General features: G+C 45.7%; 4 protein-coding genes across 5 annotated transcripts; 1 reads left to right on the forward strand and 3 right to left on the reverse strand.

Annotated features, from left to right (window-relative positions):
• Positions 1-23,522: 23,522 nt before the first annotated feature.
• Positions 23,523-50,493, reverse strand: LOC119466126 (TATA box-binding protein-like 1). Its single transcript, XM_037726615.2, has 5 exons — positions 49,873-50,493; positions 45,118-45,200; positions 43,437-43,604; positions 35,144-35,238; positions 23,523-25,122 (listed from the first exon to the last, which is right to left on the reverse strand). The coding sequence occupies exons 1-5, from the start codon at positions 50,191-50,193 to the stop codon at positions 24,863-24,865; spliced, it is 927 nt and encodes a 308-aa protein (XP_037582543.1). The 5' UTR covers positions 50,194-50,493; the 3' UTR covers positions 23,523-24,862.
• Positions 50,494-51,000: 507 nt separating this feature from the next.
• Positions 51,001-67,771, reverse strand: LOC119466125 (transmembrane protein 121B). The gene is made up of 5 exons (XM_037726614.2): positions 67,370-67,771; positions 63,535-63,810; positions 61,349-61,502; positions 58,363-58,632; positions 51,001-56,235 (listed from the first exon to the last, which is right to left on the reverse strand). Exons 1-5 carry the CDS (start codon positions 67,370-67,372, stop codon positions 55,865-55,867), a joined length of 1,074 nt encoding a protein of 357 aa, XP_037582542.1. The 5' UTR covers positions 67,373-67,771; the 3' UTR covers positions 51,001-55,864.
• A 470-nt stretch (positions 67,772-68,241) lies between these two features.
• LOC119431279 (uncharacterized) lies at positions 68,242-80,775 on the reverse strand. The gene is made up of 3 exons (XM_037698747.2): positions 80,516-80,775; positions 78,326-78,572; positions 68,242-70,681 (listed from the first exon to the last, which is right to left on the reverse strand). The coding sequence occupies exons 1-3, from the start codon at positions 80,716-80,718 to the stop codon at positions 70,394-70,396; spliced, it is 738 nt and encodes a 245-aa protein (XP_037554675.1). The 5' UTR covers positions 80,719-80,775; the 3' UTR covers positions 68,242-70,393.
• Positions 80,776-82,166: 1,391 nt separating this feature from the next.
• LOC119431163 (uncharacterized) lies at positions 82,167-108,277 on the forward strand. 2 transcript variants are annotated; one of them, XM_049656793.1, is made up of 10 exons: positions 82,167-82,319; positions 84,819-84,924; positions 85,979-87,795; positions 91,263-91,393; positions 94,366-94,470; positions 95,556-95,599; positions 98,143-98,558; positions 101,975-102,195; positions 104,126-104,166; positions 106,178-108,277. In XM_049656793.1, exons 3-10 carry the CDS (start codon positions 86,030-86,032, stop codon positions 107,801-107,803), a joined length of 4,350 nt encoding a protein of 1,449 aa, XP_049512750.1. In that variant the 5' UTR covers positions 82,167-82,319; positions 84,819-84,924; positions 85,979-86,029; the 3' UTR covers positions 107,804-108,277. The 2 variants fall into 2 exon arrangements, with proteins under 2 accessions (XP_049512750.1, XP_037554559.1); XM_037698631.2 differs by having other exon boundaries at positions 94,366-94,683; positions 106,178-108,276.
• Positions 108,278-122,415: the final 14,138 nt, after the last annotated feature.

Consider the following 122,415-nt stretch of genomic DNA (forward strand, 5'->3'; position numbering starts at 1 on the left):
AGCAGCCGTGGCTTCAACAATAAATTTTTTTTAAAGTAGACGTGGCTTCAGAAAAGCGTCCTCCTCTCGCCCCCGGGAGGACCAGGTTTGATTCCCACCCAGACCAATTTTTTTTTTTTAAGCCACTAATCTACTTCGTTTACAAGAACCTTTCTGGGAAATGTGACGTCAATCCAAGCATTTCTTTGCGGCGTCGGCCATTTTTCGTTAACTTGATTTATTAGCTATTTCGCTGCCGCTTTGGCCCAGATTTTTTTTTTTTTCAAATATTACTATACCCAAAGTAGTCGTAAGTCGCAGCCTAGTAAATGATTAATGCGTAGTGTTCGCTGACACGGCCGGTACTGGGAGTTTGTCGGCGCGTTTTGCTCTATCAGCTGTTTTCGGTCGCACGCTTGTTTCTTTCTTTCTTTCTTTCTTTCTTTCTTTCTTTCTTTCTTTCTTTCTTTCTTTCTTTCTTTCTTTCTCGTTTTCTTCCTTTCTTACTTCCTCTTTCTTTTTTCCTTTCTCTCTCTCTCTCTGCTTCTTTCAGGGCGCTCAAAAGTGCTTTTTGCTGTATTTTTAGTGCCCCCTTCATCCGTCCATCCCTTATTTCTGGATGCGTGCAAAGCAATGAGACACGGTGGGCTTAGAAAGAGACGCGCGTGGAACGGAGCCATGATGATGATGATGATGATTTATTGGCATCCCCTTTGAAACGGGGCGGCGACAAATAGTCACCTAGCCTGCTTGATTCTATCAGGTATACTATACATGTTCTTTATCTTGCATTTTTGTATACCTATCGTTATTTTTCTTTTCAAAAATTTACCTTGTACCGCTGCCTATGATTTTAAGAGATCAGGTCGCATCCATCTTTTCCCTACTTTTTTTCCACCAGTACTCTAATCGTCTCTTGCTGATCTCTACGGCTGATCTGTTTATGTTTCCTTCCACTTTAAACCCAAGCGCTTCTGGGAGTTGCACGTTACCTACGGTTCTCGCTGGGTGGATCCCGTCGCATTCCATTAGGATGTGCTGAGTGGTCTCTGGATCTTTACTGCAGCATACACATGTCTCATCTAATTCCGAATATTTGTTCCGATATGTTTTCGTCCTTAGGCAACCGGCTCGAGCCTCAAATAGCAAGGCACTGCCCTTTGTGTTATCGTACAGATTTTCCCTTCTAATTTCTTTCTTCTCATTCTTGTAAATCTCCATTGTCCTTTTCGTTTCCATTCTTTGCATCCAATTCACGGTCTCTATTTCTTTCACTTTCTTTCTGATGACCCCTGGTTGTCTATTTACAGTTTCGATTATCCTGTACTTGGTTGCCAACTTCCTTGACCTCTTCCTCCATTCTGTGTCCACGCTTTTCATGTAGAGATACTTGTGCACTTTATCCGCCCATTTATTTTCATCCATGTTCCTGAGCCTTTCTTCAAAACTAATTTTGCTTTGTGCTTCTCTGACTTCAAAAGAGGCCCAACCCATGTCTCCATGCACTGCCTCATTTGTCGTATTACCGTGTGCTCCCAAAGCCAACCGGCCTACTGATCTTTGGTTAACTTCCAAACCCGCCAATATATCCGATTTTAAGCATATAATGGCATTTGCGAATGTTAGCGCTGGCACCATTACTCCTTTCCAGATTCCACGCACCACCTCATACTTATTGTGGCCCCACAGTGCTCTGTGTTTCATTAATGCTGCGTTCCGCTTCCCCTTTATTTTCAGATTATCTTGGTGGTTGCTTGAGTAATTCTTTCCTTCGTTTATGTGTACGCCGAGGTACTTATATTGCTTCACTATGGGTATTACTTGTTGTTGAATTGACACCACGAAGTTACTCGTGTGCTCATTAAAGATCATAATCCCTGATTTCTCTGTGCTAAACTTAAGGCCTAGATTTGTCGCTGCGTTCCCACAGATATTCGCAAGTATCTGTAAATCTTTTTTATTGTCCGCTAGTAGCACAATGTCGTCTGCGTACATCAGTCCAGGGATCTTCTGTTGCACCATTTGTCCATTACGCATGTAGGATAAATCAAAACCTAATTCGCTGTTTTCCAGTCGTCTTTCTATGCCCTTGACGTAAAGCGTGAACAACAATGGTGACAGAGGGCATCCTTGCTTCAATCCTTGGTGAATTCCCACCATTTCATTTCCTTTTCGGCCTTCCCATGCCACTTGTACTTGGTTGTCTCGATATATCTCCCTCAGCAGCTCCACGAAATCGTCATCTATGCCTTCGTATTGAAGAATATCCCACAACAATTCCCTGTCTACGTTGTCATAAGCTCCTTTAATATCTAGAAATGCTACCCATAAAGGTCTTTTCTGAGCTACTGAAATCTCTATGCACTGAGTTAGTACAAACATATTGTCTTCTAAGCGTCTGCCTGGCCTGAACCCATTCTGTAGTTCCCCCAATACACCGTTTTCCTCCACCCACTTCGACAGTTCTAATTTTATGGCTTGCATTGCCATTCTATATATCACCGACGTTACTGTAACTGGCCTGTACGAGCTCGTCTTATCCTTATCTCCTTTGCCTTTGTAGATGAGATTCATCTTGCTTTCACGCCATCCAACGGGAATATTCTTTGTTCTAATCACTTGCTCTATGGCATTAGTCAGCAGTGCCTTGCTTTTTGGACCGAGGTTTTTGATTAGCTGTATTGGGATTTCATCGGGTCCTGCTGCCGTGTTGTTAGGGACATTTTCTGCTGCCTTTTTCCAATAAAAGCTTTCTATGCTGAATTTTGATCTCTCAGGCCTCTCTGTTGTTGCTGGATCTGTTGTCTGAACTACGCTTTTTCTCGTACCGAAGTTATGCCTGATAACGTCTGTGATGTACCGCAGCGCATCATCGCCTTCATAGATGTTACCGTCTTCATCCCTTATAGCCGTTTGCGAGTTTCTAGTTGGAGCTCCGAGTGCTTTTATATGGTTCCAGAATCTTTTTGGGGCGCCTTTGTCTCTTTTGTGAATGTTATGCACCCAACGTTCACTTGCGCATTTAATTTTCTCTTGCACGAGCTCACTCGCAACCCTTTTCTTTTCTCGGTACGTATTCCATCTAAGGAGCACCTCTTCTTCTTGTAATCCCAACTTTTTGGCTTCTCGATGAACCCTAGATGCCTCTTTACGTTCTTCTATAGCTTGTTTAATTTCCTTGTTCCACCACTTACGTGGTTTCCTCTTTCCAATCCAACAATTGTATTGCCGTGTCCGCCTTATTTCATGCTGCATAACCTCCACCAGTTCCTTATATTCCCAGACTGCTGTAGGAAAAGCCTAAATTTTCTTCTCTATGTTGTTTGCGATCTCTGTTATTTGCTCGTCATTCATTTTTAAAAACTCTGAGGCTATTGGTTCATGTTCTGCGCTGGTATCTCTCCCAAACTTTAATGATAAACGTCTATGATCGCTTCCCAGGCTATTTTTTCCATTTTCGTCTATTATCCTTTGGTCCAGTTGTTCGTAGACCATTTCTGAGACTAAGGCGTAGTCGATACATGACTGCCTGTTTCCGCATTGCCACGTTACCTGTCCATGACACTTATTCTCCCTGTTAACTACTATAAGGTTCTGTTCATCACACAAATCCAGCACTAGAGAGCCGTTGTAATCAGTATATCCGTCTAAATCGTCCATGTGCGCGTTCATATCTCCCACTAATATCACCTGGCCCGAGTTACTGAACTCATTAATATCGCTTCTAATGCAATCGACCAATTCCTTATTTTTTTCCCCAAAAAAGCTACGGGGGCGCCCCCTATACTGGTAGCGCGCGTACGCGTCTCTCGCGAATTAAGCACATAAATAAAAGCGACGACGCACTCGAGATGACAGGCGGGAATGCGCGCGCTCTCGCGAGTCAGCCCGCTAAGGAAAGCTCGCGCCAGGCTTGTATAGGAATCCCGAGATTGAGACGACGACGACGCTAAAGAGGCGAAAAGGGGAAAGAAAACACACAAACAAAAATGAATCTGGTCGGTAGGACTTCTTTTTGCAGTTAGCGGCTAAATCCAGGAAGCCTGGAATGTGCTTTCGGTGCTGTAGTAACGCGATGCCGGAAAATGGATTCGAATATAGGTGAGCACGGTGGTGTAACTCCAAGTAGTGTTAATGTAGTCATCATCGTCATCAGCATGTTTCGTGTCCACTGCCAGGACGAAGTCTTCTGCCAGTGATCTCCACTTAACGCTGTATTGCGTCAACCAACTCCACTAATAAGCATAAGGCGTGAGTGATTGCTACATATTCCGTGAATTTCAATCACCAATGGCACTTATTTTCTAGTCTGACTGTCTGAGTTGATGTACTGATTTGATTGATTGACCTGAAGTGGATGACGTAACTGGCTAACTGATTGACCTAACGCGGCTGACCTGACTGAATGAGTGACTGACCTGAAGTGGCTGACCTGACCGACTGACCTGAACTGATCGACCGACAATAACTGACTGACCTATATATTGGCTGACCTGACTGACTTACTCACAGACCCGACCTGATTGATTGACCTGAAGTGACTGACATGACCTAAATTTATTGACGGACCTGAACTGATGATTGACCTGAACTGAGTGACCTAAAGTGGCTGACTTGACTGACCTAAACTGATTCACCGACTTGAACTGGCTGACATATAGAGGCTGACCTAACCGACTTACTCGCGGACATTGCCTGACTGATTGACCTGAAGCAATTGACCTGAGTTAGCTTTTTCGTAAAAGCCGCCAAGTCGTGGTATAAAACGCTTCATTTTTCTCTAAATGTCGATAAATGATGACGATGATGACTTGCTTAAAATCTTGTCCTTTTTTGTGTGCTTTTAATCCTTCCTGTATGTACATATTCCTAATCATCTTTTAAAGTACAGCTTTAAATTATACCACCTGCGGTTGCGAGTATGAAACTGTCGGAGTTTGAAAAGGGAAAACATCCCCCGATTTTCTAAAGCAGCACCGCATCTCGAGATTGCGCTTTTTCTGGAAAAGCAGTTATGATGCACCCAGGTGGCTCACTAATAAGCTCTTCGGTATGTTTTTAGAAGTGGCAGGTACGAAGGCACATATATCCTCCTCGGGATAAAAATGGGGCAAAGCATTGAACTTAGCCAAAGTCTTTTGAAGAGCAGCGCTTCAGGTTGGGTTTGTTGGTTGTTCATTGTTACAGGAAAACAGCACATAAATCTGACGAAGACAGGCATAACGAAGCTGTCTTTTTATATGCCTCTCTCCACGTTCGTCAGATTTCTGCGCTGTTTTCCCGTAAGGACCCCTTGAGGAATGTTACCAGAGCAATTCACTGTCTACTTGCGTCACCTAAAAAAGGCACTAAAAGGGTCGCTAAGACTCCTAAAAGGCAAAGTTGTCGTTAACGTGACTGAAAATTCGCTAATTTTAGCGACTTTCTCGTCAAGTTACCATCACTGTCACACAGAGACGGAAAAGGAGTAAGACAAAAAGAAGCTATCTGCACATGTTCAAGGGGAATGGACCGTCAAACTGTCAATCATGCGAACGCGCGTGCACTCTATAGACAGATAACGGTTAGGGCATGGCGACATTTCATTATGAAAAAATAATAGAAGGCTCGCTTATGCATGCGATGATAACGCCAAGGTACTTGTAGGATGCGACCTGGTCAACATTAACTGAGTTGAAAGCGTTATGGTGGGTCAGGTTAGTACGCTTGCGTGATGCCTGCATGAACTTGCACTTGGAAACGTTAATCTGCATGAGCCACTGAGCACGCCAGTCTTCTATAGTTGTTGGGTCCTTCTGAAGCATTAATTGATCGTTAGGAGAGGAAATGTGACGGTAAAGGATGCAGTCATGTGGCGAAAACACATATGGTCGATGTGATACCGGACAAAAGATCATTTATGAAGATCAAATAACAGCAGTGGGCTCAGCACAGACCATTTCGGCGCATGCATACCGCGTTTACACTGATATAGCATGCTTCCATCATATAACGCGCACTTCTTGTGTCCCTCTTGCGTCCATGTGTTTTCTAATCCTAATATTTCAAACCACAAATCTCCTGATTCTCTTCTCCCATTTGGTGCAGTACGAAATTTCATGGGTGTATCGTGTCCTCCGAGATCCGACAACACGCGGTGGGCGCACCCCCGGATCTCGGAGACCATTCATTGGTGCAGCCATTAGAATACAACGAGGAATCGCTGGAAGCTCAACGTGAACAGCGCGTTATATATGCACAGTGCGGATCGCATCGGGCTCCGTGCCAGAGGATGAATGACCGGTTGACAATAGAATGTGGAGCAGTTGCGAAAAAGTGAACGAAATGCTCGTGAAGAGGCAGCTCCCATGGTGAGGGGTCATTGAACCGACCGCACAAAGCGACCCAAGTTTTCTCCTAAAGCATGCCACGCTTTTCTCAAAGGACGAAATGAATAGGCCGGGAAAGAGAACAGAAAAGAAGTTCTGTTTTCTTCCTTGTTTTTCCGTCTTTTTGGACACAAAACAGCACAAGAGTCCCTTCTCTTTCGAATGGACGAACAATTTCTGTGTTTTAACTTCCTCTCCAAAAGTTCTTTCTCGGCATCTCTTGAATAAAGATTTCTCGAAGCTGCTTCCCGCTGAAGAGCGCCGGCATCGTCTCGTGTCCCAGTTCGGTATTCTTTCTTATTCTTTTTCAGTCTAGCCAGTGTTGTTTAATGGATTCGCCGGAAATGCTCCGCCGCTCATCAGTGATTCGCCGGCGATTCCGTCGAAGAGATCCTTTTTACTTTTTTTTCCCCCTTCTTGTTCCCCAAATGTCTGTCTTCGTAGTATTTGTTGTTTGCGCGGTGTTTGTTGTCCAGCTCTCCCATTATGATTTTCGCGTCTTGCTTTCAGCTAATGGACTTGAAAGAAGAAGGGGGGCACGGCCGGGACCCTAAGTACATATAAAGGTAAAATCTAACGTAAGTTAACAAGCAGGGCTTTAAAGTTTATTCCCGAAACACGGCTAGAACGCGCCAGTAATAGAGGCGATATACTATATAGTTCTTATTCGCAACCCTGTAGGTTCAGAACTGGCGCACGCTTCATAACCAGCTTCCGGTTTTAAATTGACGAGAGCGCAAGCGCCTTATCGACCCGTAGCCCAACTTGTAGTGCGGCTGCGCCGGACAAGCATTAAATTACGTGGTCAGTAACCAAACTTACTTAATGGTTACAACGAAGGCATGTTATAAGCAGGCGCGGGGGTGCAGCTCGAGGGAAAACTTTACCTCAGTATGTTCTTATCTAAATACATGGGAGCGGGAGAAGTCGTTTAGCTCGACATACACTGCAGCGAATTCGATCAGGTTTGTCGCATTTAAAACAGAAAGTTAAAGTATACAGACTGTAGGGAGTAGATTTATTTTATTATTTACGCCATCAATTCTTTTTTTTTTTTTTCTTTTTGAATATCGCGAAATTTAAAAAACTCAAGCATAGAGCTTGTAACTCTGTCGTTCAGCAATAATAAAAAAAAGGATAACGAATTCTGTAAACGGCACCTGCAGAATCGTCTAATGCTAGAAAAACTGACGTATTATACACGACTTTGTACTACGTATACACCATGGTTCTTTGAGCAGGACTTCTGCAAAACCACCGTAAACACTGCAGTAATTTTATGTGAGTTGTAAATTCATATATCATATTTGTCCGCGTTCAATGCTGTAAAAAATGCAGTTTACAGAACAACGATATCTGGTTTAGGTACTGAGTTATTGATTTGTAAACAACATGCTAATTTTTTTGAGGTTTCCGATTGTCGGCAGTTTTCGTAGCTTATCTGATTCATTAGGTCAACATTCTGGTTGCTATACAGTCGACAGAATTCAGCGTTTTTTTTTTCTTTTCTTTTGAATGCAGTAAGTTTAATTCAATTTGGTTCAGTCATTCTCTAAGGCGAGCGTTTCTGCATTGCACATGCATTGGAATAGAGAACTCGTAGTTGGCCCCTAGGTTATACTTCAAGTTGAAAGCCGCGTTTGCCTGTGTTCGTCTGTCCATGTCGTTACGCCGCGGACGACGGTGTCCTCAGACCACTTTCTAAGCTGTAGCTAAACAATCATCATATGTCAAAGAAAAACATTCAGAGCCCTTCCACTACTGTGAAGATGGAAGCCAGCGAAGCTGTCACTATGGTGGGTCTGCTATAGTGAATATTGCTGTAGTGAATTTTGTCATTATCATTACTGGCTATACTGAGCGTCTTCGGCATGTTCGTCAAAGAGCAAGGACTCCTGCTTCTTGTTTTCGCCCGGCGCGATGGCCAAGTATAGAGCGTTTGCTGCGCCAAGCCCGCCCCATCGTCATCATAGACTAGCGTATGAGCCACAGCGTTCATAGCCGCGGCACACTGCACGGCATCATCAGGATCCTGGAAGATGTGGTTAAACGAGCGTCCGTCTCATAGCGAGCCCAAAGGGCAACTGCCGATAACAGCGCTAGCGCGATCTCTACGTCACGAGACAAAGGGCCACAACGATTGGTGGGACGTGCCGCCGCCGAGTATCGCGACACTCGTGAAAGAGGTATCGGCGGTGGCGAGGGCATGGGCGAGGGGTACGATGGGCCAACCATCATCCGTTCTGACACCTGTGCTGAGGCACAACTGGCGGGAAACCGCCACGCACATGAAGCCAAACCACCACGCACGTGGAGCCGGAAATTGTTGTTCTACGCGCCGTATTGTCCGCAGACGCGATCCGCTAGAACCTAGCCATATACAGCCTTGCTGTAATTACAATAATGAAGAGCCAACCCCAGTTGCTATCCAAGAATGCGTTCAGCATGCTTTGAGAGGTGGTTATTTGTGGCAATATGCTGGCACTATCTGCTATGGGTGGTGCTCCCCTTATTGCTGTGCCTTAGCCGTACCCGGGAGCCAACCGGCACAGAGAGCGCCACTTCCTCAAGGATCAGTTCGGAACTCCACACAGCGTTTGCGACCAGAGTATATAGCAGCGTGTCACGCGACCGCATCTGCGTTTTCAACCTGAGACGTAGCGCCTCAAATGACAGAGTCTCAAAACACTACCTGCCACGAGGTAAGAATGCGAGAACGCTCCCCTTACCATCAGTATCAGCGGTTTTTTATACCACTGTGTTATAAGTGCCCTATATTGGGGATAGGCCCACGAAAAGAGACAGTATAACACGAAATCGCTGTTAGTTGCCAAAAGGACGCTCAAGGCATTAAAAAGGCAAGCTTTGGCCCATCACCACCGCTAGTTGGTCCATCTGGTAACGCTTTGAGGAACCCCAAGCGATGTCCGAGAAAAAAGAAATATGCTGGTTCCCCGCACTTCGAGAACCGATTTTAAGCGAAGCATTTTGCGGGTATGGCTGGCTATCCAGCATCGCTAGGGGTTTGGCAAAACTTTACCAGGTGGGCCAACGTGTCTGTGTAAGGCGAGCAGTTGTGTTCAGTGACGTGAGCGTGCCTGTGACGACAGCGGCAAGACGACGGCACGATCGCACGACGGCGACGACACGATTTATACTCCGCGGTCGTTAGGCGCGAGTTTACGACACGGATATCGTTGGATTCTACACAGGTTCTACACAGAGAAGCATAAGTTGTGACGTCATCTTTCGGCGAAGTGTTATACAATCACGCGTACATGTATGTCTATACGTTAAGTGATCTATGCTGAAACGACGACGGCGTTTGTACTCCGGCGAAGAAACCAGAAGAAGCGTTAAAACCTGTTCGGCGAGGATCTCGAAGGCGGTAGAATGACGCAAGACTTCTACGTAGCGTCGTCTGCTAGCAGGCTGGGGAACTTGGACCGATCCCGAAGGCCACAGCGTCTCAGTGCGCTAGCTGTGACGATGGAAGAATCAACGCCTCCTAGATAGCACAAGGCCGGTGCACTTCAATCCGTGACGTCAAGCTACCTTGCCCGACTGCCATAGAATCTAATGGGGGGACGCTCCCGAGTAAGCAGCGGTAGATTTTGACGTCACCGCTTTCGTCATGCCGGGCTTGGCAATGGAAATTTCAGTCCGAGTAACGTGACGTCATAAAGCAGAGCGCACAGGCCTGCCACCTAGGGGGCGTTGGAAAAATGCGACAAATTGGCACGTGACGCACACGCCAATACGCCTGAAAGAGTTAAAGCAACAGCTTTTAAACAACGAGATACAGGACACAGCAAGATAACCACAGCACAGAGCGAGATGTCCTCCTGCGGTTCTTCTGCTGTGTCCTGTGCCGCGCTGTTGAAAGCTGGTAACAATATGTACCAACCAGGCCAAATGAACATGCTATTAACGTATGAAAGAGCTGGTCGGCTTTGGCACGAGAGATGTGCAGGTATGGTGACCTAATGCAACAAAAAAATGTTTAAAAAAAGAGCAATCATGGCTTAATGGTTATAGCATCGGTCTGCTGTGCTGGAACACAGAGGTTCAATTCTATCATCGGCCGCCTATTTATTTTAATTGAAGAGGCCTGAAACGAAGGCACACATGAATACATATCTCCTACTTGCAAGATAGAGAATAACATTTTATTGAATGAAAAGGAAAGGGGTGTTGGGAGCGGGTGGGTGGGTCCCTATTCCGAGACTCCACTGACCAGAGCTACTTGCAAAGCGCCTCGAATGAGGCAAAGAAAACTGCGCAGCAACAGGACAAGTGAAAGACGAAACAACACAGCGCCTGTGTTGTTTTGTCCACCAGTGGTCCTGTTGCTGCGCTTTTTCTTCTTTTTCTTGGAATGTTGCTCAACCAACTAGTTCAACTTGGCATTCTTGCCCAAACGATGCTATAGATAGTCAGCTACCTGAAAAAAATGTTGTTTATTAAATTTTGAGCAAGTGTTAAAATAGGCCACCGAAGGGCCGGCTATCGCAATCATTAAAAATAAACTCCAGCGGCTAAGGAATGTGTGGAATAAACACAACAAACGAAGAAAAGAAGAAAGACAGTCACTTAAGTATCATTACGTGATTTGAATGCGAAAGCATTATGACCTCTAATTAAATGGTTACGTCCAAGATACGTGATGTCATAAATTGCCATGTGTCCATCACAACTTTACCTTAATCCACCTCACTCTAATTTGTACCGACCTTAATCCAACTTAATCCACCTTGCTCTATTTTGCACCAACCTTAATGCACCTTATTTCACCTTAATACACCTTAATCCGCTGATTATGATCTTTGGTAGCACTCGTTGCGGACAACGCCGACTTTTCTACCTCATGGGACATATAATGCTTTCGCATTAAAAAGGAAACGAAAACAGCTGAAGAATAGAGTACTATCACTCAACTCCGACATAGCCCGCTAGAGTGCGCCGTATCGGCGACAGGTAATTGCGTCTACTCACTGCCAGCGTTACCAAAACAGTCTCGAGCTGTACAGTCACGGCATTAAAAAGCTAAACACGGTGAAGAATAAAGCGTCATAAAAATACTACAACTTCATATAAACGCGCACCAGGTCAGATATTAACCACGGTCACAATGTATAGTCCTTCAAAGAGACTGCACGAAGTCACTATCTGTCAGAAAGTCGCGAAGAGCTGTGACAGCGCGTCTATGTTTGTCTGGCCACGATCAGGGAACCAAAGGACATTCTCCATAGATAAAGGACGCCTGTCTGGCCAGTTCAAACGACCAAGCAGGTTTCTCGCTGGCACTGGTATATATTGTGGACACTCGAAGAGTAGGTGTTCCACTGGTGCATTCGGGGTGTTACAGTGGGTGCAAGCAGCGAACGGCCTCTTCTTGATCCTATGTAAGTATAAGGTGTGTGTGTGTGTATGCCACCCCCAGGCGTAATCGATGTACGAGCGCATCAAAAGTCCGAGCTGTGCATTGGAATGTTGTGAAGCGTAACAACGATTCTCCTAACATCGACCCCCATAGTACATGGGATCTTCGTATTTTAAATGCGTAAGCATTTCTATGCCAGCCCAACGAGAATCCTGACCCGCCGTGGTTGCTTAGTGGCTATGGTGTTGGGCTGCTAAGCACGAGGTCGCGGGATCGAATCCCGGCCACGGCGGCCGCATTTCGATGGGAGCGAAGTGCAGAAAACGCCCCTGTACTTAGATTTAGGTACACGTTAAAGAACCCCAGGTGAACCAAATTATTCCGGAGTCCGCCACTACGGCGTGCCTCATAATCAGATCGTGGTTTTGGCACGTAAAACCCCATAATTTAAATCAACGAGAATCCTGTTCGTCACGTAAGACGAATGCAATCGCTCATACCCCCCTAAACAATAGTTCATACCCCCGTAAACGCTACTAGCACTCAGCATAGTGAAGCGAACAGTGCATACGTTCATTCAAATCACCCATGCAACACACAGCACAGCATACGTTTCAATAAAGAACAAACTCAAAACAAGCATCCGAACCATCAATAAAGCATTGCATATTCGCCTCAGCAAATGTAGCGGTCGTTTTGCAACAGCTTCGCTGGACATTAAGGTTGATAAGGACCGATAAGGGTTGATAAGGGTCGGATCATGTTCGATAAGGTTGATAATTAACGACCGATGAGGACTGATAAGGGTTTATACTGGTCGGATCAAGTTTCATAACATTGATAATGACACCGGGATGCGTGGAGATGAGCAAGTGGCGCAATGCTTACGCATACTTAGACAACTCAGATAAATTTCTGCTTGAATTTTTTTTCTTTACATTACTTCTGCTGATACTTATTTTCCTAACATAGAAAAAGTAAAACTCATATTAATGCTATAGAAAAAAAAAAACATCGCTACACGTTTTGTGTGGGTGTGAGAGGAAACCCAGATGGCTAGGTAATTACCTAGGTAAACCATTAACCCCCAGTATGGAGCAATGGGAGGCACAGCTCAGCCAGCTCGGACCCAGAAGGTGCAAATAGGCGCTTCTGAATCAATTCCGGTGGGCAGCCGAGGCCAGTGGATCGAGACCAGGACCTGGGACCCCACCCGTAGGATCTCCAAGACCATCTCATTCCCTCAATAAACGTTTTCATCATCATCATCACCATCAGTCATCATCATCGTCATCATCGCTACACGCACAAAGGCGTCCAACAAGTGCATCCATTCCGGTGAAAACTTCTGTGCGCAGCGTACACACTTCGAGCATAAACTGCAGTTTCACGAAAAAAAAAAAAGAAAGAAAAGGACCTGGTAGATTCAGAGTTCGCAATATCAACTCATACTATAGATTTCTAAAAACTGTATAATACGAATCTGCATAAACATGTCATACGGAGGAGCATCAGTATTCTTAAACTGAAGAAAGATAATTTAGCATGGCGTGATGCAGATGTCCTTCTTAAGGCATTCGTTGGAGCTTGTCCTAAGAAAAAGTGTCATCTCTGCAATCTATAGAACAGGGATCTATGTGACCTAGGCACGTGGGCACAGTCGGCAGCCCGTTGTCCACAGGCCCAAAGCTGCCACTCGAATTAAACCAGGCATGCATGACAGCGCTCATCGCTGTCAAAACGCGCATCTCTGACCCTCGCTGAAGCTTCCGTAACCTCCGATTGCATTCAAATCGTAAAAGCCCCAGACCTTGCGAACAAAGAGGGAATCTATGTTGTGCGGATAAATTAAAGAGCGCAAAATTGACGGTCACTCAAGTATCCTTACGTGATTCGAATGCGAAAGCATTGCGAGTTCTCTAATTAATTGGTTGCGTCCGTGATACGTGACGTCATACATCGTCACGCGTCCTTCACACCTTAGTCCACTTTGCTCTAATTCGCACCAACCTTAATCCACCTCGCTCTAATTTATACTAAACTTAATCAACCTTGCTGTAATTTGTACCAACCATAATCCACTTTAATCCAACTTGATCTAACTTATATAAACCTTAATCCACGCTTATTACGTCACTGATGATGACGATTTTTTGAACCACTCGTTGCCTACAACACCGGTTTTCCTGCCCTCATGTGACATATAATGCTTTCCGCATTAATAAGATAGCATTTTACTTCTATCAAAAGATGAACGAGGCTGTGGGTATAAGCTGCCCCTAATAGGAGCAGCTTGACCGAAGGACACAACAATCGGCGATTACAGCATGAACACGACACTGAAGTCGCATGTCGGCTGTAGTCGACTGTAGTCGCATAAAAACGCATGTCGGCTAGATAAAAAAAATGAATTTATAACAGGTAGATGAACAAAAAGACATACGTGCATCGCAGGATGTAAGAGTAACATTAGGATCCGTTATTATTCAAGTAGAAAGCATTTACATTTACACCGAGAAAAAGAATACTCTTAATGTTTCGTTTTATAATTGTTAAAATTTCAACTCCAGTACTGCTGCGTTCATTCAAAAGAACAGGTGGCGTACTTAATACTTTCACAATATTTTATGTAAACTGAACATTACATTGTCGTTCAAACGCGTCCTCCGCTCCCGCGCATTCTCAAAGTGTGACGACAGGCACTTCATATCTTTCGCGAGACTGTCAGTTCGTCGATAACAGTGACACACCAATCAATCTGAACGATCACTGCTCGGACAGCATGACAGGAGAATTGATTAAATACGATGGCCTTTAAGGTCTTGCTGAAGTGTCAAAGAGGAACTAGTTAGTCACCTCAATGCGCAGCCTACCGTTCTAAAGAATTTGTTGGTGCGTTGTACTATCGTGTTTCTTGCTAAGATTGCTGTTCTTGTCTTGCATTCTTCGGTTATAAGCGATATCCTGTAGCCTGTTCTGCGATAGCTTATACGGAAATTACAGAACTGATCAGCAGACAAGCAGATGAAAAGTAAACTCACGTTGGTGCTTCTGGGAGCTCCTTAAACAACCAGATCCCCAGGAAGGCATCCTGTTTCAAGTCTTGCGCAAAACAGCCAAGGCGTGGCCACGTTTTTTCTTCGAGCGTCGACGAAGTGCAAGGGTGCAGTTGCGTAGCGAATACGAAGAGGTGGTCGTCCTCAAAGTCGTAACAAACGGAGAACACAGAACACCAATGACACCTCACGCACAAGAAACGTGTCTTCACCGAGAACCACCACGGCTAAGTCGGAGTAGGCCATCCTTGCTTTTGTTGTTGTTGTTGTTTTCGTGTTCCGACGAAATCCCGTGTCACGAACGTTGGCGCTAAGGCAACTCAGCCCAGGTCGTTTCACTTCCGTAAGTCTGCTCCGAGAAAACGAAGTATAAAACTGCGTAGCGATTATCCTTTCCGGCGGGATGTTCAGATGACTCCGACGTGACCGCCACGCCAAAAAGAGCTTAACGGAAAAAAAAAGAACACAAAAATACAAACAAACAAAAAGGCACGTTTCGCACACCGTGACGTCACCAATTACGGAGGCAATCTCGTTCTCCGTGACCCAATCAGCGGTTCTAATTGGGAGGACGCAGGCAGACGACCGTCGACGTTCCCGTTCGCCGCGTCGTCTGCTACGGATCGGAACGGTTGGAGGGGTCGTCTGCTAGACGAGGTTCCGTGGGGGGGAGAGGCATCCAAAATAAAAGCAGTCGCCATGGAAACGGAGACGACGCTAGCGCTCCCATTGGTCAGAACGTAGAGACCGCAGGGGTGATGGCGGCGGCACATTCGCGTGCCGTAAATAAAAAGCAGCGGCGCTTTTTCCCAGCGTTGGGGCCCCGCGTAGACCACGGCGTCGCGCGGGCATGGGGCCAACGTTGCCGAAACGCCCGGCTCGCCGGCCGTAGGTGCGTTTAAAAATAAAATTGTCCCCGCGGAATGAAGCGAGCGACAAAGATTAAAAAGCAACGCCCCCACGTCTTTGCCTTCTTATTCTTGTTCGGGCCTTGCCGACACCCGACCCTCGAAGGAAGAAAGGGGAAAAATAGCGTTGGCAGTTCGGTGGTTCTTCGCGTCTCCTTGCTTCTGGCTTAGGTATTCTGCGTGGCGCTTTCTGGGAGAAATACGCCGAATAAACACGCTAGGTGCAGTGAGGTCGTTAGTGCCTCGTGTTTGTGGGGAGGCTGACGTGCACCAACGAGGAAACAGCTGTCACGGGGCAAAACGGGCGGAAGTCCCATTTCGAAATACCCTTTGATGTACTTCTGCGGGCTAGAAAAACACAAGTCGCGTGTTCGTAGCCTTTGCGGATGTGTTCTCTGTATCTAGTGTTACAATCTCGTTTCACGGCAGTAGCTGTTATGGGCTCTTGCCCCTCGTTGAGTTAACTTTAACAGTCATTTATATGGTAAGAACAGAAAAAAAAAAACTGTCAGCCCTTCCACTGGGGTGGAGTTAGAAGACCAGCGAAGCTGTACTATGGTGGGAATTATGTATTTCCAAATATGACTATTAAGATATGATGGTGTAATTGGTTATTTGAGCTATTAGAGTATGAGAAATATATATGGTCCGGTGGTTTTCATTTATTTAGTGGCCACAGGGACCATGACATTATGGTCGCTACGGTACACCGCCATAGGGTGTACGGCAAAGGTTGGCACGTTCTTCATAAACACGTCCCCAACGCGCACAACTGTTGTCAACGACGGCGGCGTTTACGGCGTCGTTGACAACAGTTGTGCGCGTTGTTTGTGTGGCCGCCCACAACCGCTGTCAAAACGCTGGCTACGTGACGAACGGCTAAACGCCGTTGTCGACACTGTTAGGGCAGAGGCGGGCGATAGCCCAGATAGAGTCGGCGGCAGAGGCCGGCAGGGCTGCGCGCATGCGCCGCAGTGGGAGAGCGGGCACGCACAGTCTAAATAGTGAGAAACTATAGTCTAGAGTGTCTCGATCCCCTCCTCTACCACAACTCCCCTTCCATTGGGAAGTGGCGTTTGCTCTCCGCCGTGCGTTCGCTCCCCGTGAAAGCGCGCGTCCCTCGCCCTCGCTCGCTGCCACTCGTACATACAGCATACGACCAATGAGAGTTTTTTTTTTTTTCTATTGCCGGACGCGACGATCGAAACGTGAGCCCTGAACAGCTTCGCTGTAATTATGTGAAATAGAACACTCGTCGATCCAACGTTTGTCGCATGGTACAGTACGTCAGTACAAATACAAAGTACACTTTATGAGTCTAGCTGAGTAGCCATCTTAAATTCAGTCGCTTCAAAACAGCACTATATGTATCATCATCATCAGCCAATATTTATATCCACTGCAGGACGAAGGCATCTCCCTGCGATCTCCAATCATCCCTGTCTTGTACTAGCTGATTCCAATTTCTACCTGTAAATTTCCTCATCTCATCACCCCACCTAGTTTTGTGCCGTCCTCGACTGCACTTAACTTTTCTTGACACCCATTCTGTAACTCTAATGGTCCACCGCTTATCTACCCTACGCATTACGACTTGCCCAGGTTCATTTCTTTGTCTTAATGTAAGCTAGAGTATCGGCTATCACCGTTTGCTCTCTGATTCACACCGCTCTCTTCCTGTCTCGTAACGTTAGGCCTAACATTTTTCGTTCCATCGCTCTTTGTGCGGTCCTTAACTTGTTCTCGAACGTTTTTTGTTAACCTCCAAGTTTCTGCCCCATATGTTAGCACCGGTAGAATGCAATGGTTGTACACTTTTCTTTTCAACAACAGTGATAATAAGCTCCCAGTCAGGATTTGGCAATGCCTGCCGTAAGCACTCCAACACAATTTTATTCTTCTGTAAATTTCCTTCTCATGATTAGGGTCCCCTGTGAGTAATTGATCCAGATAAACGTACGCCTATACAGACTGTAGAGCTGACTGGCGATCGTGAGTTGTTGTTCTCTTGCCAGGTTGTTGAATAGTATCTTTGCTGCTGCATATTGATCTATTAAACTATATATATATATATATATATATATATATCCATTTACGCTGAAATTTATGATACCCGGTCATTTTTTTATCTGGGTATCGTGTGCAGTTGTATATAGACGTAAACGCAGAATGTTATGTACGAGCTAAAGTAGTTAAGCATCATCACTACTAAAGATGAGCGCACGTGATCACGTGCCGTTTCTGTACTTTAGGAAACATTCAACCAAGAAATCTCCCTCGTGCACCTGCATGTTTTTATTGGCGCCATAAGTGTCTTCGCCAAAGGTGGCTTCTCCACAGCACGCGGCGGTGTTAGGAGAAGACCGCTTCGATTCCTCGTTTAGCCGCAAGCTATATCCAGAGAAATGGAATTACTCGTTCGTGCAACCGACAACGTGCCCACGGCAACAGGACGCACCTTTGCCAGGAACGACCCGGCGACCTTTCCGTACGCTGAGCCTGCCGCGCCATCAAAAGATCGCAAATGTGTCTGCTTTAAAGAGACCCCGAAACGACTTTGAAGATTTTGTACAAACGTACCGAGTCGTTTGGGTAGTTCCTTACTGATCATTAATTGACGCATCTAGAAGTGCTCCGCGTAGAGCGTGTAATTTATTACAAGGTTTTAAAAAGGTACATCGCTACCGATCGCAGCGCGCCACTCGGCTGAGTGACAGGCTGCGCGGTCGCGTGTTACGACAGCGGTTCCGGGTTCTTCGATTTTTTAGTTTTTTATTTCGCCAGCCGATGTGGGAAGGGGGGAACAGTTATCATCTTTGCCTATGCCTCCGCCCTGTTGTCAGACTAAACGCCGCACGCAACAGCCGCGTCACATCAGGGAGGAGCTTTGCGCCGGTCCTCACTCTCTTGCACGCGTAGCCATGCGAACGACAATTAAAATTTGGAGCCGAATCTCTCGGAGCGCAGACACGCTAGAAGAATTCTTCCAGCTGATACTGTGAAGAAACACGACTGCCTCTAACTTTTCAATACAAAAATACCCACTGATCACTGCTGTCAGCAAAAAGTTAATTATTCAATTTTAGTTAATTGGCGCTGCAGACAGCGGTAATTATCATCTCACTTTATGTCCCCCAGGCCACATAACTTATGTCCACAGGCAGTCTTCGTGTGCCTCCCAGTGCCTAATTTTAAGGAAAACCATAAAGTTTAATTTTGAACACCCGGTGCGTTGGCTATTACTGCGATCGCTGCGGCAGCCCTACACAAGCGCAACCTGAAGAAACGCGCGCGGCACTCTTCTTAATTAATGCGATTAGCATTATTAGGATGCCTCACGCACTTACGCGGATGTTCATATGTTGTTTTTGAAACGTATATTCATTAAAGTACGTTAGGAATGCAATGTATAGACCTTCTTCGCAGATCGATAAACAATTAACTGCATCCGAACAGACGCAGAAATGGCCTCGAGCTCTTATCTAAGTAAGTGAGAATGAAGAAATCGTTTCTCTCGGCAACCGCTGCAGTAACATTGATTAGGTTTGTTGCATATAAAGGAAAACGCTAGCATCTATTGACTGTAGGAAGGCGATTTTTTTTTTATTTGGGCCATCAATTCTTTTTAGAAAACTTCTTTTAAAACTGCGAAATAAAAAAATAGCTTATCAAGTTGGCAACTCTGTAACTCAGCAATCAAAAACGATATCACAATTATGTAAACTGCACCTAATAATACATGTAAAGCGGACATAATTGATGTATTATACACCGCTCTGAATTATGCCACTAATATATATAAGTAGGACTTTTGATAAACCCTCGCGAACGTTGTGAGAATTTCGCGTGAGCTCTAAATTCGTCCACTTTAGATGCTCTAACGGACGCAATTACAGAACTGTGGTATCTCTCTTAGGCGCAGAGTTGGCGATTTGTAAACTTTGTGCTTCAATTATTCTGACTTCAAATTTTCGGGAATTCCTGATAAATATTACAGGCCCCAAATCGAAAATATGCTTTCTCCGGTCACTGGAATTTAACTGTCTCTTTCAGATTCAACAAAGTTCATTCCAATCGGTCCATCGATTGTCTCATAAAAGCATTTCTGGGTTTATATGTATTTGAATATTGAAATCGAAGTTGGTCCCGAGCTGTATCGAGAAGCTGTATCTCACATAGTCGGCGTCAACCTAAGAATGCAGTGGCATATGTACCGCTACCCAATTCAGGAGAATTTGTATAGAAGCGCCAGCCAATTACGTCCGCTCATTTTCGTGGCGTCACACCTTTTTTGGCGTAACCAAGATGGCGGACCTCGGACTAGAGTCGTAATTGAAGAGTCGATATGCGGGACCTCCTGCCGCCGTCCATTCGCCACCTCGTCCAAGCTTTCAAAACGCGTGTCTCAGCTTTAGCGCTACTAGCAGAAATGCGGTCATATTGGATAAAGCAAGGTAGCTGTGTGGAAAAGTTTGCTTACGGACTTTCGCATATCGTCTGTTGCCCTGTACAAATCCATCTCTATGCCATTAGTTTAAGGACGAAAGTCGAACGTCCTGGCAAGTTTTATGGGAGATCATGACATCAGTATAAGGCCAATTAGGTAATATTTTAGCTAGAAACAACGAGCTTTTATTTTTCACAACAAAGTGCCAATTTGGGCCGGTCGGTTCATGTTGCACAAAAAGAAAAAAGAAAAAAAAAAGTAAGAGCGCTAGATACAGGACATGAGAAGGAGACGGGTCGAACCGCTGTCTATCTAATCTTCCCATAGGCGGCGTCCAAATCCACGCATTGGGGTTTAGGGATAGTGAAAGCAAAATAGACTTTAAGCGGGTAGAAATAACCAAACAGAGGTTATCTGATTGGTGGATAAAATCAAGGCAGGGGTGAAATTTCACCCAACACAAAGTACAAAATATGTTCATAGTCATGGCTAGGTGGCGCATGCCACCACCCGATTTTAAGGGTTCAGCCTCATCCATCCATCCATCCATCCATCCATATGGTGGCGCCCTCTGGATTTAAAATACGGATCTCAAAGGCTATGGTTTTGCTGGTTGATTGCGGCGGAAGCGATTTCGGGAGCCGAAAAACACGTCATTGACGTCGGGTTTTGGACACCACCTATTAGCCTCGCCAAGTAGCGCACCCAGGATCTCTGCCAGGGGAGGGGGGGGGGGGGGGGGGGCAGTTTGCCTTAGTTTGCCAAACAGCACTAATTTAAATGTCTTCACGGGAAATTGTCAAAAAGTGCGCTTTTTGCGCAAGTTTGCGAGTGTGCAGCATATTGCGCGTCTCGCATCTTAGTTGCAGTACTCAAGGGCGCAAGGAAAGAAAAGGGGTCAGACAAAAGGGGGATTAAGTGGGAAGGTTAGAACCTCCGACCTGCTCTCTGATCCACACCGCTCTCGTCCTGTCTCTTAACGTTAGGCCTAACATTTTTCGTTCCATCGCTCTTTGTGCGGTCTTTAACTTGTTCTCGAGCTTCTTTGTTAATCTCCAAGTTTCTGCCCCATACGTTAGCACCGGTAGACTGCAGTGATGGTACACCTGTGAATGCGTGTTGCGAGTGAATGACTGAAAAGTTCAGCAGGAGAGTAAAATATAACCCCATTTCTTGTAAGGTCAGTTGCAAAGCAAAATGGCATCTTTAGCAGCAAACCTACCAACCGCTTGCAGGCAATAAGGTTGGACAGAGGCGGTAGCTGCCAAGGGTGGAAAGGAAATAAGTTTCATCTTCGCTACAAACTTATTGAAAATGCTCGTAAAACCACCTGCTCCTTGGCCAAAAATATGAGCCATTGATGGTGAACAAGAAATACCCTGCCACACACCAATTTTGTGGTGGGAAAGGAATGTACACCAGGCCAACCTCTGCATTTCTTATTAAGGTAGGTCACCACCTTCGAGAAAAAAAATTTACAATTCTAGTTCAGAAGTTACAATTATATTTTTTGCATGTAAAGCTTACTAGGTAGTTTGAAACATTAAAATGATGAAATTGCTAGAAATGTAAACAGAAAAATTTCTATAAATCAAAATATGCCAAAATGCGTATGTGGCGCCAACAGTTCTAACTACAAAATGGTAGGTGCGATTCAAACTCGACTTGGCAGTTACGTAATGAGGACTATAACCTGTGCATCTAACCACCACAATCACATCTCTAAGCTAAGGTGCATTATCATAAAAAACACTGATAAAGTTGATATCCGGCAAGCTTGTTTTTCACACATTTGGTAATAGTATAAAAAGTTATTACTCGTTTTCAGTCATTCTGCTTGAATGCACAGCTCCGTATTTAAATAGCACACAAAATTTTATGCGAAAATATTTATAGAAGGAAAGTTATGACCGTTCGCGTAATGGTAGGATGCGAAAAATCGCGTTTTGAGAAAGATGGCGTTAAAGATTAGAACCGAATGTCAATGTAATAAAAAAGTATTCAATATGTCTAAAATCCACCAGGCTCATAGCTTGGGCCCTCCTTGGAAGCGACACGATCTCCTTTTGAGCGAGCTGAAGCACGCATTTTTTTTCTGGCCCATCTTGCGTCTCCAGCTGCCTCACGTGCGGCATTCCTCACATGGCGACAGTGACTGCGTTGACGCTTCCTTTTGGTCCTGTACTTTGCCATATTTCAAGGAGTACTATGACTTTCGCATTGAAGGGCTAGAACTAAATCCGCGAGCTCGAAATGGCGTACAAAAAGCACAGATAACGCAGACGCAAACCAACGCAAACGCGTGCAATGTAAACAGAGTGCCGCAGCACCCCACAGCCCTCTTGTGGAAATTTTTAAATAAATCAAAAACATTGCCACAAAATGATTCCAAAAGCTTTAGAATGTACTTAAACAAATTATCATTACGTAATATGTATACGAAGATACATTTATGACGAGATGGAAGATGCTGTGGATTCAGAAACCTTCAGTTTAGGTTTCGGATGCGTCTAGGAGGGGGTTGAAAAAGTGGTCATAACTTTTGAACGGCTTAAGATAACATCATTCTTTTTGCTAAATATTCTTGAATAGACAGGGCGCTTGAATATGCTAAATCTAAAAAAAACAACAAATTTTTTCAAAAAATGCGTTATTGAAGGTGGTGACCTACCTTGAACTTTTCATTGTGTCTCTCTCTTGTGATGCTAAAAATATCCACAATAGCATGAATAAAACAAGATGAGACAGAATACTGTTCTTGCATCACATTTCAACCTCTCACACATGTTGCAGTGTGCTTTGTGTTCACCCAGAGTAACATGATCATCTTATAACCACCATACTCTTTGCACGCAGGTTCTAGCTGAATAAAAGTAAATATGTTTATGCGTGCATGAAGCTGTATCAACGGAGAGAAATATTGACGGTAGTGCAGAGGCTTGTGCCGCTATTTTGTAACGATGCCTTCCGATTGATTCTATACCACTCTTATCATCCACCATTCAGGGACGGCTCATCCCATTGATAACATGGGCAGAACGTTGCTCGGACTATTGACAAAGCAGGGGAATGAACAGCATCACAAAAGTAATCGCTACAAAATTGCAGCCTTGGCCTTAATTCTGCAACATAGAAGCATCCCTAAGTAACTAAGTATGACATGGTGACCTTTGGGTGCTCAAGTCATATATTATTGTTCTATTGTATTATCTATGGTCTTTCTGCAGACAAATACATGAATTCTCCTGCTTATCAGTAGACTGCAATAAAATGTTCCTGTGTCCATAGCAAGTCATAGCAAGAACAGTGTTTGAGCAGCAACACGACAGCAATCTTCTTAGGAAAGCATTGTGGGTTCTAGTAACAGAGCTCATTCATGGTAAAAAAAAGGCATGTTTATTTCACAAGGTCCGACACTCAAATTAAAAAGAAGACTCATACTACGTCCATGCAACCGACACATGCATCCACAGCACTAATGCACCCACAAGCAAAAGATGGCAACTGCTATATATATAAAAAAAATTAAGCTTTCCACGCCTGTCATGGCAGAACACCCGCATTAAAATGCAGAAAGCAGTTCCAGTTTGCTCATTCAAGAGTCTCCAGTGGGCACGTGAACACAATGTCCTCTTCTTGGGGACAAAAAAGAAAAATAAATCCACACCTGAGGCGTATTTCCCTCTAGTTGGCGGCAAAATAATGAGGCCCTCAGTTGTAGCAACAAATGAAATTATTGCTCTACCTGCAACCGACGTCGGGGTGAACCACTCGCCGTGGCGTTTCCTTTTTTTTTTTTAAGACCAGATGCCGCGCATTCGGCCCATCGACATGCACGGGCTTGACGATGACTTTGGTTCAGGTGTTTCGGGGAACCACTAGCTCCTCGCGGGTAGGGATGGGGGTCGGGGTTTTGGGGACGGGGGGCGACAGTTGTGCAAACACAAGCACGTATTCTCAGTGACACTTTGTTCCGATGCTACCGACAAAGATGTGTCCCTCCTTTCAACTTAAAATATGGGGTCACCCTGCTACAACAGCCACTCAACAAAAACGCTGGTAACCTTCCTAATGCCGTGACCATAAGAAGAGAAAAAAAAATGTAAAAATAAACAAGGAAAATCTTGGGGCTGTGGGAACATGGCAACATAGCTGGGCAGACAGTTGCAACGGCTAGGTAACACGCACACGAACAGGAGGGTCGGGGACGATGGACATGTTGTACGTGGAGGAGACGAGCCTGTCACAACTCGGAAACACGCTCGCGTAACCTTGCTTCTTTGACGTGAAGGAAGGAAGTGCCGGACTAGAAGGACGGGCAAAAGAGCCACCTTCTACGCTCCGCAAAAAAAGGCAGCTCGGACATGCACTGCACTAGCGCAGGCAGAGGAGGCGGAGGACAACGGAGCAACCTCCGCCATCCAAAATACACTCTTTCCGACTCATTCTTTTTTAACCCCCTACCCCCCCCAGAAGTCCAGAGAAACATGTTGTGGTGCACCGCCACATCCCACGCATGTTTTGTGACGACTAGAGAGCTGCCACGAGACAAGCCGCGCACGCTCCAGGGGAGAGGTCGTCGACAGGCACGCTGCGGCGGCCTGCTCCGTAGCGACGTCGGCGGTTCCGCTGCGAGAACGTCGGTTCCGACGTTGACGGGGGAATCGGTGGCGCTGAAGAGAAAAGCTACTACAAAAACACCCGTGCTTCGTCGTCTATCCTTAGTCCCAGCTCTCGTCGGAATCGGGGTAGTCCATCAGTTCCTCCTCGTCTAGCTCTTCGTCTTCGAGCGAGTCATAGTCCTCCTCAACGGCCGCGATGGCATGCGCTTGGTGGTTCCGCGGCTTTGGCCGGTTGTTGGCGTTGCGCTGAGCACGCAGCGCCATGCGCGCCACATCTTCGGGTCCTCGCTCCTTTCGGAACTCGTAGACGAGTGGGAAAATCTGTTCGATGGCGTGTTGGACGTTGGCCACACTGGGTGCTGCAAAGAGCATGAGACGCACAGGTTTGTCATAAAGTTCCATGGTAAACTTAGATTGCAATTGTCATATTTACCTGACTTTAACATACACCTGCCTGTGCATTGTAATCCAATACGAAATTGAAGCAGTAGACATTGGCAACATCCCACTGTCAGGGCCACTATTCTACTGCAACATCCTACTGACAGAGACAATTGCTACTGCCAAGACAGGATGGCGACAGGACGAATTTTTGCTTAGGTTGGTGCCAACAACAGGCCACTTTCATAATGAAACTTTTTATTTTACCAAGCTAGTGGCAATGGCCATGATAAGTTAGCAGCAGTGGAGCCGCGTTAGATGTTTTTGGACTTCTGGACACTTGTGTGTATTGCAGAACTAACTGGTGAAGTGGTGGCTAGATTAGGCATGGACGACATAGTTTACAATGACAAAATCAGGTATGCATTAGGTTCATGTGCGCATTGTTTTCTACTTTGAACCTATTGTAAAACTAGGCAAACATATTCGAGGGCACGTTGGAACGGTGTAAACGCGGTGGTGTGGGAACCGTGGCCAACATGGATTGTAGACCTAACGTGTTGCGGTAACGTATCAGGTCAGGGTAAAAATATTCAATTACCATGGTAAACAAGGTTACGGTGGCTAATGATGCATCAGACCTTGGCCTTTAACTCTCTCTTGTGCAAAAGGCAGTACATGGGAACAAGAATACAAACATTGCACAATTTCTGGAGCTTGAATTTGTGGGAGTTGTTCCCTATTTCAAATACATCCAGCTCTGCCAGGCACATCGCAGTTCAATTTACCCATCAAGAGATTTTGAACTACCAAATTTCACTGTAGCGTGATAGGTGACTCAACTTTCCTTCGACAGCGCTGTTTTAACCCTGCTCTTGTGTCAGAATACTTAGCATCTGATTTTTCCGACTTCCCTGGGACCACAGAAATGTCCGAAAACAAAATGTAAGGCTCTTACTACCCTTAAGGACTCAAATTGCCACAGCCACATCCGAATTAACTCTAAAGACCTGCCAGTACACTTGGGCGTCTCTGCGCTCATACTGCGGTTGGAGTCTGTGGGCGCACGCGTCTATAATTAAGGGGGGACGTGGCTTTGAAGATCAACTTCCCAATTTCTTCATGGATTTTGATGAAAATTGGCACAAATGTTTAGAATGTCTCCCTGATACTTCCATAAAAGTTTCAGAGTGATACCTTGAGAACATTTTATTGAGCAGAATTTTTCTCTCTTGAACTTTCTGGAGGGCCTGGGGAGCTTAAAAAACATGATGGAAGGCTCGTTGAGTATTGAATGCATAGCTCAATGCATGCTGGAGGTCGTGACAGTCTTACTTTTTTTTTTTCGCAACACAAATTTTTTAGATAGTCATTTTTGAAGTTACCTTCGCACCAAGCACACTTTCGGAGTGAACGAATAGCCACACCATAAATTTATAAAAAGTCAAGATAAAAATGCGAGACTGTCTCGACCTGCACTGTAGTCCAAGGAACGTGACAAAAAAAAAACAGAATCAAAATAGGCTGAACGGTAACGAAGAAATCAGCTCCAGAAACTGAGCAGAAAGGCGAAAAAACAGTTTTGAGAAAACGGCTCTCAAAGTTTCCCCTTCTCTTCAGTTCTCTAAAATGCACCAAATTTGTAATCTTTGATGTGTTTTGTGATGTGGGGCTTCTTGGACATGTGGCCTCTGGTCTGCTGTGCCTTTATTCTGTGTTTTTCATGTTTGTATGGCATTCTTTACTGCTGCTCTACAAAAAGCATGGTGCCTGGGTTTCAAACCAAGTGAGGTGCAGAACTATGTGGGCATAAATATACAGTAGTTCTAGTGTTGTACCTGCAGACTGCCTCATTGATAGCACTCTCTAGTACAGTCAGTGAGGCATTGTTTTCTTTTGGTAGAAGACCATGTTACTGAATTTTTGGATCACCTTCCATTGACAATGGCTATGGATGTTAGGGAGAGCCACTGATAGATAGGCAGCAATGCAGCTGCTAGGTGCTTTCCAGCATGTACTTTTGTGTGATGCCTCACTTCTGCAGCCAGGTGTCTGTGCCAGCCCAAGTGGCCTAGTGAACAGAGCTCATGATGAGGTTCTTCTTATGAAGGGGTGGTATGATAGGTATTGGTGCGAGATATCGTGGCAAGAGTCGGCGCGCGATGTGCTAAGTCGCGGGTCTGAGGTGCCGATGTGCGAAATGCCTGGTCGCGGGTCCAAAGAATAGACGCTCGGTGAGCTCAATCGCGCAGTCCGAGGTGCCGACGCGCGAAATGCCTGGCCGCGGGCTCGAGGAGTCGACGGTCGAGGTGCCGATGCGCGAAGTGCCTAGCCGCGGGTCCGAGGAGTCGACACTCGATGAGCGATGTGCCGACGCGCGAAATGCCTAGCCGCGGGCTCGAGGAGTCGACGCTCGATTAGATTAGCCGCGCAGTCCGAGGTGCAGACGCGCGAAATGCCTGGCCGCGGGCTCGGGGAGTCGACGCTCGATGTGCTTAGTTGCGCAGTCGGAGGCGCCGATGCACGAAATGCTAAGGCAAGGATCCGAGAAGTCCGCGCGCGATGTGCTTGATCGCCGAGTCGGATGCGCCTACGCGCGAAAGGCTTAGCCTCGTGTCCGAGGATTCCGTGCCCGAAGCTTGGTCGCGAAGTCCGCGTCGCCGATGCTCGGAATGCCTAGCCGCGGGGCTGAGACGTCGACAAAACGCGGAATCGGCCACGCTACTGCGATGTCCGCATAGCGCCCGATTTAACACTCGTCGAGATTACGGAAACTGTCCGGAGCTCGCGAGGAGACCGCAACAAGCAAAGCAGACGACGCCGTCACGGAGCGAGCACCGGACCAATGGCGAACCGCGCTGGAGTCACGTGGCGGGCGCGGCCAATCGGTGGCTCCGGCAAGACCTTCAATCATTGGCTTTTTGTGTGCTCGTTTCTGTATGGAGGAGATAGCTGAGGCGGCAAATTTGAAGACGGAGAAATGCGCTTTCCAACGAGACCAAGATGGCGGCGCTCGGCTGTGCCGTTCCGGAGATATCGTGGCTTGAAAAACGGCGTTCTTTCGCGATTTTCGCGAAATTTTTCGGCACCTTGGCTCATACAACAATTTTTTTTAGAGCACTTCTACTTGGTTTTCAGTGATGATATTTCGGAATCAGATAGAATAAGAGATATAGAAACTGATGCGAAAGCCCTTAAAAGATCACGTGTGTCCCGTGACAGCGCCCCCTTTCTACTGCTGGTATGCTTCAGCGCAATACGTTGTATATGCTTGACCACGTAACCCTGGTGTATTGCGGCCAAGCTGACTTTTCGGAACCGTCATTATGCAATGCTTCAGATCCTTGGTGTGCTTTCCGCACTCCGAAGCCATTGGTGAGGATGAGAAAGACGGAGCCAGTACCGTTGCCGACAGTGGCAAATCCTTTAAGTGAACACTTTGGGAATTGATGCAAGTGAAGCTTTATATGCTGCTTGCTTTGATTTCCAATAATTTGTGGTCATGCCAACTGCATACGTTAAAATTTTTTCAGCTTATAGCACAATGCAAGATTGGAGAGTTGATTACCTTGCGTGCACCACTGCTGCTTGTCTGCGTAGTGCACAGACCACACAGCAAGACGTGTTAGCCTGAGGTATTGTTGTGTGCAATTGTTTATGACCTCCGAGAAGGTTAGCATCACCATTGCCTCACACGGCGCATTGCATCGTGGCCGAAGTGTTAAACTTTAATTGAATTATGGGGCTGTAAGTGCAAAAACCAGAATCAAATTATCAGGCATGCCGTAGTGGCCGACTCCAGATTAATTTTGACCCCCGGGTTTCTTTAATGTGCAACTAAACCTCGAAACATGAATGTTTTGGTATTTAGCCCCCGTTGAAATGCGGCTTCAGTGGTCAGGATCGAACTCGCGACCTCAAGCAACGCCACAGTTGCAAAGCTTCCGCAGCGTCGCCTAGAGATTACGATGCTCTAATGAGGCTTTGCATCTGCACGCCCTGCGTTAGTTGTCCGTTAGACATATTTGCACGGTGTTTATTGTTCAGAATAGCAGAAACTTAAAGGGCAACTCCGGCGATTTTTTGACCATGTCGAGCTAATAAAATATTTAGGTTCCCGAGACCCTCCTGTGACGCACCTGATAGCAGAATTGTTCCGCAAATTCGAAAATAATTTTAAATAAGCAAAAAAGCGCAAAAACGAAACCGGAACCTGAGCAAGCAGCCGGCCAACCTCTGCGTGTGACGTCACGAATGTATCCCCGGCGGGGAAGGCGCGCAATGCATGCCGGTCTCGCCCGCGGGGTGAACGAAACCGGCGAAGAGCAGACGCTCAGCTTATTCGTGACCGCGCCGGACCTTCGGGGACCTTCGGGTGACATTGCATGTAAGCTGCACCACCTATTCGGATCTGTCAAACAGTGGCAGTTATGATTCAGAAGAATTCAATAGCCACGAATCGCCGTCCTCCACCACTAGAGCCAGCACCCATGCGCAACATATCGCGCTGCGACATGAAGACCAAGGGTAGCCCTAACCACTGATATACGTGCTGCTTGCTATTTTAGGTGTTTTACCCCTCTCAGGGAACCGCTTCGCATGCTCACTGTAAGATGTGGAGCACGAGTTTCCGCATTTGTATCCCACAAGAACGCCGCTGACAGTCCAAAGCACCGACCGGTGCATTTCTTTACATCGGCAAGTACAGCGACCACTCGTACGTCGTTAGCTTGAGATAGCCGCTCATCGGTGACATCAATTAATGTCAGAACATATCAAAACCTGTCGATTTTGTGCATGTAAGCACCGTTACATCACTCTGAATCGCGCTGATATCACGCACCTTTGAAACAGCGAGCGGGAGACCGTATAGCAGGGAAGCGTTGTACAGCCTGCTTATTTATTCGTATTCTCTTCATGCACACAATTAGTGTTCCGTAGACATAGATTGGGACATTGCGCGTATGATCGTTCATTTAGAGAATGTACAGTTTTCTCGCGGAAACGCCGATGTAATGAAGTATGACATCGTTGGCAGCTGAACGAGACGGTTGTTTACGCATATGCTGTATCGAAGGGGCCTCCGCTTGCTGCCCATTTGGGATACGAGGCAAACAGTGCACCTCGTAAGCTAAATAATGTCAGCATAACAATGGGTAATAATACACCCATAGACTTGCGTAGTCACATTTTATTTAGGGAAGCGCCGGCGAGTGCGACTGGCCGCATTCGAGAACGGCAACGTATACGGATATTGATTGCGCGTCGTGTTGTCGCTTTTAGCTTTTTGCGTGTGCACTGTACGAAATGAGGAATGGCTTATTTCAAATCCGTATAGTCAAAACTGAACTACAGAAGCAGCTTTCCTCATCCTAATAGCTTAATTAGCTTCATATCAGTGGGTCTGGTCCGCCAGCAGCAGACGCACGAACTTGGCCACTGTGATAGGCTTAACCTCGGTTGAACGCGATCGGCATCGGCTCAAACTGTGTTTGCGGATGGCGAGGGCTGAAGTTCGTGCAGCCAACAACGCAACACCGCTTGCCACCCCGCATCACTTGCCCGTCCACAGGGAATGCAACTTCTCGCGACAGCAACATCTCACGCCAAGCGCTAGCTAACGATCGTCGACTCCTGCACGCTCTCGTCGCTGTCGTCTGCATGATCCCGGCATGCTCTGCGTGGACCATTCCTGACGTCATACACAATGTGGCCTATAACTGAGGAGGGGGTAAGGTAGGGTGCTCGAGGCAATAAACTAAATTCATTTGTAAAAAATCTGTGCAACTCTCAAGCCCGCTTTTTTTAGGACATGACGGAGGTATTCAGAGGAACAGACCCAGCGAATTTCATCGACATGCGTTGACATCGAAAAATCGCCGGAGTTGCCCTTTAAAGGGACTGACAACCAATTTTAATGGTGTCCATTTTTTTAGTGCAGTGGGAAGCTTACTGATCAGAGTGTTTAATAATGAAGCGGTAACATGGAAAACGGCGTGGCACATTTTGCATCATAATTTTTTTAATCAGCAGTGAGGATGTAGTAGTTTGCGGGAAGCATGCTGAAAGCAGTGATAGGCGAGTGTGACAGCGATTATACACCGGCTTTGAGAAAGTAGCTATGAGAAAGTATTATTTTTTGTTCATCAAGCCGATGTTCCTGCGATTCATGTTTTCCGAATTGTTAAATTATTTCTACCATAATATCTATGTGTTCTTGTGGTTTCCAGTCCAGCCGCTTTGGTTACAAATCAGTCAAGAGCATTCTTTAGCCAAGCCAAGTGCTCGAAAGCAAAACGACACTTTTACATGTGATACACAGTTAAGCGTGCTGCCGTAGCCACTCGTGTGCTAATATAGTAGTGCTGGCACTTATTTATGGCACAACTAGACAAGAGAATTTTGTATCTCACAGGGGGACCACACAACTCTGGATACTTAATCGCAAACTCGCATGCGTACAACAGCATGTGTGCCACTCGTTAGCATCAACTTTCTTTACTTCATAATACACATAGAATAAAGTGTAAGCATCTAACAATATACAAATTTAAGCAATAAAGTTGCTGCACTTAATAACAGACGACTTTCGTACAGTAATCTCTTGTACGACACCCGGAGTGCCGAGATTTCACCGCTAGGCTCACCACTTACCTTTAAATCGCAAACAACACGCTGGATTCTATCACAATAAATCATGGTCATTTCATTTCCATCAACTTCTCACAACACACTCTGGCCAGTTAATTGTCAGTCCAATTTGTCCGCAACCGCTGTCGTGTCTAGCAGCAGCATTTCCTTGCCTTCTTACGTCACCTTTTAACAATCCCACCGTGTCCGCACGGCAAACTGCGAGCGAAGAGCGGCGAAGCTGTTATCACTCGTTTCGTGACTCTGCCAGTTCTACCCATTCTCTGCTTCCTCTCCCTACCTTCTCTCCAGTGGCGCACCGACGGGGGGGGATTCGGGGGTTGTAACCCCCCCCTGAGGCCGACTTAACTCCCCCTTTTGTTTAACCCCTTTTCTTTCCTTACGCATTTGAGTACTGCAACTAAGATGTAAGACGCGCAATCGTCTGCACACTCGCAAAAAGCGCATTTTTTCGACAATTTCCCGTGAAGAAATCGAAATTAGTGCTGTTTAGATGATATTGGCAAACTGTCAACCCCCCCCCTGGCAGAGATCCTGGGTGCGCTACTGCTTCTCTCTCCCATTCTATCTACGAACTGCTGCACATTGGTAGAAGGGCAAGCATTGCAGTTTCTGCAATTATTTTGCAGGGGGTCACAGATAATTACAGCCGTCAAGAGCGGTATTGTAGTGCCGTCCAGGGAGCTCCAGAGGGCATTGTGCACATGCAACACGATAGAGATGTCCAAACGAGTTTCCCACATCTCCTTTCCTTTCTGCCACACTCCTACTATGAATATGCACGCTCTGAACCACCTCCCAACGCAGCGTGCAAGACAGCGACAGCAGCAGCAGTGGAAAAGCCGAAGGAAAGCTTCGCTTTAAAACATTGCACCGAATAGGAGGAAGCTTGGCAGCAAACGTCGAAGCAGCTAAGCTAGGGTGGCTAGCCTAGGTAGGCCTAACGACAGCACAAGGCTATTGCAGCTGCCAGCGGATCTGTGTGCGCAAGTGCTGGTTCGAGGCTGCGAGATAATCAAAATGGCGGCAGTCGTGGCTTCCACGTCCAAAAAATCCGACTAAGAAAGGTTTCAGCAGATGTGGGCTACTAACAAGAAGTTACAGTGTAGGACCATTTTTGTTACAGCTAACATGCAAAATCTCTCCTGCATAACAGTGCCTTGGATTACGTAAAAACTTAAGAGCCGGCAACCTCCTAGAGCAAGATCCGTGCCAAGGTAGTATGAGGAGTACCAAACTGCAGCACAAGAGGCACAAGTACCGTATTTACTCTAATCTAACGTGCACTTTTTTCCGATAAAACGGGTAACAAAAATTGAGTGCGTTTTAGAATCTAGTACACCCTAAATCCCATATTGCCATCGGCATTTCAACATGGCCGCTTCGTACACGCTTCAAGCCTAGCTGCCGTAGCTTTTTCCATGTGCTGCAATATGTGTGCTTAGGCATTAATTAAATTAGGCTACCGTCCGGCTTCCCGTTTTCTGTGTTTGCTCTATCAGCATGAAGTGCCGAGTTCATCATAATGCTACATTTGAAAGGTGACCATGTGAGCGCAGACGAAAATCACGCCGCGTCACAGGCGTTCGTAGTACCCAAAACTTGCTTGCAGGACTGGTGCAAACAGAAGGAGAGGATTTTCGCCAGCAAAGCAACACGGAAAGGTTTCAGTGGACCGAAGCAAGACGTATTCTGCGACGATCCACTTCAGCGATACAATCGCCTTGGCCCTATCTTGAAAGTGATCTGCAACGGAGACAGAGTCCGCCGTGCGCTATGTTTTCGCCATTCACCACTAGACTACTGTTTTGGAGCCAGATGACTCGGAGAACTGCTCTTGGCGCAATTGGCATAGCTGTTCCCCTACCATCCTTATCATGCCTATTTAATAATGAGTAAGCACAAAGTATGGGTCTAGAAACATTTTAGCGGCATTCTTATTGTGCCCATAAATGCCTTTTTTGATGTTGGTGTCAACATAGAAATTTCAGTCTAAGAATACCTTTTTTTGTTTTCTGTCCTAGCCTTATTTTGTTTATAATGTTAGCACCTGCTGGAGAACTTGGGTGAAGGCAGCTGATTGTTACTGCAAACACTTTGCCGGTCTAAAGGATGTTATTAACAGCTTTGCGAAAGAGGGCATCGCTGTGAGAAGGGCTCAAATTGCGCTACTTAACAGTACAGTTGAAGGTGGCTTAGTGTAGCTCCCTTTATGTTTTTAGCCAACATCATCGAGAAACTTGAATTCTAGGGCAACTGACCCGGAATGTGAAGTTCACTTTGGACGTTCAGGAAACATTGCCATCTCTGAAGGACCGATTGCTGATAAAGTTAGTTAGAACCTTCAATCTGCCCCAAACAAGCAAAAATCCCGGGTTTTCGGTACTGAAAGAACTGCCCCAGCCTTTGACTGACAAGCATTCTATTGAACATTCCTTCAGAAGACGCTGATCATCGAACGTTTCCAAGTACAAATATGTGCTGCTAAACTTCGGTGGATCTTGAGAGTTCCTTTTCTGCATACAAACCAATACAGTAAAACCCTGGTGATACAGTCACGGCTAGTACGGATTTTGGTGTGATATGCCTTCGTAACATTCCCCGGCCGAAATATATTGTTCTTAATACGAATAACATTGGCTGTTACGAATGCATTACTGCGCTGCTGCGGATCGTACGAATGCCCGAGCAACAGCAGCGGCCGAGCCAGCGGAGCGACCGGTACAGCGGGATCTGGGTAGCATCCATATTCGCCAAGCAATCGGCTACTTCACGTGGCTGCGCAATCTCTTATTGGTTCCCCCATCAAGCAGACTGGACCACATCGCAGCCTAGCTGATGCTTTGACTCAAGGACCGCTGCAGCAACGACGATAACGGCTAAAACGCTCCCTGCACTCGATGTGCTGATGTGTTCAGTGGCGTGAGAAAACATTCGCAAGATCACGTGCGCGCACTGTTATGCCTTCCAGAAGGCGATTGTTTACGATTTGGGCAAGAAGAAAACACACACGGATAACACCTCCTTGATACGTTTGTCAAGGGACCCCCGAAAAAAGTCGCAGTTTTGCACCTATACTGAGTATATCAAGTTACTTTGGAAAGTACTTAAGACACAGTATTTTGAGCAAAGTCTTTAGTTACGTACAAGCTTGCCCACTGCGCGATGATGACTGAATAGAAGATTTACAGAAGGATTAGTGGTATCACAATGGGCAAGCTCTGCTCCCTTCTCTAGAGTGATCACATAGCTCTTGTTACAGATTGACCAACACGAGCCATAGCCTTTAGCTGCATTGCATGGAGTTGGCGACAGTTCACTGAGACAACTGTATAGACACCAGCCTACCTGTGACTGTGATGCTGCCCGTGGAGAAGATTTTTAGGGTGGCCTTCAGATCTTTGATCTTGTACGTGACACCGGGATGTAATTCTGGCTCGTAGCTAAGAAGAGAGGGGAAGAAAATAACTTGTATTAAAAATCGTCCCAGAGTAAGAAAAAATCAAACAAAGCTCACAGGACCGTTTCAGGGTAATCTGTCGGACAACAGCCTTAGAAGTTCTAAACAGATTTCATGCCAATCATAGCGCATAAGAATCAAGGAAGAAAGCGCAGCAACACTCAAGCTTCATCGTCTGCTGCGAGTGATGGAATGTCGATCACAGATGCACACAGGAATTTGCAGACACACACATATTTGCTTTTTGTTGTCACTCTAAACCTGTATGGTCACAGTTATGATGGCAAGTAAGTGTCGGCCTAAACGACTTGCTCATCAGAAAACTGCCACAAATGAGAAACAGTAAGTTAGCACACCACAATCCTTTACACACACCTGTTGCAACACAACCTTCGAGCCTCGGAATTCTGCTTATTCCGGCAGCTAGACTGCTTTAGCCAGAAAGCTAAGAAAACCACCGTCTCCACAGTACTCAACAAGAGTAGCACCGTGTCACCTGCTACACGGAGTTGCACAACGCCTGCACAACCTGCACTTCTAAACAAAGCAAGTGCAAGAAGTGTCGAAAAGTTGTGCATGACTGGTTCATGCATAGGCGCCAAACCGAGGACTGCTGCGCACGCGATAAAACACTACGCTCCCTCAACCAGAGCAGAATAGTGCAGCCAAATCAAGGAGACGAGATCCAAAGTTCTGGCAACAAACCGCAAGCGGCTTTCCCCATGGCTAATTCGGAGCGCAAATTGCTAGAACACAAGCTAAGGCACGAGAAGAGACCAGACACAGCACTGTGTCTTGTCTGTTCTCGTATCTTGTGTCCTAGCAGTTCGCGCTCCGAATTAGCCATGCTTCAATACCAACTCGCCAATTTCTCGCTTCTGATCTGATTTCTACACCCCTTCCAATACTCGTGTGCTCTCTTCTTTGCATCTTTGGAACCAGCTCAATCCCCGTTTTTCTTCTCCACTAGCTGTTATACTCGCAGACAAGTTTCTGTGGCAGTGAAGCGAAAGCTATGACGGCAAAGTGCACATAAAGCGAGAGCACTCCCGAAAATAGTCCCACAGTGTCATCCGCATTAGCTTGAGCAGGGAAAGAGAGAACATCAACATCCTATTTACAACTGCCTAAACAAGACATAATACACGAATGAGTGTTAAATTTGACTTATTTTCCTGCTTTTCTCTTCCACATTTGGGCAAATGTGAAACTATCACATCGAAGCTATGCTGATTCATTATCAGTTCCAAGAAATCAAAAGCATCATCAAGCTATGCCAGACTACTTGACGTTGTGACACACATGCAGAAGCTCCGCCCCCGTAGTTGTCCCTTCATTGCCACAGAAAGTTTTACGCAAGTGTAACACTAGATATAACACTTTCGGCCCTTTATGCGCAATGCCTCACGTATTCCAAGTGTACCAGAGAGCTGGAAGAACGCCAAAGTTATACTCATCCATAAGAACGAAGACGTTAATAAATTGAAGAATTTTAGACCCATTAGCTGCTTTCAGTATTGTATAAAATATTCACCAAGATAATTTCGAATAAAATCAGGGCAACAATTCAGTCAACCAAGAGAACAGGCTGGCTTCAGGAAGGGATATTCTACGATGGAACATGCCCATGTCATCAATCAAGTAATCAAGAAATTTGTGGAGTACAATCAACCTCTCTGTATGGCTTTCATAGATTATGAAAAGGCATTTGATTCAGTAGAGATACCACCAGTCATAAAGGCATTGCGTAATCAAGGAGTACAGGAGGCATACGTGAATATCTTCACAAATATCTACGAAGATTCCACAGTTACCTTGGTTCTCCACAAGAAAAGCAGAAAGTTACCTGTCAAGACAGGGGTCCAGGCAAGGAGACAAAATCTCTCCAATGCTATTCACTGCATGCTTAGAAGTATTCAAGCCCTTGGACTGAGAAGGCTTAGGAGTGAGGATCAACAGCAAATATCTTGGCAACCTTCGGTTTGCAGATGACATTGTCCTATTCAGCAACAATGGGGACAACTTTAAGAAATGATTGAAGACCTTAACTGAGAAAGTGTAAGAGTGGGGTTGAAGATTAATATGCAGTAGACAAAGGTAATGTTAAATAGCCTGGCAACAGAACAAGAATTCAGGATTGCTAATCAGCCTCTAGAGTCTGTAAAGGAGTATGTTTATCTCGGTGAATTACCAACAGGGGACCCTGATCATGAGATGGGAAATTTACAGAAGAACAAAATTGGGTTGGAGCGCATACAGCAGGCACTGCCAAACCCTGACTGAGAGGTAAGGACGTGTTTTTGGGCTAGTTGGTTCTTCATCATCAAGTAATAGACAGCGCCAGAATATACACAGGACCAAACGACGAGTAACGAGACAGACACAGGGCGCACTAACAACTGAAGGTTTATTCACAAAAAGCGCAGAATATGTATACTGGCTGAACATGAATAAACACAAAAAGGAAACTGTCACTTGCATCACATGGCCAAGCCTACTGCGCGCGAAATGGGGATCTAGTAAGGAATCTGATATCCTTATCCGAGAGTATGACGGAGGGCATGCTAACACAGGACTCATCCAGCTTTTTTATTTCCAGGGCTTCAACAATCTCCCTTGTTAGTCTGTCTGCTGATTTGAACATGATGCTGGTATTTTCCATTAAAGCAGCACAGCCGCAGTCCCTACAATGAATGCCTAGATGTCCTGATATTGTCTTTCTTGTGTTGTACTTATGTTCTTTCAATCTCTCATTTAGGCACCTTCCCGTTTGGTCTATGTAAGATGCACCGCAATTCAAAGGAATTGCATAGACCTCGTTTTTCGCGCAGTGCACAGGCTTATCTCGATGATTCGTGGTACATACAGATGCCTTGCTTCCTTCATTAACCAGTCTGCACATTTTTGCGAGCTTTTCCGGTGCGGTAAAAACAACTTTTACTCCTGCCCTTTCCGCTACTTTCTTCAGGTTATGCGAAATAGAATGTATGTAGGGAATGGCGGACACATTCTTCGTGCCTTGTTGTGCTCCCGCATGGTTGGCGTGCTCCCGCATGATTTGTGTGGCGTGATCCCGCATGTGCTCCCGCATGGTTTTACCGCACCGGAAAAGCTCGCAAAAATGTGCAGACTGGTTAATGAAGGAAGCAAGGCATCTGTATGTACCACGAATCATCGAGATAAGCCTGTGCACTGCGCGAAAAACGTGTTAGGCACCTTCCCGTTTGGTCTATGTAAGACGCACCGCAATTCAAAGGAATTGCATAGACCACGTTTTTCGCGCAGTGCACAGGCTTATCTCGATGATTCGTGGTACATACAGATGCCTTGCTTCCTTCATTAACCAGTCTGCACATTTTTGCGAGCTTTTCCGGTGCGGTAAAAACAACTTTTACTCCTGCCCTTTCCGCTACTTTCTTCAGGTTATGCGAAATAGAATGTATGTAGGGAATGGCGGACACATTCTTCGTGCCTTGTTGTGCTCCCGCATGGTTGGCGTGCTCCCGCATGATTTGTGTGGCGTGATCCCGCATGTGCTCCCGCATGGTTTTACCGCACCGGAAAAGCTAGCAAAAATGTGCAGACTGGTTAATGAAGGAAGCAAGGCATCTGTATGTACCACGAATCATCGAGATAAGCCTGTGCACTGCGCGAAAAACGTGGTCTATGCAATTCCTTTGAATTGCGGTGCGTCTTACATAGGCCAAACGGGAAGGTGCCTAAATGAGAGATTGAAAGAACATAAGTACAACACAACAAAGACAATATCAGGACATCTAGGCATTCATTGTAGGGACTGCGGCTGCGCTGCTTTAAAGGAAAATACCAGCATCATGTTCAAATCAGCAGACAGACTAACAAGGGAGATTGTTGAAGCCCTGGAAATAAAAAAGCTGGATGAGTCCTGTGTTAGCATGCCCTCCGCCATACTCTCGGATAAGGATATCAGATTCCTTACTAGATCCCCATTTCGCGTGCAGTAGGCTTGGCCATGTGGTGCAAGTGACAGTTTCCTTTTTGTGTTTATTCATGTTCAGCCAGTATACATATTCTGCGCTTTTTGTGAATAAACCTTCAGTTGTTAGTGCGCCCTGTGTCTGTCTCGTTACTCGTCGTTTGGTCCTGTGTATATTCTGGCGCTGTCTATTACTTGCTGACCGAGAGCTTACCACTGTCATTGAAAATAAAAGTGTACAATCATTGCATTCTACCGGTGCTAACATATGGGGCAGAAACTTGGAGGTTAACAAAGAAGCTCGAGAACATGTTAAGGACCGCACAAAGAGTGATGGAACTAAAAATGTTAGGCCTAACTTTAAGAGACAGAAAGAGAGCGGTGTGGATCAGAGAGCAAACGGGGTTAGCAGATATTTTAATTGACATTAAGAGAAAGAAGTCGCAGTTTCGCCCGAAAGGCGAAGCATCAATTGCGATAGCAAATTAGTAGAGAGCTATACGGAGTAGGGATAGTAGTTTTATTGGCTGCATAAACTTGGACACATTCGCTTACTAACAAAATTAACAAACCTGGTGTCAGCGCGCACAGGCAAACATGAATAGATCACACTCGATGACCGCAGGCAACCAATGTCGAAACGCTGGCGTGAGCAAGCGCGGCAGCGGAAGCGAGTGAAGGTTTGTGTGGTCTATCGCTTCAACGGAAACTGAGCAGCGAAAGCACAGCGCATACAAATGTAAGAGCTGTGTGGAGATCGCTTTCCAAGATATGGTGCACACCGCGCGACATCCCAGATCCGCGCAAAGTACAAGTTCACAGTTTCTGGTAGAGTAGAAGCCGCAACCCCTCCCTCCTGCTTTCCTCCTTTCGGGTGGGAGGTTGAGTCGCCAGTTCCCCTTGCGCCCGGTCGTAAGATACACATTTGGTGCCACAGCTAACCGTCGCCTCCCCTCCCCCGATGGCCTTTTGCACGACTGAGGACGTCGCATTTACTCTCCGTCATGTGTTCGCTCTCCGTGAAAGCATGCGTCCCTCGCGCGCTTTTACTCGCACTTTCAGCATACGGGGTGCGGCAAACGATTTTATTGCCCTTGGACTTTATACGGAACCTCACGGTGACGGCAGAAATCCGCTTGAAGTGTCCATATAATTGCTATCACAATAAAATGGAGCTGGGCAGGTCATGTAATGCGTAGGATGGATAACCGGTGGGCCATTAGAGTTGCAGAATGGATACCAAGAAAAGGGAAGCGCAGTCGAGGACGGCAGAAATCTAGGTGGGGCAATGAAATTACGAAATTTGCAGGCGCACGTTGGAATCAGCTAGCGCAAGACTTGAATTGGAATCACAGAATTGGAGATCGCAGGGAGAAACCTTCGTCCTGCAGTGGACATATAGGCTGATGATGATGATTATTAAATGTGTACATCAACATACAACCAGGGCAGCAAAAAAAAATATTGAGCACACAGACAATCGATGCCAATGAGCAAGTAGCATTGTGTTGACATTGAGAAACCAAGCTGCAATTGCATGAAGCCTCTGTCATCAAAGTTTGTTTTATCATTACCTGCAAGCTGGAAAAAGGCATCGTAGTCTTATCACTGTGCCACGACCATAGAGTTTCTCACTATATTACCTAGAGGGAAAACTGGCGCTGCTGTGCTGTGGTATCCATGGGAATGCCGGTATATTGTGACTTCGGATTGGCATTGTTCTGGGAGAGCCAGAACGCCTTGAGACATGCAGGGCTAGTACCGTTCCGTCTGTCAGTATGATTCATTTCCTGCTAAAACAGCACATAAAAACTGCTTTAGCTTTATTATTACACAAAAACATGTTTTGTTTAATTTTGAGGACTTACTATTGGATGCACAATTATATGAAACGTAAAAAGTATCAGCTGGCCGCTAAAGTTGGAGGGCAGACGACAAGATTATCGCTCACTTTGGAACAACTTGTCTGTTCTTGCTTTTCTTCGCTTGATTCTGCGTTGTAGGTGAGTAAACTTTATTCAGAGATGTAATATGGGTGAATAAAAGCCTTTTATGTAGATTTTACATGTAGTCGAGGTAGGCAGAAAACCAGATGGGATGATGAAGTTAGGAAATTTGCAGGCGCAAGTTGGAATACGCTAGCGCAAGACAGGGGTAATTGGAGATCGCAGGGAGAGGCCTTCGTCCTGCAGTGGACAAAATATAGGCTGATGATGATGATGACTTTAAGAACGTATTTGTGTAGCCATATCCACGTTTTAGATTAAGCCTCGTTCAACAGCCAAAACAAGCCTCGCAGACACATATCCCGTCATCCCATGAGGGCACGGCGCCCTTTAAGAAACTTGCATGGACAGTGGCGCCAGTTTAACCTCTAGGTGTTATAGTGAGAAACTCTATGCCCCCGAGTATTGGTTTTGGAAGAGGGCATGGGTGCTGTGTAGCGTAGTTGCTGCTAAGTTTAGCAACAAGCTTCAACGCCACCTAGTGTGCTCTTACATAAAACTTGAATCAGCAGCACACAAGATGAACTGCCTTTTCATCTGAGCCAACACTCCGGTCATCTTACCCCACGGTCTAGACCTGGAGTACCTGGCTTCAATTACACAACTGGTACTGGTGCACGTGGTGCAAACTAAAGAGTCAATCAATAAAGTAATTAGTAAAGTGAGGCAACTATTTAACAACTGCACAATTCCTGGCATCCACAATTGGTATAAGTCCATGTCAGCGAAAATTGTACCTCAAATTACTGATTTTTATGAACCTGCAACACCGATCACTAATGGTACCATTTGTCTGGTTCCTACAGTGCTCCAACTCAGTTTGCAGCAATGCAGAGACCCTTTCGAGATTGTAGCCAAAGAAAGCCCGCCGCAGTCCAAACGTGCTCTAGCTGCTCCCAGAGCAGTCATAACAGCCACGTGAACAAGCTTCTGCCGAATGTTGGTCGCGCTCCCAGGCTGAATGTGGAAGTGCATCTCTCCGAATGAGCCAGGCGAACTTGGAGCGCGAGCTCGAATTCGACCAGCCGAATGAAAACCACTACACAAACCACACAAGAGTGCTCCGAGGCAACCAGCCGAATGTACCATAATACAACAGGCTGATGGATGCAATGAATAATATAACACCTTGTAAGTTGTTGGTCCCTTTGTGTACCTTGTTTTTACGGTAACGCATACGCACTGCACATGGATTGCAAAGCATCACCATGTGTCAGTACAGGCTAATAGCAACGCAGTCGTACCATTTCAAACGGTCCATCAAAAGCAAACAAGATGGTGGCTATGATGCGTTTTCGGTGCCTTTCAGTGTTGTTTTTGTAAACAGAACTGGTGGCAGCCATGCAATAGTGCTGCGGTAGCATGATCTCGTGCAATTTAAGCACGCCCTTCTTGTACACTGATGCCTGCTAATGTTAAGACAGCTTTTGTAAACAAGTATTGACAGAAAATATTTGCACCAATTTTATTGCTTTATTGGATAGTCGTTGAACACATAACTAATGCCGTGAGGCACAACAAATAATAAAAAGCCCATCGTCATTTACTGCGACCAGTTCAAAGTGCGAGGTATGACAAGCTCGGTTTCGCGCAGGAAAAAAGGAGACTTGTCGCATCCGATACCACTGACAAATGCGCACACACTAAGGCCGCAATGTTGAAAGCGGAGTCCATTTAGCACTCGATGGGATAAGAGGGAAGAGTGGGTCCTCCTGCATTTTCAACAGAAGTCCAAAACTGGAAAGGCCACTTTGGCAGCTTTCAGCAACACGATCATGGTATGGCCTTCAACACCGAATTGGGCTGACTTGTTTGTGATACCATGCAACTGCCTACTTCTGGTGACGAGCCTTCTTTTTCACTTCCAAAGCCTCGCTTCACTTGACGGGCATTTTGAACAGGTCTTAAACAAGGTGCAGTGATTAACTACTCGTGGCAGCCTCAAAAGATTAAGGCTTCCTACTGTTACTATGAAGTCAACAGCTACCTAAAAAAAGCATAACGGCAGCTAGACACAAAATTTTCATGTCATCATTCCTTTATAGCAGGATTTCTGTGTTATGTTTTGTTGTCGAAAAAATTAAAAATGCATTGAATTCCATAGGTGTTCGCTGGAGATACAAAAACAAAAATATTTGTGTTGTCTCGGGGTTTCTTTATAATGGAGTTTAATTGTCTCACTATTAGTATTAGCATATCTCAAGATTCAAGACTGCTTACCTGGCAAGAGCCCGGTTGTTTTGAGAGAATGGAATGAGTTTGATGGCAAATGGCATGGTGCAGGTGCCTAGGACGTTCACCACTCTGTAGTTCATGAACTTGACCCGGAAGCCCAGCTTCTGGAGGATGCGCGCATAACGTCGTGCCGCCAGCTTGGCAGTTTCCTCACTGAAACACGCACAAAGGGCAACAGAATGAACACTCCCGAGGAAATATGGAAGCAAACACGTATGCACGAAATGCCAATTGTTGATGTTTGCCGATATGTTAATCAATAGTCGCTGGGAACTTTCTTAAACAGGGTTTCTTAAAAAAAAATACAGCTGAATAGTAGCAAGGTAGGCCACGGAAACATTGTGTTGGGCAGAAATAAACATAGCACTCTATTGTTAATAGGCCCTCCAAACATTTCTTCAGGAATGTATTTTTTGGAAGGCACTGCAATCATTCCAGTGTGTTCTCAGTTTTGAAGAAAAGATGTTGCAAGTCACCTTAAATTATTGTTTGCCAACTTTGGAGCTGCAGAGCTCAATGGCAATCGCTTAACAGTGCGGTCCTCTTGCAAATATGCATGGTGAAATCGCTGATCTGTGCCTCACTATCTCGCCTCGAAGCGTTAGATAATGTGCTTCTTCCACCTGCTGCAACCTCGCAAACGAATCTTCACTGCCCAAGCGCCGTATCTATCACATATGATAAGGATTTCATGCTTATCAGCATGTCAGAAGGCTATCACCCCTTTTGAGTATTACAAAAGGCGACGATTTTGACACTATCTATATTGTGTGTTAAAGGGCCTTGAAACAGGCAATAAACAGCTTCTATGTTGATTTATATGCTTGTGTTCAGTATTGCAAAAGGTGATAAGATTGGTGCAGCTATCCTATTGACCTTTGGAACAGGCGATAAATAGTTTATACAGTCAAATGTTTTGCCTGTCTGCAGCGACTCACAAAAGCACCAATAACTTGCACTTTTTCATTGATGGAGAACTGCTCAACTACCATGGTACTGCGGCGTCCGGACCCTCCCGGGCTATCTTTACTGTGGTGCCAACCATCGCTCCCAATGCGCGCCGCAGCTAAGTGGCGGCACTACATGCGTTCATTGTAAAGCAACAAATCAGCCATCCCAGGACACCATATTCTTTCATTGTACAGGCAAATGTGCTGCTGTGGTTTTCACTGTAGAGGCATTCGCGATATATATGAAAGACGTGAATTTGCCCGGGACATGCAGAATCCTCCATTTTACATTTTGTTATAGAGGCATTCAACTGTACAACATACATTACAGGTGCACAATCGATCATAATTTAAAGGTTCTGCTTTGTTACTGGCATGGCGTAAGCATTGTGTATTGGCAAACCTTTTCGCCACTCTAGCGATCCTCCAACATGACATCTGTAACTACATCCATACAAAGAATTACATACAACATTCTCAGTAGGTCACGAAAAATATTTGTTACGTCTTTTTTTTTTTGTATGCTGTGTTGCCGCCAATGTTTTTCGATGACAAACACCCACACAGACTAGAATTTCGAACATGGCCATTCACAGTTCATTTCTACTTCACCACAAAAGCCAGAAGATTAGTGTAAGAGCATGAAACCACATGGGTGTTAAAGCAACATGACATTTATTTTTTGATATGGGCCACAACGGCCAGCAGCTGCTTACCTGGTGGCACCTGTGCAGGTGATTTTTCCCGAGGACCACATGCTGGCAGTTGTGTAAGGCGTCCTAATCTTCATTGTCAGCATCTGTTGAAAAGCAAAAGCGCATTTCTGATTTTTGAACTTGGTGGTAGAACATTTATCGAACATTCAAATTGGCACTGGAATACAAACTTACAAAGACTACCTGCAGGTTACCTAGTAAGTACACTATTGCACCACGATTTTTGTGTCACTCTAGAATCTACAGCACATACCCGAGTCATGCACTTCTCCGCGTCGCTTTAGGACACATGCTTCATGTTTAGACTGCACGACAAAGCAAGATACAAAAAAAAAAAAAATGTGTGACATTAAAGCACAGCTTATGAGTACTTCGTAAAAGCTTCTGTGACGACTTACAGCAACATTAGTTGTGGCAGTTCTGTAAACAGTAATGAAATGACGCGAGGATGTGAGATCAACACGAGAGGAGAAAACCGAAAGCAGAAGGAATGATGTCACCAGCTCGCATGTTGACACCTCAATTGCGATTCTAACCTGAGGTCTGCCATATTTTGGTTAGGTCAAACGAGGTTTGTGAAAAAGTGCACTTACACAGTTTGCACGTCGTTTGTCGGCTGTGAGCACAACACAGGATTTCGGATATTTGGAGTGAAGTGGTCGCTCGTGGCCCTCTAGCGGCTACAACTATAGTTTGCCTCACCAACTACCTGCCTAGGTTAAGGCTCATATCAGTCAATCAGTGGCGAGGACCAGTCGAATGTTTCGGAGAAGGGCTCACCCATTCCACGCTAGTTAATTCTTCCACGATCAAGCTTCAAATCAAAGGCAGACAATGGAGGAGCCTGTCTGGTTGGAAAAGCAAGCGATAGTTGTCACTGCCTCGCATGTATTTGGCGAGATCATTGAGAATAGTCTGAAGCAGCAAAGTACTGCAGAACACTGAACCAAGTAGTGTACAGAGATACATACTTGTCTAGAACACACTCCTGAGGGCAAAAGCAGCTACCAAAGCTTGAGCCGACCACCAGGTCGAGAGAAATCAATGTAAACTGCAAATTTAGTCACGCAACCTCGCATACAGCCGATTTCTTATTTTCAGATATCGTCAGTACAGTCATGAGAATGTGGTGCGTGTGTTTTAGAGAAGTGTATTGTTGACCTCTGTACTAACACAACCATTGCAAATTATGGCGGCCACCTCCCTTTGTCGCAATATCAACCATTTCTTTCAAGCACTCAATAATTTTTCTGAACAAAAACATAATTGAGTCCCGCTAGGTCTATGATGTGCTGCTCAGGATGCACAAGAAAAGAAAAAGAAGACAGTACAGAACGCAGTCCTTCGTGCAGTCTCTCTTAGCATGGCTTCCCCTAACAGTACGGGTATGGCCCGATGCAAACTGTTTTGCAGTAACGACAGACTGACTACTAACAGATTTGCTTTGTGTAGCAGCCCCCCCTCCCCCTCTTTTTCTACTAAAACGTTTCACCGGGCGTCGGTTCCTTACCGCATATACATGCGAGTTACAAATTATCGCACGTCTATCGACACACCGATGAAAGCAAAATAAAAAGGCACACGGATCAGCGGGCAGTAATGTTCACACAAACGACTGGCAAGGTCGGCGACGGTTCGTCTAATCAGGCGCTCATCGCACATGCGTCCGGCGTGCACGTTTACCGAGGTTCGCTAGTCGGGTTTACGCCGACAATACACGCGCGCCTTCGATGGTCGTTCACTTTGACCGAAGTGCGTTCGTGCGTATCGAAAACCGTCGATACCGAACAGCAATTTGTTTTTATTTTCATCATTTTTTCTCCCTCGTGGGAATTTAACGAGAAATCTCTAGCATTTGGAGGCACCGTCGACCTGAAAATACTTGAGCGGTCCTCGGGCAAACTTTGTGACGAAGCTGTACTAAACAACCTAAAAGAGACTTCGTCAACCATCTCGCTAAACGGCTGCTTCCACGCACGTCACAATATGACGGCAGCCGTTCTTTCTTTTAAAACGAAACTTGCTCACCCATCCAACAAATAATACAGTAGTAGTACAACTGCAATAAAATAAAAATGCGCACTATCCAACGTTTTCTCAATTGTATCATTTACAAGTCATCGGCTACGGATCAAAAAAAGAAAAAAACATGGGCGAATATGACGAGTGAATTGCATCTTTGAAACGGATCTGTTTTGAGCGCCACCACACTCCGGCATTGGAAGTTCATACACAACTTTTACGTCATTAAACATTTTTGTTTACCACTCCTCGCTGCTTATAATAAGCACACGATCACACCACCCAGCGGCCATTAAGTACTTACATCACTCACCACTCTTCACACCGTTACCAATCTTCCAAATATTTACGTTTACTGCGCCGAAGTTCACCCTCTCAAAGCTGTCGCCGAACCCAGGGCTCCACAGACACTGACCACATTTTCGTCTATTTTTGCATGTGCATATTCCAAGTCAAGGGTCTTAAATGTTAACCAAGTGTAGCGACAGGTCGCTGCATGTGTAACGCCGGACACAAGGCATGCCCGATGAAGAACGGAAGGCCGGGGGCGGAAAATTTGACCCCCCCTCCCATCGCCCCGAGTGGAGAGTTCGGGGTCATCGCACCGGAGAGGTGATGCTACGCTGGCGAAGAAGCGCCACCCGTTTCACCCCCGCGAATTGCAACGGCGCGCCATCCTCCCCGAAGAAACGCCACCTTCGGTCTTCTAACCTAACCCCCCGAACACCTCTGCGTTCAATCAGAGTCTTGCAACAACCGCAGCAGTGTTTTCCGTTTTTGTTTGTTTTTTCAATTGGGGAAACGCCGCTGCCACTAATGTTCTTACGCAATTTGCTCACTGCCTTCTTGCTCACCTGCCCCTCCCACCCCCCATTTTTAGTCGCCGCTCCACACACCGCCCAAACCGCCTTCCGGTCAAGAACAAAGCGTAGAGAGAGGGGGGTTCAGCGAAGATAAAACGAGTAATACAATGCGTGCAAACGGAAGACGCGACCGCGCCGAAATCGCACAACATGCAGGAGAGACAATGAAAACAAACGAACTGTCGGGGCAACACCATTTCAAGATGTACGCGATGACGCATTTGCTATTATCGGTGCGCTACAGCGTCTTTCCCAAGAATTTTTATTTAGAGCTCACGCAGAGTTGTGACGAAACAGCCAACCTCACGGCCTTGTCAGCGTTGCACCTGTGTTTGCGTATTTTACCGACTCTTTCTTCGCAAGAAAATGTGCACTGAGATAACTTCGCAGAAATGTGGGAGTGTGCTACAAAAAAAAAAAAAAAAAAAAAAAAAAAAAAAAAAAACCAGAAGCAACGAACAAAGATGATGTAGTGTAGGGTGCTGCGCTGATTCGGCTCAGAAACTCGCACCTGAATCCGCGGTAGCGGCTTGGAGGAGGCAAGACTTCCGGAATCAAATGTTCCAGACGACGAAAAAACAGTTACGGGCATTGCGCCATACCTAGCGTTTTCCCTATCGCTTCACCCGATTGGAGAGCCAGAGCAATGCCCGCTTGTACATCGGCATCACAACATACTCTGGTGGCTAGTTTAGCGCAAAGCTGAAATTTCGAAATGAAATGGGACAACACCATAAAAAGTTGCGACACAGCAAGCGCTTCTGTTTTTCGAGACGCCAGCCACAATTCGTGCCACTCGCCCATTACGTAAATGCGCCAGCGTTCCCTTCGGATTTCGCTGTGACCACTCGAGACTTGTTTTACTACTGTCCCAATTGCTTTATCGACGCTGTTTTACAACTCGTCGCATTCGATCGCGCCGTCGTAAATACGCTGCAAGGCTTTACTTTGCTGATTCGTTCGTTTCTGGCGGTGTTCAACTTCCATTTCGGTCTCGGCGGCAGAACTTCTCGAACAGACGCACCTTGACACACGAGACGCCGTAATGAGGAACGGGGGCATGTGGTGCATCGAGACGGCGTCTATCCAAACCGCAAGGTGCATGATGTGGGTGTTCGGTGCGCGCAGCGCACAATGGAACACGAGACTAGGAACGATAGCAGAGTGTTTACCTCGCATTGGATAGCGCATTTACTTGCACCGCATTCGTCCCTCAGTAACCGCGGCGAAGAAATAGGTTGGGCGAATTTCCGTATTTTTAGAAACGGCGGGATGATGGGCGGGGAGGGCGGAAGATGAAAGAAAAAAATAAAAATCCAAGAGTGTGCGCGGTAGCGACGATAAATAACGTAGGATGGATGCCCGGTGCTTGAGGCCCGCAAGCAATCGCAGTAAATTAACCTACTGGCGCTAGAAGAGGAAGGCGAAAAAGGAAGCCGTGTGGGGGTGGCTAATGCGAAGGCCCCCCGAGCGCGTGCACAGAAAAAGAAAATCTTGATCGCGCTGATCGCCGAAACAATGAGGAGTCGTCATCGCTACACGAACACTGGAGGAGGGCGGGCGCCGTTTCGAAAGAGCGGGCCATGACAGACATGCGGTGTCGTGCAGATCGGATTCTCAAGGTTCCTTTTTCTTTCTTTTGTTACGCTTTTACTCTTTTTGTTCTCGGCGCCATCTAGACAAAGGCCTGCCTCCACGGTGTCGACCGGAGGAAGTGAATCGCGTAGCAGCGGTGTTACGCTTCGCAGCAAACACGCGGTGAGCCACTGCTGCTCGCAACTCTGCCCGTCAGAGACGACCGCGGACAAAGAGGGGGGGTGCAGAACGAACGGGCCCCCAAAAAAGCGGCAGAAAGGGCGGAATGACTTACGCCGTTCTCGCGTCGATATTCCACGTTGGAAGCAGTCAACGCGATCTGTCGCAGGTTGAGGTGGCAGCGCACGCTGAAACTGCAGACCACGTTGTTTATCACAATGTCGATCACGGGGCTCGAGTCGGCCTCGCTGCCGGCGGTGGCGGCAGGTTGCTCCATCGCCCCCGCGACCACATCCTGTCCCGGCTCGAGCTGCTGCTGCTGCGGTGTCGACGGAGGATCCTTGGCACAAGAGTTATCCGTCGATGGTTCGGACTTGACCACGTCTTTCGAGAACTGGTGAAACGCAAAGTTGTTCCCTTGGCTGAGTGTGGCCATCGCTCGCCCACCGCACACCACACTGCACTCTTTTTCTTTTTTTCCTTTAGCACCGGCGACCGACCCCGTCAGCGCAGGGGAGCTGTCGTTTGGGCGCTAGGCCTATGCGTAGGCCTAGCCCAAACGCGGAAGAATCGGTGTCGCCTCACAGTTTCTCGGCAATTGAACCCCCGCCACCCGAAAACGAACAAATTTGCGAGCCTTTCAAAGCGTCACGACGCCTTTTCGGCGTGCCGACACTCGTTATAAACGGCGTGAAACGGTACACACGCGCGCAAGTCTGAACAATTCTCACTACGCGTCTGCTAGCGGTGTGCTCGAGACGCGTTCTGATTGGGTATTTAAAAGAGTGACGCTTGTCCCCCTGGCGAATCAAACGCGAACTAACTTGTCCGAGATAAAAAAATTGTTGTCTCAAAGCGTTGCTCAAATGTAAGACAGGGAAAATAGCGCTCACCGTTAATTCTCGATCATAAAATGCTCACGGCACTGATTTAGTCTGCTTTCCGCGGACTGTCAATACGCAAATTCCGATTTGGTAAGAGATTGTAGCGTTCGCGGCGCGAAACTGCTCGAACAAAGCAGTTCAACTGAACTGATGGTGATTTTTTGTTTGTTTTTTTTTTAGAGCGGCAAACTTTGAGCCATTAAATAAAACACACTGGCGAAGTGTGGTTACTCACAATTGTATACTTATAGAAACGAAAATACTCAGTTTAAAAACGCGTCAGTGATTTCTTTCTTTTTTTTTTTTTTTTTCTTTAGAGCGGCAAACTTTGAGCCACTAAATAAAACACACAGGCGAAGTGTCGTTAATCGCAACCTTTATTAAACGTGAAACAATGCCGTAAAATGAGCAATAAACGCGGCAATACGTACACACACGCTCTTTTTGTTCTTATGTCTTTGGCATCTCGGTTTGGCATTTCTTTCACTGCTCACTGTACAACTTTCTTGACGGACTTGGTAAACGCTCGGATAATTAAGACTGGGCACCGATGCAAAAGGGGGGGAAAAATAACATAATTTGTTTACCGCGACGGACTCGGAGAACAAATACTTAAATATATTAAAGGCGTTACAATACTGCAGCTATACTTCGTCTCACAATCTATGCAGTGCAGTACCAAATTGGCAGTGCGGATGGTATCAGTCCGCGCCTGTTCCACTCCACTGTCATACACAAAAGGAACGTATTACACGCAGTATCTATGATGTTAGAAAATAGACAAACATTTATATAACGTTTGATATTGTATGTATCTGCAATATAACCAACGCCGAAAAAACGGAACTACGCGGCATTAGCAGGCCTTGTAGCTTTGACTGTACTACAAGTTGACTTTGAGGCGAAGTGTAGATACAGCAAAAGTTCTAGCCGATCGGTAAGGTCAACGGCTAAGCTATATATGATCCGGATTGCTTCACCCTGCTGCTTGAATGTTTTGCTCAATTAATGATCTTACATAAGTATATATGCTTGAAATTAGCCTGCATGGGTAGAAATAAGGAAGTGTAGAACCCCTGAGCACTCATTAAAGGTTAGTGAGATGCTTGAATGAGCAATGAACACAATGAAGCAATATGTACACTACAAAAAAACATGACTCTCATGCAAAAGACTGAATTAGAGTCACACAAGCTTCTCATGCACTGTCTACAGTGAGCCGCATGGGGCAAAATAACAGAACTTATATTAGCAATTTCACAAAACTGCAGTGCTTTTTTTTAACTCTACATCAATAAGCAAATGTTCTGTCAGGTACAACTCTTCTAACATATACATCCAATGCATCTGTAAGTGACGGGAACTGCAGGGACATCAGCGACTCCAGAGGAAAACAAATGCTTTCTGCTTCAGTCTGCATATGTGCGCAGTAATGCAGTAAGGGTCTTCTACGGTTCCAAAGTTGAAGACAGTGCTTCTCTATGAACATCATGGTGCAGGCTGAAAACACAAAGCTAATACTAAAATGCACTCAAAAGCAAGTAGCCATTTGCCAAAGTTTACGTATCTTGCTATAAAGTGGCTGCCTTAGACAAGTGGAACCAAAAGTAAGCATACCACAACCAAACATCAAGCGATTGCAGTAATTTGACACTGTGTAAATAGAAGCCGCAATGTGTTGTGAAGCAAGTACAGCATTAACCCTTTAACTGTCGATGATGATTTAACTCATCATGAATTTTTGGGAAAAACTTTTAGAAAAAAATAGCGCAAAATATGCAGGTCATGAAAAAGTTTCGCACTTCTCTCTCCCCCTTTTTTTTTTTTTTAACTTCTCACCACAGTGTTAAGGGGCTCTCACCAATGAGCACAGCCCATTATCTAAATTCTGCAGCGTCGTACTTAGTTTGCTTAGATTTTAAAAGCATGCCGGTACCTAGTTCTGTGCTGCAAGTACCAACAAATTACTATTCTTGCAAACTGTCACAGAACATGAATCGCAGCCTTCAGAGATGGCATAAACAAACTTTAAAAAACACCAAATTTCATGTCAATTTTGCTCTTTGTACACCCCTCAAACAGACGCAAAAAAGCTTGGCCAAATAAAACAAATCACGTGTCACCACTTAACGACTCCCGAATTGAGTATAAAATAAAACACCATCAGACTGCCGTTAAGAGAATTCGTAAAACATTCTACAACCTCAAGGCTACATATAAATACATTTTGTTTCAAAGGGCCTTCTAAGCACATAAAAATCAATAAACACCAAGATAAATGTTGCCACATAAACTATCAGTTTGCATGGGTACATAAACATATACAAACATTCAGCAAGATTTCGATTACTTCAACAGTATCTGTTCACTATCTGCGAGTGTGCAACATGTAGTGACCGAGACGATGGATGGAGCGGATACTGTATTTACCACATCCTGTAATCTTAGCGATGCTGACAACACTCGTCAATGCTAATCTAGACTGAGTATCTTACTGCGAGCAGCAGTGACAGTCTCGGTCTTTCGATTTTGTTGCGTTAACTGCTGATAATCACTAACAGGTGTGAAAGTGGAATGCATCTGCGGTTAATTAAGACCAGGCAGAGAATGCTTAACGTCACAACACGGGACATTCCTACTCAGTACCCCTGCACCTCCCCAAAACGTATGTGCGCTATCACACTGTCTCGAAACATTGGCAAAATCTTGAACACGTACACTTCACGCCCATGCAAGGGACAACACATCAAGCAAGTAGATCCAGGCCAGCCGCCATGCCGAAAAAAGTCAACTTGTGCACAGAAATGTAATCTCCAGTACACTATACTACACACATACAGTTCTGGGACTTGTAGCCACTCCGTAGTAGACACTTCTGAATCGGCTATTAGCTCTCACACAAAGGCAATAACAGTATTTGGGCATTGAGTTCTCAGGTGTACAGTCGACCACAAAATTTTATGGGGCACTGGACCACTGCGTAGGTCACAGAGGCTAGAACACACACAATGAAACACTAAATTTGAGGCTATGTGCTCGGGCTTTGCGGGAATTCAGCCTTTTTGCAAATTGTGTCCTGTAAATTTTAGTGGCCGACTGTACAAGTCCCACGACAACACATTTCTGAAAAGGTGTCTAAAACACTATTTCTAAACACATGCCGAGACAAACGAGACAAACGTGAAGAAACAACTGTCTTCAAACAACAGTCATCAGTGATGCTTCAACATGTCGCAGAGGAAGCATGATGCTGTCCTCCGGAATTCAGGATCAACAGCTTGCTATTGAAAGGTTGAATACTACGGTTTTGCGACAGGACGTAGCTCTATGACAACTCCCAGGGCTTGTACTTGTCACAAATGTTAACAGGATTGATCAGTGGCCTATGTCATCACATCAACTTTATCTTCTTAAGTTGGGCTTCCGCGATATTCTCAATAGAACATGGACTACGTGACAGGAACCAGGCAAAAACAGAGCTCTACGCTGACATGAACGCATGCAACTGCTACAGCTCCAGGCAGGGGTGGTTACAGAGTCTAATAGTAACTTGTCTGAAAGCACAGAGCTGTTAGCAGCGACTTCCTTGGAATGTCATAGTGGGGTTCTACGCATAAAAAAAAAAAAAAGTGGAACGCTCTGAAACTTTATATCACGCAAAGCTGGTGCAAGTTGAGCATATCGTTCAAAGCTCTCGTATTTTTGGCAAAATCATTGGACGATCGCACCAGATAGGTGCGTGCCGTCCTTTGAAGGCTCCAATCAACCAGTTTCTACATGTAAATGTCCTTAAATGGCCACTCTAATAATCTCTTATCCCTTCTCTGATCTTTGAGCACTGCATCTCCCATAGGCATAAGCTCTCTAAGTGGCATTGATTTTCGATGGCAATGACCACCCAAAGCCTGCGCATCAAAAACAAAGAAAAGAGACATTGCCCAAGAGTGCACACAATACTGATAAGAAAGTGACCTAGATTACAAGCGTGACGTTTGTTCAAGACGCAGCAGAATAGCTTGTGCTGACATGAATTAGCTGCACGTAACTTTGGGCAAACATGATCCCAAAGTGTGCATCGTTCAAAGAAAAGCTTTGAGAGTAGTTCTTAGCAGCACAAGCTGTTGTTTCGCAATGTGCCTGTAACATGCAATAGCAGTAGCCCAGCAGTAGATGCAGGGGCATTGAAGCTTCAACGAACCACGCCACCCTACCACATCTTGGGCCAATGGTCCCCAACATCCCGGGATGTTCATCGCCATTACTATGGCCTTTCCCTGTCACAAGCAACCTTCAGCTTCAGTGCATATGGGTAGGAGATTCACACGTGGCACAATCGTACACAAAACATAACGAACGAGCCAACAAGCATCAAAAAATAAAAGTGTCACACAGCTATGAGAGGGTACTGTAGCGTCTGGAAAGAAGCTGCAAGAAGCCACATCTTGGCAAATGCACAAGCTACACTTCCACAGGTTGCCAACGGACGACAGTGCGATATCAGCTGCCTTCAGGTTTGATCGATGAGAAGTTCATCCTTGATCGATGAGAAGTTCTCAAAGCTGCCTCCAGGTTTCTCCGCATGGTATGTCACCAGACGTACTTTTCCTAGGACACGAGCGAGTGCAAAGCTGCGGTCCCTGGCAAGTGAAGAGAATGCAGCATCCAAACTGCACCTAGAGACAAAGCATACGCTCAATACGCAGTAAGCACTGCCATATCAAGGTGCCAAGTATTTCAGTGTGTTCTGAATCAAGAACAATGATAATGCAGTTTCGAAACAAGCCCTGCTTTCTCAAGTTTCACCATTGTAGCAGTCTCAATGCTCCGGTGATGTGAGCGACGTCTCTTGTCTGGCTTGTGCGATCCCTGGACCTTACGACTGCAGGGCTGATGCCCAGCCGGGCCAGCTTTCTGTTCTTTTTTTTTTGTCTTTTTTTCTTTTTTACTACAAGTGATCCTTGTCTCTGAAAACCAGCAAATGCATCCGAGGCTACACCTGTCACTTGCAAATCAGATTAAGTAAACAGATAAAAACACACTTCCAGCCAGCATGCTCACAGCAGATAAGGTGGTGTCACGGTGTCCACAACAAAGGCACGAAGCGTGACACCTTCACAGATAAAAGTCCACTCTGTTCGGCACGCTGGAAACACACAGCAGCAGTGACGTCAACCAAGTAAGGGAAAGTTATGACGGCCTCGATAAGGGCCTCCGCAAAGGCTGCTAGAGCACGTTCCCAACCGATCGGCTGGGCATCCCGTCGTCATCACCGTGGCGATCGTCCTTTTCACAGATGACCTTGAGCTCTATGGGGTCGGCAGCGATGCACGTGTGACTTCGGCGCCGGTTGGCGAGCAGGAAGAAGTAGAGGCGCAGCTCGGGCACGAGCGTGCGCAGCGCGGAGTAGATGCCGAGCAGGTTTTTGATGAGAAAGAGAGAGACGTCGTGGCCGAAGAAGCTCCAGAGGTAGATGCGGATGGCCAGGTAGGGAACATTGACAAGGCCCATGTGCAGGACTTTGTACAGCAACTTCAGTCCAAGGGGTCGCGGCAGCTGCCCAAATTCGCACTGGCTCAACTTGAACAAGGCCAGGGCTGCACAAACGGAAATTGAGAGTTTGTACGAAGTGAGCAACAATGAGTGAGCGAAAAAATTCGGCAGAGACACTTCAGACTGCTTACGTGGGGGAATGCAAAAGCACTATACCGTTTGTAGACCTGGCAACGTCATTAACACACGCACTAGGCACACCTTTAGTAAGCCAGAACTGTGGAGCCGCTGTGGCGTCGAGGAAGCGTGCTCGTCTCGCTCCCTGGAAGCTTGGGTTCGATTCCCACCCAGACCGAAATGTACAAAATTTTCTTTTAAAAGCCACTAGTTTACTTTGTTTACAGGAACCTCACTGAGAAATGTGATGTCAATCGGAGCATTCTTTGACGTGTTTTTACTCTTTGCGGTGTCAGCCATTTTTGGTACCATCTTTCAGTCACACCGACGGATTTTCGTGTAATGGGGCATATAATGCTTTCGCATAAAAAATAACCACAGGCTGGAGCCAACAGTCTGACAAGGGGATTTGTCTTCGTCAGGGCAACAGCAGTATTCTCGGACGATCACTTTTGGGGATATCACTTTCAGTGCGCACTGACTGGCCGGTTGAGCAAAACTGGTTGAGCTTGTGGGAATTATGAAGGTTCGTATTTTAACGTGTTCTTCCACGCGCCATGGAAGCGAGAAGAGCAGGCGCCTTTCTACCCTCTTCCCGTGCGGGGAGCCAGACCGCTTTCCGCGTGGTGGTGCGATCCTCCTGGAAACCGGTTGCAAGCGTAGCGGTGACGTGTACGCAGAGCCCCACACCCATTGGACCGAGCGAAGGACAAGGTGGGGTCGAGATCGGCGTGACCAGCAAACGCCAGTACGGGGAGAAGACTGCGGGCCACGACGAAGGAAGGAGCTCAGCTGAACATCTCCTTCCCATCCTTTGTCGTGCCCTGCTACTGTTCACCCCACTATCGACCCCGGCAAACGTCGCGGTCGAACCTAGCCTGCTTCCACGTGAATCCTCTGGAGCAATAAATGTTGTTGCGCTTGTTATTCTATCGTGTGTTGTGTTTCTGCTTGTCCTGGTACCGCCGAAGCCCGGCCGTACAAGGCAAGCAAAAGGGACTTGGCCGTCAAGCCTTAGCCTTACGCACAAAGGCGGCTTGAGATTACCCGAGACTACAAGCTGATGGGCTGGTTGGGCAAACTTGCTCGAATCATACAATTTGCCATGCACTAGGTCACGCGAAAGGGATGGCAGCATCGCCGATAGTGATCGTCAAAGAATATGTCTCCAGAGCGAGCCAATGTATTATGATGTCATGATGCATGTTGTTGATTTTCAACGATAAAAAATTAACTAGGCCGGAGCAGACACCGTCGAAACCCATGTCATTACAGCAAGCTCAAGGCAGCATCACCACCTATCTTTCCATTCTTGAATTTTTTCTGACTTATCAAGCCTCTCCAGGCAGTAAGAGTGGTTATATTCCGGTGCCGTAGAAGGGTAACTAACTGACACAACTCGAAAAATTTTTCTCGTTAGGGTGCCTTTAAAGGGCCCCTCACCAGGCGCCATTTCAAATTTTGGTTATACACTGGAAGTTGCAAAGCACCGTCCAAAAAACGTTTCCCAAAAGAATTTTTCAAATCAGTTTATTACTGGAGGAGATAGAAGAAATTAACTGTCCTGTTACCATGCTGCCGGGAGACGACTAGCCTATCCAAGCGGCGTTCCTTCCCGGGCTTCTACCCTACCAGAGCCGAGGGACTAAGCACAGCGTTGAGCCCTGCCTCCTTTTTTTTCTCTCCCATTTTAGATGCGCGAAACATTTACACAGCGGTGGTGTTCCGCATTCTGCATTGGATGATTAACCGAAGCAAGCGACGTAGCTAGCACTGCAATGAGGCATTTGTGACCTTGACTCTCTGGCTGGCAGTGGATCTTTCTTGATAGGTAGGGCGTTTGGTTTGAAATTTCAGCTGTCCCCACGGCATGTGGCGCCATATTACCTGGCAGATGCGAATCACCAGCGCGTGATTTAAATGCCATGCTTGTTAGTTTAAAATGGTCAAACCCAGTGAGTGCTGCATGCAAGAATACTGTATCATAATAGAACTGATTTCAGTGTTTCTCTTTAGTGTACCTTTAAGAGTATGAGTGGATCAAGTATACTCACTGGGCAGCACGAAATTGACGCAGGTGAGCGCGAGCACGGCGTTCTCGAGCGGGTACGTCAGCGTCAGGTGGGTCTCGCTGGGGAACAGCAGCCCGAGGAAAGTGACGCTGTCCAGCACCTCGAAGGTGGTGCCCGTGCAGAGCGAGTGCAGGTACGTGCGCTGCTCCGAGCTGGTGGCTGCTTCGTTGTGACTCTCGACGAGCAGCAGGAAGACCACTGCCGCCACTGCCACCACAGCCTTGAGAAACTGGGACCCGTACACGTTGTCGTCTGCATGCGGCACACCATCGACAGGGTTCGCTATCAGTTCAGTGCAAATGCTTTCAAATGCAACGACATTCAGTCACACCGTCGGGCAACACTTGTCTGCTTTCCATGGTCATAGCTGCACAATGCGAAAAAGACGTGGGCTTGAGATGAAGAAAGGACAGGACGAGCGCCGACTTCAAAGTGAAGTTTATTATATGCAAGTGTGTAAAAGCAAAACAAGAGTAACAAAATGCATGCATGCGCACATGCACAGACAAAGTTTGTTTTTTTTCCCCGCGCTGTGCTGCCATAACATGACGTCATGCAAACTCGCCCAAGCCTGCCGTGCTTCGCCTGCTTGTGCCGTTGCTGCCTTCAGAAACTGCGATCTATCATGTTGCGCAAAATGCACAGGAAAGCAGCATTGTGTTTTATAACAAGGCCAGAAAAATGTAACAATTCTATCCCAACGATACTCCCGTTTGAGCAACAACATGAGTATGCGAGCTAGTTGGCACATGATTTGGAAGCAAAGAGTGCAAAAACACAGGACGAAACAAGAAGACACAAGACAATGCACTGGTCTGAGCAGTGGTCCATCCATGTTATCGCCATGATCGGCCCGCCGTGAACGGTGGACGGTAAGGGAAAAAAAATTAAATAACGCAAAATTGATCCGTATGTTACACCTAACCAGCATATTTTTCTTCTTGGAGGAGGATAGGCTGTGAGGGCCTCTCCTAACTTTCTCCTCCAATTACCCTCGTCTTGCGACAACCAATTTTATCCTATGCCTGCATATTTCCTAATCTCATCATACCACCTAACCTATTGCTGCTCTTGATTGCATTTCCCGTCAATTGGCACGCATTCCATTACTTGAACAGACCATATCGATACTCAATTGATATTCTATTGACATATAGTATTGATACTCTATTGATACTAAATACATGACCTGCTTAAACTGCAGTTCTTCCTCTCGACCTCAACTAGAATAGCAACTGCACCTGTTTGTTCTCTAATCCTAACCATTATTGTTTCTCAAATGTTACACCTATCATATTGTCACATAGACGGATGACAAAAAGTGGTCCTTGAGTTTTACTGGTCGCTCAAGCCTAGCAATGGACCATGAAAACCATGCAGGCATAGAGTTGTTCCTCTATTACTATGTCTTTTATGTGCCACTTTATGCCGTCAGGTTGCATTAGTAAGTTCCATCACTAGCATCACTAGTTCCAACACTAGCATCACGGCTGGCGCCAACCGACCCTGTCATTGCGAGGGATCGCCAGTCCGTACATGTAACAGTTTCACAATTTTTTTAGTGTCCTACCACGTCATTATTTACAACAAGAAAGGTGCAAAGGTGCAGTAGTTGCTTGGCTAATATGGCTACCACTACACATAATCGTACTGTTAACAGTCAGGGCCTAAAACAAAACTAAAACCACAACAAAAATGGAACCACCTTTATGACTATGAAACCAGAATAGAGAAAAATGTGCAAGCGAGCTGTCAGGCATTGTAAAAGGTAATGGTTTTAGAATAGGGGCCCCTAAACTTCGGGGTGCCAAAGAGCTTTGTAGGTGTTAGCGCTGGGGCACGGCCGCTGTATAAAAAAAAAGGTGCGGCCTGCCGCATGCATTGAAAACGGTGTGATCCGCTGCGGCGCCACACGGCGGGGGCTGTTGTCTGGCATTGGCATAGCAAATGCGTCAGGAACGCGCTTGGAACGCCGTCACGCGTGCAAGCCGACATGTTCCATCCCCGTCAGCTAGCGCCATTCGGCCCAGCCAAGCGGCCGACAATGCAACTACGGCCGTCACGTTCGCTCCCATATCAGCGTGGCCTGAAGCGGCAGGCCACACCTTTTTTTTTTATCCAGCGGCCGTGGTTGGGGCATGCAGGAGTTAAAGCTTTAGAATGGGGCTTTGCATTTGCAGATAGCGTCTTGCACTTGCAGCGCCACTATGGCGTCAAAGAAAAGCTGCTATAAATATTAAAATAAACTATACCATTTTATGATAAGTAGAGTAATTTAGATTTTCATGTTTTCTCATTTAATTACAATTTAGAAGTTATTCTATTAGCAGCAAGCAACTTAATGCACATAGTTTTCAGTAACCAACTTTACTTGCCTTCACCAGCCAAGTTAATCCGTGTTAGGCCTACAATCCATGAAATCGACAATCGGATTTGGTAGCAGCGGCATCTAATGAATCAATCTTCATTACACACGTTAGTTGAGAGAAACCGATAACCGCAATCACTTCTCCTAGCTTCCAAATATCACACGTTACCACGAATCGAGCCTAGTTTGATGCTAGTTTAGAACTGTCGCTTCAATGGGTGCCGCCATGTTTGTTGACGGAAAACTTTTTGGGCAGCTTTTGGGGCTCCCGCTAAATCGGTGAAATAGCGTGCCCGACGCAAAACCCGAACATATTTTGCGCCTTGCACATGTGCAGTGGCTTCAACACTATTTCTTTGGGGCCTCGAAACGTTTGGGGCCCCTATTCTAAAACTTTCTATTATGGTTTATCAACTGTTATTCAGCAGGACAAAAAATATTACAGAACAAAAGTCCGAACATTTTTCCTGTCCCAACTGGGTAAAGTCGAGACGCGGGACATTTACTAGAAAGTCAGGACTGTGGCGCTAAATTCGAGACGGTCGGCAAACCTAGTCATTGCCCCTCTAATGTTGTCCCAACAGTCTCCCAGACACCTACCCTGCAGCTTCTGTGCCACATCCATGCGAAAGAGCAGGACTACCTTGGCCACCAGCAGCAGCGCATACAGCAGCCAGGACAAGTAGCACAGCGGGAAGCGACCCAGGATTGGGTGCGGGGGTTCGGGCTCGGGTGTGGCATCGTCCGGATGGTCCTGCACACAACACGGCTCATCTTAGAGACAGAGCTTCACAATTATGTGTAACCCTTCCTTTCGATGCCGTAAGGCAAACTAACGCAAAAAAAAAAAAAAAAAAAAACTTCGCCATATGCACAATTGTGTACACCAAGACAGTGGATCAAAAGCGCTGATGACATAAGTGCTGATGAAAATAATGGTACTTGAAACGCATCACACAACTTGAAGCACTTATGATTTGACATGCGCTGCAAGTTTGAATAATGTGTGCAAAGTGCTGTAATAAAATTAGTTGGAAGGCAGGCGGCTGCACGTTTGCTTAATGTGTCAGCATGCTGTCACGCGGTGGGTTCATTTCTTTCCTTGGTTTTCCCTATGTTAAAACATCACGCATATTTTTCAAGTGGCTGGACTGTTTTTTTTTTCCAAGTATGCCAGACATGAAATAGCTGATGTTCTCATGTCTGACATTCCTGTAGAGAGTTCTTTGCATCGAGTCCACACTCAGTAAACATGACAAAACGCACCTGAAGAATTGAGAATACTAAAGTCACTCTATAGCTCTTTGCTTTTCATGATTCTAAAGATGCAAGAAATGTACATGAAACTAAATTCTGAATGGACAGAAATTATTGATGCCCGAAGGGGTTAAAACAAGAAAATATGTTGGGCCACGTTGAAAGATTAGGGCTTCTGTAATAACGAATTCGTCATTCGTATCAAAAATGGAGCTTTTGTAAGAGAGAAAATGACTAAAATTGGAGTGGCGCCACCTATTTCAGACTACGGTACCTCTCGTCTGCGACGTCGGCACTGGCTGATTCACAGAGAGTGGAAGAGAGGGAGAGGTCACATGGGGATTACATCATCTGGTCAGTTCTGGCGCGGGCAATTTACATTGAGAAGCAATAGCTGGACCTCCTGTGGCAATTTCCTACACAACAAAGTCATATAATAAGCACACAGAATACGAAGCTAGACTTCAAGACGAATAGTCTATAGATCGAACTCGGCTTAATCTTTTACATTGGTGTCCTTTTAAAGGGCCCTTGACAAGGTATGGCATGGAGGAAGGAAGGCTTCGGAGAGGGACCAACTCATCTACGTTGGAAATAGGGTGATGGAAGTCACGCATGTTTTTTGGAACGAGCATTGGGACTGGTAAGCCAAACAGCAACATTGTCATAGCAACCATGCCCTGGTCCTCCAGTCAAGCGAGTGAACACGCGCTGCATTTGCGATCACTATGCAGCATCAGGGTTGGTGCGTCTGCACTAGCACAATGCCTGAAGGCACGAACACAGACTCGCAACAATGGCAAGTGCAATGCTGGCAGCACAAGCTCAGTTGCAGTTGCATGACACGCGAGTGCGATGGAGGTGAGGTGCAACTGGTGGGTCTTTGGTAAAGGGCAGGAGGAGGTGGCACACAGAGATGACAGAGCCTTCACAGCAGGTATCAAAAAAAAAGAAGACATCAGGGCCCCTCCCATTTCGTTTCCTTCCTCCATGAGGTTTGGGCATTGCAAAGAGACAAAAGCAGTACATAGATCACACGCAGATGATTGCGTCTGCTAAGTATCACCCTGATGTACAGCCACCGCCAGACTTGACCCGAACAATGAAGACACATTTATAACGGCTTACTAACTCTTCCGTTGCTCAGCCTATTCAAATCGATCAGTGGTGAACGATTATTTTGACCACTGCTTCCGGCACGCCTAAATTATTTCTCAAATACATAATGCTATCCAGTAAGTCGCCCAGGCTTTCAGAATCGGTTTCAGTTTTGTTTCTACAGCAAAACTGTGATTTTTGATGCAACTTTGCCTTGGGCCACTTCTGAAAATAAATGCACGCAAATGGTGATTATGGTGAAATATTGTGGGAAATCTAATTCAATAAAAGGGGTCACGATAGAATGTCTACCACCATCTATGTTGTGAGGTGGACTTATCATAAGCCAAAGAGTGACCGTCGCCCACAATGAGCTAAGGCTGCCAAGATCGCTTCAGGGGTGAAGAAGGTCAAAGGACCGCAATACTCACAGGAGACAGTGCTGACCGCCGGAAGTGGCGTCGAGCTAGGAAGACAGCCGACATGATGCCTATGAGGACGAGGAAGTCGGCCAGGAACCAGAAGTACCAGGCGACCGATCCCTGGTTGTGCTGGATCAGATAGAAGTCGAGCGTCGAACCCTGGAACACGACCGCCACCAGCAGCACCAGCACGTCCAAAACGGCCACCAGGTGCGACACGGAGCAGCACCGGGCCAGTGCAGCTCGGAGCAGCTTCCTCACACCCCCAGAGTCTGCGTTCACGGGCTGCGTCGCAGTAGAAGGATGGACACAGGTCAATCCTAACAGATTGGAAAACTGGACTGCAGTCCACTACAAATGAAGAATTCAGTGGTGAATGCACTGCAGATGGAGCATGTACGCAATCGTCAGCCAACTACACATTCCGATTATCTTCTCCTTGCCATCTACAGTGTGCCTTGCCGAGTTGCTGTAGCAGAGTAAACCTCACACTAAGAAGGTTGTAGGCTCGTGAAGCACAGGCAATAGCTATTGCGTCTGCAAAGAGACTAAAGGCAACAAAATTTCACTTTGGCTAAATTGCTTAAAAATGAGTAGTATACAGCTTCAGAGAAAATTTACAATTTCCAGTAGTTCAGGGAGTTCTTCAAGTTCACAGAATGTGAACTCCACCATGCATTCTACAGAAACTGCCAGATAAGAGAATGTTACTAGTTGATGTCTAGCATACTTCGAAAGCATATAGACAGCCACTTGAGAAAGAAATGCTGGAAATGCCGGGAGTAAAACATTCTGAAAAACAATGAATCACGTGAACCTGCTACATGACGACTTACCAACACCAAGAGCAGGCACCCTGACACCAACCTTCCAACTTCTTCCACTAAAACGCTTACACATATTGTTATAAGTTGCAGCACAGGTCTAATCAGGAGTGTTTCACTATGTGGACGACACATTTTAAATATTTTCATTGGTGCATTTGATGCACTATCTTGGCCTGCCAGTTGTGCGGACAACAGCTTAAGAGGATATACTACAAAAGCAATCCTGGCCAATCTTGGCCTGCTAGTTGTGCGGACAACAGCTTAAGAGGATATACTACAAAAGCAATCCTGGACAATCTGCATGGCTTGCAATTGGTCAATTTTTTTTATCGACAGCGTTTAAGTAGCACCTAAGCAGACAACATGCACACATGGCAGTTAATGGATATGATGCAGATCCCAAAATGTTGCTTTTGAGACTCGTTACATTTCAGTTGACCTTTAACTCATCATTCAGCAGTGAACATTCACGTGCAGGCAGTGGGCATCTTGCTCTGTGTGCTGTAGCAGGGACAGCAAGAAGGCTTTTTGGAAACAAGGCTACACTAATCCTTCTCCTAAACCCTTTTCAAAGCTCTTAGTATTTCTCTGTGCATATGTGTGCATTGCAAACTGTCATTTGTCTTCCCTTTGCCTCCAGATCTGGCTATTTCTGCATGTTTCTTGCTGATGAACCTTGTAGAAAGAGCCTCTTATGCAGCCCACAGGTGGCTACAGACCACAGCTGCTCTAGACATGCTATAAACCATTTTGTTGGAGTGTAGCCCGTTTCATCCAGTTATACTTCAAGCTGGCTGATTGGTAGAGGTTTGTAGTTGTGATCAATGTGCCCCACTCATTTTTTTTTTCTCCGTGTCGTCGTCTTTTGGTGCATTGGTCCATAATTATAAACACAATTTGATCGTGTCCATTCAAGTCTAAATTCATTATTGGGAGGATTGACGCAACCCAGCAAGTACTTAGATGTGTCGTTTTCATTTTTATTCTGCGCGCAACACCTTCTGCCAGTCAATCACAGTCCATCAAATTGAAGCCGATCACAAACTGCTGAAGCCTGGACACCTGGCAAGGCAAAAGCTGTGAAGCCAGCCTCACCAGTGCACCTGAACATGTTATCTCAAACCAGGCACTATCAGCAGACATCGCCCATGCAGCCCAAAGCATGCCACTTCAGCACTCTAGACAAGCAGCCTATGAACACATATGCAATGCAGTCTAGTTCTTTTCTGGACCATCCGTTTTGCAAAAAAAAAAGGAGGAACAGCCTCCTTCACGGTGGCTTTTGCCACTCTGTGATCTTTATGTGTTGCGGACATACGGTCACATCCCCTAAAAAATTTTAGCAACTGAAATGGTTACAAACGGTGAGCTTAGAGGTCTGGCGTTGTCAGTAAGGCAGAATGAACATGCTAAATACAGCGCTTGTATGTTGTCCATTTGCTTGACTTCATTTTTTATTGCACTAGACTGTTCTCCAAATGGTACGACGTCTTGCAATGTGAAGGTGATTAAAACAGCAGAGCTACCTGCGTGTGTTTCAAATATTACAATGGTTAAAGCTAATATGCATGCTAAACTGAAGACCAGTTTGCTCCATCAGGCAAAATAAGTGAATACACACAGGATGTCTGTCATGTGGCAGAAGCGGTTTCATTGTGTTCAATTAGTTTTCTTCGTACTGTGAAATGTCCTGATTATGTTTACCAAAAAATTTACTCAGTATTCCATACTTCTTGTGCATTTATTCTTTCATACACAATATTTCCTGAAAAATTACGATGAGGCAGACGAAATGTTCCACACAATGAAACTCAAAAGCATGTTCACAAGGGGGTGATGCGCATTTCCAGCAGGTCTATATGCAAAAGTGGTGTTAGTATTTTTGGCAGAAAAAAAAATTTATAAGCAGAATGGGCAGACACATGCAGTAAAGCACGAAAAAGAGCACCAAGAATATCCGATAAAAAGTGCTTATCTGGCAGGTAAACGGTGCAAAACAGAAGAAATCATTTATCTCTAAAAATGCTTACATCCTTCTGTTCCTTTGAAATGCTGCAGCTTTTAGGTTGATAGGCTTGTTGCAAACTGTTACTACCACCAAGTTAACATCGCAGTGCGTCAATTAATGCATAAGAAAGTATGTCCACATGAAATTTATTTGCACATCTGCAACGCGATGTTCCAAGGCAGACGTTACTATGCTACAGATTAAAATAAGAAAGAAATAAACGAAATAAAAATAATAAAGGCCCCTTCACCGCGGTTTCGTTTCATACTCAGGCTCCATACTCGCCGCTGTAGGACAAGTGGCGGTTTTAGGCGTCAAGGCAAGTGGCGATTACGCAAAAGCGATTGCTCAATCTTTTTTCGGACAGGTCTGGTTCCGGCGCAAACGCTACACTTCCGCAAAACGCACGTGCTAGCCAGCGAACAACACAAGTGACCACCGGAATACACGGCCACGAGCGTCGATGTAGCGCTCGCCTAAGGAGAACGCACAAAATACCTCTACAAATGTTTGTGCACCTGCGTCAGTTGTCTGAAAGAACGGAATACTTGCACCGAGACGCAAGGTTTTGCGCCTCGAGTATACAATTAACGAATCATCCAGCTGAATGCTAAACAAGTGCGAATCCATGCCACCACGAGTTTAGAGCGGTGCCCGCGATGACAACTGAAACACCAGCCTTGCGCGCTCCGCGCCTTTCCAAGCTGTCAGCTGATAAAAGCTAGCCGCGCACAGGTGCTAACAAAGTCGCTGACGCAAAGGTGACGCCCACGGTGCTGGGGCCTGAATCATCGCAGCGGGGCACCGAACATGGGCTCGGACCGATGAGCCCGTGACAACCATATTTACAAAAAAAAAAAGAGAGAGAAAAAAAAAAGAACAAAACAGCGCTAGCCCTCGTGTTCGATGCGCTGTTGCGCGCGTTGTGATCGAAGCGAACGAAACTCGCACTGGGATGCGCGCCAGCGCGGGCATCAAACACAAACGCTCGGGACGCGTCGTAGCTCACCATAGCGAATGTCGTTTTTGCCGACGCGGCGGCCTCGGCGACGGTCAAAAGCACGGCTGCTGGTCGCTGCAACGGTGAAGGGACCTCTGCAGCCTCCGCAGTAGTGAACAGGAGCTCAGGGAGCACTCCACAATATCCATCAAGCTTTTCTTCACTCGAGTTCGCGTCGGTTGGTGCGCGATTCAGCGGCACTCGCGCTCAACTGTCGCGCACAAAGCGATGACGACGGCAGCATGAATCATCCGTCGTGCCTTTAGCGAAAGAAGCAAGCCCGAAAGTTCAACGAGCGACAGAAGACTGTGCTGCGCGCTGCCAGTGAAACAAAAATACAAAGCAATTTCCCTGCTTCTCTTTGGCGTCTCTGTATTTTCACGGCGTCTCCGCTGCGTCCACGGTGACCGTGCGAATAACATTCACACTGTTTTGAGGCTTATCCGCAGCCAATCACAGCCAAGGCTAGGTCACAGCCGTCGCAGCGTCACTACTAGTACACTGTAGCGTCACTTTCGCAGCGTCCGCTCGGAAGGCTCGAAATATGACGGTCGCTTTATGACAGCACACACGTACTAACTTGGCACTTCGGTTAGCGAGGTTTACGTTACCTCGTAGGAGCTGTTGCTGGGGGTGCGGTGTGATTCGTGAACACTTTATAAACAGGGACAAGAATGTCTCGGCATTCCAAGCGATAACATTCATATTTACGCAGCACATTCCGCAACGCATTCATAGGATATGATCAGCAGATTCGTTATCACTGGAATTCGCCTACTTATCGATCTGATTTGGGTTGGCACAATATTGGTCAAGCGCCCTGTCTGCAAGGCAGCATCGGGCACAGATTTTTCAAAACTGAAAGGACACGAATGGTTTTCGATGTGCTAATTTTTTTATTGTAAAATCACGGCTCTTTGTACATAAAAACAGTAATAAAATCCACAATGCATTTCATCACTGCCCCTTCACACAAATTTTGTACATAAACAATGTGGTCGAAAGTAAAACACTCACTGGAGGAAAACCGAGAAAACAAAAAGATACAACTGATACAAAGGACCCATAGTGACCACTACAAAACAATGTGGCCACCCACTTCACAATGCAGACACATGCAAGACAGGTCCCTTAAAACTACCTGACAAACAATCACACACACACACAGCTTTCCACAAATCAGTCTCAACTCGCAGTATTGTACAATGTTAAAACGAAAGGCAGTGCTAGAGGTACAAACGACTACGATAGGGAACCCAACATTTAAGCTTTAATGGGCCACATTACGAAATGATTCCCGCGATTACTACATTCTGCATGTAGATAGTGCAAAATTTGTGTCCATGCAAGGTTCTTCACGTCAGTGCACATTTATCACTGCACCAAAGTGACACTCTCTACGTTGTCATGGTTAAAAACAGTGTCACGGAAATCTATCAATTCCAGGGTATGAACATGACCTTCTCGTCCGTGTCACGCAGCACTGCCCGATTGCCCGATTTCAAATTGTTGTCCAGTACACTTCAAAAACTAACTTGAGCACTACGGCAGTCAGGCACAAATCTTCCACCAGTTCTTTTCAATGAGCCAACATCACTCTACTAAAAACACATTCACCAGGTCAACACTGACAACAAACTTCGTTAAAGCAGCAATGAGCTACATGAAAACAGCTGCGGTCAATGCTGAATTTAAAGCAAAGGGCATTTCCCAAACAAATCACAGCTTTTCATTATCTTCTGTTGCACAGTAAGAGATTTCAAGCCGAAATTATACAGATAAGTTGCATCAGCTTCAAGAATCTCCTTCTTCATGTACAGCATGTCGCACGAGTACAGGCTGTCGGACAATGCCTCACATGCTCGTAAGACTCAGTTTCATTCTTACAGGGCAACACTGTAGAAGGTACAGCGATTTTGCACACTGTATGCGCAAGCAAAAAGTAGTGAGTCTTATATTAAAAGAAAACGTACTAAAATATTTTGCGACTACATGAGCTCATGTTAACATTATGTGTTAGAATAGCCGAGCACTAACGAATTATGCAAATGGCGTGTAATAATGCTGCATTGTTTTGTTTCTCTCCGCCGTGTTCTCTGCTCCAGCATTTCACGAAGACTGCTTCCAATCTTATCAAAGATGTCTCGGCAAGCATTCACCTTTCCTTTGTAGAGGATGGTGTCTGTGACATCAGCATACATGAGAAATCACATCAGCTCCACTCAATCTGCTTTACAGGATTTGCACGTGCAATATATGCCCAAGGGCTTGAAACAAGTTGCCGAGAGGCATCTTGGCAACTTGTCGGCAAGCACCACGCTGTTTGCGGCAGCGACGTTACCCTGTTGCACACAGACTGGCAACGAATGTCGCTGTGCTCGGGACATCACTCGGAGGCGATCCCAGTTCAACAGTGTTGGAGCATGGCAAAGGCTACTGATAAATTGGACACCGCCTGCGCCTACACTGCAGTGTGGCACACACGTAATCTCACAAATCTCTCTTACGTCGTTCGGAAGACCTGCAGAAAGCTTACTTGGGGTTTGCTTTCATGAACTGCCCATAAAACAAAAACGTGTTGAAGCCATGCAATTTTGATTCAGAGTTGCATGTCCAAACCACTTGACCATGAAACACCTGAAGTGACATATTTTGATGAGAGAACTTTTCGCACAGCTTCTGCAGTGTTGCACTTTAGATATGAAACGGAGTACAGAATCTCATTCACCATGAGCAACTTGAAGACACTGCAGCCAGAGCCCGACCCTTTTTGGTCATCTGCGGCCAGCAATGGCCTGCACCACAACCCGTTCACTCGAGCAGAGTTGAGTGCAACTTTGAGTCCACATCAGGAGGCTGCACAGCACAACGTCAGTGTTTCCAAGACTCGAGAGTGCGTTGAAAAAGGCCATTTGCCACCACAGCAGAAGACCGCTGCCATTGTCGAGGCAGTTCTTTTTTATATCACTCAGAATGCGGTTACCCTCGAAGGGCTACGTGGGCCACAAAGGGCAACACCACCGGCTGCAATGGTCACCGTTCCGGCGGAGTGCGGTCGGCGACCTCCAGGCGATCCACCACACCGGAGAAGGTCGCCCTCCTGGCAATCCGCGGAGGTGAACCTCTCGCTTCGGCCGGCACGCTGATGGCGTCGGAGTGATGCAGGTAAGCCTCCCACAGCTCACGGCGCCAGTGGACTAGGGCGCGCCAGAGGCGCTGCAGAAATCCGGTGGACACCAGGAAACTTGAAATCGCGACTCGCCGCGTCGTTGTTAATACGACTGTTGCCGCCTCTTCCATCTTCCACTGCTGGGGAAGTACCTGAAAAAAAATAATTTTTTAGCCGAAGCCTCCCCAAGGATAATCGTGGAAGTCAAGCGATAGCTGCCCGGTAGATGGCCGTTGGGGACACTTATCGGTCACCTCTGTTGGCTAACATATGAAGCATCAGGGTGCTGCATACCTGCCAAAGAGTGACCGTTGAAATTCGTAAGGATCTCACGGACACAACAATCAAGGAGGGGGGGTTTAGCTTGCATTTATCTGTAAGTTTGACCCGGGCACACACTTTTTGTGGGATACACACGCACTTTATTAACAAGGATCTAATCTTTGGACACAGCACACAAGCAAACTTGGAACAGCGCAAACTGACAAGCAACAGACTGTTTACAGATTACTGTGACTTTATCGGCGACTTTGCCATTACCGATCTCGGCTGCTTCGGGACCTCGTCTGAAGAGACCTACTCGAAGCAGATACCCCTTTGGTTGTCCTTTCAAATTTAGAAGACTTCGAAGGGTACGAGACCGAAGAACGAAGCTAATTTATTTCTCGTAAAATTGTAGGAATGAGGCCAAATCTGTAAACTGCATGAAAAATTCAAGAGAGTTGGCAGGTATGGAGCTGTGAGGGATAGGCATGTTAGATTGCACACAGCAAGTAGTCTTCAGCCTTGCTGTGCAACAATATGAGAGACACGCTGATGTAGTATGCATTTTGTTTGTCTGTATGTTTGATTGTCTGTGTTCAGTTATTTGAATTCATAAATAATTTGGTAGTTGGCAGCTTTTTGTCTCCTTCCTTTGCACACCTCCTTTTGTACCCAAAAACTATGCTCTGTAGACATGCTGTCAATCGGCACTCTGCTCTATAGCCATAATAAAGCCATATATAACTATGCCATAACAATTGCCATGCGCAAATATATGACTTTCCTTTATACTTTCCAAAAAAAAAAAAAACAGCCCTTCTACTATCACCTATCAAAGTGCACACTAGGGCCGCCGTATAATAGCGAACCCTTTTTCACTGCTAATGCCTTTTCATGCTTGTGAATGGTCGAACGCGGCCACTCAGGGATGCAAGAAAGCGAAATTGTGGCCTAGGACGCACTGAAAAATGGTAATTCTTTCTTTAACTTATAGAGGGACAGAGTGCTTACACAGTCAGTGCCCGAACTTGAAATTTTCGCCGTTTCAATTATTAATCTTGTAAGTTCATCTCTGTGCATCAAAAGTATTGTTCGGGTGAACAAGTCAACATTACAAGCTGTGCTGCCGACCAGAAAGGAAAAGCTGCTGTACCATACTTGTACGAAATCTCACACAACTTGAAAAGGCTGGTGGAACGTGCCAGCATTAAAGTAGTTTTTTCAGCCCCACACAAGTTGAATACAATTTGTAAGATCAGAAATCCACTACATGGTAAAACACATGCCTGCCGTAATCGGCACTGAACACAGTTTGTGATTTGCAGAGAAGCAGTTGTACCACCAAATACTTCTTTTCTTCTATGTCGGGCAGACAAGCCACTGTCTGAATGATATATAGAATGATAGAGGAAAGGACATGACTGGTGGCCGGCGTTGCATTGTAGCATGTTACGGCACAAGCTTTTCTTACAACGCGGTTTTATCGACACACAGAGACGAACCTTGCATGTCACAGACGGCTGGCATTTTCGTGCGCCCTGTGTTTCAAGGAGTGAGGTGTTTCAGTAAAAAAAGCGCACCCGACGGACATTTGTAGCAACACCTCTTTGCCTTCTGTGCATGGCTGCTTTCGCCCTTACCTTTTTACTCCCACCTCCTGCCTGCATACCTGGCACTATCAAGGTGTGGCCTTTTGTTGTGCCTAGGGGGCACAATGAGAGACTGACAGCTGACATCAATAGTCAAGACCTTTTACTCTGTGGGAAATCGACATTTGGCCAGTAGTTGGTGTGGGCAGAAGTGTCGCAGGTCAGTGTCTGCAGCAGGAGCGGGTTGATCCCGCAGGAGTGCAGCAATGCACTTCATCGAGCTCATTGTTGTCTACCGAAGTCACCAGACCGCCTTCAAACACCGAGATGACTTCACTGCACAAAGACCAGCCAATGGACAACTTAATGGTTCATAAATAACCTTTTTTTCCCCCCTGTATTTCACGGTTAATTTCTATTAGTGTAATGTGCACTGCAGCAGACCATGTCTATGCAAGGCCTAGTCCAGCTACCTCGACATGGTGTGGGTGACAGGTTTTTAGAGGTCGTATGAGACCACTGTGATGTGGGGTGCGCGACGGTGATATTTGTGGTGTGCGACAAGGTGCGGTGCATTGCAAACAAGAAGCAGACGACAAGGAAAGCGCGCGCCGCTCTACCGCGCCGCGCCGGAAACGACGACGCCGAAGAGCGGCCAGCACGTGAACACGCCCGGCACATGGAAAACAACAAAAGAAAGTCAATCCAATCACAAAGAAACACGGAGCCTCGAGCAGCCAATGAGAAATCGACGAATCGACCAGAGCAGCAGAAAAAGGAGCCACGCTGGCAGTAGGGGGAGGAGTTCGAGAAGCGGCACCAGGACAAGGTCGGCCACCGGATCGGGAGTTGAAGACGGCCGTCGGGTTCCGGACCCGAGCCACCAGGACTTCACCCGGCCGGGGCCTCCTGCCAACCCATTCCTGGGCGCCGCCACTTCTCCTGATCGTCAACCGCTGACCGAGGCCGGCAAGCGTCTGCGCCCGTGGGCAGAACGAGAGCAGTCGGGCTATGGGCCCGAGCTCTACGACCAGCTGCCCGGTCAGAACGCCGCCACCGTCAACCCCTGCTGCCAAGCCGCCTGCCTTCGCGGGCATCGCCACCCTGCCCAATAATCAACTGCTGCTGCCCGAGGCCGGTGAGCGTCTGCGCCCGTGGGCAGAACGGGAGCTGTCGGGCTACGAGCCCAAGTGCCACGACCAGCTGCCCAGCCAGAACGCCACCGCCGTCTTCCGTGCTGCCGAGCCGCCTGTCTTCTCACTCCGAGCCAGAGCTGCCACGCTCTGGTAGCCGGTCCAATACAGCGACCTTTTGGTGAGACCAACAACGCTTCTCTCATCGTCTCGTCTCCGCTTCGCCGCATCGGGACGGTAGTGCATAATCACACCCGCAGCCTGCCCGAACTTGCCTCATATCATTAGCGTTCTAGCTACATGTTTTCATGTTATCTTTGTGTGTTCGGTTTATGGTTTTCTTTTCCTTTTAGTTTTATTAAAAGTGTGTGTTTCCCAACCAACGGCCTTGTCCCCAATTGGGTCTTTGCCCCCGATTGGGCTTTGCCCTTAATGGGGTTGTTCCCAATTTAAGAACCATCTGCAGTCACGCTGCATCACAAATTGGCGTCCTCGCGACAGGACGAAGCCATTTGTTTGGATTCTGTTGCTAATTCTAACATTTGAAAAACATGGCTAGCACACGAGAGCTGTTAGCTTTAGCCGAACGCATGGGGCTTGAGGGAGCAGAGCTAAAGGCGTGGTTCGCCGAGCGGCAGGCGCGAGTGCGAGAAGAACGCGCTGCGGAGCGAGAAGCGAAAAGAGAACAGATTGAGCGCGAGGCACGTGCTTTGCAGTTGCGTCTCAGGGTCGCGGAGGCGGAAAGGGCGCGAGCACTGAGAGAAATTCGCGAGCTGGAGTCGCATGCAAGCTCGATCGAGCGAGCGTTTGACACGCGCTCCAGACACGAAGTTTTGAAATCTCCCTCCAGTGATTGCCCCGAACGCCGTCGCAGTCTTCCGCTCGAAAAAGGCACGCAACCAGGGGGCAGCCGAGAATTAAACAAGGAACGGACCAGCGTAGGTCCCGATATTAACCTCAGGGACGCTGAGGATAGTTCAGGGAGCAGACAGCAGACAGCTTCTCATGAAATCGAGGCACGCATGCACATCTGTGCTAGAAAAAGCACCTTGGATAAAGAGGCACAAATGCCTTCAGAAAGCCCGATTGACTGGGCAACGGTGCGCAGTGGTAGTGACCTCGAAGAGGACACCACCGACAAGCAGGTACGCTTGCGAACCAGTGCAGTTGAAAGCACATCGCATAAAGAGGCGCAGATGCTTCTACAAAGCCCGACTGATTGGGCAAACGTTCGCAAAGCCAATGGCCTCGAAGAGTGCGAAGCGAGCGATGAAATGCTCCCCCACTCTTCCAGTGTACCACTTGCGGTGTTGATAAGTGGCCTCAATAGGTTTGAGGACCACTCCAATAGCTCACCTCAAGTGAGGATAAGTTCGCCTGCCTGCAACCTGGAAGGCCACATAGGCCAATGTAAATTGGACGTGAGTAGAGAGGTGCTCGACCAGGAGATAAATACAGAACTCCTTGGCAAAGAGTCCATTGAAGACTCATGGAAAGAGATTCGTGACGTGCGCAAGTCACGACTCATGTCAGCACCTGATGTGTGTAAGCAAGCTTGGCCTGATAGCTTACTTGCGGAGTTAGAGACATCGCAAGGTGATTCCACTGAGGAACACAGTGAGGGAATCTCGCCGAGTAATCTGGTAGAAGATAGCAAAGCGACTTTGTGTTTCTATTTGTGTAATGGGGAAGCAAATCGGTCCTCTCTGATATCAGCAGAAGCGAAAAGCATTTCCGCTGAGGTGCCGTGTGCATGTCTGTGCGATGGGACCCAGCTACATGTCAACGCGCCTAAAGTGTTCACTAGAACATTTGTGCCCGAGTGCACATACACAGAGCACATTTCGATTAGTGCCAATGAGGCCCAGCTTATGACTTTCGAATCAATTCAACACCTGAGTCAGGTCATTCAGAGGTCCTCGTATGTGCGTTTTCCAAGGTGCAACAAATCGGCTCCAGAGGTTTCATCGTGAACAAAGAAGAGACGCGCAGCTCGTCTCACCTGGGACGCAATTACCTAAGAAGCCGATTGAATAGCCGGTCGCCATCCCGAGATCTTTGACCTTGGACAGAAACATAATTGTTGTGAATAGACAACTTTGTTTTCAACTATAAGTGCTTTATTTGAAGTAGTTTTTGTGAGTTTCAGACTTTACACGCCCCATAAACATTTTATACGCCCCATAAACATTCTATTTAACTTGTAAGGGCTTTCGCTTGTTATGAGCATTCGTGGGTGTTGTGATTGAATGCCTCGTGAGCTTCAAGACTTGCATTTGTGTGATGGACCCAGAGTGAATGTGCCATATAAAGCATAAGTGTGAAAGGTGTCGCGCACTGACCGGCAGTTTTTCCTGTGGAAAAACTTGTCCCAAAAAGGGGCTTATGTGATGTGGGGTGCGCGACGGTGATATTTGTGGTGTGCGACAAGGTGCGGTGCATTGCAAACAAGAAGCAGACGACAAGGAGAGCGCGCGCCGCTCTACCGCGCCGCGCCGGAAACGACGACGCCGAAGAGCGGCCAGCACGTGAACACGCCCGGCACACGGAAAACAACAAAAGAAAGCCATTCCAATCACAAAGGAACACGGAGCCTCGAGCAGCCAATGAGAAATCGACGAATCGATCAGAGCAGCAGAAAAAGGAGCCACGCTGGCAGTAGGGGGAGGAGTTCGAGAAGCGGCACCAGGACAAGGTCGGCCACCGGATCGGGAGTTGAAGACGGCCGTCGGGTTCCGGACCCGAGCCACCAGGACTTCACCCGGCCGGGGCCTCCTGCCAACCCATTCCTGGGCGCCGCCACTTCTCCTGATCGTCAACCGCTGACCGAGGCCGGCAAGCGTCTGCGCCCGTGGGCAGAACGAGAACAGTCGGGCTACGGGCCCGAGCTCTACGACCAGCTGCCCGGTCAGAACGCCGCCACCGTCAACCCCTGCTGCCAAGCCGCCTGCCTTCCCGGGCATCGCCACCCTGCCCGATAATCAACTGCTGCTGCCCGAGGCCGGTGAGCGTCTGCGCCCGTGGGCAGAACGGGAGCTGTCAGGCTACGAGCCCGAGTGCCATGACCAGCTGCCCAGCCAGAACGCCACCGCCGTCTTCCCGTGCTGCCGAGCCGCCTGTCTTCTCACTCCGAGCCAGAGCTGCCACGCTCTGGTAGCCGGTCCGATACAGCGACCTTTTGGTGAGACCAACAACGCTTCTCTCATCGTCTCGTCTCCGCTTCGCCGCATCGGGACGGTAGTGCATAATCACACCCGCAGCCTGCCCGAACTTGCCTCATATCATTAGCGTTCTAGCTACATGTTTTCATGTTATCTTTGTGTGTTCGGTTTATGGTTTTCTTTTCCTTTTAGTTTTATTAAAAGTGTGTGTTTATCAACAAACGGCTTTGTCCTCGATTGGGTTCTGGGAGGCTTCGCCTCATAGAACCGTCAAATATTAGACAAAAGAACCTGCTCATCACAACCACATTTTCTGTTGTAACGCGTAATTCTATGTTTTCTATCTCATACAATATTTTTCCTTTCTCTTTTTCTCTCTCATGTGTGCATGCGTGTGTGTGTGCATGTGTGTGTGTGTGAAGTGCATGAACAGCAAATGCACTGATGAAAGTAATGATATTTAAAGTGTGTCGCATATATCTTGAAACACATGATTGGAAATGTGCTGCAACGCTGAATAACATGTGCAAAATGTTTTAGTAAAATGAGTGGGAACGTAGATGGCTGGGTGTTTCTGCTCGGTGTCAGTATGTTGTTGTATGTAGTGGGTTCACTTTTTCATTGTTTTTCACAACGTCATGCACTAGGCATAATTTTCAAGTGGGCTCGATAAGTGTTTTTCAAGCTTTTCAATACATGAAATAGTTGATTTCATATTTGATGTCCCTGTAGTGAGTTTTCACAGAGTCCACCATTCTGTAAACTTGACAAAACTCACTAAAGAATTGAAAATTCTTAATCTTTTCTGTAGCTGTACACTTTCTATGATTCTGAATATGCAATAAATGTGGTGAAAGTAAGTTCTCAATAAAAAGAATAAAGTGGCGTCTGAAAGGGTTACGCTCTTGTGTTGTTCCCACACACTTTTCTTTTTTTCTCTCATGCATTCCGCTTTGTTCCTTTGTTTATTAGCTCTCTGCCCAGTCATAGCAATCAAATTCTTTTCTTTTTCTTTTTTTCTCGCACCTGTGTCAGTCTTGAGTATCATTCTCCCACATAACCACCACACGTGCACCCCATGCAGGTTGATCATCAAACTAAACCAATTTGTTACGCACAACACTCCGGGGCTTTTAAGGCGCTGCAGGCGAGAGCTTCAAGTGGAAGCCTGCAAGTCTATGCCAAAACGCTGTTGTAGGACAGCAGGCCTTTTGAAGTGTGTGACATTACAAGATCAATAACTGAAGCAGCGAAAACTGCAATTTTCGCCACTGATCTGTGTAAGCACCCAGTACCTTGCTTCGTCAGAGAAAGAATTATCATTTTTGAAGGTGTCCTAGTGCACTCTTTGATAGATGATGTAGGGGGTGTTTTTTGGCAAATATATGCTCGCCATAAGAAAGAAAAAAGCCATAACCCTGTGTCTAGCATTTCATATGGCATATGGGCATTGTCAATGTTTCTCGGTTTCAAATAAACCATTTGTTGAAAGTTAGCACTCGCGTTGCATCTTTGTCCTAGTCTTTTCAAGCGCTTTATGCCTGTTACTATGCTATGGCAACCAAGGCCGAGCGTCAACCGTTGTCAAGCTCGAAACAACGTGCGTCTTACGATGAATTCAAAAGCAGTGGCAGGTATGCAGCACCTACTTTGCGCAGGCCTCCATCGACGGCCACTCCAATGAACTCCATGCCTCGGAACCATAGGGCAAACACACCGGAACCAACCGCCTCCACGGCGAGGCTAGGGCTCCAGCCACGGCCCGCGCAGTAGGCACTGGCCGCGAGAACCAGCAGGAGCCAGGGCACGCGTAGCTGCCACAGCCAGAGCAGCGACGACAGAACCGCCAGGACCTGTGCCTCCGAGCGCCAAATGTGCAGCCGTTCGGCCAGGGATCTGGCAGCAAAGTTAAAGAGAAAAGTTGACAGTCACTTTAGCATACGCAAAAGAGGATGAAGGCTGAAAGCCTGAGTGCTAACGAGACATTCAATTAATTACTTTACATTCTCGTTCGAATGCGTTGTTTACTCCTATTACTTGTTTTCTCCCACCAAAGGCCGTGGGGGTTCGAGTACCTTCATTAACTCTACCTTAATTCCCTGTGCCTTAATTAACACCAAAGGTCGTGGGTCCGACCATCAATGTTGCCACCACTAATTTTCGTGCCACTGAATTTTGGTGCCATATTTGGTTCCATGGAATTTTGGTTCAACTGTCACCAAAGGTCGTGGGTTCGAGTGCCTTAATTAACCATCTTAATTGACTTCACCTTAATTGCCAACCTGCATGGAAATGGTGGGCCCAGTGCGTGGATTTGCCTAAACTTCGTCTTTACGGCTTCAGACAACTTTGCGACTCTACAAGTTGACTGTTCAGATTCAACGAAATAGTGCCCTATGAGTGCAACGATTCCCAATGATTGTGTACGCATGAGAGTCTCATTGCCTTTGTGCATCAAAGAAAATATGAATACTTGAAATATTAGACCAATAAAGGCAGGTAAAGCGCAATAAGTAACAGTCACAAGAACATCTGAGGCCACAAGCACAAATATTAGACAAATCCTTGCACCATCCGTCATTCCCACGGTAGCGGAATGATGGTAGTGCCAGGGTTCCCTCTAGTAGCTTTAGTAGAAAACTCCTGTAGAAGATGCACGCTGACAAAGTTACCTTCTTTTATCAGCGTAATCAGGGAGAGAGGGAATTTCAACGCAACAAGCAAGGGCATACAACAACTAAGAAGAAGCTAAGATGGGACAGTTCCCAACTGTTTACCTGTGTGAACATGTAAACTTGTCATCCATCATTGTTACACGTTTTAAACTGTGGGAGTTCGACGAATCGACACTGCACGGTGAGTTATGAGGGACGCTGTAGTGAAGGTGTCCGAATAATTTTGACCACATGCCATTATTTAACGTGCATACAAAGCGCTGTACAGGGGCATTCTTTAAAATTCCACCCTGGTCGTTTATGTATGTGTCAATCTCAAAAAGGCAATCCAGGCTTTTAAGCTAGGCAATGTCTATTCTCCCGGCAGCCAGGCAAATTTCTGAAACGAATTTCTCCCGGTACTCACCTTCTATTGGCTCTCGGAAGGTTAGGTTAGGTTAGTTAGGTAAGGTTAGGTTAGGGCACACCTGCAGGCAGTTTTCCCCGGCAGTTTGTCACGTGATTTCTGAGCGCCAATAGGAGGTGAGTGCCGGCAGAAATTCATTCCAGAAATTCTCCCGGCTGGCGGGAGAATAGACTCTGCCTTTAATCTACACTTTGGGCGTTCGTGCTGCGAATACAAGGACATTGTAGACAGAACAACGGAAACTTTGCACTTTTTTCTTTCTAAAAAAACCATGCAAATAATTGTGCTTTGCGTTACGTTGAACGACGTTTACTTCAAAATGTTATCTTTCTGCAAATTTTTGAGCAACAAAAGTGCAGCGGTAAGTGCAAAATCTTTTTCGAAAATTTCAAGCGAGATATGCACGTTTCTGTATGCAAAAGAGCAAAACATGTGTTTCTTTCCCTAATTGCAAATAAACCGCCGCGTTAGCGCAGTAGCTATATGGCGTTGTGCTGCTGTGCTCGAGGACGCGGGTTCGATGCCAGCGACGGCGGCCGCATTCAGATGGGAGCTGAATGCAAAAAACGCCCGTGTACTTACGTGCATGTTAAAGAACCCCAGGTGGCCAAATTAATCCGGAGTCCCACACTGCGGCGTATTTGGCACGTAAAACCTCAGATTCGGTTTTACAAACATTTCGTCAATAACAGGAGCACAACATGCCGCACAGCACAGCCTTCTACTACTGCTAAGAACCTGTCTAATAACTTGCTCACCCATGAGTTCTGATCGCGTGCTTGGTCCACAGGTCGAGTGGCAGAAAGATACAGAACTGCAAGGCCATATCCAACAGGAAAGACATTGCAGAAGCTAAGTACGCCGGCATGATTCGGTGAAAAACTGCCAGCGATACCCACAACACCGCAACCGCAAACGCCGGGAACTTGAACGGGCGCACGAGCATTATGCAAGGCATCATGGATTATGGTGTGTCCTTACTAAAGCCTTTACGAGAGAGATGTTACGAGCATGGAAGCCGGTACAAAACAAATTGATGATGACACTGGCCATGGAGGAAGGTTCGATTTCTCGTACGGACTGCGAGAGACGCTGCATGCAGAAACGCCTATTGGTGGAGAGCACCGCCTCTGGTAGTCCGGAACTGTCAGGAACGAATAATCGAAGAGGACCACTTGTGCATCACCTTTATCGGACGGGAAGAGAACGCACAAGACGAAAACCGAGAGTTAATAATAAATAATAATGCTTTATTTGTATTCAGAAAGGGTGTGGTCAAGTAGGCCGCAAAATGCACAATGCCAATACCGGAGTGGCTTGCGTGCCCAACCTGGGACACGTAGAATTACTGTAAAAACCTAAATAAAGAGTTATTAAAGCCAATGGTAAAGCTAGAATATTCAGGCTCACTGAATATAGAATATCAAAGAGGTAAGAAAGCAAAAAAATGTCATACAATGACTTTGGATGACTGAGCCTTAAAGGGGTAATGACATAAAATTTCGACTATTAATTTCTTGTGTTAAATGAAAGTCCTAGACGTATAAACATTAGAAATAAGCCTCAGAGCGTCGTTAATAATTAAACATTACAACTTTATTTTTTTTCTTGTGGCTAGTTTCGGTTTCGTTTCCCGGAGGGTTTACTATGTCGAGACGTCACAAGTGTGTGGGAACCACAACCTACTCAAAATAACAGCATACGAGGCGCCCGAGCAAGCTGGAGCGAGCGTCAAAATGTTTCTGCGACACGGGGCCCTAAACGCTATCGCGGTAAAATAGCGCAACTGGCGTCCCTGAGGGTAGAGCGTGGGGTAGAGGCTGTCCAGCGCAAGAGATTCTAACGTTCCGGGTCTAGACTTTTACTGGACACTTTAGGCGAATTTTCGCCGTTTTCAGTTTCCATATATGCTCGAGGGGAGAAAAAAAAATCGAGATGCCGAAAATGTGAGGAGGTTGTAAGCGGGTACGCTAGAAGAGAAACTGGGGCGAGTTGGTGGGAATTCATCTCTAAAAAAATAATAATAATAAATAATAACAGCGCTTTGTGTCCTTGTCTACCCAGGGCTGTTATTTTTTTCCTAAACGTACGCTAGCTGGAACCGTAAAACGAAGTAAATGATAATGCGAACGAACCATGAAATGCGGTAAGAATGGCGTGCTCGTGGCCTTCGAAAACTGAGGGCTGTTTGCGTAACGCTTGGCCAATCGCTCAGCAAGATAGAAAGAAAGGAATCGACAGAGACGAAATGCCTGCGTCAGCCTTCTTAATTTTTATACAGCGAAGCATTACACATTCATAATTTTTGCGGGAACTAGTGACAGAAATTATGCAAGCCCCTTTTAAGAGTTTCGGTTTCGCTACCCAGTTGTAACACGTGACGAATTGGCCTTTGAGATTGTCGACAAGCCTCAAAGCTCCGAAGCCGCGAGAAAGGGCGGACGCGATGTGCCAAGTAGGCGAGCGCGGCGAGCTCGATTTTGCGTTGCGTTCACCTCGGCAGTTGTTGCTGTGGTTGTTGACAGAACACGAAACTATGACGGGGCGCGAAGAGCCTGCATGGTAAGGCCGCATTTTGTCAGTCCGGGCAATAGCCCAATTTGCTCAGGCCCTAACTGCGCAAATTTGAACTGAAAATTTGACCAATAAGTCCGGAAAGAGTGGTTTTTACTGGTCGATTGCCGTACGTCAGCCCGCTTTGGTTATCTGTGTTGAGCTCGTAATCACTGGAAGAAATGGCTGGGTAGTTCTCCTGTTATTGCTACATTCTGAGCTTGTTGGGACACTTTTGCTCCGTTATATGACTTTCCGTGCGCACGGCAAGTCGGCGTGCGCTGTCTAGCGAGATCCGTGCGATTCAGCCTCCACAGATGCTCTGCGTGTCTAGGGTCCATAGTTCGTGTTTTGCACGTGTCATGTGTTTGTTTGAATTAAAGATTGGAATGCTGCAAACAAATTCGTTACGACAACCTAACGTTTCGCATCCGGTCCGGCTACTAAATTAAGCCCTTCCAACGAAAGTGTGGCTCGGCAATATGCGATTGTTTTCGTGGATCCGTCTTTCCGGTCGAGGTCAGCGATTACTGCGTTTGCGGCCTAAGGTATTGTGAAAAGCATCATATTCGCACGATTGATAGAGCTTTTTACTACGGTAGCATTGTGGGTGGTAGCGCGGTAGCAGTGGAAGTGCGGGCTTAGCGTCGTAAAGAGAAAGTGTGATTGCTTTCTTGTGTCGGCCGCACTCCGACAGGGAAGGTCGTGTGACGTGCTTTGGGTGCATGCACGTATAGGAGTCCCAGGGGGTCAAAATTAAACAGAAGAATTTTCACTGCGGCGTCCGTCAGGTATCCCATTGTGAAGCTTTCATTTGGACCTTAACCCCCAAAATATCTACTCTCTCAACCTTTGGGTCATGCTCAAAAGCACCACTATAGTCACCGCCATGGTGAGAGGAGCGCTTGTTAATTATAGACTATGTCAAATGACATACGGGAGTGTTGTCTTCATCGGAACTGTAGCACTGAGTGCCAGTCCTTCAAGTGTCCAGAGTCGCAGATGTAAGGTTGCAGGCAGGTTTTACAGCAAGCAGATTGCGAATCTTGTGGAGATAGCCAGGCAGAGGTCGTAGAGGCAAACATCGTATGAGGATTCCTATTTCTTTTGACTGCCACTCCCGAGTATATTTGTTCTGGGTTTTCAGCACACTCCCTCTCCAGAAGCAACGCATGCAAAAATTAACATTGTGTACCTGTTGTTAAATCCATGGAGGGGTAATCTAAACACACAAAGACCTTGTAGTAAAGTTTCCGACTGCAGGTAGAGCAATTGTCTCAGTGCTCTGTCGCTTTGTCACGCGAGGGCAGCCATGGTGTGGCAGGTTTGTCTGCACTTTGACAGACGATATCGAAGACATTTATGAAGACTTGATTAATTGGGAATAGGAAGAAGCAGACGATGGAGAACCAGGTTCTGTGTAGCATGGTATGTTGGCCAACTCAACTAGAGAAAAAGAAGAAAAAAATCAGCTGGTACTGAAGGTTGGAAGGGCAGACAAGCGTTATCAGCATAACATGTCCGTCCGGGCTATGACAGGTGAAGGAATTTTTGAACTGTCCACAAATACTGGAATGGGAGGAAATGGCGACGAGAAACCAGCTTCTGTGTAGCGTGAAATGTCCACTGAACCATCATGTGAAAAAGAAAAAGAAAAAAAGAAACCTGGCAGGGGGCTGTGTAGCAGTTGGGAAAAAAATGAAAATTCTTGACAGTCAAAGGGGTTCAGGAATCTTTTGGAAGGTCAGTCAAGCTTGGAGTGGACTTGTGCTGAAAGACATATATGCTGCTAAAAAGATGCACACGAAAAGGAAAACATGACAAAACATGGCATCGGCAGATAAGACACATTGGCACCTCTGCCATTATCAGCATGTATCCCTTTTTGTGCGTGTCCTTTCAGTGGCAAGTATGTTTTGGCAAATACTAACTAGGCCAAGAAGCAGGCCTTTTGTGGGTCTTGGATTTTGGATATAGTTTGAAAAAAATTGAAATAGCTCTTCAGGGTTCATGCCTTCTTGGTGTGTGGCACTGTAGTCGGTCGAACAAGGGCCTTGGCTGTTTGTTTCATCAGCTAGGAGAATAATTTCTTGTCTTTCATCAAGTCTCGCAGCATGTCAATCTCATTGTCTAGTAAATTTTTGTTATGACAAGAAGGCATCTCGGACAGAATTTTCTTCACAGCATATACCATTTTTTAAAGCGTTGTTTACCGTTTTGGGCGACTGTGATTACCTTAGAGAGGCTGGAACGGCATTGGAAAACTTTGCATCCAAGTAAAACAGGATGCAAAGCATCAGACAATGAAGAGGTTGAATTCTTTCTTTCTGGTTATCGTGTGCCGCTCTCATTAATCCCAGGCTCCCTGTATACTTGCCAGCGCAAACCAGCTTGCGTCTACACGTCTGTACGCTACCCATGCCTCGCATGGAATGTTACTTTGTACTGAACTTGATAGTGTTTCAAAATTATTATAAAACCCATTAAATGTATTGCTTTTCCTTTCAGAGTCTAAGAGACAGGTGGTCTGCACCACACAGCGACTGCCAAGGTGAAGCAAGACACTCGGACAGCCACATTCTATTAATGGTCTCCGTCGATCACAACGCTCCAGGTACATGGCGACACGAGCCAGTGCAAGCGCTCATATCTGACCCGTGCAAATGTCCACAGATGCATGAACACGCGTAGACACGAGCTGGTGCTCACCAGCATGTGTGCCTGGAAGTCTGGGCTCTGTTGGGCCATTTAGTCCTTATAAGGCAGGCCATTGCGAAATGTTCACTTTTGTTTCATGTTTGTCAGGCGTCCCAAAAAAATTCAAGTCTGCACAGTTCATGACTGAACTGGTCAGACAGGGTGGGCCTGAATGAGAAGCTCAAACAACTCAATTAGAATATAAATACGCTTGTTTCTGGCTACTTGGGTCTGCGCTGTAAATAATGTGGGTGCACGCCCTCGTTTGAAAGAAACTGGTGTAGTGGCAACCACTGCTATTTACAGGCTGAGTGACAACAGTGTAAGCAATTCTTTCGTCAACCTCATGGAAAAAGAATTGCCATTTACTGTCACGCGCTCGAAAATCCTATCAGAAGTCGACTGTGATGCCTTGAAAACCTAGCCTGTAGCACGCACCTTATTTTCTTGCACTTTTTTTAATATCTCACATTGTTTTCACATTGTTTAATAACACACATCACCAATATTTATTCAGAAGCATATCAGAACTAAACTGCAGTTGTTAGTTTCAATGCCTTGTGTTGCCTTCGTTTCGTGACCTTGTTCCCCATTTTAGTATTGCATCAAGTTCAGCATGCGTGAAAGGAAAAAAAATTGTCATCCACCCGATTGTAACAAAGCTACTAAGGAAACCCATCCAGGCTTCTCGGACAGAAAGCTTCATAGTTGAAAAATAATTCGTCCTGGTTGAGGATGTATTGTATGGACAAATTTTCCTTCAAATATGAAGATCGCTTCCTGAGAAACCCATAAGGGTTTCCTTTGTAGCTTTGTGCTGTGGTCGAGTGGATGACAGTTTTTCCTTTTGAGGAACTTTCCTCTACCTTGCGGGCTTCCGCACACCTGATTTGCTATATTCAGCATGTTGTGCACACTTAGTAGCTTGCTGGCATTACCTGCATTGTCTGCTTCTGCTTAATTACTTGCAGGTACCAAAACGTCATCCCTCAGTTACCAGCCTGCAATCGCTTTAAGCCAAAATGTTGGCGTATTTAAAGAAACGCATCGAATTGAACCAAGGGATCAGCATTAGCAAGCTGCCGGGACACCTTGCCCAACTACCTCCTGAAGTACGCGCCAAACATGGCAGTAATGAGGAGGCCATTCGTCGCTGCATAGAAAAACATCCCGAAGAGTTTCTGATTGACAAATCTGATCGTGTGTTTCTACGGCCACCGCCCTCCCCGAAGGCTTTGGCACCTACCAATCTTGTAACAGATGATGTTACAGACCTTTGCAACGTGACGGGAAACGTGCTGCGCATATTCCCAGCTTTTGGGTTTATAACAGTAGACTACCCTATCAAAACGACTGTTTATTTTGACGTTAAGAGTTTTGAAGAAAATCGCCACACCACTCTGACAACCTCTGGCTTAAGTGAAGGCGACTGTGTCATCTTTGATGCAGCCAAGTCGGTTGGACACAAGGCTTCCTTTAAAGCGACACGCGTGAAATGCATTGAAATGAAGGCCGCTGCGCCTTCCTCTGCGTCACAGTCGATAAAAGAGCCATCGGTAGACGGGGATGACAGGCTCCACGACCAGTCTGGCTTCATACACACGGTGAGGCCAGACTTTGGCTTCATTACGTTTGGCCCGAAGAAAAAGCACTGCGCATTTTTTCACAGCAGTGTCGTGGACAAGACACTTACCAAAGGCAGCAAGAATTTGACTGACATTCTCACAGTGAATGACAGGGTACATTTTGACGCAAGGCCAGACAGCAAAGGCAGCAAGTGGTGCAAGTGGAAGGCCACCAAAGTTTGGTGCGTACCCCCGGAAATGGATAGTGTGCCTAACTCTGAAGGGGACAGTGGTGATGAAGTGTTCATGTCTGAAGATGAAGCAGACCTCGAGGGGATACTCAACGGTAACAGTGAGCTGGAGTCATCCGATGTTGATGTTGAGGATTACCCTGTGGGATGTCCCGACTGGGAAGATCATCCAAGAAAGCCACTGAATGATGCAGGTGACGAGCGCTCTGCAGAGCAGCCCGTGGCATGGTCCGCACGCCGGAAGCTTTCGGGAATTAAGGGCATCTTCTTCAAGGAGTCCGACAAGGCTGGCCATGTCTTCTGGCTGGATGGGAAGGTTGCCGCACAGGTGGTAATCACCATCGTGTACCACATGGGCACGCAGATCAAGTCCTTCGACGAGCTGCCCTGGAACTCGGATTTCGAACAAGGGGTGGAGGTGTTCTTCGACGCCGTCGAAAGTGACGACACCTGGATCGCAACCCTCGTGTGGATTGGTGATCGGCCGCCCAGACTTAATGTAAGCTGCAGTGAAAACATCTTCAACAACGTGCTTGCTCTAGCAATGGCCGAGACGTTCACAAGGAACAAGCGCATCGTAGCAACTTGTCAGCCTGCGGCACCTTCCAACTCTCAGCCGTCGGTTGAGATCTTTCCAGATAGAAAGGGGGTTGTTGTTACGGCAGCCCAGCGCATGGCGTGGTGCAAAGTGCAAGAATCCTCTGGCCCCAGGCAACTTAAGTTCACTTGTCTCTACAGAGATGGCATAGCCCGCACAGATTGTCTGGACAAAATTCTGCAAGAGGATGACGTGGTCTTTGTTGACTACATGATCGGCACGAGCCACGGTAGAGAAGAGGTGCGATGTGTTCTTGCGTGGCAGGGGCAGAAGCCGTTGGACGTTGCTTGTTTGGACCCGGAAGACTTTGTCAAGCTGCTGAATGCCAGGGCAGCTGAACATAGCAGCACAAGCAGCAGCCCTGAACAGCCTTCGTAAGTACTTGATGGTTCATAAAGGTTGCAAGTTAGCTAAACCACAGGCAGTGATAAAAGTTTGTTAAATGGCAACTGCAATGAAATTTCACTTTAGCTAAATTGGCTCTAAATGAGTAGTGTATACATTTTAAGCAATCTTGGCCAAGCTGCAGGGCTAGTAATAGCCCAGTTTTCTTATTATCAGCCTTTGAGAATAAGCAGACGATGCGTGCAACTGGGGTTTAGCAGATATGACATGGATACAAGCAGATGGGGCCTCTGAGACTTGGCAAGCCGCGGGCACCACCTAAACCTCTGAGGTCATACCCAAGAGCCGCGCTGGTTTTTAATGATTTTGCTCTGCGTCATTTCCAGTTAGCTGCAATGGTTCTTTTTTTTTTCTGTCTCTCTTTTTCCCAGATACAATTTCAAAAACACATATTTTTCCTTGCTTTTCGTGACACATCCCCTCGTGCACATAGTTTCACGGACATCACCTAACATCATAACTGGCACTTTCCGTATAAGCAGCTACCTGTAAAGTCTGTGAAACTTTCTTTCTGAGAAATGTGCAGGGGTTTTCTTTGTAGCTTCATGCTAGTATCGAGCAGGTGTCAATTTTTTTTTTTTTTATAACTTCCTTCACTTGCAGATTTCCTCCGAGCTCATCGGCTACATTTTAACCCGAATATAAAGAACCCATATAAAGCGAATTATTCTCTATATTGACCATGTGAAGCTTACAAACTGACACTCATGTAGAATGAATCGTGCAGGACAAACATTACTTTGGGTGCTATATCAAACTGGGGGGGGGGGCATCGTAAGTGCTTGCATTCTGCTTACATACACTCTTGAAAACATTTGCACCAGTTAGGGCTTATCAAACAACACTCATCGTCTATACACACTTCTTTTATTTAACGCTGCGCACCAGGTCACAAACGATGCATATTATCAGCGTGACATAGTATTCTCAACAGGAAAGTAGCAAGCGCAAAGTTTAAAAAAAAAAAATGAAATGCAGGGTTCGCACTGTTTTAAAAGTGTAGCATCCAGGAGAGTCAATTTAGAATGTTCTTTTTTATTTTTAGTTTTTCTTACTTTTTTTCTTTTTCTTTAAGAGCATACATATGAGAACACTCGAAAGTGTGCCAGAAGTGTATTGGAAGCATATCGGAAGCGCGATCCCATCAAGTCGCCATTTTTAGTGACTCTGACAGACTTGTCAAGGTTCAGATTAGAAGTTACTGCCTGCTTCACGTGGTCGTGTTAAAATTTTTTTTTTAAGTGGGGAATTCCTTCGTGGGGATAATTTTTCCACTGGTGATAAAAAAAAAATTCATAGAGAACAAAGGCCTCACGAAAGTTCTTAAGTTCTTTATAAGCGAGTTTTGGTATATTGGATTACCTAACATATCAAACTATTTTTGGGGTGATAGTCTTGTTCATTGTAACCAGGTTTGACTGTATTGTGAATTGACTAAGCTTACACATCAAAATTATTTGTGAGTGGGAGTTGCTGAGCGGAACGTTCCGCCTATTGAATTGCAAGGGGCATTCATAAAGTTTGTAATTAGCAGTAGCATGAATATGGAACAGGCGTGCACAATAGGCATCAAAATAAGCGCACGTCTGTTTAGTTATAACAATATAAAAATTATGTGCTGTATAGTACCGCAGAACACTGCTAGGGCATCAAAACAACAATAGCAGCATCCATTGAGAAAGTTGGTTGAAGCATAAGCAACAATTCGCTTTGTTCTTTTGAAGTACCCCATTCAAAAAAATTGCCACGTATCTGCGTGCTTCGCTGGAAATGTCGTCGAAAGACGATAGTCTTCTGCCGGCCGTACTACATGAGTGCTGGTCTGATCCGCGGCCACCCGTGATGCTGTTCTCGTACCATTTCCGTCCTGGCATGATAAATGCAATGGAGGTTTGTTTGAACAGATTTCATTTTACCGCATTATTTCATCAAGCGGCCATTTATGTTTTGCCCTGCCTCAGACAGCGCTTCCTTTATGTTGAATCGGCCGCATCTGGCTGGCATTGATAAAATTGAGGAGGCGCTGCGTGAGACATGGACGCCATCTGGCAATACATCGGGAAACATGAGCTTGTGCAGAGGGTTTCCTTCCTCCATGGCAGAGGGCGCTCGTCGGCGCGCAGTCGGGAACGTCGTTCGTCGGCGCGCATAGCATGGCATTTTCAGCGCAGCTTAAGGAACTAGGGTCTTTAGAGTTACGTATCTATGTATCTTCTATTAAAGGAACACACCTCCTAATACTTACCTAGCGATGTTGCACCTCAGATATGCGTAATATTTACTTTGTGATCGATAACGTTCACAAGTATGAACAGCCGTACCAGTTTAAGTAGTGTGGGCGGTAAGCAAGTGGTCCAACTTTGGCCGGGTGGCTGAATCGGGTGACAGACAGACAAACAGACAGACAGACCAAATTTTCAGCGTTTAAGTTCCCCAAGAAAGACTATCGTCTTTAAAATTCATGCCAAGCTCCATTGCCATGAAAGATTCATGACAATGCCCCAGCTCAAGACTCTGTCATGAAATGGCTCAGACGGTGTCAGTTCGGTCGAACAAGGCTGAACATGTGGCCCGACTGTCATTCATTGGTGAAAGGCAAATTGATGTGCAAGTGGAGAATAGTACTTGCTGACTGTTAGATTACTGTTGAACAAATAGTTCAGTCTGTTAACGTGTGTGCGGGCTAATATTAAACCCCTTTCAAGTCTCGTTGCTCAATCCCCGTGCCTTCGTGGCAATAATGCAAACTTTATGAATGGCCCTCGTACTATTGGCGTCAAAATTTCATGGGGCACGGGATCTGAGAAATTGCCAAACATTTACGCTGCCTGAACACTGTACCATACCCGCGGATAACTTTCTGTGCCAGGGAAGGGAAAGCTGCAGAGGCAAACCACACGCATGATGGTGCCCATGAAAATAATCCTGGAGTCTCGTTTGCATTAGTTGAAGCTAGGGAACAGAAAACATAAAGCATCTTACTCACTATCACCCTTAGATTTAAATAGGACACGAAATACACCACTTACTGTTATATTTGAGGGTTGTTTGTTTGCTTTACTCTTCTTCGATTCGGCAAATGTGAAGTGGCAAGGTACACTGATTCAGTTTATCTTCTATGAGAAACAGCTACAGATATAACACTTTCAAACTCTGCAGGACTACTTGGCGTGGTAGTTCTCCTAGTAGCTCCAGCCCCTTAATATCACCTTCACTGATATAATCAGTCGTCCGCAAGTATATGCAACCACTGTAGTGTTGTGCGGTTCTTCTGGCTGCAGGCAAAAACTGTTTGGAAATTTGAACTTTTTTGGTAGGGGGGGGGGGGGAATCCATGCCTCGTAAATTTTTGATGTCGGCTGCACTTGCTTGCCCACTTAAGTTTCCTTCTTCTTTAAGCTCAGTGGCAGTGTTCGCTGCCTGACGATCTGCGCAGCTCCGGCCCAGATGTCGTGCTGGATGCGAGTCAAGAGAACGGTCGCCAGTCGCTCTCACCAAGCGAATTCGCAGAACAGATGTTGGGCGTAGCGGTCAGTAAAGGAAGTGTTGCTGTTCAACGAACGCAGGGTAAGTCTTGTTTTAGTTTATTGTCCGTTGCAGCGGCACACACTCGAAGCGGTTAAAGAAAATGGCAGCGTGGCTTGTACTTAAGAACGGTGCACGCATAAGGTCCTTACAATATTGCCTAGAGGGAAATCTGGTGCCACCCTTTATGCAAGTTTTGTAATGCGTGCCGTGCCACTACAGGCATGCTGGGATGTGGGTGTGCGAGGCTTGTCTTGAACGTGGCTTGGCTTAAAGCATTATCATTTCCCCCTCACAAATGATGTTTTCTTAGAATGAAATTATCGTATGAAGCTTTTGTTTGCCTATAGTATATATTTTCTTATTATTTACTCACATTTAACACTTTATCAGCTGCCAGTACTGTTTCTATTTGATATAGTTGCACAACCCTTTATGAGTTCTTACGGTTCACTTGAAAAATGTATTTATGCAATAATAAAGAAAAATCTGCATTTTACAAGCCGTTTTTACTTAGTAAAGAGTAAACCATCGTGACAGACTGAATGCTGCCAGCCCCACGTGCCTTCGCAGTGTCTTGGCCCTGTGAGAAAGATGCCAATCCATCCTGCCATTCCTGTGCGGACAGCAGCATGGCAGTGTCAGTTTTTCTTCTAGATGATTATAATGCATATAAGCACAGAGTGTTCAAATTGTATGTAAAGAGAGACAGCAGAGACTATTTGGAGTTTACATGGCAAAGGCCCACTGGTAGCCAGGGTGGAAGGCAGCTCATGTAAGGGGGCAGTATAGAACCAGTTCCACCTTCCTGCTTGTAATCAGAGTACAAGGACCAAAGTTCTTGCTTTTATTATTCAAAACCATAAGGCACCTGCTTTTAGACATATTTGGCCACCAAGCATTGTTTTGCTTAGGATGTGTGGTGCAAAGCCATTATTGGAACTGCTGCAAGTAATGCTGCAGAAAAGCAAGGAATGCTGTTATCAGGATAAGTTCCTTGTCCCATAACCTATAGGGTGCATCATTTGAGTTTTGTGGCAAGTGTTAAATATGCTTGCATCTATGGATATGATAGAGAACCATCACTTTTTTTTTTTTTTTTTGCTTTGCCATACCCCTTTCACCTTTAAAGAAACTTGTGTTTATCAGCATGAAATCTTACTGCATGAAGTCTGATGCAACAGCCAAGTAAATCTATACTAGAAGCAGTTTTCATCCCCATCATCAAGGTAATCAAGTCTAAGACAGACTCAAGGCTCTTCTGTATAAATCCTATCCATCTCTTTTGGCTGCTACACTGTTACAGCTGCTAGCAAAAGTTTCTTCCAGTCTGCCTTGTGTGTTACCGGTGACATCCCCAGTTGCTTGGCATCATGGACTTCCTCAAGAGTAGCATCTTGTCATGTCCTCTGGATTGTCCTTGTGTCCTCATTGCATTAAATTTGGTCCTATTGCCATCAAGCCCAGGAGGCTCTGATTTCACGGCGTAGCTAAACCAGTTTAGTTGTGTTTTATGAAACCTTTCTGCAGCGGCTACGATTTTGACCATTCGTCAGCTGCAGTCAGTCTGAGTGCGATCTCTCTTTGCCGCTCTAGGGGCTATTAATGTAGGGATTGTTGTCATCGTGATTCATTTCTTATTCATCCCGCTGAGTGGCCAATCTCGGGGGTGCAGCTTTGTTCGAACAAGTGATATAAAGGGAAATAAAAATAATTGTTATGCAGTACATTCCAACATCTGTTTCTGCATCACTTCAGTCACTTTATTCTGTTCAACTTTGGCTTTTTCATTATGATCGTTTCAGTTCCACACACTATTGCTGGCCATGCATTACTGTCTGTCCTGTCGGCTAGGCTTTTCAACTTGTCTGCTACCTTGTCAGGAAAACAAAAAAATCAGTGATGAAAGCTTTCCAATTATTTTGCCTTGACTGGACTTAGTTGGTCGCTTCTCTTTGCTCGTTGCCTCTCTATCATGCCACTCAGTAATCATGCTTAGGGAGTCTCTGACACAGCTGTCCTTGTGTGCATCTCTTAGTTTTGCTTCTACTGATATTTTCGTACTTTAGATTTAGGTTAAAGAAATGCACATGGTTGTAATTAAGCTGGAGCCCTTCACTATAGTGACCCTCGTGGCCCACGCATTGCTTTGGGACGTTGAACCCTGCAGCTTGAAGTATTTCACTTCAGCACTCTTTCAGTGTCGCCCGTAAAACATTGTCTGCATGGAGAATGTTCCAAGATGTTTCTGGATATTTCTCCTGCAGGAATCCTTCACCGCATTAAATGGCAAAGGGCCTCATTCACTCTGAACCTTGGCATGCGCCAACTGTCACGTTGATGGTCTCCTTGTTTCTCCTTTCTTTTTTTTACTTTTTGTCAGTGTAGCATTTATGTGAGGGTGCTCGTTTCTTTAGGGGTCTTCCAGACTCTTTCCATGCTCAAAGGTAAACATTCGGCAGATATCTGCCTGGTTGGGGTCAGTTCAAGTAAAGAAAAGAAACACTCCAACCAAAATTTGCTTTAAAACCCGACGTTTTGCAGCCCAACCAGCTCCTTCATCTGGGGTGAGATGGCGTGAGGTGTAGCAGTGTTCTTACGTGTTTTTGGCACTTTGACAGGCACGCATACAATTTTCGTATATCTTGAGTGCAAACAGTCGGAAAGTTTTCATGACGAACAATTGAATGTTTTCTGTTTTCTGACGTACCACCCACTTCTTGCACGTTAAAGGATGGCGCTTAGCGATTAAATACTAAAGCTGGTCTCGAAATGATGTCATGACAGAGAGCAAAATGTGCTGACGTCAATGTAACAATTAGGCTAGGTATGCTGATTTTGCTCATCAAAAATAAACTAGTGCTGTGCCCCCCTCCCCCCCTTTTTTTCCGCCTTCTGGTTGAGTTCACATTTTGCAGCCGTAGCGATTGCAGAAACATAGCAACAAAAATGAAACGGCATGAAAAAAAAAAAAAGGCAGGAGCCTATATGCATTTTTTTTTTTAATGTTTCAGCTCCTGTGTCCAAGCAGGATGATGACACTGCACTGAGCCGCATATTGGCGCATCTCAAGCGTGCCGTGAGAGCCAATGAGGGAGTGCCCCTCGCCAGGCTACAAGGTATCCTCTCGCAACTGCCACCGTCAGTTCGGGGTCGTTACGGTGCAACAGTCGAGACAATACGCTTGGTCGCAAGACAGTTTCCCGGCACAATTGTTGTAGGCTCGGACAACAGGGTGTACACTTCAGCAGGGCCTCGGACATTCGCCAAAAACAATGCAGCAGTGATCCACAAGCCACCTGGCAAGAAACAACTCCCGACTACCAAAGCTGGTTAGTAGAAGCAAGTAGGGGTGTGCGAATATTCAAAAGTTTCGAATAATGAAACGCCTAGTGTCTTGTTCGATTCGCTCTTTGAATCAAATAGGCACTACTATACATAAATATGAATATTTTTTAAATAGCTTTTGAATATTTTAAAATATCAAGTGTGCACAACCAGACATAGAAATGGCAGAAAGGCGTGATAAATTTCATCCTTGCAGGCATATAGTATAGGCATAAAACGAGAACTTGCATAGTGGAGCAGCCTATGTCACTCAGGGAGCCGGACTTTGTTGGCTATACTGCGGTCATTTGCACTTGCCAAACGGTCCTGTTTATGCAAACCATCTACTTACATGTACCTAATGTTCCATTTATGCTTTCAATTAAAAATTCTTAACGGGCAATGTAGTGACAAAGACTTGCCAACCTTATGAATACTAGGATGTGAACATCGTTTCATATCAATTGTGAAAATGGCGGTTCATTATTCGAAAAGTATTCAATATTTGTTTCGCTTCTGGCACTATTAGATTCACATTCGATTTGGTCTCGGAACATACTGTTCACACACTCCTAGAAACATGTGTTGCTGTAAATTACATACTTAGGGTGCTCTGATTATTATCGCAATTTTTTGTAGGATTTAGAGAGCTTGTACCTTTTATAGGTTTAAGAAAATGTCAAGTTGAAAGTGTCCTGTTAATACCCCTTTAAAGCAGTGCTATGTATAGATGTCGCATTGCTATCGCATCGTTTCAAATGGTGGTGGGTGCGTGCTGCAGCCTTAAGCTTCAGGATGTTGCATATTGCCAAGTGTTTTGCTCGTCGACGGCCTGCCGGGCATGTCCACAGCCTCAACTGCTGCTTTCATCTTCCAGGAGCCGCCACACTGAAGCAGACTGGTGCGCGCGCTGTTTTAAATGTAAGAGCACATACATGTTTCGTCTAATCCCTGCAGACCTCCTTGGCATGGCCTACTGAAACTCGTATTTCTATGTTCCGCGCGTGCGCTTTGCGAGCCGAGAAATGCCTGTGGCTTGGCTTCCTTTCTGGCAAGGACCCGCCCCTTTCTGCTTCTACCTACATCAGCCTCGTGGAATGGCACCACGGGCCTAGCACCTAACCACTTTCAATCTTTCATTCCTTTCTCAGTGGTTGCGTGAAAGCACAGTCGTCTTAAAATGACAGCATACTTGCCAACTATGGCGGTTCTGTTATAATAATGGTGTCGCGCGATCGCCTTTGATCATGATCAGGCCCAGTCTGGATTGAGCTTCATCCGGATCCAGTGCTTCTGCACGGTCACTTGTGATCGCAACCTTGCTTGATCTGGATCCGGACTACCGCAATCCGTGCATTGCAATCGAGCTCCTAAGTCACGGTCGTAGGCTGACGTCTGCACCTTCTAGCTCAGTGTGCTAGAAAACAGTGAAAACAAAAGTTTAGAACACCCCAATGAATACACCTAAAAAAGCTTTTTTTTTTTTTTAAGCAACAGTGTATATTTTCTTGAAAAAAAAAAGAAGTTTTATATTGCAAACGATATTACAGCATGTTAGACAAATTAGGGAAGTGCTTTGGACCTGCTAATGACACCTGGGGCCGTATTCTGAAACATTCCACTTCGGCGATAGTTCGCCTAGGCAATAGTCGCATTCAGTAAATCAACTGGCTGCTTACCCGTGACATCAGCATGCATTACCAACACGCGCACTCGAACGCTTCGCAACGCATGAGAGCGCACCGTGCGATAGATAGATAGATAAACTTTATTAGAAAGACATCGAGTTTTGTCTTGCCCCGAAGAGGCATCGCTAATGGTCGGGGCTCCTAGTTCAGGGCTCCACTGGCTCTTGCCATCTTCTCTGCTCTCTGGATCAGCTTGAGCTGGTCGTTGAGGGCGGAGCTGGACAGCAGTGCCTCCCATTGCTCGCTCGTGGTGTTCGTGTCGTGGTGTTCTATGTTGTGTAGCGTGCACTCCCACGTAATGTGGTATGGGGTTGGTGTGGCCCCGCACCACGGGCATTCGTCCCTGTAGGCTGTGGGGTGCATTTGATGTAATATGTGTAGGTTCGTGTAAGTGCCTGTCTGGAGCCTACGCCAGGCAGCGGCATCCTCAGTCTTTAGTTTTCGATGGGATGGGGGATATCGTAAGCGACTCCCTCTGTGGTAGTTCAGTATTGCTGAATACTCGGGGTCAACTGGATCAGGGTCGTCTGCTGTCGGCATGATGAGTGCTCAGTTGTGTACAAATTCTCGAGCTGCTCTGTCGGCGTACAGGTTACCCGTGATAGCAGTGTGGCCCGGTATCCAGATGACGGTTTGGGTGGTGACGTCGTCAGTGACCTCATTCGGTATTTGGGCTAGAACTTGTGCCACAGGTCTAGCGATTCTTCTCTGTAGGAAGTTCCGGCAGGCCTGCTGGGAATCCGTGAGGATCATCAGTGGTTTGTTTGCGTGTTGGCCTTTGCACATGGCTAACGCGATGGCCAGCTCTTCGTCTACCGTGATCAGGCAGGGGCGGGTCGATGCACCGGAGGTGACGTGGCCTCGGCGGTCGCAGACCACTGCCACTGCACCCTTACTCTTCATCTCATGCATAGCGGCATGCGTAAAACGGGCCGTGGTATGGAACCTGAATGTTTTCTCTATGTACTGCGCCCTCGCTCTCCTCCTGCCGGAGTGTAGATTAGGGTCCATGTACCGTGAGTGCAGAGCAGCCCGGCGTGTAGGTTAGGGTACATGCACCGTGTGAGTGCAGAGCAGCCCGGGTGTGTTGTTTTCGAGTGTATTGGCCGCAGTACCACACATGCGTGTACGTTTATTCAATATATGTCGAGAGCACCCAACGACACCGTGACGTCAAATTGACGTAGACTGGAACTACTAGTATGTGCGATTGATTTTCCGGTTTTGCTCAACCAGTCAATTAGCGTGCTCCTGAAGGCGAAATTGTCGTCTAGGCGAACTATTGTGGAAGTGGAATGCTTGACAATACGGCCCCTGGTGCGCTTGAGTCCTCCCAAGCTCTATTCGGATCATTGGACCATGTAGCATCGATCATCGTCGATTGTGATCAAAAGTGACCGTGTGACACCGGTATAAAATGCGAAATTTTAGTAGAACTTGCTTACTTTTGTTATATTAACACCAATAACGTAGCAATTTTCTGTTTGCATCCTGTTTGTCGCAAAACTCGTATCAAAAGAATGCATAAAAGTGCAGTGCTTTTTTTAAAACTTGCATTCCGACTGATATCTTGCCATTGCCTATGCATGTGAATACTTTGAACGAAAATCGCTGTATGACGCAAGCAGCAACAGTGATTCCCCCCCCCCCCCTCCCATTCCAGTTGTTGCCTGTAAAACAGCCTCTAGTTTTGATGTTTTGGAACTTGGTTTTGCGGTTAGTTGTGGTTTCCTGGTGATCCAAGGAGCTAAGTGGAGATTATACATATTTTCACAGGCCAGTGCAGAAGTGCAAAGCTTTCCTCCGCCCACGGCACACACCGCGGAACCTTCCGTCTCGATCTATCCCTGCGTGAAAGGAACAATCGTCCAAGTCCTTGACTGCATCGCCACGGTCAGAGTGAAAGAGGCAGCAGGCACGCGCGACATTCAATTCACCAATGAGTGCCTCTTCAAGGACGGCGAGGTTGTCCTGGATAACTTCAGCGAGGTTCTGCACGACGGAGACGAGGTCCGCCTCAACTACATGGTTGGAAGCAGGGGTCGTAAGGATGACGTTGTCCACTGCGATCTCGTCTGGCTAGGGCGACCACCAGACAATGCAGAGTGCATGGGCCCCGATGAGTTTGCAAAGAGCCTTGGCATCAAAGCGTCTTCAGTCGGTGTGAGAGCCACAGCCGACGACCTGTGCGGGCAAGTTGTAGCCCGATTCTTGCTTTGCCGCTTCCTTGTGCATGTCTTGAGGATGATAGAGCAGCCTAGTTTAAAGGCCAACTGCACCGAAATTTTTGGCCGCATTAAAGGCCTAGTTTCAGATAGCGTAAAGATCTGGCAGCGTGAATGTGAAAAAATGGGAGGGGTTCAGATTTGCCCAGGGACAGATGGCGGCCTGACCACTCGTGGAACCCTAAGATGCCGGTCAAAGAACCCAGTTTGAGAACTTGTGGTCTAGGCTGGTTTATTGTTTCTCTTTAGTGTCCTCTTTCAGAGGAGTGCCGGTGCGCGTCTTCATAGTTGTGGGAACTCTGCCACCCACATCTTGCACGTAAAAGGTTGACACTTGGAAAGTATAAAGGTTGGGAAGTGTTTTTAAGATATTTTAATTTTATAGTACAGTTGCTCTAGAAGTGTTGGAACTGGTGCACTCGACATTATCGTGACACAGAGCGAAATTTGACGATGTCGTACATCAATAAGGCTCGACACCTGTCATCAACATCGCTTGTGAATATATAAACTGGAGAGTGCTGCATGTGTTCCTACTGGCTGTGCCTGTGTGCAGTGGCAGCTGCAGCGATGGCAGGAATGAAGTTAGCGTGTTGCGATGTTGTGACATGTCCATCTCCTGGGTACTGAATCGGAAACTGGTTAGAAGAAAGTAGCAGTGTAGTAAATTGTTTAGGGCGCTCTTACGCTTGCCAGTATGTTTTCTACGGTTAAGAAGATTTGAACCCTCATATAACAAAAGAAAAAAAGAAGAAGTTAGGAAGTCGAAAATGTCATGTCAGTACTTCTAGAACACTAAAGAGAAACGTTACATCATTTTAAACTGATGAAGTCTTCTCTCAAAACTCTTTTTTCGTTAATTTCACAGTAAGAGGATTATTAAAGGGACTCTAAAGGAAAATGTTAAGTTGAGCTAGATTGAAAGATTAGGCTCGTTGTTCACTCGTTGTTCATAGTGAGAACAGAGCATTTGTAGGCGAGAAAATGAATATGGAAAACTGGGAATGGCACCACCTGTTGAAGACTAGGTACCTCTCATGCGACATCAGCAATGGCCTGTTCACAGAGAACGCCATAGAGAGAGGTTACGGAGAGATTACATCAGCTTGTCCGTCTTGCCACGGGCGGTTGAAATTGGGGAGCAAAAGGGGGGGGGGGGGGGGGACTTTCGGCTGTGGTATATTTCTAGACGAATAATTTGTCGATCTAACTCTGGGGAGGTACTGTTTTCCTTTAGTGTCTCTTTAACCCTTTAAAGGGCCCCTCATCAGGTTTGCCCATTTTTAATAAACAGGCCTAGCGTATACGTGATGCACTGACAATCATGTCTGCAAGGCGTTACGGCGCTGTGCGCTGTGAGAACAACTGAAATTTTAAAGCTCACGCCACGCTCCTTCACTCTCGATACAGCGCACTCCCAGCCAGAGAGCCACGATCACGCACACACATTCCTCTTCGCAGTGCGTGTTTCGTCACTAACCACGACTAATCATCCAATGCGGTAGACACAACGCCGCGGAGGAGGTGGGGCTAACACTGCGGTACGTCCCTCGGCTCCGGTATGGGAGAAGGCAGGGAAGGAACACCACCTGGGAGCGCTACTAGAGGCAGATGGAGAGAGTGTCTCCGTTGATAGTGATGCTCACCTCCTGGCCAGTTAACAGGACAGTTAAATTCTTCGGTCTCCTCCATTAATGAACTGATTTGAAAAATTCTTTTGGCAAAATGCTTCTTGCACGACACATTACGGCTTCCAGTGTATAACCAAATTTTTCAATTTGGCCTGGTGAGGGGCCTTTTAACTCTTTAACTGCCACTACCGAGATAACTCGTGAAACTACCCACGCGCACCCTCTGCTACTCCCGAGTATACTTGTGTTGCTTTTTAAACTCACTCCCTGCCACTCCCGAGACAACTCGTGCAAAAAAATTAAAAATGCGTTCATGTCCCGCCATCTATGGAAAGGTCACCTAAACACATAGAACTTGTAAATTAAATTTTAGACAACAGATGGAGCACACGTGTTTACACCCGCGTTGCTTCATCTCGGCAGAGCGCAGCAGCCATGGCGAATCAGCACGCCACGTGCGTCCGCGCTTTGACGGACAGAAGAAATTAAAAAACTGCTGATTAATTCTGACGAAATATCTTTACATGTCCTGTGGAGTATCATGGCGCATTACAAACATGAAATTTTCACTGAACCAACATGGAAAAAAATACCCGGCAGGGAGTGAGGAGCAGTCAGAAAAAAACCCGGCAGTGAAAGGGTTACGGACAGAAGACGAGACCAGCTGGCCCAGCAGGTTTTTTGCTTTTCGTGCAGGCGTGAAGACTATTTGGGCTCCTGTGTTGCTCTGGGCTTCTTTTAGGTTGCTTGCTTTATTTTGTGCTTGTTATAAATAATATCAGGTGGCTCAAGGCGCTATTGGAGGGTGAAGGTTGGAGCATACGTAACCTGTGTGCAGTAAAAACCACCTTTGTCATAACGTTAAAAACAAAATTCCTAGTAAAATTTACCTTTCTGACCGAAATTTTTCGCATGGTCTTGCTTTATATGATGATCGGAATGATTTGCACATGAAAAAAAAATTCAGTCTTTTTGGCAGGGTGGGCATTTCTTTTTTTTTTTCTTTCTATTTTTTCATTGCTTTACAGTCCTGTAAGGGTTAACTAGAACAGAAAATGAAGGCCAAGCATGCACTTATTGAGTTTCGTGCCAAAATATCGGTGCTCCAGTGTAGCTTCACGTACTTCAAGGGATCTTTTCGTATTTGAGTCACTGTGGCTCAGCAAAGGTTCTTGAAACTTGATAAGTTCCGTCTTTGGCGCGTTTAGAACACAACGTAGTCCTTCTTCACAGGTAAAACATTCACCAGGCCCGAGTAGATGCCGTGAAAATCAGTGATATCACGGTGCGAGCTGGTATGCAAACTGCAACATGATGCCACCACATTCCTTTCGATTTTGCATTTTTTCTTGTTTATCAAGTCTCCTTACACAGCAAAGGTAGCTTCTTTTTTGTATTGTTCAAGGGCAATGTACTGATACAGAGCTCTACTTATCTTTTCTCTTTAATGTCCCTTTAATGAAGGGACATTGCTCCCACATTGCTCTTGTGACTTTCCTAAGTAGATAAGGAGTTTTGTCGCGATTCACTTCACTGCCTTCAAGACGAGTTAAGGGGATTGCATAAGGGGAGAAGCGTGTACTTAGGGAAAAAAAGAAAAACGGGTGTTTAAGGTACAATGCAAGTGGTAACAGTCTCCAGAAGTTCGGAATGACAGGCAATGGAATTTCGACTGACATGCTGTCCTCTCTGTTTCTGATTCTGTTCCAATTTCTCTTATACGCCTTTTCTCATGCTCTGTATCTCACGCAGGAGCCAGCAGGAAGATACCGTGCCGAAGAGCGTGTCAGGGAAACATGCCGGTTTTGCTGTGTCACACCAAACCGTGCCCCCCGAACAGGGTCACTTCATGGAGAACTTGACACCGCAAGAAACTCTTAAGGCTGGTGCGGACCAAGCAGCGGCTGTTCCTTCATTTGAGCAACACCCCGAGCAGCCTGTGGAGGAACCTCAAGTGGTCCCCACAAAATCAGGTTGGACAATTGTGTGAGGCTTAAGAGGCAGGGCTTGTACACACCTCCTTGAGAACCCTTGGAAATTGGAAAAAGAGATGCAAGGGGCCCTTGAAACTTCTTGAAAATAAATGTGCTCCTTGAACTCTGCAAAAACTAGAGTTGGGAGCGACTTCCGAACATTCAATGTTACAAACTTCGCATCACGGCTATGCCATGGATACTGTCTTATCTGGAAACTATCCTAGATATTGTCTTTTCAGAGTGTCACTTTCAGAGTGTCGCTATTGTCTTTCAGAGTGGGCACGGGAGCATGAATTGTCTATAATGAACAGAGGTAATGCGCATTTACCTGTGCATTGCATTGTTTGCTTGGCCGGCAGATGTGAGCCACTACAGCGTGAGATTAAGATAATTAGCAGGAGTGGTGACACGTTAGCAAAGAGAACTTTTGGAGGCTTATCACATAAAAGAGAGAGGACGAGTTGCATTAGCGATACGTCTGTTTTTCTGTTTGACAACGAGATGCAGCTGTTAAATAGGTGGTAAATATTGCTACCCTTAGTTTTATTCAGGGGGCTCATTCGCCCCGAGCGAGCGACCCTCGCCATCTACACACCCTTTTCCTCCCTGCTGTGCCCGTGCGTTATCACCGGCGAGCAGCAGTGCTGTAGAAGTAGCATGCAACGGAACAGACAAATGTGACTCGGCATCCCCATTGTCGCCCAAACCGAGACCCTATTGGCTGCTTCTCGCAGCTTGTTCAAAGGAGCCAGCCGGGACCAAGAAGTTCGACGCTGATCTGGCTCGATAGCAATAGAAAATTCGGTGCATGATGCCCTGATTAGACTTTTGTGGAGTTGTGCTATTTCAGCACTTTTTTAGCTTTTATGGAGTAGTTACTTTTATCGAATTACTGCTTATCTTGAATTTTTCACGATGCCATTCACTTCGTTTTATTATAAAAAAAAGTTTACCGTATAGTCATCAAATTTTTTTTTTTTTTTAGGTGGCTGATATTCGGCAATTTTTTTGTAAATACTATGAGGCCTAAAATCAAATTTCTGCTTCCTTCAGTTGGTAGATTCCAGCTTTTTTAAATGCAAGAAATTTCGTTAAAATCGTTTGAGCAGTTGTCCAATGGGAGAATTTCCACATTTTACCTGTACTATTTGAATAGGGATATCGGAGTTAGTCCTGAGCTAAAGAGACCTCTTAAAGCAGTACCATAGCAGTCTTTAAACATTTCATGAGTTCGCACTATTTAATTCCTGTGTGTATGTAAGTATCCCTGGTGGGCTGTCAAAAGCAAGTGTACCTAAGAATATTTCATAATTAGGCTTTAAATCTTTTCATACATACTATGAGGCCAGAACCTGTCTTGTTAGTCGATGTACGTAAACATAATAGTGAAATGCCAATGTAACAATGGCCAATGCCACAATGGGAGCAAAACATAAATGCTGTGTATTTTTTATAGCGATTGTGATTAATAATACTATTACTATGATAAATATCGTTGTCTTTGTTGTAAGTGAACCTGCTTTTGTAATGCGCAGCATGGAAATTGCATACAAGTGAACTGGTAACCCCAGGTAGTGTCTAGTGTTGTGTTATATTGTGTTGTATTGCAAACGCTAGTGCACCATGCTAGTGTCGGGTATTGTACCACACTAGTGAAGTTTAGTGTTCATGTAGCTATTCTTAGATATATAGTTAGAGGGGGGGGGGGGGAGAAGGTTGAAACCTTATGTAGTTCGTCATTAAGCCTATCCAAACTACTTTACAAGGGGGGAGGGGGGGGATTAGATTAGGAAGTTTGGATTGGCCTAATGAGAGACTACATAAGCTTCCAACCTTTTGTTCACCCCAGTAACCATATTTCTACAGGTGCTGTCTGCAAGATGATTATACTAATATGTGTCTTTTGTTTCTGTACTGCTCCTTGCAGGACTGGCTAATGCTGCGCGTTGCGTTTCACCTGGACTTAGTGTGAGTAGTAATGCAGCACCTTTGTAGACTTTTTTTTTTTTTTTGGAAAGTTATACTCCAGGCAAATTTACTGCCACTTTGAGCAAGTCCACTTCATTCGTCTCCCGCTCGGTCTACCGCTCGCCGTTTGCGAAGGTGTCTGGTCGCTCGTACCAGCACAACTCGGAGTAATGCTATGCGGCTTACATGCGCAAAATCTGCGTGTTTTGCTATGTTCTGACATTATTTCATGTCGCCGATGCGTGGCTTGCATTATATTTCAAGCGAATGACGAGCGGTCGCTGTACCATGCCGACATAAACAAATGCGCCGGTCGGTGCTTTGGACTGTCAGCAACATTCTTGCTGAGAAATTGTGCGCTCTATATAATCAACATAGCAGCGCACCAGCACATCTTATAGTGAGTATGCGAAATGCTTTCTTGAGAAGGTGTTAAACACCTAAAATAGCAAGCAGTATGTATCAAATCAGTGGTTAGGGCTACCTTTGGTCATCACGGTGCCGGGTGCTGGCTCCCAAGGCGGTGGGTTGAATGCCAAGACCAATTCATGGGTATTGAATTCAACGGAATCTTAGCTGTCATCACTGTTTGACAGCTTAGAAGCGCTGGTGCAGATGACATTGCCACCCACGAGGCAGTGCCACTAAAGCGCTGCAGATGTTCTTGCGGGCGACCTTTTTCTTAATTTTATGGATTATTTTCAAACTTCGCTCCATCGAAAACACTTATAAAATTTTTTCAACCAATTTTCTTCATGTTTTAAGCTTGCTAGCCTCATTTTACCTCTTCGCTATGGAATGTATGTGTACGTGTCATTGCCTCAAATGGTGCAGTTAGAAACGAGGAAAAAGGCGCAGTAAGCATGCAGTTCAAAAGCATGGTCTTTGAGCACTGACAGACTGCTGCCATCTACGTAGTAGAAAACAAAGACCGCAGTAAACGTGCCCCTCCAGCGCTGACGAAATGGCCGCCATCTATGTTGTAGAACACGAACACTGAATCAACTAGCTGAAAAACGTTTTGTCATCTATGTAGTAAAACAAGAGAGAAATAACCACGGATTTTAAACACTGGCACTGCAGCCGTCAATGTGGTAGAAGAGAAACTACATGGACGTGCTCAGTTCGTTCAAATGGCTTTGAAAATGGGATTATTGCCGTTGACGAGCTGAGCTCATCTTAAACACTTAAGGGGTTAACGAAACTTTGCAAACATCTCCATTGTGTCATTTGCTGACATTGGGACATTTGTTGTGGCAAGGCACTTGCTCAAAAAAAAACACTAAATTTCCCCCATCTGACTGGGCATAATCGTAACCTGAAAGTACACCAGCATTAATTCCAGCAGGTCCTGTGAGAACATTTCATATTCATGCTGCACACAGTTTTAGTGTAGTAAAAATAGACTTAGAACAATAAGTGTCTATAGATGTGGTTAGCTGTTGCTTGCTGGCTTGTAGAAAGAAGTCAAGAATGAAAGAGTGTAATGAAGGGATACTAAAGAGGGAACATTATGTTCAAGCTGAACCGGTAAATTACACTTCTCAAATACCAGAAATGTCACTCTTGTCATGAGCGGAGTGTTGATAAGCTGAAAAAAGACTCCAAAATGAGTGACTGGCTTGAAGTTCCCGTGTTCTTTGTGTTGTCGCAAGATCTGGACTGCACCTGCTTGGTACTGGTTTATAGTTCATTGATAAACAAGGATTATGTTTTAGAAGAACCATGCCCTCAATCTAGTCAGTTCTGATAACATATTTTTTCAACAGTTGAAGCATGCGAAAGTACTTTGAAATCAAAGACATCATCAAAGACACTGCAGTTCAGGCGAAAGTTAAGGAAAATTTAATCATCCTCTTTTTAATAACTAGCCTTCTTCCGCTAAATAAATGCATTGTTGACTTTTGAGTGAATGCTTGACCAGACTAAACTAACATTGTTTGTTAGTGTCGTTTTAGAAGGTTAAGTCTTCATTGGTAAACTACTAATGGAACATTTGTGTTGTGTTCAGGACGAGACTCTGCTTCGCCTCGCGAGGATGGTGGTTCAGGAATTCCGGGCCGAGTTCCGGGAGGAAATGCAGAAGTGTGTGGAATCGTTCATGAAGCAATCGAGGATTGTGGTCCGTGATGTCGAATCTCAAACGAGTGCGGACGATCTACGCATGAGCTCCACTGGAGAAAGCACTCCTCCTTTCTTCAGCCCCTGTAGCACTCCGACGCGGGAGTTGGATATGTCTGGTGCATCACCGCCAGGGCCTGAGTTAGCCTCATGCCAGCTGAAGTTCTCCGACACCAGGCCTGAAGATGCTGTTGTCTTAGAGCCATTGGAGTTGCAGAGAGTTCCATGCTCTGATAACAGTATTGCCCATACTTCATGTCAACAGGACGACAACAGCGCATCACAGCCTTCGGTACAAGTTCAGAGTGGAAACGTGGTGGATATGGCCAATATTTCTGATGAGGCCTGCGATATCAAACCACCAGATGAGCCTGAAGGCACAGTTGCTTCCCAGCCATTGGAGTTGCAGAAAGTGACACCTGCTGATGACACTGCTACTGATACTTCATGTGAACTGTATGACAACAGCTCATCACAGCCACCGGAACCAGTTCGAAGTGAAAGCATGGCAGGTGAGGTCAGGAGTTATTCAGATGAGACCGCTGATGTGAACAGTACCATTTTGCAGCCATTCGAGGCTTTAGTTACACATGATAACCATGTTGAAGAGCTAGCAGTGCACATTGGTACCATGGTTTTAGAACTGTCAGATAAGTCCTGTATGGTAAACGAGCTGTCAAACCTGTCGGAGGCAGCAGATGAGGCTTCCTTGAACTCTGCTGAATCCCACAATGTCCTGCCTCAGAATGGCATTGTAGACACGCTACTGACTGAGAAGAAAGAACTAAGCCTGTCTGAAGAGCCCGAAGAAGCTCCTATTTCACAGCGAGCACATGAAAACGAGGCACAGCCATCAAATGCTCAAGATGATTCTGTAGATGGTATTGTGTCACAGGCAGAGCCAGATGAGCTTGACACAGCTCCTACAGACACATTTGTTTTGTGTTCAACACAAAGCAAAGTATCAGTTGTGATTGAAACCCCAGACCCTGTAGGGAGTTCAGTTCTACACCAAACTGCTGAAGACAAGGTACCAGAGGTATCTGACACATGCGATACAGCCCTCGTAGACACTACCGTTTTACAGCAAACTGCTGAAAGCGAGGTACCAGACGTGTCCGAAGCACCAGACAACGCCATTGTAGATGCTGCAGCTTCTCAGCAAGCTGCTGAAAAGAAGATACCAGGCGTGCTTGAAGCACCAGGTGAAGCACTTGCAGACGTTACTGGTCTGCAGCGAACTGCAGAAGAAGAAGCACCTAACCTGTTGGAAACTCTGGGCAGTGAAAGTGCCATTGAAACAGTGATCCCAATGGCTGCCAATGACTCAAGTTCGCAACCAGCAGCTACTTTACATGTGCTGATCGAAAACGACAGCATCTTACCACCAGTGCTGCCCAGTACAGTAAGTGGCCCAGATGCAAGCTCTGCTGAGCTGACGCAGGAGTATGATGCACAGGTCAATATGAATTCTGATGCTTTGAAGGCGTCGGACATATCGGAGAGTATGCTCTAAGCAACCAATAAACATACGTGCTCATCAATATGACGAATGCACCTTTGAAAGATGGTTTTCCAACTACTAGAATCGGATGTTTTACCTGCAAGCAACATGCAGTACAGCAGCAGACGCGCTAGAGACATTGTAGCAGCTCTTCTCAAAAGCAGAACTGCAGCTGTTGCACGCTGTTACACACTGACAGGTGCCAAAAAGTTCAGTGGACAGATTTTTTTTTTTTTTTTTAATGTACAAGCCGTGATATGTTTAGTTTGTGTGTTTTGTGACTACTGACATTAAACAGGTTTAAAACACTGTGTTCCCTGCCAACATTACTTGACCCAAAAGCTTGCATCAAGAGCCCTAGCAGGACCCATTGACTCTTGGCTTATACCAAACCCAACTAGATTTCCGAGTAAGTCTAAGAGTTCATTAGCAATGAATTATGTAGGTTATAACTTGTCTCGCATTTCAATTACCAGCTTTCTTGAAAATGGTTCCAAGAGCTCTCTCATTGGCCCAAAACAACGCCTCAAAAGGGGAAGCAAGATTTTGCCGTTTCCCATCAAGCATACAGAAATAAATCTGCATCCAAAGCCAAACATTGCAAACCAGCTGATGCTACTTTCATTTATTTAAATGTTTATATGTGAGAGGTAAAAGGGGCCAAGTGGAAATGGCCGAGATGAAATATCTGTCTACTGCGACGGAGTCGGCAAGGTTCTCGTATCCTTGGACCCAGTTTTCTGATAGAGCCTTTTGGTTCTTGCAGGCTGTGACACCATTGAAGCCCAGAAGCGATAAAATTTTGAAAGATTGCCTGTGGCAGATAGCACAATTCCAGTTCATGAGCTGGTCTGCTTGAAGAGGTGGACATGCAAAAAAAAAAAAAAATTAAATGCATAATCGACTAATTGCTTTACGGCCCATATTGCAATTTACAAATTCTAGCCGTAGAGTTCGCCAGGCGGATCCACTTGGAATGAATTCTCAGGATGACGCCAGTTTCGAGGTATTCACGAACTTTGCAGAGAAATGCATTGGTGTTCCAGTTACTTTCTTAAAAAAAAAAAACTTAGTTTCATACATTGAAGCCCAAAATTAACTGGAATGTCAATGCATTTCTCCGCAAAGTTCGGAAATTAATGTCTCGAAACTGGTATGTGTCGTCCTGAGAATTCGTTCTAAGTTCGCCCTGCGAACTTCACGGCCATTATTTGTAAATCGCAATATGGGCCATAAGGTAATTAGTTAAAAGACTTAATTCGTGATTTTTCGGTAATTTGTTGATTATGCATTTGTATTTTGTGCAAGTAATATCCGCCTCGTTGAGTAGACCAACTCATGAACTAGAATTGTGCTCTCTGCCGCAGACAACCTTCAAACATTTATGACAGTGTTCGCTGAAACACCCGGTATATTCCTTATGCCAATCCTCGAAGGAATATTGCTCATTTTCTGTTGTCTTCTAGATTGGTTGCTGTAGAAGAAATTGATATATGGAATTGCTAATTAAGGCACTTTCAGTAAGGTACTTTGGCGACTCCATTTTTCTCTATCAAGAGCTAAACAACCGTAATAATAAATAGGTAAAAAGGGATAATCGTGTGTGACGTGAACGCTGCGTCAAGACCGCAAGTACGTCGCATACCGAGATATCTAACAGCAAGTGGTTTCGGAATGAATGGACCCATAGTCAGGAGATCAAAATGAGCATTTAATTACGCTATCACGATGCCCGGAGGAGGAGGAGGAACAAACTTTTATTTAAACCAGCATTTTAGTTGGCTGGGCCTAGGCCTCCCACGTGGGGACATCGAGGTCTTGCCTCTTCGCCGCCTCGCAGGCTTGCTGGGTAGCCCAGAGTTGGTCGTCGAGGTGGGACCTGCGCAGGGCGGCGTGCCATCTCGACGAGAGGGTCACGGTATTATTTATCGGATATTGGCTTTTGCATTCCCACAGCATGTGGGGAAGCGATGCTGCCTGAGTTTTACAGATCTTGCAAATGTTACTAGGGTAGGTGTCAGGGTAGATCCTGTGGTAACGTGTTAGTGAGGGGTACGTGTTTGTAACAGGCGAAGGGTGGTTGCCTGTGCTCTGCTTAGCTTGTGATGAAAATTTTTATTTTTGAGCTACATATGCGCAAGTAGAAGTGCGGCATAAGTGTGTCCTTACATGGATTCCGTTTCAAATGAGAGCTTAAATTTATAACGATAATGAATATTGATTCGTATTACGTTACTTAACTTAACCCTAATTTAGATTATTACGATTACATTAATTCCGACTAGCTAGGTTCACCAAATTAGGTAATAGGGTAATAGCAACAGTTCGTTGCAATACTTGCAGCACATTGCGCCATCCTCGACGCATCTAGCCGCGGCGTGCGTAACTTAATTGGCCACTCAATCATTTCAATCATCAATCACAACGGTACGTAGTAATCGTCATCTGTCTTAAATTGTCCGCATTTCCTGTCTTCAACGCTGCGCGCCCGTGAGGTAACGAACAGCTAGAGTGTACTAGAATATGCTCGAGTGGGACGAGCGGCTGGGGCGGCGCATGCTTTGCAGTGAGGCGCCCGACGTGGAAAAATACTGGGGCGGCGCTGCGGTCCAAGTGGATTGGGCCGCATCAAGGTCGCGCCGTTGGAAACTGCTGGCGATACTGCTCGGCAGGGTCATTCGTACAACTTCGCGCGCTGGTATTTGCGTTCAGACCAATCAAATGGGGTTCATAATTGCATATGACATGTAGATATGCCTTAAGAATAAATTCCTTTTCTTTATCTTATATTATTTATTTTTTATTATTTTCTAAAGCCGCTCGATGATTGCGCGTGCATTGCGGCCGCAGTGCCGGCTTTCATTCCACTATGTTATTGTATGGTTCCCTTTGGAGAAAAAATACTTTTCTCGTTCTTCAAGCAGCATGTATCTCTCGTGTGTATTGTTGCGCATATAGTTTTCAATCAGTAGGTCTTGCGAAACGCAGACGAAGCAACATATGTAACCTTCCTGCTTGCCGCTTCAAACAAGTAAAGCATATCTGCCGCATCCGGCGCCTTGTACTTAGATGTACGGGAAGCATTGGTATAGATTAAAAAAAAAAAAGAGTACACTGCAGTGCAGCATTCCATTCAAGTTTCCGCGTTTCTCGCGTAACAGAATGCAGAGTAATTGGTACGGGGTTATTTATTGCATGCAGTTGGACCTCGAGCGCCGAAAACGGTTTTATAGTTAGCCATTCTCATCTTTGGCCCTAAGCCGTACGTGGAATTTTTTTTCCAGTCGATACTTCAAAAAAGAACAAAAAAAAAGAAAGAAAGCCTGCGCGGTAGCCTAATTAGTGCCTATATCGTGGATACGGCGTTGCGCTGCTAATTCTGGAGCTCGCGGGTTCAATCCAGGTCGCGGAATTCGATGGGAACGAAATGGAAAGAGACTCGTGTACTTCTATTTAGGTGCGCTTTAAAGAACCCCAGGTGGCAAAAACTAAACCGGGCACCTCATAACCATATCGTGGTTTTGCCACGTAAAACCGAAGAAGTTGCTTATATTAAAAAAAGAAAAAAGCAGGTGGCTGCATTCTTCGGCTTATTTCTGGGGGTGTAAACAACATAAATTATTCTAGAGTCTGATTTCCGACAAAAACATGTTACGCTTATCCTATATTTCATGCATAAATGTAATGCCGTTAGCAAATGTATGACCGCACCACTCTGCAGCTTGTATATTATAAACGGCTGCGTTCAGTTATCCGGTGCACTATCATAACGACCCTAATGAAACAATTAAAGGAACGGCATGTCTCACATACACGCAGAGATATGTGCAGATCTGTTGCGTTCGTTGAAGGAGATAAGTGTACGTACCACATGGGGCACCCAGTTTTAATGGGTTGCAAACATGGTGAGACTGTCAAACAAAGTTTTCCTTGTCTGAATCAAGTTAGCAGATTTACAGGCTTGTTAAGCAGGACTTGTTAACACCCGTCCGTTAATTCTTTCAGGAACTGCACCTCTACGCAACAGGCACGACTCTCCGGCAGCAAAATCATTCGGAATAACAGTCCTCACTTGCATACGGTCACTCACCTTTGAGATTTCAATAGTGCTGTCATGCGTTACATTCGAACGGAAATGACTATTCGGCGTCGTACGGTACATCAATGACACACACACACACACACACACACACACACACACACACACACACACACACACACACACACACACACACACACACACACACACACACATATATATATATATATATATATATATATATATATATATATATATATATATATATATAAGATGGTTTTGCCTGCTATGAATATTATTGCTGCGAATGAGAGTTTTATTTCCAGTATTCACTAATAAGTGTGTTTGTTACTGCAAACACGTGCGCTTATTCCAGTCGCGAGTTCTCACTTTTTCATTTCAATTATTGCATTTGGAATATTTGTTATTTTTTCCCTTACCTATATATATCGCAAATATATATGTCTATGTACCCTTTGATTTAATTACCTAGAAATACATTGGTCATTCATCGCGCCACGCAGTTAATAAATCTGGTTTATTTCACTCTAATATTGTATTCTTCGATCATTGGCCCTGACCGATACCACCAAAAAGAATGGCGTGTAAAATGACACGACATCAATAATAAAATTTTCTTACGTAGCCTTCATGGTGCGGAGATACCAGCTACTTTTAGAGGACAGTGGTAAAAACAGCAATTCACCTGGCTAAAACTACATTTGGCACCGGCCGTCAAGAGTCATGCGTACCGAAGCAACTAAACCTTTAAAAAATGTACTGCACAGATGTTCTGAGAGAAAAACTGGGCGTCCGCCAGCGTCCGCGTAGCGAACGCGCGCTCGCTAGCAGACGACGCGCTTGACAACGACAGCAAAATTGAAGACGTCGCGTTGTATAATCTATGCTTCAAGTTTACATGTTTGGCAAAATGGTTTAAACATAAATTTGCAGTTGAAATAAAGCGCTATTTTAAGAGCGTACTATGCGCAATCGGCCTCGGCGCCCGCAGCGAAAGTACGTTGAATATGCCGCGGAGCGCGTCTCCGCCCCAATCCAGTTCGCTCGCAGCGCACTCGCACTATTTTTCCACACGCGGCGCCTCAGCGGCAGAGCGCCGTTCAGCCCACTCGACCATTGTCTAGTACACTCTACGAACGGCATGCGCAGCGTAACATAGCATTCTCGACAGGAACGTAGCGAGCGCAGCGTTTTCAAGAAATGTGGGACAAAGATACGCGTCAAAGGGTGCACATTTTTTAAGAGTGCGCGGGATATACCACTGGTGTAGAAAGCTTAGGTGTCTGTATGTGTTTCTCTGCAGTCTCCGGCCAGACGACAGCCTCCTCTCTAGGAAAGCTGACGCCATAGAGTTTCTCACTAAACTCTATGGCTGACCAACGCCTCCGTTGGGCTGACACTTCTTGTTAAAACGAAAAGGCTTAGTTTTTGAAACCGAAACCTGATACGTACCGCAAGGAACCAATCAGCATCGTCGCTTTGTCACGTGCACGCGCACATGCGCGCACGCGCATCGGTTCGAGCGTCCGAGCAGGTTCGAGCGTCCGAGCAGGTCCGAGCCAATGCGGTCCACGCGTTCCGAGCCACAATCGCTGCAGTTACGGTGGCCACCGTACCGCCGTGTTCGAACGCTTTCATTTCGGAGCTTTCAGTGCGCCACCGAGAAGCAGTAATGAGTTATATGGTAAGCAACTCTCTTATTTCACTCGACTCGCGTACTTAACAGTGGTGCAGCTGTCAGCGTTATGCGTTTTTTCCCTCTCCATCAAATTCATCAGTTGTGCTATTGCGCGAAACTTGATTTTATCGAAGTAGTGGCCGTTTTGATTATGCGTTCGATCGCTGATGAAGTATAATCCAGGTGATCGCATTTGCCTTATATTTATATAACTAGATGGTGTAATCGGTCAGTGTAATTGTTCGCGATCGCATATAAACATTATCTACCGGCGAATATATGTGGCTTCGTGGTGTCTCGGAAAGTGTGCGTTCGCTGTTAACTGTTAATGCACGCGCACTTTGTTAAGGCGTAAGATGTCCGCGAAACGTTTTAGTCGCTCTTGGATGTGGCACCAATGCTCGGAAGGGTTTTGGAAGACATTCGAAGACGTCTGGCACTAAATCGTCACCGCGTTGGGAAAAAAATATCCCGATATTACTTGGCTAGCTTGGCACGTACTGAAGCGCGTTCTAAAGATGGCGTTCGTGCTTTAAATCACGAGAGAGCGTTTCTTCCTCGTATTGGCCCGAGCCTTGTGCGGATGCGAGAGAAAAATCAGGGGACCCAAATAGCATATTTTCTTTCTCGATGCTCGATTGTGCTCGATCGAGCTTGATCGGTATTCAATATCTCGGTCTCGAATGGGTCCTTTGCGCAAACTCGGGCCATTGCTGTCGAGAAATTCTATCGCGCTTTGCACAGACGCGCAGACGCAAAACAGTTATCGAATATATACATCTTAATTAGCATTTATATGCACTTTTCTTGGCAAAAAAAAAAAAAAGAAAAACGCGTGGACGCGTGCATTAATTATATAGTAGGGCAACTGTAAATGAAACTTGAAATGGATCCCTCAAGTTATCTTACCTAATCGCCATTGATTCCTTTAGGATCATAGCAAGTGCCTGAATCAGAGGTATTTTTTGTGAAGTAGTGTAGATGTAGTTCCCTGTGTGAAAGCTTCCAACTTTATCCCAGCAGTTTGCGTTTGGTGCTATTCATTCAGACGTACCCCACTTTGTCGCAGAAGGTTATGAGTGCCGTATCATGTAATTTGCCATCAGCCCATGGAGGAATGAAACAAAACAGGAGAGGCCCTGACGTCACGTTTTTCAAGCCGAAAGTGCAGCCATGTTGGTGTGCCATCTCCCTCTGCGCCTCCAATCAGGAGTTCTGCAGCTCGCCGGAGCAGATGGGCGCGAACTTTGAACTTGCACTGTTACGAGCCGCCGGAAATGTGTGCTGCCGACGCGCATCAAAACAAAGCCTACGAACTTCTGTAGCAGTTTTAGTGAAGCAGACGCGCTCCTGTGTTTTTCCGTGGCATGTTGAAGAAGACGAAGACCCGCGCCGTGATTGTTGAGTGTGTTTGTTGCTGGCTGACGCTCACACTCACAGACCCAAAACACAACTTTCAAGCTTACACGCCACAATCCAAAGCCAGCTTTTTTCGCGAACAAAAGGTGCTGCGAGAAAGACACCGGCGGAAAAATCTTATCTCACTTTTCAGAGGCCGATAGCAGCAGCGAAAGCTTCATGAGCGCGGTTGCTATGGCAACGTTGACATTTGGGGTACCCGTCCCAGTGCTCCTTTGCGAAAAACAGCACGTGACTTCCGCCACACTCTCTCCCATACGTCCGTGCGGGCCGGGGCCTCTCCTGGGTTTCCTTCCTCCATGCATCAGCCTGATGTCGTCCTACATGATCATTTTGTATTTATCCTCTCTGTGGCTCTCGTATTTGTGTAATATGGCTGTGTTTAATGGATGTATTTCCTGTGAATTTGCTTTGATCATTGCAGTGCATTAAACACACCTCTTTCTTTGCCACACCTAGAATTGAGAGAGAAATTACCATATTTACTCCATTCTAACAAGCCTTCGTTTATAATGTGCACCTTAGTTTTCAGACTGAAATTAAAGATGTAATGTGCTCTTAACTTATTTATTCATTTTTTAATACTGTGGACACGTAGTCCAACCAGGGAGGGTGACATATGGTACATACAGTGAAAATCAGATTGACAGAACAACCAGAACCATAAAAATATATAGTAGGATGTGGATTAAATTATACAATTCCATTCGGTTACACTATGGGGAAAAATAAGAAAACATATGTGTTCGTTCTTGCAAAGTAGAGGTCAATGCATCACGTCTGCGGTGGCTTGTAGTTCTGGTTGATAACTGTGATAAATATTTCGATGGGTCAAGGGATAAATTGTTAGTATGAAGTAGTTAAGGAATTCAAGTCTCTGTTTCCTTGTTCTAAGTTCGAGTGGTTCAATATTGTTAATTTCCATAAGTTCGGTGGGGTAATCAGGTCTTGAAAATTTGTTAAATATAAATCCGACTGCTTTTCCCTGAATTCTTTCAAGACTATTGATATATGTGTTTGTGTACGGATCCAAAACTATGCATGCATATTCCAGCTTAGGTCTAATTAGGGAGTAGTGGCATAAGATTTCAACGTTAAAGGTGGCTTTCTTAAGTTTGTGTCTCAAAAGGCATAGTTTTCTGAAGGCTGAAGCGCAAAAGTTATGTGATCGTTCCATGATAGTGCTTTGTTAAGGGTCACTCCTAGGTATTTATAACTAGTGACTTCATGAAGAGGTGATAAATCTGACTTATAGGTAAAAAGCATGGGTGATTTCTTGTCATTCGCAGTAGTACGCTATAATCAATTGATTGTAGCGTGCACACACATTTTCATGTACTAAAAAATTACAAAATCTAATACCCTTATATTGTTCCCTCATGATAGATTTTCATGCTAAGAAATAGTGATTTTTTGGCAGTCAAAAAATTAATTTTATTTCATCTTTGTCCCAGGCACCTTTCGTCAACACTGTCCGAGGTGCGATTAGACATTGGGAATGTGAGATTTGAATATAACACTTGACAATTTTTGTTCATGCTTGATTTCAATGCACACATATGTTAGCAAATTTTTCTGAAAAAGAAAGTTTGTTTTAGAATGGGGAGTAAATACGGTACTTTGTGCAGATCAAATATGCTTGTAAACTTTTTTAGGCTCTACGTTGACTTCCTGGTACAGAATACCTGGTACATGTTTTTTTTTAATGTTATACAGAATTTTTACAAATAGACTGTGGCAGACAGCATAATTCGTCCTTCAGCTGGATTACTCAGAAATTGCTTCTCCTGAGAAATTACTTGTGCGAGAAATGAAAATGCATAAGCAATGAAAAAATTTTGGTAATTAGGTTCATATCTAATTACTTCAAGGCACGTATTACAATTTACGAATTGTACGAGTAGCTGGTGAGATTGCGAAGCGTATCCACTTGGAACGAACCTTCAGGATGACACCAGTTTTGAGATATAAATATCTATAAATAAAATAAATATTTTATTTATTTATTAATTAATACTGTCAGCCGTAAGGCCGTTACAGGGTGAATGCAGGCCATACAACTTAACAAATGTACACAGCCACAAGTACCAACTTTTATACAAACCTAGTTCTATCAACTAGAAACCGACAACCATCATAATGCAATAATCTACTGGCTATGTGGATACAGGCTGCAAATATAACAGATTTACCGGACAACACTTACAACAGTAGGCTGGGTTTCAGACCCTCCCCCCCCCCCCCCCCAAAAAAAAAAAAAGAAAATGCTTGGAGCCTCCGCGAAAGACATGAAAAGAAAATGACAAGAATTTCTATTCGGATAAGTAATGGGACAAACAATGTTTGAAATTGAAAATATTGTCTGCTTGGAAAAGGTCCCGAGGCAGGACATTCCATTCAGCTATTGTTCTTGGAAAGAAAGAGTACTTAAAGGAGTTAATTAGGGCTGTCATAGGTGTAATTTGATCTTTGTGAGAAGTTCGCATAGCTCGCGAGGAACGCTGCTTCAAGTAGGAGCTTGTGTTTAGGTTGAAGTGATTATTGCTCAACAGATAAAGAAACTTTAGCCTGGGGACCTTTCTTCGGTTTGAAAGTTTAGGTAAGTTTAGCTCACGGAGCATGTCAGTCACTGAATCTGTAAATTTATATCTAGATAAAATGACCCTAGCTGCCCTTCTCTGAACTTTTTCAATCTCATCAACTTGGTTTGTCTGATGCGGATACCATACGACGCTCGAATATTCCAATGTTGGATGTACCAGCGCGAGATGGGCAGTTACTTTTTCTTTTGTGGAAGCAAGCTTCAGTTCTCTTCTCATGAACCACAACTTCGATTCGGCTTTTGAGCATATGCTATTGATGTGTGTATGCCAGTTTAGACTTGAAGATATAGTGACGCCTAAATATAAATATGTTAAAAACTGCCCGTTCATTTCGTATTCAAAGGATAAAGCATTTTTGGTTTTGTTTGTAATTGTAATACATTAAGTGTTTTCATAATTAATTTTCATTTTCTATGCTGTGCACCATTGATCAATAGTGTTCAATGCAGAATTTAGTGTGAACTGGCCTTCTTGCTTTGAGAGAACCGAGTAAATTAAGCAGTAATCCGCGAATAGCCGGACTGTAACATTAGGTGGGATAGAAACTGCAATGTCATTGATGTAGCATAAAAATAATATGGGACCTAGCACAGACCCCTGAGGGACACCTGAGGGTACACCCAGGACGTCAGCTTTTGCGCCATTTACCTCCAGAATTGAGTTCTATTGGTGAGCTATGCTTTTATCCACCACACAGTATTTATGTTTACACCAAGATCAAACAGCATATATTAACAAGCTCTACATGTGGAACATGGTCAAATACTTTAGACATGTCTAAGCAAATTGCAACCACTTGAACTCTATCGTTCATTGCTTTAGAAAAATCGTGCAGTGTTTCTACAAGTTGGGTTATAGTAGATAACTTCCGTCTGAAACCATGTTGATTGGGATCTAGCTTTTTGGTGTCCCCAAGGTGTTTGGATAAGCACTTTGCCAAGACGTGCTCAAGTATTTTGCAACAGGTGCAAGTGATAGAAATAGGTCTATAATTATCAGAAATGTGCTGAAGATTTGTGTACTGGCACTATTCTAGCCTGTAGCCAATCATTTGGTAAGCAATGTTGCTCTAAAGATACCTTAAATATGACAAGTAAATATTTCGCGACCCATTCTGCATATCGCCTCAGAAACTCAGTAGGAATAGAATCAGGGCCAGGTGACTTTTTCGTGTCTAAATTAATTAATGTTTCTCTCGTCCTTTCCGAAGAGTAGGCAGGCGTTGTGCCCCTTCTGGTGGCAGTTGCCAGCCTTGCTTCTCGCTTTCTCTTTCCTGTGTATATGTTTTCAAGCCAAATAATAATAATAATAATAATAATAATAAGTGGGAGGGTAAATATACCTTGTTCAGACAAAACAACACTTGGCATGTCAGATGGCAGTGTACACCTTCCTGTACTGGTATTCAGTGATAGCGCACTGGTAATAGCACATATATCTAAACAGGTGCCATCCTCAAGAATTATTTTCTAGTGGATATATGCCTTGCAAACTTCCTACAGTTCATAATTGGCAATGTGACTTAATTTAATTAGTTTGGAACTGACGGTTTTTAATTGGTCATTTGTGCATCTTGATTTGTCGTGTTCACCTCAAGTATTCCAGCTCTATGACTGGAATTATGCTATTGCCACAGGTGATTTCTAAGAAACATTGTCTGCTTTAAAAAAAAGGCATTCTATATACATTGCGAAAAGTACGATACACATGTTTTTTCCACTTTCTTCTTTTCAAACAGGCAGTAAGTCAAACTTTTTTGACATTTTTATTGTTTTTACTTTATTAGTTTTTGTACTGTCTCAGCCCTTATTTTTCTTTTTTGTTTACTGATGTTCCCCTATTTCTTTTTGACAGTATCTTAACTTGCCTCTCTCTCTATTACATTACGCTGCACTTTTTTGTTGCAGTCACCACAGAAAAGTGAGGAAGTTGTGATGCCTTCGGCTTTTCCATTCCCCCTTTGGTCCCCCTCTATTAATACCCTAAATTGAAACTACTGCACTTTGCATTTTGCTTTCAATTGTTTTCAAACTTGTAACGAGAAGAAATAAAAGGAAAAGCTATTTGAAGCAATATAATTTGCCTTGTCAAAATTTATAGCAGTACCGGCCACTTAAACAGCCGGCCATTTAGCAACAGTATGGTGCTAGATTTCCTTCAATATGCGACAAATCATTAGTTACGTACTTTTTTGATGCAACCTGTTCAAAACAGGCACCAAGTGTAGGGGAAAAAAGCTAGAGCGTAGGAACAATGAGACATGAAGATCAATCAGTCAGTCAGTCAATCGAGTTTATTATTTGACACAAGATTGTTATCGTCTTCGTATCTCGTTGTTGCTGTACTCTAGTTTTTTTCCTATAGTGAAATAGCCGACTAGCCCAACTATCCATCCCAGCTGTCACCAAATGCAGCTTGGCTTCTTGGTGTAGCTATAGGGTGCGGTTTCGAGGGTTCCTTTACATGGCCACAAAAATGAGGGAAGGAGGGGGTCGCAAACTGCCGACGCATTTGTCGGTCAGACTGGTGTACAACTGCTGCGAGTCACGCAGTGACCGTGTCACCGAAAGCTGGATGAGCAGTGTCCCTCTCACCTTCTCTTCTAACTCCTCTATTATCATATAAAGCTGTTGATGAGATCAAATGATGCTTAGATCTCTACACCCACCAGTACACCAGTGATATCGCATGACCACACTCCCTCATTTTTTGTATGGGAAGGAACCCTTGTAAACACACCCTACGCCGAAAAGCAGTTCCAGCATTCTTCCTGCTGCCGTGCTCCATTTGGTTTGTGCTGTAAGTTAATTGCATTAAAAGTTGGTGTAACTTTTGACTTGCGAATCCGATAAATTTGGGCCTCATATACTGTAATTGTGGAGACTAACTACTACTAAAAAAATTTTTTTTTAAATGCCAGACAAGTTCTTGCAGTACTCCTTTAAGTCTCATCGACCACTCGATCAAATTTGACTGTGATAATTACAGCTGAAGGTAATGTAACCTTTAAAGAATATACTACATAGTGAATGATTTGGATGCACAGGGGTGGGACTCTTGCGCCAATTGCGCATTTTTGATACAGACGCAAATTCCTGCACCAAACACAGAAAATTGACCGAAATTGCGCCACACCCTGCCAGAACGGCTTCGGCAGTGGCCGCGAACAGCGAGCGGATTTGTTCTCCGAAAAAGAGTGCAGCCATTAACATTATGCACACCGCGTGACGGCACCTCCCGCAGAGTTTCTCGTAATTTTAGCGCATATAACACAGGACTTTTCAGCGCTTCTGGCAAGTAGCCGGCGCGCATGCGGCCACTGCTGGCTGTTGTCGCTACTGTCGGAATAGCTAGGGCAGCTGTGTTTAAAGTGTACTAGAGTACGATTTAGTGGGCTGAGCACCGCAGCGCTCTCTAGCTGAGGTGCAAACCAACAAAAAGTAGGTTGAGAGCGCTGCGAGCGAACTAGATATTTCGGACTCGCGCGCCGCAGCAGGTGAAGCGGGCGGACGTCTGTGTCCATAAGGCCGGTATAACATACAACTGTTCCAATCTGCTTTAATGCCCATATCGGCGAAGCGTGAGCCATTTTGACCTATCACGGAGGGCTAATGGTGGATTTGGAATAAAACGTCGCAGTATCGCCCGAAAGGCGATGCATCGATTGCGATAGCAAATTAGTAGACCTCTATAAGAAGCAAGGATAGTAGTTTTATCGGCCGTATAAACTTGTAAACGTGTTCACTCACTAAATTAACAAGCGTGGTGTCATGCGCGCATAAGCAAACATGAACACATTTCACTCGATTACCGCAGGAACTGGCTGTGAAAACGCTGGAGTGAGCAAGCGCGGCGGCAGACGCGAGCGAATTGACCTTCGTGCTGCCTCTCGCTTCTACGCGAACTAAGCAGCGAAAAACGACGCACACGAAGCTATCAGCACTCGCACTATGTCCCTATCGCAGATTGCTTTCAAGATAAGGCCCGCGCGGCTACGCCATACGCAGCAGCTGCCGGAGTAGAACAACTCCTCCCCCCGGTGCCTTGCGCACGATGGAAGAAGGCGCGCAAGGCACCGTCCCCGCTTTCCTTTCTCGCGCGCCCAAGATTAAGTCGCCATCGTCGGCGGCTCGCCCTCGTCGGCTCATCCACACGCTTTCACTCGTACATGCAGTATAGGGCGCGCGGCGATGATGTTATCGCCCCTGGACTTTGTATGGAACATCACGGCGACGCCAGAAATGCGCCTGGAGTGTCCATATAATTGCCTTCCCAACAAAAACAGATTGGAATAGTTTTACATCATACCAGCCCAGGGTTTATTGCGGCTCTCTTGGTCTGCAGTGACACATGGTTACACAGAAATTGTTACAGCTTCCATTGGACCGCATAATTTGAGAACATTTTCCGCTATCGTCATTAGCTAGCGTAGGCATGTAAATATATAGTTTGATCGATGTGCAACCGATGTTTCCAGCTTTACAGGAAATCTTGCGCCGAGCCGCCGCTCGACCCATTCTTCCATGTTCTAGTACGCTATAGCTACAAGGTGCGCTACTACACGAGCTTCCTGTTGGTTTATTCTATGTTTCGTCATGGTTTCGAAGTGCGATGCCGTATTCCACTATTAAACCAGATTGGCCTGCTCCAAACTGCTTCAAAATGAAATTTTATCTGTTCCAAATTGCTCCAAAAGACTATTTTGTCTGTTCCAAATTGCTCCAAAACGCATCTTGACCAGCTCCAGAAATTGCGCCAAAATGACTTTGGACAGTCCCACCCCTGGATGCATATCGTTTATTGTTGGCCTGATTGTCAAAACATTCTTTCTGCTGCAGTGCGCCTCCGGAACCTGCCAACTGCT

Source organism: Dermacentor silvarum, chromosome 10 (assembly GCF_013339745.2).
Source record: "Dermacentor silvarum isolate Dsil-2018 chromosome 10, BIME_Dsil_1.4, whole genome shotgun sequence".
In the NCBI taxonomy this organism is placed as follows: domain Eukaryota; kingdom Metazoa; phylum Arthropoda; class Arachnida; order Ixodida; family Ixodidae; genus Dermacentor; species Dermacentor silvarum.

Coding starts and splice junctions, on each gene's coding strand:
- LOC119466126 (XM_037726615.2), bottom strand. CDS start 50,193: ATGGCCACACTCAGCCAAGGGAACAACTTTGCGTTTCACCAGTTCTCG. Junction 35,239..43,436: donor AACAACCGGGCTCTTGCCAG/GTAAGCAGTCTT, acceptor CTCTCTTCTTAG/CTACGAGCCAGAATTACATC. Junction 25,123..35,143: donor GGGCAGCATCACAGTCACAG/GTAGGCTGGTGT, acceptor TGCTCTTTGCAG/CACCCAGTGTGGCCAACGTC.
- LOC119466125 (XM_037726614.2), bottom strand. Junction 58,633..61,348: donor TGTGGCACAGAAGCTGCAGG/GTAGGTGTCTGG, acceptor TGCCGCATGCAG/ACGACAACGTGTACGGGTCC. Junction 56,236..58,362: donor CGTCAATTTCGTGCTGCCCA/GTGAGTATACTT, acceptor CCGTTTGTGCAG/CCCTGGCCTTGTTCAAGTTG.
- LOC119431279 (XM_037698747.2), bottom strand. CDS start 80,718: ATGATGCCTTGCATAATGCTCGTGCGCCCGTTCAAGTTCCCGGCGTTT. Junction 78,573..80,515: donor CACGCGATCAGAACTCATGG/GTGAGCAAGTTA, acceptor CTTTGCTGCCAG/ATCCCTGGCCGAACGGCTGC. Junction 70,682..78,325: donor TCGATGGAGGCCTGCGCAAA/GTAGGTGCTGCA, acceptor ATTTTTTTTCAG/GTACTTCCCCAGCAGTGGAA.
- LOC119431163 (XM_037698631.2), top strand. CDS start 86,030: ATGTTGGCGTATTTAAAGAAACGCATCGAATTGAACCAAGGGATCAGC. Junction 94,684..95,555: donor ACTCCCGACTACCAAAGCTG/GTTAGTAGAAGC, acceptor TTCATCTTCCAG/GAGCCGCCACACTGAAGCAG. Junction 102,196..104,125: donor AGTGGTCCCCACAAAATCAG/GTTGGACAATTG, acceptor TGCTCCTTGCAG/GACTGGCTAATGCTGCGCGT.